Source organism: Magnolia sinica, chromosome 7, assembly GCF_029962835.1.
Source record: "Magnolia sinica isolate HGM2019 chromosome 7, MsV1, whole genome shotgun sequence".
Lineage (NCBI taxonomy): Eukaryota > Viridiplantae > Streptophyta > Magnoliopsida > Magnoliales > Magnoliaceae > Magnolia > Magnolia sinica.
Window position 1 is genome coordinate 12,403,087 of NC_080579.1, and position 139,332 is coordinate 12,542,418.

Consider the following 139,332-nt stretch of genomic DNA (forward strand, 5'->3'; position numbering starts at 1 on the left):
GCCCTTAAAATAATTTGGAAAACTGGATGGACGGTTGGATGAAATGCGTTTCAGTGGGGTCCCACCACACATGCAGCATGTGCATGATGGGCATTACATGAAATTTACATCTATCTCATTCTCTTGCATAGCCATAAAACGGTCTCTACGAAAGGTTGGACGGTATGGATACAACACATGCATCATGGGGGCCACACTGTCCATGTGTGGACAGCATGGACAAAACATACATCAGTGGGCTCCAAGGGCTGGATGGACAATGCTGATAAATCTATACATCGTGGTGGGGTCCACACGTCCCACGTGTGGACGGTAGACTTACAACACATCATCAAAGTGGCCAACCACTTCCGTTCTAGGGATGGACGGTTTGGATGTAACACGTGCAACGTGGTGCATCCAGCACCATCCCATACTGGACGTTGTGAATAGCACACATGTGCCACAGCAAGCCCACCGTCCTAGCCTTTAGACGGTGGGTACATTCAACGCGTAGATCATGTGGGCCCCACGTGATTATTTATTTATTTATTTTATTTCATTTATTTATCATTATTATTATTGTTGTTCTTTTTTTTTTACAAGCCGATATCAGCTACTGGACAGCAGGTCGTTCAATGGCCCTTGCCCATATGGCATCAGACCCTTCAATGGTCTGGATGGTTGGACGATGTGGGTACTACACATGTGCAGTAAGTGGGTCCACGTCGATGTGGCCCACCGTCCTGGGCTGAAGCTGATATTTGCATTTACCTGACAGCAATGCCTACTGCTGGACAGCAGCAGATGCAGCAAATCACTGCCCATTTGACCCGCTAGATCATGATCCCGAGGATGGATGATGGGGATCAAATACATACATCACAGTGGGGTCCATGCGGGGTCCACACGGCTAAAGATCAAGCCGATATTGGTGTTTTCCAATCATTCAAACGGCCCAACTGGTCCGACAGTCCGGTAGGGTGGACAGCAAGGTCGTCTCACCTACTGGACGGTCAGGATCGTCCCTACATGTGCAATGGGTGTTCCAGCAAAATCAAAAGAGAGAGAGAGAGAGAGAGAGAGAGAGAGAGTGTGATGGAGGGCCCTGCCACTATCGAGCCCTCCCTTAAACAATGCATACATCAAGATAGGTCCCACATATGTAGGCCCTCAAATCACAAAAATCAAATAATAAAACCACTCACCTCAAGATCTCTTCTTCCTTCTTCCATCAACGAGTTCTAGAGCTCCAAGGAATCAAGATTCAACGGTTAAGATTGATTTTGGATGGTAGAGATGGGAGGTAGGAAGGTATGCCACACCTACCTCTTTCTCATGGAGAGCTTAGACGCCCACCTCCCATGGTTGCTTGGGAGAATAAGTTTGAAAATAGAAAAGAGAGAGGAGTGATGAGATGATAAGGGATGGGTGGAATGAGTGTTGTAAGGAAGGGAATGGAAAGGTATGAGTTTAATTGAATTTTGGGTAAAGGAGGGATGGGTGGAGAGAGAGAGAGAGTTGACTTGTGAGGTGTGAGGTGGCATGGGGCATGAGTGGTGTACTTGCTTGTGAAATGATGTGTACTTGATTGATTGATGTGACGGGTCGTAGAGATTCCCTCGAAATTCACAACACGCGGCGTTTCTTCGGAATGAATGCGAGCCCACATCTCCTGGCTCGGGTATTGGATCGATGCGCAAGTCGCGGCGTTGGAACCACACCGACGGCACGGTTGCTAGAGTATAAGTTTCGAGTTGAGTCAACTCCGATATGCAGGACTCGACTTAGAATCACGCGCAAACGTCAGATACAGGTTGAGGGTCGCCGGAATTCGACCGGGAGGACCACGGAAGCCTACAGAACTGTACGGTATAGGATACAGGTCTTACAGTTAGATCCATCAACTCAACTTGACTTGTAAAAGCTCAATTCAACTCGGTTCGAAGCTAAGTTCAAGTCGAGTCGAGTCGATTTTTTTAGCTTGAAAAGATTTCCAATCGAGTTCGAGCTCGACTCAACTCAGATCGAACCCCAACTCAAATTGAACTCAGAGCAAACTAGTTCGGTGACTCGATTACTTTGATATTGATGTTGCTCACCAAGTGTTTGATGAAATGACTCAACGAAGTGTCATCAGGTGGCAAGGAAGGTATGTACATGAAACAAATATCATTTTTTCTTGATTTCGATGTTAGCTTATAAGGCGTTTCAAGAAATACTCGTAAACAATTGCTGCTATTTTATATACAGTGAGAAATTAAAAGTGCATTGCATGTGTTTGTGAAAATGCCGCGAAGGCTTGATTTTGGCTCAAACTAGCCCGAGTTGCTAATCGAACGGAACCAAGCCGAGCTGGCCAATTAGGCTTGAGGATCGACCCGAGTTCGAGCTGAGGTCCATTAGTGGCCGAGCCAAGTGAGTTGAGGCCAGCTCGAATCGGTTCGACTGGGAGTACACCCCTAGCGACGTCCACAATTGAAACCTTCTTGTAGCCCATCATGATGCTTATTTGAGATAAACTAGTTTACAAGTTAATTACACAGACATGAAATAAGGAAAAACACAAATATCATATTAATCGAAAACTTCAATGGCCTAAATAAGTTTTTAATCCCACTGTTTTCTGTGGTCGTGTCTACTTGAGATTTGGATCATGCACACAAATGATCTCTCCAAAGGTACAGACGTATGTGGATACAACACATACTCATAGTGGGCCCACAAAACGTGGTGACGTCACTTCAGCAGCTAAACTCACTACTGTGAAATTCAGTAGCTAATCCTCGTCCCTGTGGTGACCCAGCTCGGTGGGATTTTACAAGCCACTCGCTGCATGCAAACAGAGGCAGTGGCCAATCAAATCCTGCCACATTGGATCACCAGCTACGAAACCTGCATCCACGATTCTTCTATTTACTGGGTGCCATTTGTGTCCAGCTAACGGTTGGATCTGACTGATTTTTGTAACAGATGATCTAAGTGATTAGATCGAACTTTTTCACGGCTCAGATGCCTATCTGACATATTGGGCGGCGGATTGCGAGGTTATCCTCGCACCACCGACCTCCGGATTTGATTCGGATAAGCGCCGCTATATCAGATATTGAGATGATGGCCCACGCAAGGTATATATGAAAATTGTTCGGTGAGTCAATTGGAGTTCAATTCCTGCGTACCTAATATAGCCTGCGACATGATGTTTCTGAGAAATCCATCCCGTCCGTCCGTTTTTTCAGATCATGATAGGACCTGGACCCAAATTTGAGGCAAATCTAAAACTCAAATGGGCCGCATGACAGGAACAAGTGGGTAAGGAAATGCCTACCGTTGAAACTCCACCAGGTCCACCTTTATGTTTATATGCCATCCATACGGTTCAAAGGGCCATTCCTATTGGGATAAGATCAAATTTCTCACTAACATTACGGTGGACCCCACCTAGCTTCCTGTAGCAGGAAGTTCCAGCTATTGCAAGGCAATCCGTGTGCGACGTACCATGGTTGGTATGGCTTGGTGTATGGAGGCTCGGATAGAAATTCCATGAAGTTGGGTACCCACAGAGACTAATGCAAGTATACGCTGATCAGGACCGTTGAACTGCTGGGTGACCACTTGGATGGTGGTGGCCCCTAAAATTCGGTGGCTTGATGCTCTTAACTTATTGAGTTTGTGACGTAGGGATCAACTCGTGATGAGGTTGATCACGTCTATCAAGACTTGAAAGAAGTTTACGAATTTATAACTAAAACTTTTTAAAGCTCGTAACTTATTATAAATAGTAAATTTTTTATTTATAATAAGTGTTTTAACTGATTTAATCACATTATTTTCTAAACACTTTTCATGATGGAAACAACTCCTACAGCTTAACAGATAAAGATTTACAATTAACTCAAAACTTACTTAAAAATAATAAAAATAAAAATGAATATGAAATTTAATTGTACCATCAATACAATAGAATCTCACAAACTCGACATGGGGTTTCGCTAAAGTAGCTCGTTCTACCTCCAAAAGTATATATAATGAGTTCAGTAATTCATTCTAATATATGAGATATATATATTTTAAGGATACAGTGATTTTGATGACTTCTACCTCCGATCGGCCTTTTTAATCCATTTTGAATATGAAAGTGTACGCAACCTGCTCTATTTCCCGTAACCATGTCCCATCCACACGATGGCCCACCTAATCGCTCCAATGTAAAACATCCAAGCTCAGTGGAATCCACCCATCTTGTACATGTGAAATCCACTCCTCTCAATCTGGTTGTTTCATAATTCGTAGACGTGTACCAAAATTTCAGCCAGATTAACTACTCAGGTAGGCCACATGGGAAATGTGGATGGAATGCCAACCATAGGTTTGTATCTGGGGCTACAATAGTGTTCATCTCTCATCAAACCCGTCCATCAGGTGCAAGTCACCGGGATGAAAGGTAATTTAAAAAATCAACCTGATCTAAAATACAGTCGCGCCACACCGCCTGAACTTATAGGTTTACAAGCAATTTTACACCGATCGCATTGGTGTGGTCCACTCGAATTTATTTCATCGCGCTGATTTCATTCATGTACGGTTCTAATAAGGGTTCTAACCTGATGGACGGAATAGATTTACATATATAAGATGATGGGCCAAACGGAGCTCTGCTGCTTTTACGCGCTCGGTAAAACGCGTGGTACACGAATCCGTCCACCCTATGTCGTGTCACCTGTCATTATACACGCAGACCGATGAATGATACAAAGCTTAATTGCTTTGGTTTTAGGACCAGGGCCCACTTAATTAATGGCTAGAATCACTTTACACGTGTGCAATAAGAGGCGCACGGAACAGGAATTATCCCTCCTTTTTCTTTTCATTTTTATCACACTTTTACCTTTACCTTTATCTTTATTTACGTATGCATGACTCATGGCTGACGTATGCATAGCTGAAGCCAAGCCCCAGCTGAGGCGGGCTTGACTGTAAGAAGCCTCCATGATCCTCTACCCGAGGACTCATATCATCCTCAGGCTTCCCAGGGCCCATGGTTCACTGATCCAGACCGTTGATCTTATAAACCCACTGATAATGATCATGACCCACAAATCCTTTGGTCTTTATCTTGCAAGTTGATGGTTAATAAGATGAGTTTGGTAAATGGAGAAGGATTGAAAGGCTAGAACGTTCCGATCTTGAGTAAAATTTCTCTTATTCCTCATCTACGGTGTGGCCCATCAGATAAGCGGTTGGGATCATGGAAACATTTGTGGGTCAGGAAGAAAGAAAAGCCGAGGATGCTGTGTTATCCATGGGCTCAGGATCCAATAATTCCTCGTGATTGTCGACCCACGTCTAGATCAGGAAATTAAAAAATATTACGATGGATGTAAAGCAATCTTTTAAATTACAGCCACTTATCTCAAACAGATCTTTTGTGGGCCACACACGCCCTAAAAAAATATATAAAACACGGTATTCAAATTTTCTCCTTTATCTTTGATAGCTAACCTACGCCGTGACAGCCCATATCCTACGATCCCCTCCAAAATACACCATAGAATGCCACGTGTACCATATGGTTGTCCACTTTTAAGAAGTGGGCCATCCCAAACCGTGTGATCATACACATACTTACTATAAAATAATCCGATGGTCGTCATCAAAGTGCAAGCCCTTCCCGGAATCAACGGCGTAGGGCCCCTCACAGCCGAATTTCGAGGTGGGGCCCACTGATATGGATATCTGCTCGAGCGGGTCCCATGGGTCACCACTGCCGGACCGTGGTTAGACAGCGGTGATGACTGCATGCACACGTAATCCTACTTTCCCGCCAACACCTAAATCAACGGTGTGGGAGCAACCGCTACTGCCGAACTGCCAAGGTGGGGCCCACCATCATTTCAGGGGGTGATATTTGATGGAGGGTTCTCCTGGACCACCTACATGCTTACGTGGCTAGACAGCTGTGTTGAGTGCATGCACACGTAACTTGGTCTACGTGACACGTACCGAATCATTTCGCTTTCTTGTTTGTTTGTAGGGAGCGGAGAGATTGCCCCAACCCTGCTGTATCTCCACCGCATTTTGCGTATACGTGATATGCGTCGATGAGATCCGGACCGTTCATTCATTGTTATCATGAATTGATTGTCGACTGACCAAAAATATCTTACATGAAAATCTTAACCATACAATTTTTGAACCTTTTATTATTATTATTTTGAACCGTTTATTTTATATTTTTTTGTACTACACCGATCTAAAGGTTAATATTTACCAATCAATATGATTTTTATGGCCCACTCAATGTATGGTCATGATTTTATCTTTCCATGCAACGTGTGTATGGAATGATGTAGGGGCACACTACTTTCCGTACATCCAGAAGCACTGGATTGGTTCCTTTGCTTGTGAGAGCCTCGTCGAGTCAATTCCTTATCTCTTATTGGAAAACAATGGTTACAGATAAGATGGATTATCGGTCGTCATGCATAACGTGTTTGGCGTCTTAATGCAGCTGGCTGGTATAAGTGGGGCCCACGGTAGGTGATCATGACCGTTAAATCAGATGGGCCCCACGATAGAGGGGATATGGATAGATTTTTAGGACTGAAGGTTCCTACGAAAGTCGACCGTTAAATATGTGGACTATAAGGAGACAGTTGACGGGCTAGACTCGTATGTCGGTTTTACACCATTTAGAAAATGGTGGTGACTCACCTTCCTCACATGTGGGGCTGGTGTTCAATCATCCAAACTGATCAAGCAATCCTAAGCGTCCAATTAATTACTTTTAAATGGATGGTTTAAAAGAAAGTAGCGAGTGCTCCCAAATTCGAAGTTTCCTCAGTGCAACGGTCTGGATTGCAGTACAACCATGCGATGTGTACCGGTGAAGAGCCACACCAATTTTTAAATGGTGTAAAACTAATACACGAGTCTTTCGTAGAAACCAAGAGGGACGCGGATTGGGAACGCGGTTAGGCTACTGGCTAGTGACGCTGCCACCAGCCAGGTGGTTCTATGTGGACCCACCATGATGTATGATTTTTATCCACGCCGTCCATCCATTTTGAAATATAATTTTATGGATTGATACAAAAAATGAGGTATATATAAATCTAAGATGGACCACACCATGGGAAAACGGTAGTTATTGAATATCCACCATTAAAAACCTCCTAGGACCCACTGTAATGGTTATTTAACATCTAAGCTATTGATTATGTCATAAAGACTTGGATGAAGGGAAAAAATATATATCAGCTTGATCTAAAACTTTTGTGGCCCCGAGAAGCTTTTAATGGTGGCCGTTCAATCAACAGTGTGGTCCAATTGAGATTTGTATCAACCTCATTTTCGGCATAATATCATAAAATGATCTGGAAGAATGGGTGGACGGCATGGATGAAACAAATACATCATGGTGGGGCCCACATAGCACTGACCACTAGCCATTGGCTAGTGGCCGGGTCAGTAGCCAATCCGTTTCCGCGGGTTGGATACGGTGCTGTGTGAGCCGCAACCATGATGTGTGTTTAATACAAGCCGTCCATTTCATACGAGATTAGCCAAAAAATAAGGGAGATTGAACATAATAACGGGCAACACAAATACAGATAAAGGAAAAACAGATCATTTTATTACATGAGCCTAAAAATAAGGTAGATCCAAGCCGTTAATATCGTAACACGGACATGGATGAAGGGAAAACACAAAGATAAGCTTTATCTAAAACTTTTGTAGCCTCTAATGAATTTTTAATGATGGCCGTTCAATCACAACTGTTTCCTTATGGTGTGAAACGAAAGCCACAAGTTGGATGGTTGGGATCCTCCGTAATGGGTTCCATGGATCACTGACTCATGGGCTCCGCTTACACGGATGGGGAAATCAGGACTCTATGATTTGTCATGGACATTGTAATCAACGGTTCGAATTAAGTAAGGGTCTAACCTTCATCCAAATTTGTGTAATGTTATTAACTGGTTGGATGGCCAATAAATATTACAGTTCCTGTGATGTTTTTTTCATGATAGACATTCACTCAACGTGGTTTTTCCAGTCCTGATTTTTATATGCCTCATTTTTATTTTTTTGCTCACAACCTAAAATAAGCTGAAAAAATGAATGAACGGCTTGGATAAAATAAAAGTGGATTGTGTGGTGTGCCATACACCACTTGCCTTAGTAGTGTATTGACCTTGTCAGCCCCCACCATGATCCATCCATCCATTTGGTAAGATTATTTCAGGGCATGAGCCTAAAAGTGAGTCACATTCAAAGCCCAGATGGACCATACCACAAAAGGCAGTAGGGACACTGCAGTTGAAACATTCCTAAGGCGCACCTTGATGTTTATTTGATCACAGTTATTTGGATGAAATGAAAAAAAAAAACAAATATCAAATTGATCGAAAACTTTTGTATCCCTTAATGAAGGTTTCAATGATAGACGCTGAATTCCCATTGTGGTTCACTTGAGCTTTGCATCGCAGTCACTTTTTTTTTTTTCAAGCCTTATGTTATGGTGGCGCCCATGGAACTTGGTAGGGTCAACACACTGTGTTGGTCACACAATCCAATCGACTTCCAATGAAACATATGTACCGTGGTGGAGCCACGAAGCATTGACACTAGCCTAATAGGTCTCGCTTGAGTTAGCCAGGGGTTCTATGGAGCCCACCATAGTGTATGCATTTTATCCATGTTGTTCATCCATTTTGAAAAATTACTTTAGTTCATGAGCTAAAAAAAGAGCTGTGGGTGTGTGTGTCAGGTGCGCATAACTTTAAAATAAAAATAAAATAAAATAAAGAGATAAAGAATAAGGCAAATTGTGGATTGAAAGTGGGGCCACATAAGTTCTGAATCAAGTTGATATTTATATTTTCCCTTCATTTAGATGTGGTAGATAAATATCACAGTGGGCCCTAAAAAAAGTTTCAACTAGGGGGGTTATTGTCACCATTGCTTTTTGCGGTGTAGTCCACTTAAGCCTTCCATGTATTTCCTTTTCTCAGGTCATGATTTAAAATGATCTATCAAAATAAAAGTAAATATTGTAAAACACGTATCTAATGATGAACCCCACGGAGCTCTTGACAAGACCTAGCTAGAGACGGACAGTCCAGGTGGAGCTGTGGGCCTCACCATGATGTACGTGTTTTATCTACGCTCTTGACAAGACCTAGCTAGAGACGAACAGTCCAGGTGGGGCTGTGGGGCTCACAATGATGTATATGTTTTATCTACCTTCTCATGCATTTTTATAAATGAATGAACCTAAAAGGGATGTCAATGGAAGGTATGAGTGGACCACACAATGGGAATCAGCGGTGACAATGATGCCCACTGTTGGGATTTTTTTAGGGTTTACTGTGATAATTATTTGCAGGAAAACATAAACATCAGCTTTATTTAAAACTTCTATGGCACCCAAGAAGTCTTCAACAGTAGGCGTTCAGTACCAACTGCTTTGTGTGATGTGGTCTTTTTTGAGCTCATGGACCATGGTATAAAATGATATGTCAAAACAAATGAATGGCTTGGATAAAGCACTTACATCGAGTGGGTCTCCAGGAACAAAGGCAGTAGTAGCTTTGAGTGGCCACCATGATGTATTATGGGTCTTATCTACATTGTCCATCCATTTTTTTCATATTATTTTAGGTAATAAGCCTAAAAATGAGCAGTTCCAAGGCTCAAGTAGACCACACCATAGTAAACACCAGTGATAATAATTACACTGACTCATGGGCTCCGCTTACAGTGAATACAGCAGCTATATAGCTGGTGCTAGGTGGTGGGGGTAAGTACCCAATCCGCGTCCTAGCTGGGCCTACATCCAGAGTCGCGAGTCACGTTTCTATCAGGACCCGAACATCAGGACCCCATGATTTCGTCACGAGTGACGTAACCCATGTGTTAGTTCTTAGGTGGGCCTGCATCTATTGCCTTTACCATCAGAAGCCGTTGGTCAACCTTCAATCGTGGCCCACCAAGTGGTCCTACCGATTGATGACACGTGTCACTCTGTCGAGTATACTACTTTTGCCATTAATCCTAGCCCTAGGTGGCACTATTTTTGTCTCACATTTGTGACACTTGTATCATTTTTTGATGGCAGTGGCACCGTTTGGCTGTCATTTGTAGGTAGCTTTCTTGACTTTCAATAACCAAACAAAATATGATCTGATCCTCCAGTCTGGGGTTTTTACAGGTGGGGCCCACGTTTTTGGACCGTTGCTATTTTTCCAGGCCCTCAAATCAGATGGTTGGGAAAACTCCATCTGGCGGATTTTTGGAGGAGGCCACTATCCATAGCATTTCTCATCAGATCAACGGTCCGGATCTGTGGTCCATTGGCCCCACTTGTACAAAATCGAGGCTACGTTGGTCATGTGCAAATCCTCCTCAATGATGAAAGATGGCGCCAGAAAATGAGAACGAAATTCAAATGGGGGTTGTTTGATACTCCAGCTGTGTTGCGCGCTTGATACGCAGGCATTAGAAATGGTACACGTGGCATATATTAACCCAAATTAAACCGATTAAATTGTTGAAACTACTGTTATTAAGTTACCTTATAAAAATAAGTTAGTTTAAACAATTCTAACCGTGGATTAGTGGACACTTGTTTTTTGATATATGACCGTTGGACATTTTTATTTCTAACCGTCCAAAAAATGTCCATGATGGTTTGATATTCAAATAAGAGTAATTTTTGCTCATGATGCAACTAATCTGGTGCCCAAAATTGGGATGGTTTAGTTTGTATTGTTTTCCATGCAACGTAAGCCATTTCTGAGTAATTTTTAACTGCCTGTGTATCATAGAGCACGTTCTGACAGAGTATCAACATATTTTTCGATTTGAATTGGAGAGCTTGCTCATAGACCGTCCAAGTCCAATGTATAAATTATTGCCTTAGACTTTTTAAGACTGTCCAAATAGTGGGACCCACGGGTTCAGATTTTACGGTGTGGGCGAATGTTGGGTTATATCCCGTCCAAGATTGGCCCATGATAAGGATGGAATGAAAGCACTTGGACGTTTTAAAAATAGAACCGTTAGATTTTTGAAAATACAGCACAAAGGGATCATGGTCAGGGCTCACGCCTCGCCATGGCCCCAGACCGTGCTTGGACAGGCCTTGGACCATTCCCCAACCTTATTTGGTTGTGGGTCCATGTTTCAGATGGACTACAATTCCTCTCATTTTTCAGGAGCTAGGCTGTGGGTCTGAAATTCGGGTCCTGTGGTTTGCCCAGATCTGGCCCATTCGTCTATCTGGCCCTTGATCCTCCATCTAAGATGGGTCCCATCATATGAACCATTTGGATCGTTAACACATGACTTGGATTCAACCTGGTTTCATATACATTTTGGATGAAAATCACGGACTAGTATCTTTAAACTGTCCGTTCTTGTTATATGATGGTGGCCCACTTGATGATTGGACTGGACAAAGGGCCCAGTTCATCAAGCTCAACCAAGATCAGCTCAGGTCCATTTATCGAGCGCCGCCTACATGGGCCTTTTTGGGTGTATGGCAATGCTTGGAATGGGCACGGGCCACGGACTGGACCCATCATGGCTTGATGGTCTGGGCCTAGGGCTAAATAGGCCCAGCTACCTTTCACATCGATCGACTTGATCTAGGCCGTCGATTGGGTGGGCCTGGGCATAGAAACTACAAATTTTAAATACACGCCCTAGACAGTTAAAAAACCGCGCCCGGCATAACGGGTTTCACACATGGATCCAAATTGACCCAATTCGTTTATCTAACCACCATTTACAGTCAATGGCCCGATGCCATTGGCCCACAACATGGCACATAAATGTGAGATCCAGGTCGGTAATCTCGTGGGCCCGAGAGCTGCGTCGTGGCCTTTAAATCAGTTCACGGTCCATACAAGAATAATTAAAAAATTGACCAGCATGCCATATTCATTATACACACACGGCCCACCTCATGAATGGGGCCCATGATTTTTGGGTGACAACCTTATAATGCGTTGATAACTTGATGGACGGTCAATAATACATTTAAGTGCCACTTGGATGAAGTATGATTTTGATGGCCACTTGCTACACTAATAGTTCTTATCATTCAATTACCGGTGGACGGAACTGATTGATATAAACATAAGATTTGATGGATGACCCACAAGCGTTCATTTTATAATGATCCTGGCAGCACATCATCTTTAGAGAGACGTGGTAATGGGCCCATGGGCCCACCAACCTGGCCCACTTATTTAATGTATTGTCTCGCCTCTTTTGATTGATATAGACAGAAGATTCGATGGATGACGGATGACGCACAAGCGTTCATTTGTTTTATGATCCTAGCACATCATTGTCCTCATATACGCGTGCTAATGGGTCCATGGGCCCACCAGCCCAACTCTCCATGTGAGTAAAGTTCACCAGGGTCCACTGGTTTTGAGACTGACAGGCTTTATGTATTGTTTCGCCTCTTTTGATTGATATAGATAGAAGATTCGATGGATGGTGTGCAAGCATTTCTTTTACGGTGATCTTGGCATATCTTCGTCCTCAGGGGTGTACATCGAGTCGAGCTGGCCTTGGCTTGAACTCAGCTCGAACTCGACTCAACTCAGTCCTCGAGCCTGATTGGCCAGCTCAGCTCTATTCGGTCAGCAGTTGAGGCCAGTTCAAGCCAAGTTCGAGCTAGGATCGAGCCGATTTCACCTATACAATATTTTCACAAACACTTGGACTACACCTTCAAAATCTCACTGTATTTGAGACAACAACAATCATTTTAAAGGTATTTTATCAAACACCTTCTAAGCAACATAAAAATCAAGAAAAAAAAATGGTATTCGTCTCATATACAGACCATCCTTGCCACCAGCTACACTTCATTGAGTCATTTCATCAAACACTTGGTGAGCAACATCAATATCAAAGTAACCGAGTCATCAAACTAGTTCGATCCGAGTTCAATACGAGTTGGGTTCGATCCGAGTTGAGTTGAGCTAGGGCCAACTCGAACTCAGCTTCGAACTGAGTCGAATCGAGCTTTTTTGAGTGGAGTCGAGCAAGCTAACCGAGCTAGCTCGGTTCATGTACACCTCTATTCAACCTCATATACGCGGTAATGGGCCAATGGGCCCACCAAACCAACCCACGATGGGAGCTGAGTTCGCCCGGGTATATCCATGCTGTCCATTTGTTTTTTAGCTAATTTTAAAATGTGGTCCCAAAAATTAAGCAAATTCAAATCTAAGGTGGACTACACCACCATAAATAGTTGTGATTGAACGCCCACCATTAAAAACTTTCTAGGACCCACTGTAATGTTTATTTGCCATCCAACTTATTGATAATGTCAACCAAACCTAGATGAAAGGAAAATATAAGAATCAGCTACATCCAGAGCTTTTGTGGCTCGAAAAAAGTTTTTAAGATCACTCACACTCTTTCTAGTGGTATGGTCCACTTGAGATTTGGATCTGCTTAAGTTTTGGTATCAAGTCCTAAAATGAGCTCAGAAAACTAATGGACAATGTGGATGTACATCATATTCATCAAGGTGGTTTAAGCAAATGTTTCATACTCATGTTGACCTCAGCTCAACTAAACTTGCAAATATCTTATTTCTTACTATATGCCACAATAACAAACAAAAATCTCCCAATATGAACTGATAATTTTAATCTTTTTATAATGGGCCTCACATCTGACGGGTGCATGTGACGCCATTGTTTTTATTGAATCATATTAGAAGTTATAGGAATCCCTTATAACATCGGTTATAGGCAATCCGGATCCTGTTAACATCGGTTATAAGCAACCCCTTATAGCGCCATTGTTCTTCCTATATTGATGCCGTCCATCTATTTTTACACCTTATTTTAACATATGGTCTCAAAAATGAAGTAGATACAAATGTTAGGTGGACCACACCATTTAAAACATTGGTCATCGAACGCTCACCATTAAAAACTTCCTCGTGTCTTTATTGAACATCCAACCTGTTAATAAAGTCTCCGACCTAAATGAAAGCAAAAGTTCAAATATCAGCTTGATATAAAACTTATTTGGTCCGTAAAAGGTTTTTAATAGTCAATAATCATTATTATTTCTTGTGGTGTGGTCCACTTGAAATTTGAACTTATTTCAATTTTGGGACCATGGGCTAAAATAACCTGTTGAAACATATAAATATCATGGATATATAATGCATACATTGAGGTGGGCCGGGTCTCATGCATATGGTTGGCTCTGGGTCACAACCAAGTTGACCTCTATAACGGGCCCCGTGACTTGGGTGGTCTGGATAGCTGTCCACCAATGCCTGAAGATGTGTTCACCATTTTTGGAATGTTGCATAACTAACATAAGAGTGATTTCCAAATAGATTAAAAAGAAGGTTCCGGCCCATGCACTTCAAGCTTCTTTGTCTGTGTGTAAAAACTAAAAAGTAATTCATCTTCTTGTAAAAGTCATGCACCTGCTATTCTCCTTTCGTGTAGACCATTCTTTTGCCTGTACATGGGTAGGACCCACCATATATTTTGTATAATATATCAAACCCATGCATCAGGTGAGGCCCACCATGATTGATGGTGTTATGCTCTAAAATCAGGCCTATCCAATTATTAGGTGGACCACAACATACAAAACATCTGACAACCACCAAAAATCTCCAAATTCACATTATGTCCCACGTAATGGTTGGATTGGCTTGATTTTGGGGCATCCAATTTTCAGTGTGGCAACAGTGGGCCCATGACTTGTAGAGGACCTGTTCTCTCTCTCTCTCTATATGTATGTATAGAGAGAGAGAGAGCAAAAGAGAGAGAGAGAGAGAATATATATATATATATATATATATAAAGGTTCTATGAGGTTAACCTCATGGGAACTTCCCATGAGACCGAGTTGTGTGGGCCCACCATGATGTATGTCGAACATCAACACAGTACATTTGATGGGTCTTCTTTAAATTAAGGGATATTCCAAAAATTACTCGGAACTCAGGTGGGCCATACCATCTAAAATCATGTGAAGACGTGACTAAAACATATAAAAGCACTTGGTGGGGCCCACTTGAAATTTGGATGCATCTTAAACTTGGTCTGACCCCTCATCCAAGTGCGACACACGTAATGGATGGGCTGGATTTGTGAACCACATCTCAGTGGGCCCAACAAATGATTATGAATGTTTTAATGGAGGTAACCCCTCTCAACTTTTGTATGTGGTGTGGCATACACAAGTCACGGATTAACTTGATTTTTAAGCCATAGGCCCACCATGGAATGGTGCATCTAACTGATGGGATAGATGTTCGACACTCATTCAGTGGGCCCACACAACTCGACTTCCCATGAGCTCACGGCACATAACCTTTTCCATATATATATATAGGACTACTCCATTTCCCCTCTTCTTCTCCACCGTGCAACTTCCAGCTCCTATGTTCTTTGCTTGGTAACAATAGTTGTGGTGGTCCCACCATGGAAGGATGGACCACACCCCTACCAGATGGGGAGATTCTAACCGTCTAAAAGCTGGGTGCCTGACCACACCCCAATCCAGCCAGCCTAGTTCCCCAATACCTTTCCATTAGTTGGCCTGTTTGAATATGGATACACCAGGATGGACCCGAAGTCCACATACCGGCAGCACCAGTGGTAGCAATGGGCTAGGCAGCCCACAGGCCCAACGAGGCTTACCCGGCTTTGGACAACTTATGCCTACTAGCCTGGGATATGGTCTTGCATGCATGGTTTGATCGATTTTTAGGCTGGGCCTTGGCTCACAATATTTTAGCTCAATCAGACCTAGCCCAACCCAATCTCCTGTATGATTTTGTAATCTACTATAAACATGCCATCTAATCTTTTGTTGGGCAACTCTGTGCAGCATCGCTCCTTTAGGGCATGCTTGGCACGACGTATTGGATGGAACTGAATGGTATTAAGTGGGATTTGATTTAGATTTCCATCCAACAATTTGTTTGGATGGTGGGATGTTACTCTAGCACGGAACACCTCGTAAATTGCACCGGCCACCCAAGGGATTCATGGAATTCCTCCTTCGGACTTTGCCCATCCCTCGATGTAGCATGGGATACGGGATGGGACCACAGGCAGCTCACCATGATGTATAACTTCGATCGACACTGTCCGTATGTAAGGTCCGACAAAAAAAAAAAGGTAGATCCAACGATGCAATGGACCACACCATAGGAAGTAGCATTGCTAAGGATGGCCATTGTTGAAAAACGCTTGCATTTCCAAAACACTCCCACGAGTTTACTGCTGGAGGAGGGCCGAATCCCATCACCCATCCAACCAGAAAACCCAAATCATCCCAGGCTCTTCCAATCCACTGGAGTCCTGGACAACCACTTACATTTCTCTCATTACCTTAAATCTAATTACATCCCTTCTAATCCACTCTAATGCAACGTCCTAAACTGGCAACTTCTAGGCAAGGCTAGATTGAGGTAGGCCCAACCAAATTTCTAAGGCTTGGGCTTGGGCTTGGGCTTGTGTTTTAGGTGAAGTATTATAGCCTAATTTAACTTTAGAAAATCTAGTTTCCAATGGTAATTAAGAGATTACCGTTTATATCATCCCATGTTCCAAAACACAATAATACATGTCCCATGTTGTGTTCTTGTGTAGGGAAAATTATCCACTTTTGTTGTTTATTTCTTAGTGTTGAGTCTCTCCTTGATCAATTTCAGATTTAGGAGGGTGGAGGACTGCATTACAATATATTGATAAAAGTCATGGGTTGACCAAAGCCCCTTGTAATGTAGACTTCCATGCCCAGCGGGTACACGTGGATTGATTAGAGTGGTGCGTCCCATCCCAACAAAATTTTGTGTATCCCGTTATAAATGAAGTTTGTTAGTCTTCCTAATTCATGCACGCCAACCGTCCATCTCTCTGCACTAACCATTGTCACCTACCTTGGGCCATCTCATGCTGCTCCGAAGGCCCGGATCAATAAATCTTAGCTATAGTATGTTTATTTTGCATGGATAAACAATTAAAACTCAAAGTTAACAGTTGAAAACTCTCAATCAGTTAATCATAAACCATAGGATTGATGGTCAGCCTTTAGAACACCATACGAACAGTCCAAATCTCATGATAAAATAACATACTTATAATATCCCATGCAGACTAAATAAATCCATGTGAGATCCTTGATGAACTTGATAATAACACCCTGCATCACGGCTTTTAATAGTCATATGAGTTGGCATGTAGAGTGAAGCAAAGTACTAACCACCAAACCATCTTCATCCACACACGCTTAGGTAGGGATATGAAGGAGCTAGTGCAATTACATGTGTCTTCCACTCCATGTGTAATTGGTCTTCCAATCAAAATACTTGTAAGCGATATACTAATGTAAATGACCAAAGGTTTCATCCATAGCTCATTCACACTCATGCGGAGTGGGATGAACGCACATTGATAATAAGTCAGGCCCTCTGATATCGAGTTAGTCTCTTCACATAAAATGATCATTTATATAAATGACAGGGGCACTAAGTTAATCCTATTTGCATAAGATAATCATTTATATTAATAAAATAAGCGTGTCCTACAACTTGTATGGTCTTAATGAAAGCACTAAAATCCACATACCACAACTTTTGCTTGGCCACAGAGGTCGTGTTCAATGTCAAAAGTGCTTAAGGGCATTAGAGGTAAATCTCACAAATCCTTAATAATAATAATAAAAAACCATGTCCCATACACACTAACCAAGTCTTATGAATAAATGAATTATTTAATCATGACGAAATACATAAACATTAGTTTTTCAGGACACAACCCCAACATTATTTATATAATTAGGTCCGGGGTAAGTTAGGTTGAGATCAACCTTTGCATCTCAAGGGATGAGTCGTGCTGACCTGAGCCTAGCTTTGCCGGGCCAAAACCAGCCTATCGATTTTCGACAATGGTATAGATGGCCTTTGCTACTGTTCATTCCTGTATCCTGGCTTGTAATGAGCTTAAGATGGGCAGGGGCTATAAGGGGGCACGATAATGTATGCTGCTATCCACACCGTCCGTCCATATTTTCCATGTTGCCCCTAAAATGAGGCAAATCAAACCCAAGAGGACCACTCGGTGTGGATTAAATAGTTAACATTGAAAGCTTCCCGAGGGCCACATAAGTTTTCAATCAAGCTGATGTTTGTGTTTTCCCTTCATCTAGGTCTATGCAACCTCTACATCAATCAAGTCCGAAGGCGCCCTTTTGTGTATGGGACATGGATCAAGTGGTGTTGCTAACGCCGCCTAACAGTGAGGCAGTGATGGCTTTATGGGACCCATTATAATGTAAATGTTTTATATCCTCCCATCCATCCATTTTGCTAACTCATTTCAGGGTATGGACTTAGGATATGAAATAATGTGGATAATGACATCGGTGCTGAATCCTTCCTAGGGCTCACCATAATGTCTTCTTACCATCCAAAATATTGATACGGTTAGATAGACTTGAATGAAAGAAAAACACAACTACAATCTTGATCCGAAGCCTTCGTAACCTTGATCGGCTTTTAATGTTGGGCGTGCAATTACTCTTTGTTTCTATAGTGTGGTCCACTTGAGCTTTGGATTTACTTCATTTTTGGGTTCATCTCACACTGGGCCCGCAACGCTCAGTGCATCGCTGCACCAGCGCTGGCGGTGGTGAGGGCAACCCCAACTGCTATGCGGAAGCGCCTTCGGTGGACCCCTATAGGGTCAACTGCGATGTATGTCTTATATCCGCATGGTCCATAAATTTTTTCATATGACTTTATGGCATGAGCCCAAAAATGCAGCAGATCCATATCTTAGGTGGACCAGACCATAAGAACCCGTGGTGATTGAACACCCGCCGTTATTTGCCATCTATCCCGTTCATAAAGTCATACAGACAGACATGGATGAAGGGAGCAGACAAATATCAGCTGGATCCAAAACTTTCGTGGCCCATAAATTTTTTTTAATGGTCAATCGCCACTGTTTCCTGTGGTGTGGTCCACCTGAGATTTGGATTTGCTTGGGATAATGCCCTAAAATGATATGGAAAAATGTATGGACGGCGTGGATATAATCCACACATATCAAGGTGGGCCCCACAGTCAGGGATGCACGGAAGCTATGTAGATATCCGCTCCCTGGTGTAGGGTGCATCTCCCCGAAATTTCACTGATCCGACCATCCCAACCATCCAACTGTGGGCCTCCAAAGGCACGGCTAAAAGCAGAATGATCACTGGTCTTCAAAATCAGCGGCCAAGATCAGATGGTTAGTTAGGGTCGTCAGTTCAATGTGTGTTTATGCGCTCCATCCTGGCCCACCATACAAATACGTTCCACGTGTACGGTTGAGCTTGATAATAAAACGGTGGTGAAATCACACAGAAAGTTTCGGAACTCTTTGAAGCCTTGCATCGTCTGTTCATTCAAAACCCTAGATTCCAGAGACCCTAGATATCGAAGCAGCTTCTCTTCTTTTTATCGAATCCGATCGATAGATCCTTTCAATTATTAGATACATTCGAATGCTCGGATTGCAGGAGCAATTATCGGGGATTGTTTGAGCTAGATTTCGTCTTTTCTCGTGAGGGTCGATGGCGAAAGGAATTGAAGCGTCGGCGATGGAAATCGACGGTGGAAAGTCGGATTCTCCTGAGATGACGAACCCTAAGTTCTCGATCAACGGTATTTCTGTCGAATTTTACTTGAACTTTTGGTTTGAATAGCCATTCTGTGCGATTTACATGGATTACTTGTATTTTGGAGAGCAATTTGATTGAATCTTTGCTTTCTTCTCGAATTTTAGTTATTTTTTGTGCAAATTCCCTTTTATGTGCTTTTTCTTGAATTTTGGATAATGATACGAATTTTCTTTTTGGTGGTGATTTCAGTGTTGCAACTTCTGAAATCAGCGCAGATGCAGCATGGGCTCCGGCATCGAGATTACACTCGATATAGGTATGTCTTTCTAACTAAAAAAACCATAGCAATTCTTGTTATCTCGAGAGAGTGTCTGATGGTGTCAATGACTCAATGTTAGCTGGGCTAGGTTAGTTATCGAGGATTGGATATCCATACATGCATCCCACTTTTACGAGATTGAGAACGTTCATTGGTTGGACTCTACCGTGGATGGGGTGTAGCCTGAAAATCACTGTGGTTGGGTGATTCTAGCCACTGATTGGAGGGACGCTGGTAATTGCAAGTGGATGATTAGGAAATGCCCAACCAATGGTCAATATTAAATGGTTAAGAGTCCTCCATCGGGTTGAACCTGACTTCGATGGGGCATGCCCCAGAAGCACACACTCAGGTGATTGTAGCCAATGTCTGTAGTATAGTCCGAAACAGGTACGCATTGCCCGATGTGTGCTGGTTTTGTGTACATCTGTTTCAGTCCAAAACAACCTGATACAGGGTGACACAACCCTGTGTCTACATCAAAACTGATTTGTAATCCTTGATGATTAGAAATGAAGCGTTCGAAAAATCATAGCCAACAGCCGACATTCAGTAGGCATTAGAAACTGCACATCATCCTCCACTTGAGGATCATATAATTCCTCAGAGAATCTCTATTAAAGTAATGCCACTAGTGCTCTGACCAATGTACTCAACCTGAGGTATATACAGTTTACTCAGGTTTTCAGCTTGTACAAGTCATACAGTGATCCAAATTGTTGATACGATGCTTCACCGTGGATTGATATGCCCCAAAAATTATCCAAGATGGGAAAATCCCAACTATTCTATTGTTGGCCAAGGATAGATGGTTATGTAAGATCCTACAAAGAATGCTCTCATTCTATTGAATACCAATGATTCAATGGCTCGGAGCCTGTAATCTTCCTATCTGGGAGATTTTTGGTCCGTGGGATATCTAGCTGCTGATCATTTCAGCAGTTTGGATCACTGAAGCATTGTCTCACTTGAACAAAGTGACAAAACGCGAGCCCTTGTAGTGTATAAATATTCTAGGTTAAAGCACTGTATGATACCTCTCTAACAGAATAATTTCTGCATCTCTTTTTTATTTTTTGGTGTTCATTCAATCAAAGGCAAGGGGAAGGCCCAAAAGGACGTTAGTGGAGGTAGTGAGAAAAGATTTGATGACTTATGGTCTAACTGAAGTTATGGGCCTTGATTGAGTGGAATGGTGGAAAAGGATTCATGTAGCCCTCCCCAATTAGTTGGGATAAGGCTTAGATGATGATGATTCATTAAATCTCTCTCTCTCTCTCTCTCTCTCTCTCTCTCTCTCAACGTGGGCATTTATATTTTATCCGAGCTGTGCACTCTTACTAATTTTGATTTGATTATGTTTTACCTATTTGATCTTCCCTTTTGTTTGGATTTGAAAAGCTGCGTGGATGAAGTTAATTTTTTGATAGTTTCTTCTGTTTTACAGGAGGTACTGCACTGCACGATTGAGAAGGTTGTACAAGTCATTGAAATTCACACATGGTCGTGGTAAATACAATAAGAGGAATATAACCGAGTCTACTGTCACAGAAGTGAGGTCTGCCTCTTTACTATTATTTGGAAGTCTTTTATGATACTTTTTAAGTTTATATGGGCTTAGTACATAATAATCTTAATCACACTCAACTACTTGTAGAAGAACATAAATAGAAAAAACTTAGGACAAGTATAAAACATGATTAGTTATAAAATATTTTCCACAGATTGAAGTTATTAATCACGAGGAGACTTTTTAACCCTTTGTGAAATTCTCCTTAGTTTGCATAATCTTGTCCATTTTCACAAGTCTATATATAGGGCTATATTAGATGGATGTAAAGACACCATTCTTAAATGGTGATTTAGATGAAGAAATATATGCAACAACTCATGAGATATGTGGACAAAAAGAACCCAAAAAAGTATTCAAATTGTCAAAATCTATCTATGTGTTGAAGCAATCTTTAAGGCGGTTGTACATAGTAACATAGAGTTCTATTTAACCATCACCACCTTTGGGTTCACAAAGAGTTAAGAAGATCATTGTGTATATGTGAAGTGGTCTGGAAGATCTTTTCTGATACTATCCCTTTATATAGGTGACATCCTGGTAATGATATGTAATTTTTGACGACAGCTAAAGATTGTTTTTCTCGAACTTTGAGATGAAAAATCTTGGTGAAGCTAACTTTATTCTCGAGGTAAAATCATTAGGAACCTCCCTAAGAGGCTTTTGGACTTGTCTCAAGCTATCTACATATAGAAAATCTTAAAGTGGTTTAGGATAGAAAATTCAAAAGCTGTTGAAACCTTTGTGAAAGAAAAAACTAGCAAGCTTGAAGGAAGTCGTGTCCCTAGACTGAAGATAAGAAATCGGCTATATCCTTAGTAGGGGTGTACACCGAGTCGAGCTGGCCTTAGCTCGACTCGGCTCGGCCACTAACTGACCAGCTCCAACTTGGCTCAGCTCGGTCCTCGAGCCTGATTGGCCAAATCAGCTTGGTTCGGTTAACAGCTCGGGCCAGTTCGAGCCAAAATCGAGCCTCTGAGGCATTTTCACAAATACATGCAGTGCGCTTTCAGTCCTCGAGCCTGATTGGCCAAATCGGCTTGGTTCGGTTACCAGCTCGGGCCAGTTCGAGCCAAAATCGAGCCTCTGAGGCATTTTCACAAATACATGCAGTGCGCTTTCAATTTCTCAATGTATGTAAAACAGCAGCAACTGTTTACAAGTATTTAATCAAACACCTTATAGGCAACATCAAAATCAAGGAAAAATGGTATTTATTTCATATTCATACCTTCATTGCCACTAGCCGACACTTCGTTGAGTCATTTCATCAAACACTTGGTGAGCAACATCAATATCAAAGTAATCGAGTCACTGGACTAGTTCGATCTGAGTTCGATTCGAGTTGGGGTTTAATCCGAGTTGAGTCAAGCTTGGGCAAGCTCAAACTCGGTTCGAAGTTTTTTTTTCGAGCTAAAAAAAAAAGCTCGACTTGGCTCGAACTCGGCTTCGAACTGAGTCAAATCGAGCTTTTTCGAGTCGAGTCGAGCGAGCTAACTGAGCTAACTCGGTTTGCGTACACCCCTAATCCTTAGTACCCTATATGAGTGCAGCAATAAGCTTAATGTATGCCATGTTTTGCACTAAACCAGATATTATCTTTGTAATTGGTATAGGTAGCCGTTACTGGAGTAACTTGGGTCAATCTCATAGCAAGTTGTCAAACGTATATTCTGCTATTTCAGAGGAACTAATGACACTGTGTTATGGAGGCATGAATCTTTACCTTCAAGGATTTTTAGATGCCCTATAGAATAATGATCTTGATGAGGGAAAGTCAACTTCTGGCTATGTATTCTTATTCGGATGGGGTGCATGGTCGAGCAAGAAAGAAACATCCATAGCCCTTTTAGCCATGGATATCAAGTAGATTGCTTATTGTGCTGTTGTTTAGGAGTGCGTATGGGTTCAAAGATTCTCACAAGGTCTAGGTGTTGTATCAGGTGTTCGTGAGCCTATGTTGTTAAGGATAGACAACACCTCTGCCATTGACTCGACGAAAGATTCTAAACACCACCAAAAATCCAATCACATTGAGAAAAAGTATCATTACATTTATGATCAAGTGAAAGATAAAAAGATTGTCCTCGGATACATTCCCACTAAAGAGATGTCAGTAGACCCCATGGAGAAACTTATAGTTAGAGGTCTATTTTAGGTTTATGTTGGTTAGATGATACTAAAAAGAGCTTGAGTGATGAAGTTATATATCTATATGGTAAGACTTTTTGTCTCTCATTAATGACTAAACATTTCTTTTGTTTAGTATTGATCGCTATCGTTGACTAGGTGTGTAGATCATTAGCATTTTTTTTTATAGAGATAACTGAAATTTATTAAAAAGCTCGTCGAAAGGTAGGAAAAGAACACAATGCAACGCTAACATTCCAAAAGAGAAGAGACAAGCAACTTTAGCTGCATTGACATGAGGAGCCCAACTCTTTACAAAACCCTTTAACTATACATATCATTTTATCCATTGAGGTCTCGCTATTGCTGAAACAACGCTCATTCCTCTCGTTCCTTATGGCCCAAAAGATGGCCAAAATGAGGTCTCTAAACGATTCTCCAACTTTCCTCATGCTGCTTCCATGCCACGCCCATAGGAGATCATCCATAGATTCTGGCATGACCCAAGACATGTGAAACGTGGCTAGGAAAGACCCCCACACCTTTTTAGTAAAAGGACATTGAATGAACAAATGATCGATTGACTTCATGTTCGCCATACATAACAAACAAGTATTGGGGAGGATGAGGGACAAGGTGTTCCATAACGGTAATGGTGGCCGTAATGGCCACCGCCGTTACTGTTACAATACGAGCTGTAACAGTCGTTATGACCCCCGTAATGGCCATTACAACATTTTTTATTTTTTTAAAAATCCCGTTTCAGGACCATTATGGTTCGTTACGAGGCTGTTACAATCAATTTTTTCTGTAACGGCCATTTCGGCCTCGTAACGCGTAACGGTTATGGTTGTTTCCATTATGGCCGTTATGTAACCGTTTTTTTATACCATGATGAGGGATCTTCGTTGGAAATTATCAGTAGTCAACACTCTCTTGTGACCCACTAACCAAATGAAAACTGCCACATGAGGAGGAGCACTGTAAAACTAATGGTGGAACAGATGTGAGGGGCCGGGGTTGCTATCTGAATTTGCCAAATCCTTAAAGGAGGAACACGCATAAATTCTCAGATCGGTGACCTTTTTATATCATCAAGTCCTCTTCTTGGGATGGAGCAGCAAGTTTGAGATGATCTAGCAAACCAATATACTCCAAAACCTCATCGTCGGATAGGTTCCTACGATATGGAGGACTCCAAACAACTAGACCACCATAGATAGAGAAGCATCGGGAGACTGTAATGGAGCAATCTGAAGCAAGAGCGACTAATCTTGGGAAGTCATCCTAGAGCGCTCTATCAATACACCATACATCCTGTCCATAATCGGATCCGATTCCCCTTACCAAGGACAAGGACAAAGGCAATCCTTTTGTGAACTAAATGCTCAGTCAACGCTATAGCTTTCCAAATGTTAGAAGCTCAATATAGAGAGGATCTCTTCACAAACCATCTCTCTCTTGAACTCCATACGTGTTGGCTACAACCTCTCTCCAAAGTCTCCCTTCTTTGGTTCCAAACTTCCATACCCACTTCCCCAAGTGATGTAGGACGGTTTAATCCAACCTTAAATGAGCATGGTATTTGAAATGGGCAGATTTATGCAATATTAAAAAGAACAAATAAAATATCAGCCTTATACATCATAAACACAAAAAAGAAATAAGGTTAATATAGCATTGATTATGGCCATCAATCACAAACACGAAGTATTGAATCTTAAAATCTGAGTTTAGTTGGATCCGGCGAAAGATAGAACTTTCGTCTTGCAATAGGTCTGTCTAACGATCCAAGTGGATTTTCTAATCCAGAAAAATAGGAATTGGATTGGGAAATCTGGAAAATTCAGAAAAGAATTGGTGGTTCTTCAAATTTAGATTTGGGTGATGGGCTTTATGTGGGGATGAAAATCTTTTGAGATCTAATGATTTAGATAAAAAGAAACAAGATCAGCTTCTAGATCTAAAGATTTTAGGAGAAAAGTAAGAGAATAGGGTTAAAGAAAAAAAGTACCTTGAGAAAAGAAAGAAGGAGAAAGAAGTAGAGGATGAGAAATTGTTTATCTGGGCCTTACGCCCTCTTCCAATCACTGGAAGTCGAAGACGAAATCGTTAGAAGCAAAAAGCCTTTTTTTTTTCATAAACATAATATAACATGCTATAGGTTTAGGGCAACCCTTATAAATTTGTAATTACATGAAATTACCAAAATACCCCTACTAAAAAAAGTTTCAAAAAAAAAGAAATTCGCACAAAATTGTGCGCAAACTGTCTCAAAACTTAAATTAATCAAATGTTCTTAAGATGCCCGATGGGCCCCGATGATAGCGCCGTGAAGGTGGCGTAATGAAGGTGGGCCGTGACGATCCAACGGTCCGATCACACATCCTCGCGATCCAACGGTCCAAATGTCTCCTCTAAGCAACTTACACATGTCACGAACACATGTGTAAGGTCTTCAACCTCTAGAGACTCGACCCGTATCCGTCATCTAACCACATTGACATGGGTAACGCACGCCTCCTGCGTTGATATACTTTGAATGGCCTGTTGTCCGCATCAACTCCCCTCGACTGAGAAGATCTCGACTCTGGCGAGATAAAATTCTTATGCTTTTCTAACAAATCTGGATCTAGTCGCTGCAACTCTGCTTCCATTAACCATGTACAGTCGGATGATGGTCTGTTCTTCCACTTCACTAAGTAACTCTGAAATCCACCGTCTCGAGTGGAAACAATTTGCTCATCCACAATTCCTTCAATTTCTTCTCTTTTCTTAGGTATAATAGGCATAGGTAGTGTGGGTTGGGAAGAAAATTCAGAAATTGGCCAATGGTTTGGAACAAAATTAGGGTTTATGGGCTGGCATTAGATTCAGAAATTAGCCATGTACAGTCGGATGATGAGGGTCTATGGCATTAGATCCTCCACATTGAATGTTGAACTAATCCCCATGCAAGGTGGAAGATCTATCACATACACATTGGACCCAATCTTTTTCAGAATCTTAAATGGTCCAGCACTGCGTGCTTGTAACTTCTTAATAGTACCTTGTGGGAACTGTTCTGGCCTCATCCTAATCATTACATAATCACCCTCATTAAATTCTTGAATTCTACGATGTAAGTTAGCTAAAATTTTGTATTGTTCGTTATTAGCATTTATCCGCCTCCTAATCTCTGCATGCAACTCATGAATGTGATGGGAAAATGCATCGGCTGATTCTGAGGTCCTCTGGGTGACTAACATAGGTAACAAATCTATGGGTAGTCTAGGTTTATAACCACTAACAATCTCGAATGGACTCATACCCGTAAACCTATCAACTGAACTGTTATATGCAAACTCGGTGACTGGCGGGACTAAGTCCCAAGTTTTAATGTGTTCAACCACCAAACATCATAGTAGATTTCCGAGACTTCAATTCACAACCTCAGTTTGGCCATCGGTTTGAGGATGGTAGGCAAACGAGAACTGGAGTCTCGTACCCATCATATGCCATAATGTCTTCCAAAAATAACTAGTAAACCGAACATTCCTGTCAGACACTATGGTCTTAGGCAAACCATGTAATCGAACCACCCCCTCAAAGAAAATCTTAGCTATGTTGGACGCATTTGAGGCTTTTGAACAAGGGAGAAAGTGGGCCATTTTTTAGAAACGGTCTACGACCACAAAAATGGAATTGTGCTTTTTAATTGTCTTGGGAAGTCCAAGCACGAAATCCATACTGATGTCTTGCCACGGTACGTGTGGCACTGGCAATGACGTGTACAATCCAGTATTCTGCTTCTTCTGTTTTGCCAGTTGACATGTTCGACATTGCCCTAAAATTTTGGTGACATCTTGCTTGAGACTTGGCCAATAAAATCGATCCTCCACTAGGGCGATGGTATTATCTCGACCAAAATGGCCAGCAATTCTTCCAGCATGAAGCTCCCAAACAAGGAAATCTCGGAGGGAAGTGCGGGGAATACAAAGTCGGTCTCCTTTGAAAAGGAAACCATCTTTCAACAAGAACTCACCCGAACTATGCTGGGCACCTAAGAGTGACACATATGTTCCCCTAAAATCTGGACACATGGGATACTCGTCTTTCAATTACTCAAGCCCGACAACTTCTACACTCGAAGAATTGAGCAATGTCACTCTCCTACTAAGGGCATCGGCTGGTTTGTTCTAGATCCCGGCTTTATTTTTCAAGACATGAATATTCCTGAAGAAACGTTGCCCACTTGGCATGCCTTGGGTTGAGCTTCTTTTGGGAATTCAAATACCTCAAAGCCTCGTGATTATAAAACAAGACATTCTTACGGTAGAAGATAATGACGCCAATGACGTAGCGATTGCACTACCGCATAAAATTCTTTGTCATAGGTGGAATACTTTTGTTTTGCCTCATTCAATTTCTCACTGAAATAGGCAACTGGATGACCCTCTTGGCTTAGTACTCCTATACCTACGCTTGAAGCATCACACGCTACTTCAAAGACTTTAGAAAAATCTGGAAGACGCATGACGGGAGCCTCTATCATCTTGCCCTTAATATCTTTGAATGCCTTAGCTGCGGCCTTAGACCATATGAACTCTCCCTTTTTAATGCAATCAGTAATGGGAGCCATAATAGTGCTAAACCCTCAAATGAACCGATGATAAAATGTGGCTAAGCCATGAAAGCTTCTTACATCATGTATGTTCCGCGGTTCAGGCCAGTCAACTATGGCCTTGACTTTTTCTGGATCTGCTCGCATCCCTACAGACGACACTATGAACCTTAAGAAGACAACCCTATCAGACAGGAACGAACATTTCTTAAGGTTCGCACATAACCTATCTGCCCTCAGGACACGACAGACTTGCCTCAAGTGGTCGAGATGTAGCTCTTTAGTGGTACTATATATGAGTATGTCATCAAAATAAACCACTAAGAACTTCCCCATAAAGGGTCTCAAAACCTGGGTCATCACAGGCATAAAAGTACTGGGTGCATTAGTCAAACCAAAGGGCATGACCAACCACTCGTACAACCCATCCTTCGTCTTGAAGGCTGTCTTCCACTCATCTCCTGGCGTATGCGTAGCTGGTGATATCCGCGAAAAAAGGTTGGATCTGGCCATCATGTCTAACATATCATCAAGCCTCGATATTGGAAACCAATACTTGATTGTGATCTTATTAATGGCCCTACTATCCACACACATTCGCCACGTACCATCTTTCTTAGGCGTTAATAGCGCTGGTACGGCACACGGACCCTTTCGCAAGAGATCATTTACCTGCCTATGCAACTCTGCATGCTCTGCAGGGTTCATCCTGTAATGAGGAAGGTTCGGTAAAGAAGACCCCGGGACGAAATCAATGGCATGCTGGATGTCCCGTATAGGTGGAAGCTCATCTGGTAAATCCTCAGGGAATACATCATTGTACTCCTCAAGAACTGAAGTCACCTTAGGGGGGAACTCGTAACTTCCCTAGCCATTAGGGCGTACACCGTCAAATCATCCTGTCTCTTTCTCAAATTCTTTTGCATTTATGATATGTAGAGACTTCGGAATAGATTTCCTCACATTCTTCCTTGACTCACTCGTTTTCACATCCCTAGCTTTGTCCGTGTGGCTCTTGGGTGGCAACGGATTAATCTTGATTTTCTTGCCCTCATGCGTGAATGTACACACGTTCGAGCGACCAAAAATCGTGACATCTCTATCGTATAACCACGGCCTCCCTAGAATGATGTGACCTACATCCATAGGTAAAACATCACACCACAACATGTCTTTATATGAACCGATTTGGATTGACTAAACACTGCTGGGACACAGGCATAGAAGACGTGTCAACCCAGGAAACCTTGTAGGGTTGAGGGTGAGGGATGGGCTTCAAACCCAAATGAGTGACTGTTCTAGCTGAGACCACGTTGGTGCAACTACCATTATCCACGATGACTTTGCAATTTTTGTCACCGCTCTTGATAAATGTGTAGAAAATTGTGCTTCTGCACCTATCATTACTCTCTTTGGCCTGTGCTAAAGCACATCTAACTACAGCTAGTGGTGCAGTCTCTGGTTCTTCTTCATAATCACTAGCACCTATCTCTGGGTGATATTCCTCAACTTCATAATCACCCATGTCATCCGCATTTTCATTTGACTCGTCATGACTAAGGCTTTCCCGCGAGTCTTTGCCGTGCACTGGTATGCGAAATGACCTGTACGTCCGCACTCATAACATCTCAAGTGACTACCACTGCCAGGATTGGCACCAAGGACACCTTTGCCCTTATCATCCTTAGGCTTAGGCGGTGCACTAGCCTGCGCCCTAGGCTGACTTCCAATGTTAGGTTTGGTTCCCTGAAAACCGGATCTAACAGTAGAATCTCGGGACTCAAAGCGCCTCGTGACAGGAGACTTTAGGTAAGCTGTTAACTCCTGTACAACTTGGTAAGCCTGATCCAAGTCACCCACTGCATGTGTCATAAGCTCACGCTGCAGATCCATGCGAAGACCCACTTTGAAACGCGCCAGCGTCACTGAGGGATCCTCCTGAATATCATGCCGCATCATATACTCAAATTTTGCGATGTAATTTGCAACCAACATAGATCCTTGGCATAATGCTTGCCATTGATTTAAGAGCTTTTGAAGGTAAGAGAGACAAAGATATTTTTCCTTTAATAACTCCGTCTCTACCCAATGCGCGACTGGGACACCTCCTGATCTCCCGATCCTACGCTCCTTATTTGTCCAAAATAATTTAGCTTGACCCACAAGTTTCATATTTGCAAATCGCACTTGTCGGTTCTCAGACATCACATACTGTTTGAAATAATGGTCTATGTCTGCTAACTAATTAAGGAATGCTTTTAGGTGAAGACGCCCATCAAAACTAGGAGCATCTACTTTAACACTCTTTAAGACCCTTTCATCGACATCATAACGGTCTTGATACTCGACAGTGGGTTGCGGATTTCACGCCCCTCCACGTCCTACCCTCCGGTCACGTGCTCCATGACCTCTACCACGATTTCCTACCCGTTCCTCAACTACTCCCCCTACGTGAGACTGTTCATCCCCTCCAATGTTGGAGATTTCTCTTAGGGACGCTTCTATCTGATCCATACAGGTATTCGTGTTCCTAGATTGTGCTTCAATGGTGGCCAAACGTTGGCTGATCGTGTTTATCATCTCAGTCAACTGTTCCATATTGAAAATCGGGTGTAGACCAAACCCTCTACCAGTCCGAGTGGGCATACACAATAAGACTCAACTTAGGTTTCCTAAAACACGACTATAGGAGATTGTTTTGACGCAAGACTATGGACACCGACGATCCTAACTTTTAGAATGATGCAAATGTGGAAAAATTCAGATCTTTTTTTTTTTTTTGCAAATATGAAAATTTTAGATCTAGACTCTATATGCGATGTATGAAACCCTAGAAAAAAAAATAATAAATAAAAATCTAAACTCTTGATAACTAGATCTAAGACGACCCAATGCAAGAATCTAGTCTCTAATACCAAAAATTGATTTTGGACGGTCTAATCTAACCTTAAATGAGCATGGTATTTGAAATGGGCAGATTTATGCAATCTTTAAAAAAAAAACAAATAAAATATCAGCCTTATACATCATAAACACAAGAAAGAAATAAGGTTAATATAACATTGATTATGGCCATCCATCACAAACATGAAGTATTGAATCTTAAAATCTGAGTTTAGTTGGATCCGGTGAAAGATAAAACTTTCGTCTTGCAATAGGTTCGTCTAATGATCCAAGTGGATTTTCTAATCCAGAAAAATAGGAATTTCCTGGATTGGGCAATCTGGAAAATTCAGAAAAGAATTGGTGGTTCTTCAAATTTAGATTTGGGTGATGGGTTTTATGTGGGGATGAAAATCTTTTGAGATCTAATGATTTAGATAAAAAGAAACAAGATCAGCTTCTAGATCTAAAGATTTTAGGAGAAAAGGAAGAAAATAGGGTTAAAGAAAAAGAGTACCTTGAGAAAAAAAAGAAGGAGAAAGAAGTAGAGGATGAGAAATCGTTTACCTGGGCCTCATGCCCTCTTCAAACATAACATAATATGCTATAGGTTTAGGGCAACCCTTATGAATTCGTAATTACATGAAATTACCAAAATATCCCTACTAAAAAAAAGTTTCAAAAAAAAGAAATTCACACAAAATTGTGCACAAACTGTCTCAAAACTTAAATAAATCAAATGTTCATAAACTAAATGCAAATTTAAGATGCCCGATGGGCCCCGATGATAGCGCCGTGAAGGTGGCGTAATGAAGATGGGCCGTGACGATCCAACGGTCCAATCACACATCCTCGCAATCCATCGGTCCAAATGTCTCCTCTAAGCAACTTACACATGTCACGAACACGTATAAGGTCTTCAACCTCTAGAGACCCGACCTGTATCCGTCATCTAACCACATTGACACGGGTAACGCACGCTTCCTACGTTGATGTACTTTGAATGGCCTGGTGTCCGCATCACCAAGAAAGCTAGATTCATGAGCTCCTTTTTTTGTGTTTTTTTTTCTCTCTCCATATAATCGCCCGCCTTTAGGGCCATCAACCTATAATCACCCGAATTTAAAATATTTAAATTAACAAGCTTATGCTTTGCAAATACGGAAAAATAGCCACCTCTTGGATTTGGATCGGCACTTAGTGACGGAAAAACATTGCTAAAGTGTGAAGAAGACATATTTGCCCCTCACGCCCTTTGGTTTTTATGGTTATACTTGGGCGTGCAGAAAATATCTTTATCTATGTGTGTGATTGACACTATCCATCCATTTTGCCAACTCAATTTAGGCCATTAGCCCAAAAAACGAGTCAGGTCTGAATCACATGTGGACCCCACCACACGAAAAAGTGGTGATTGAACGCTCACTGTTATAAACTTCTTGGGGGCTAGTAAAAGTTTTGGATCAAGCTGATATTTATGTTTTCCCTTCATCCAGGTCTGTGTGACCTTATGAATAGGTTGGATGACAAATACACATCACTGTGGGCCTTGTGAACTTTTTAATGGTGCGTGTTCAATGACCACAGTTTTATGTGGGGTGGTCCAGCTGGGTCTGTATTTGCTTTAATTTTTGGCTCATGCCCTAAAATAAGCTGGCAAAACCGGTGGACTACGTGGATATAACACATACATCATGATAGGGCCCACAACTTCTTTAGCGTGAACACTTAAGGGGTCAATAATCTTAGTGGTGCATGTTTCAACGACCACTATTTTATGTGGTATGGTCCACCTGAGATTTGGATTTGCTTAAAATTTTGGCTTATGCCCTAAAATAAGCTGGAAAAACCGATGGAGGGTGTGGATCGTCTGTGTTGAATGCATAGGGAATTCTTGGGGTCGTCGCTTCTCATTGGTACACGTCATTGCCAATGACATGAGCTCACAAAACACACCGATTTTCTCTCCCGAATAGATACTCCATTCGTACTACACAACACAACTTTTAACGTGTGGAACTTCTCTAGGTCCCACCATGATTTGTGTTAGATCCACACCATCCATCAATTTTTCCAAATCATTCTAGAGCATGAGCCCAAAAATGAGGCAAATCCAAAGTTCAATTGGACCGCGCCACTAAAAGCAGTGGGGATTGGATGAACTACCATTGAAGCCTTCATAGGGCCAATTGTGAGATTTATTTGCCATTTAGCCTATTCATAATGTCACACAGACCTGGATGAAGGGGAAACACTAATATCAGCTTGATTAGAGCCTTTTCTAGCCCCAAGAAGGTTTCAACAGTAGGCATCAAATTCCTACTGTTTCTTGTGGTGTGGTCCACTTGATTTCTGGATCTACCTTGTTTTTGGGCTCATATCCTAGAATGATATGAAAATGGATGGACGGTGTGGACCTAAGAAATACATCATGGCAGGGCCCATGTAAATTTCAGACGTCTAGAAATTTCGTTGCTTGTTGTGTGCTGAAGCACATTCCAGGAAGAGAGAAGAAAACCGGAAGTGTTAGCATGTGGAACTTTCGTAGGCCCCATCATGATGTATGTGTCAGATCCACACCATCCATCCATTTTCCATATCATTTTAGGGCAAGAGACCAAAAATGAGGCAGATCCTAGTCTCAAGTGGGCCACACTACAAGAAACAGTGGGAATTGGATGCCTATTGTTGAAAAATTTTTGGGGCCACACGAGGCTCTAATCAAGCTGTTTTTTGTGTTTTCCTTTCATCCAGGTCTATGTGACATTATGAAGAGGTTAGGTGGCAAATAAACCTTATGGTGGACCCTAGGAAAATTTCAACGGTAGTTGTTCAATCCTCACTGCTTTTTGTGGTGTGATCCATTTGAGCTTTGGATGTGCCTCATTTTTTGGGCTTGCCCTTTAGAGCAATTTGGACAAATTGATGGACGGTGTGGATCTAACACATAAATCATGGTGGGACCCAGAGAAGTTCCACATGTTAAAAATTGTGTTGTGTAGTACCCAATCTATTTTTTGGTGGGGGGGGAGAGAGAGAGAGAGAGAGAGAGAGAGAAAATCGCACCAATGTGAAGCGATGACACTGAATTTCCCCACTACTTAGATGGTAGTTTTGTCATTTTGAAAATACAGATTTTAAACTGTATAAAACACTCATGCCATTAGATGCCAGGCATTGGGATGATTAATGGTGCAAAGCATAAGCTTGTTAATTCGGTAATAGGTTTGCAAGCCTCCACCAATGGAGAAGGTGGAACTTTCGGTCATCCGTATTCCCTTTCCAAAAGAAGTCCCTTCTCAACTTTTATAATCTATCCAAAATAGAGGTAGGACACTTGAAAAGAGACATGAAGTACGATGACATGTTCGAAAATGCAACTTTAATGATAGTCAACTTCCCTGCCAAGGAAAGACGACATTGCCAACTAGCTAATTTTCTTTCTATCCTTTCTATCACTTTATTCCATAAATGAAATCATCAACATTTGCCTTGAGATTTTGAGGAATCTCTACCTTTATCGCTGGCTGATCACCCACTCGCACGTGGAAGCCAACATGTACAAGAGAGGTACAACAGGGTGATAGGTATGAACCACCTAACGAGTTGAACCGGATCATCGGATGCACACCCGCACTTCGTTTGCCTTATAAAGGGAACCTAGACACTTCCCTTGCATGGTATTTGGTGGAATTCAAGACGGGGAAACTAGAGTGGGGGGGATCGAGAAAGATTCTCTCCCGAATGACCAAGTAATATTTTATTAAAAAATGATGCTTCCTTGGCTGTGTGGAACATGGATTAACATAATGTCATTCCTACAAGTGATCCCCCATCCAGTTGTGAAGAATAGAGGATGCTGATATGAGTGATGGGACATCGTACACGTCATCGGTCCTAAAAGACAGAGGATGAGACTAATCAAATTTGTTATAATATAATCACTTCATTACTCTTCTACATGATTAATGTTATCGCTTGATTAAAAATTAGGTTGTGAGGATGTGAGATGAGTCGTGCCTCATGTCTGATGACCTCTGTATTATTGACCTGACAGTTGCCAAATACTTAGTATAGTCTACCTTACAATATGATAGTAGTCATGTGCAGGGACTTATTATCTATAAATTACTTTAATTCAATCTAATCGTTGCAACGTGCGAGTAGCCAGTCCTGTAGATGACCCTATTTGTCCTCTACTACCCTCTTACGTATAGGAGGATGAGATTGAGTGTCGCCACTTCAGTGTACGATGATGAAGGTCCTTAGATTGGTCGGACTCGGTTTTGTTAAAAAAGTGGCTGAATTATACATTTGCATGGGGAAGATTTTTTCGAGTGGTAACAAATTTTTTATATATAAAACACTCGCCGAAGATGAGAGAGAATACAAACAAAAAACGGATAGACAAGCAATGGAAACCTATCTTAGAAGGTTAAACAACTGAAGCCCAATCATACACATATCCCTTGATAATGCCCACCACCCTTTCAACCGGGGAGAGCTCATTCCCGAAACACCGCCCATTTCGTTCTCTTTAGATAGCCCAGAGAATGGCCATAAGGAGAACCCTACACTCTGTTGTCTCATCTTTCTTTCCACTCCTCCCAACCAAGCCCATAAAGAGCTTCCACTGAAGCCGGCATAACCTAATGCATATTAGGTGACCTGAGGAAGTACTCTCATATCTTACGCTCAAAGGAACAATGAACAAAAAGATGATCAATCGATTATGCATTCTCCAAAGACGTGAGGCAGATGTTTGGGAGAATGAAAGACCTCCACTGGAGGTTGTCAACTGTCATAACTCTTTTCCTAGCCACTAGGCACACGAAGACGGGCCACCCGAGGAAGAGCCCGGTAGAACCAGTGGTGGAAAGGGTGAGCGGACGGGGGATCTCCTCTAGAGAGGATAGTGAAGGAGCGCACAGAGAATCTACCGGAGCTATGAGCTGACCAGATCATAGAATCTTCTTCTTGATTTGAAGGGGAAACACTGCTGAGGAGTTCCAATAGCTACACTAATTCCACAATCTCTGTCCTACATATTCCTTCAGAAAGAAGGATTCCACACTACCAAGTTGCCAAAAAAAGAGTAGCACCTCTGGACAGTGACGAACCAATCCAAGGCTAACATCGCAATTCTACGAAAACGAACTTGGAATGACCTATCCCCACACCACACCTCCACTAGAATCGAATACTCTTCCCGTCTCCAAGACTAAAAGCAGCACTCTGTCAAAATAGATACTTAGCAGCCGCTATTGCCTTCCAAATCATTGATGCCCTATAAAGGGAGGAAGACTTAATCGTCCAACCCCCCTCTTGCCTTTCATACTTGCTAACAATAACATCTAACCAAAGCGCTTTTAAGCCCTGCTCCCCCTTCCGAAATAGGTTTGCAAACCTCTCCCCATTTTAGTAGATGGAACTTGTGACCCTTAGAGGCCCCTCTCCAAAAGAAGTCCCTTTTGATCTTTTCGATTCTATCGAGCATCGACTTGGGACATTTGAAGATGGATAAAAATAAATTGGCATATTGGAGAAAACAATTTTCAAGAGGGTTAACCGACCGCCATAAGATAGGGTCTGACGCTTCCAAGTACTAAGCTTCTTACTCAATTCTCTCAATAACCCTATCCCAAAGATGCTTTGCTGGCTTACCTATGCAGAGAGGGAGACCCAAGTAGGAGGATGGAAAAAAACTTGATTTACAACAAAAAATAGAAGCCAACCACTGTGATTCCTCATCTGAGACATGAATCCCAAGCGGTGTTGTCATGGGCGATCGCATAAGCGATTATACAATCGCATACCATGGCTCAGATCGCTTATGCCATGGTCGCATATGCCATGGCATACTTTAGTATGCCATGATAATGCGATGTCATAATCACATAATGCGATGTCATAATCACATAATCCATGGCATATTTTAGTAGTATGCCATGGCATAATGGCCAACAACCAAGTTTCTTGTAGATTGTAATAAGTTGTAAGTTGAAACTTGTATTGTATGCATCAACTGGAGTTGTACACGAGCTAAGCCAATCCAAATTTGACCCAAGTTTGGTTTGGTTTGTTTATGTGACACCCCCTATTCAAGCTTTACATGAGCTGAGCTTCGAGCCTATCCCTGTTGTTTGAGCTTGGTTTGGACCAAATTATATGAGCTTGAGCCTGGTTTGATTTGGTCAAAATATTCGAGCCGAATCTAGCCAAGTTTGAACAAACCACATGAAACAATGTGCATTCATGTATAAGTATTATGTATTATCCACGTCGTCATGTATATGTATTATCCACGCCGTCCATCCGTTTTTAGATATCATTTTAGGACATGATCTCAAAATTGAATCATATCCAAAGCTTAAGTGGATCACACCACAGGAAACAATGTGCATGCAATCTATGAGCCGAATCAAACCAAGCTGCGAGCCTATACTGCCCTGGTTTGAGCTTGGTTTGTTTTTTTAAACAGGCTTGACTTCGAGGTTTGGTTTGGTTTGAACTTCTATTCGAACCAATCCAAGCCGAGCTTTCAAGCTATCTTGGTTTGTGTTTTGCTCTAGGACATTAACTCATCAAGATTCAAGTTATCAATACAATTTCTATATTTGTAGTTTTCAATAATTAATTCTTTTTTAGTGTAACTTGTTAATTATTTAAATTTGTTTTGTTATATATGATATAATATAACTCAACATATAGATGACCTAATAGTCAAAATATAATGAAATAGGTAAATAAACCCAATCCAATCACTTGTAGTAATTATATTTTTTTTATAAAATTTTTCAAAAAGAAAAAGAAAAAGCCATCAGCTTGAGCAATCGCTTACGCGATGGCATAAGCGATCAACCCAAGCTGATGTCTTATGCGTTTTATGTGATTTGACAACATTGATCCCAAGCATCTCACTTTTAGCCTCGTTAATTTTGAGCCTCGATATAGCTACAAAGCATGCCAAAATCTTGCGTAAATTATCCACCGACGTCGAATCTACATCACAAAAAGGTAGAGTGTCGTCCACATACTGAAGGTGACTAACTTGAATGGCGTTCTCAGCAACTTTGAAACGTGAAATAAGACCATTAACCCTCCCCTTTGTGAAACATTCTACTTAAGGCCTCCCCTACAATGATGAAGAGGTAAAGTGATAGGGGATTGCTTTGTCTAAGCCCCTCAAAGCCTTAAAGAAACCTTTAGGCGCCCCATTAACCAGAACAGAGAAGTGGGCAGATTGCATGCACGCCCTCATCCAACCTATCCACTTGTGGCACACCCCAATCACTCTAACATGGAAAGAAGGAAATTCCAATCGACGTGATCGTATACCTTTTCCAAGTCTAGTTTGCCAACCAGCCCTCTAATCTTTTGTTTGTGACAGGAACCAATACACTCGTGCGCAATTAGAGCAATATCTAGAATTTGTCTCCCAAACACGAAGTCCCTTTGGTTTTCTGCAATGACAACAGAAAGAAATCCTGTGGCGGGATCCTGTGACAACTACACCAAAATTTAAGAACTATTAATAAGACTTATCCATTAACAATATCGAGTTCTTGATGTATTTTTGCAATGATATTCTTTCGAAAAGTATATGTATTATATTATTACTTTAAAAAAGATTTAAACTGATGGTTGTGAGAAACTATGTTTTCTAAATGAACTTGATAAGTTAGACAAGTGCGTGTGTTGGCCAAGTACTCCAGATTAGGAGTTAACTTCACCTAGTGTGTTTACGCAGATTAAGATAGGCACTGCAAAGCTTGGGTTATTGAGTGCTAGTTAGGTGGTAACTTACTCAAACACCTGTGAGAATACAATGGTGTTTTGGTTGGTCTCATACCTTTGATTCTTATGATTCTAGGGTTTTTTTTTTGTAAGTTTTAGTTATGAGACAAACTATATGGACGCACTATATTGTGCTCGTCCCACAATGTGATTGATTGGGAAATGTTGATATGGGCTCATGGGGTTCACTTGTGGGCAACCACTAATAGGTGGGTTCCACAAGTTTTTGCCCTCCTAAATCCCTCTTTCAAATTTCTGTTGGAATTCAATGAGAAGAGTTTGGGATGAGGGAGAGAGATCAGATGAGATAGGGATTACCCTTGCCTCATTTGAACTCCTTCCATAACCCTTTGATCCCTCTTAGAGGAAGGATAGGTATTCCCTTATAAAAGATCTCAATTGAGAGAATGTCCTAGAGAGGAGAGAAAAAATAATACCATTTTGTCCATCAGGCCCGCCTCTAGATGATTTAAGCCATTGATCATAATTTAGGGGCCATCTTAACTATAGAATCAGATGGCTGATCAGATCCTCTCTACTTTTGTAGTGATTAAGTGGAACATTGGACGTAGGCTGCCCATCTTCGGCTTTGTGTGAAGGTCTCAAGATGGTGTAGATATCGTCAAATCTTGTGGGCCCACCCCATCCGAGCCCACTTCAATCATTTGTGCAACAAGCCAGCCCAACTAAACACACATCTTATTAAGGAAACTTGCTAACTAAACAAAGATATTGTAGCGGCATTGCACACTATTATATCATTACTGTAGCATGCTATTGTAGCATTATTGTTGCAATGCATCAATATTATAATTGCATGGATTTAAATATGGAGACATAAACCAGTATGACTCGGCCAGAATTGCCCCTTTCGATCTGTATTGATTGGTTTTAGTTCGTATGATTCCTTTAATTGAAAATCGAAACCAGGTGAAATTAAACCATACGTACGGTAGTTATTTCTTTAGGATGTGGACTTTAGGGATTTCTGAACTCCTAATAACTTTGGTGCCTAATGCAAATGCCAAAGGGGATGAAAATAGATCAAAGCAAGATTTTTTTATTTTATTTTATTTTTTAATAATGACGTTAGGGTGTCCCTTTAGATCCACGCAATCACCCACAAACCATGTACACTGGGTAATCCCGGGGAGGGGAGTCGAACTCATGTATATGAGGAGCACACCCACGATGCTTGCTGTTCGCCCAAACCCCGTGTGGGTGATCAAAGCAAGATAAACAAGATTATAAGGAAGAATCCTAACAATCCTCTAGCCAAATGTTAGAGATTGCAAATATCCTCCTCTAACTTCTGCCAAATCAAAGAAACACGAAAAACCAAAGAACTTCTACTTCAAATCATTACAATCATCTATTACATGTTCATAGAATAGACTTATATAGGCTTGAACCAAATAGAGAAGCCCTAGTAATGAAAACTAACCGAACTGCCCTTGAGTCCCTTCACCACGATATGGGCCATATCTCACTCAAACGGTGTTGGAATTGCATGATCTTGGGCTTGTTTGAAAGTTGACTCAATGGGCTATCAAACGGTATCAAATGGGACTAATTTTGTGTTTTTTGGACATGGTTTGATGCCCAAAAGTGGCCCACCAAGAAAGTGATGAAAATACAAAGGTAACTCATGTCTCAATCTCACCCTAAAGACTAATAAAATAAATAATCCTAGAAATAGAATGGCCATCAGATTGATCCTCTCAGATCCACAATGTAATCTGATCATTGATTTCATCAGATTGATCATCATATGTCTAAATCATCAGTCAAAACAATTTAAACGGGTGGCTTCTTTTATATCTTGATCAATAGGCTCGCGTGGCCATTTGGTTGCATCAGTTTCATTCCATATTTCATTTATTCCGAAAGTCCTATATGCTCTTACTTCAGTAGTGCATTGACGCCTACAGATCTAATGAATTGATTCGGGACTCACCCCCACTCAATTTGTGTAGATTTCCTTTATAAAGAACTTTTGAAACTTGTTTCAGGGCAGAATTAAGAGCTATTCTCTCATTTAAAAAGAAAATAAATTCTGAAAACAGTTTCCTCCTTTTCTTTTTTGGACCAAAGATGCAGATTTCTATTGCCGATTATACTTTTTTCCCTTTGATAAGTCCTGTAAGTTTATTTGTCAAAGAAGAAACTGCAGCATTTACAAAATGGCATGGTGAAGAGGGAGAGGAAGAATTAAGAGATATGTAAAGGAGAGAGCAATTGTCAACAAGTATCTTGTTTCACCTCCCTTGTCAATGTGTCAGACAGACAATTTGATTATTGTTGGATATGTCAGGATATCTCTAGTGGAACACTTCTTGGACTTCTAATGAAACTACTCATCTCTATGGAACCTCATCCTTGCAAACACCAATCATATCTATACATGCACCCCCACTCTTCTTTTCTTCCCTAGAAGGAACCAGTTCACTCTTTTGCTCCTCATCTCTAATTTATTACCATGATCAGCTGCTTCATGTAACTTGTTGTGAAAATAATTAAATTTCATGATCTATTAGTTGACTGTTAAAATGTCGTCCATTTTCTGTGGCCTGAAACAAGTCATTTCTGGAGCTAAGGTAGAACTATAGATTTCCTTTCCTGGTCCCTATTATGCTCTTACTTTGGATGACCAATCTGATTATTGAACTGGTTTTAGAGGTCTTTCAGTCCATGCAATTATATTTGAAAATATTTATGCATTGTGAATAATCAGTTTTAGATGCATGAATTGTCCTCAATTAGAAATGCGTGATCTATCTTATGTTTCCTACATGTTGTTTGGTGCCTTCATGAATGGATCCTTTCTAAGTACTTGACATAATAGACAATATTTTTTGGCTTCCTAATCAGGTTTCTCCATGTAGTTCTTTATATGGCGGAAAGGGCTTGGAGCCATGCTATGGAAAAAAGGCAGTTGCCTGATGGGCCAAGCGCACGCCAACGCATTTACCTAATTGGCAGACTTAGGAAGGCGGTAAAGTGGGCGTCACTCTTTGCACAGTTGTGTTCCATCAAAGGAGATTCAAGAACCTCACTGGAAGCAGAGGTTTTATTTTCTTTTTTGTTTTTGTTTTTTTAAAAAAAACCTTTTGGGCATAATTAATAGATCTCAATGTCAAAATTTTCTGTTAATTTTATTAGGTTATCAGAGAGTGAGACATTACAGGTGAATTTTTCATTTTCATTAATTTTCTTTATTTCTAAGTCCAAGGAGGTCGGGAAATGAGAATCACTATTTTACATTCTTAAATGGGTTCTTCTTTCTAATGAAAGGTCTCCATTCTGAAAATACCCTCTTATTTGGCATAAATATGAAACTGAAAAATGAAACCCAAGCCAACAAAATTCTCTGCTCTATATTTATGTTTGGAGTAGTAACAATTCCTAATGCAAGATGGAAAAAAGACTGGGCCAACTGTAGCACGGAATCCCAGAGGAAAATGAATTTGGCATCTTCTGCAGGGTTTGGCTGGTTGACCATCTTTTTCCTTCTGGAATCAAATACTGAATCATGCTGACCCCAATTAGTTGAGATGAGACTTAGATGATGATGAATCAAATACCGAATTTTATTATTTTAAAAACTGATCAGATCCATATTTCTTAACTGGTTGGCCTGATCTGACTCTCACAAAATTGATTAGGCAATAGGAAGTTTCAAATTCAATGCCAATACCAACATGAACTTCGGGAGAACAAAAATAAAAGAGGATTTCGAAATGCTGATTCCTTACTACTGTGGAAACAACACTGTGACTATTGGGATTCCCTCAATGTTACTTGGTGTGCCAATGATGACAGACTGCCCCCAAAAAAGCCATGGGAGTTTTGATGTACCTTTGATGTTATTATCAACATTGGACATGATTTGCTTCCCATATTCATAAGGAAGCCAAGCTTGTTGTAGGTTGATGACTCAGCCAACAGGATCCTATGAATGGAGTCTCTCCCTCAGGTTACAGAGAAAGTGAGAAGCTAACAGGTTATATAGAAAGTGATTAGCCGCACAAGTGATTGGGCAAGTCTCAGAAGAATCCTCAAACTATTCCAGGGATGATTTTTATATGAACTGGGAGGAGATTTTGATTTAACGAGGGTGTGAAGATTTCTGGTCCTTGTGTGTTTGTGTTTTCTGGCCTTTTGGCTGTTCTTCTATTAAATTATCTTTACTAGTCCAAAAAATGGGATCTCCTGAATAAAGGCTTTCTTTCATGGAATTGGTCCTACCCAAGGTATTCGATAACAGTAATGGTGGCTGCAATGGTCACCACCGCTACTGCTACACTACAATATGGGCCGTAATGGCCGTTAAGGCCATTTCTATTTTTTGGGAAAAACCTATATCAGCCCGTAACAGAGCATTACAGACTATTTTTCCATAACGGTCATTATGCCCCTGTAATGCGTAATGGTGCCCACCATTACATAACGGCCGTTATGTGACCGTTTTTGCATACATTGGTCCTATCCCAATGCAGGGTCGATTAATATGCTTTCAAATGTTTCCCTTTATACGAATATCTTATTTGCCATCTCTGTTTTTTTTTTTTTTTTACAGATATTATGTTTATTGTGTTAAAAATTTGAGATGCTATAATTATTTTAGTTTTCAAATATCAAATTAAGACCCTCTAGAAGATATATCTGGTATAAATGATTTTTTGGTTTACCAACTGCCAGCTATTTGTGATCTGTTGTGGATGGATTTGGGCTTCATTCATTCCTCCATTCATGTGCAACAATTATGATATGTTGTGGATGGATTTGGGTTCATTTATTCCTCTGTTCACATGCATTCTTTAGTTCTTGGCATAAAATGTAACTGGACAGTTAGTGCCAATAACTGAAGCATGACTTTTTTAAAATTTTTTTTAAATGCCTATCTGCTTAATTGCATTGAGTATTTTGACAATAGTACCACTTCAAACTTTTAAGTCTGACTGTCTAACACAATTATCTAAGGGAGCTGATCTAGTGCCTCTAGAGGCACAGGTTCTACCATGCCTCCACATCACTTTCTGTATACATTGCATATTTCAATGAGATCAGGATTGTATCTTCAATGGATTCTTTAGTGAATAGGCCTGGGATAAAAAAGCCATACTGACTTCATAATCCTAAACATTTAATCAGTGGTGTGCAAATGGACAGTAGGCACAGCTCACATGCAATGGAAAAACAGTGTGTTAGCCAAACAAATAAAATAAAATAAAGAAAAAAGTTCCTCGATTGGATGGATATGACTGACTAATCAAAGCAATTTTTGGTTAGTGGTGATCAATGCTGGGGCTCTGGAGGCAAGTGGTACAGACTACAGATCTTGTTGACACATGCCATGTGTACGACAAACAATGTAGAGGCATGATAAGTCCCGTGTCTCTAGAGGCATTGTATCAGCTCTGCTATCAATGTGTGCATGTATTTGTACATGTTTCTATATCACTCATCAGTAACCTTTTTTTTTTGGTTAATAATCACCATTGCCTGACATAATCTTTCTTTGCAGGCATATGCCTCCTATATGAAAGGAACTCTGTTGTTTGAACAAGATCGGAATTGGGACACTGCCCTGATGAATTTCAAGAATGCCAGGTATGCTATGGGATTCTGAATATACAAATCATTATTTTATCTTAGTTTTGGGAATTATAATGTTGCACCAAACTGATTACTTGAGATAAAAAAAGGAGAATCACATGTTTTCCCATTTGGTTGATTTCCTTTCTGTCTAGTAGCATAACTTTTATATATATATATATATATATATATAGCCTGTTTTACTTGCTTATTTTTCCTCTCTTTTGATGCATCCTCCTCAGAGAGCCATTTAATCTTAGCTGTCTTCCTCTTTCAATTAAAATATGTAATGGCGGGCTAACTTATGTTAGACCGGTAGGGCTGTTTATGAGGAACTTGGGAAATATGGTGATATAGAGAATCAAGTTTTGTGTCGTGAGCGTGTTGAAGAGCTGGAACCAAGCATCAGGTACTGCTTACACAAAGTTGGGGAATCGAGCTTACAAACTTCCGAGCTTTTAGATGTTGGGAAAATGGAAGGTCCTGCTTTAGACCTTTTTAAAGCTAAATTGGAGGTAAGATTGGTTATTTACCTACCTGAAATTATGCCTGCTGTTAAGATGAACACATCTTTGTTAATACAAATTATTCTAAGAATTTTATAGGAATGATTATTCCCTAAGTCACCACTGGTATATTGACAAAATCTGAGCCTGCTTGCCTATAGTATCCATTATTTGTGGTAGATTGGTAATCTGTGCTCTGGCCTCCCAAATTGTTTTCTTTGATTGAATGTTCACATTGTCAGTGTGCACACAGCAGTTGTTCATCCATTTAAACAATTACGAGAAACTTTCTTTTTTGAGAATTTTAGTAACTTGCAGAAAACTCTCAATCATGTTGGACAAATGTTATAAAAAATGGGCGCAAGTAGGATCCCAGCTTTTCTCATGGGATCATAGATCAAAGTGCAAATTTAGGATACAATACCTAACGTTTGCACCCCATTTTGTTCAAGTACAAGAACATGCACAGTGCCCCTTCTGAGGGGGTACAGACAGTATTCACGAAGTCACATCGAGGGGGTCTGGACTCGACGTTTGGCTGAGATTGCAGATCTTATGGGTTCTAGATTGTATCATCTAGCAGCGTGATTTGCGGGATTCAGCCATACTTCTCAATTAATATAATTGGATCTGGATGGTGACATGGCAGGTGGGTCCCCTAGGTCTGCAGGAGCATCAAACACATGGTGCATCCATAGTGCTCCTGTGGCACTCCACCTCAACAGCTGAGGGTCATCCTCCTCGTCAAAGGCCTCCACCCCCTTTAGGACGCACTACTTTTTTTTTTTTTGAAAGATGATACTTTATTAGGCAAAAGCCAAAAGGGAACCAGAAATAGCAAAACAAGAAGGGAAGACCAAAATGTGAGAAAAAAGGAAGAAGAAGATAGAAAACCAAAAACCAGAAAGAAACCTAGAAAAACCTACAGAAACCCTAAACTAAAATTACAACAACAAACCAGCCCCTGGCCGGAACCTCTAACTGGCTACTCTTTCAAGGTGCCCAGTTTCGGAAAAGCTGAACGACTCTGTTAAAAACCCCTGCACTTGCTATACTTTTGTTACGGAAACATTGCTCATTTCTCTCCCCAAACCGATCACAATACTGCTAACAGGCAAGTCTCCATCTTTTCCTCCCGAGGTTTCCTCCATCCACTGAATGCCAAGCAAGGAAGAGGTCTTCGATGGTACGGGACATAACCCAAAAGACACGCCATGCCAAGGATTCCAACCAAAACAGCAGCTGCAAAAGGATAATGAAGGAAAATGTGGTTGACCAACTCCGCTTGGAGATAACATAGAAGGCAGATGTTGGGGAGAATCATTCCATGTTTACAAAGGTTGCCAATCATTAACACCTATTCCTGCCCACCAGCCAACTGAAAGCCACAATTTTGGGGGGAGCACCATAGGACCAAACCTCGCGACAAGGGCTTCAGTGGAGAATAGGACCGGACTGCTCCAATTCCTTGTAAAAAGATCGCACCGTAAAAGACCCGGATACTGAGTGCTGACATCTTCGTCTTCCGGCAGATAGTCTTGCTGGGTGTGGGATAGGGAGTGGCCCTGTAAAAGAGACAACAACAAAGCTAAAGGCTTCTATTTCATTATCAAGCAGATCTCTTCCAATTGGGGAAACTAGATCATTTCTTCACCACATAAAGAGAAGCAAGCGGCCACTAGGATTTGAATATCCAAACTTAGAGAAGAGAGCTTTGGAAAAGAAGAGGATAAGGGTTGATCACCTATCCAGGGATCTACCTAGAATCTAACTCGTTTCCCTTCTCCCACCATAAATTTCGATCTTTTGAAAACTGAGGTGGCAATTCTATTTATACCTTTCCATATGTATGATAACCAATAAGAGGAGGTTTTTTTTTTAATACACCAACCCATTGGGGTGGTCTCGTACTTGACAACCACTAGAGATAACCACATGCTAGTTTCCTCGGTAACAAACCGCCAAACCCATTTTCCAAGGAAGGCTTCGTTAACCAAATCAAGGCGTTTGGTGCCCGCCCCTCCTTGAGAAAAGGGACAACACACCTCTTTCCAACTCAAGAGGTGGAATTTTTTTTTCTCGTTATATCCACCCTACCAAAGGAAATCACAACGGGGTTTGTCTATTTTACTTAACAACCTTTTTTTAAAAATATATATAATGATGACAGGGTGTCCCCACCCCTTTTCAGGTGAGACTAGTCCCTGTGGATGCACGTAATCACCTACAAACCACGTGCATCGGGTAAATTACGGGGAGGGGAATCAAACTTGCGTCTATGCTAGCCATTTGCCCAAACCCCGAGCGGGTTTAGCCAACACCAATTTAGGACATTGAAATAGAGACATATAGTATAACGGGTGGTTAGACAAAACAGCATTGATTAGAGTTAATCTGCCTCCGAGGGACATGAGTTTACCTTTCCAAGAAAATAGCTTGCTTTCCAATCTTTCTAAGATTTTATCCCAAAGAAATAACGGAGGCTTACCCTCACACAAGGGGAGACGAAGGTAGGAAGTGGGGAGAACCTCTACCTTACAATCAAAGATGATGGCCAATGGGAGGATTCCTCCGACAATAAGTTGATCCAAAAAGCTCATGTTTCGCTTTATTTACTGCAAGACCAGAGATTACGTCAAACCAGCAAATTGACATGCTCAGAAAGTCAATCATGTGATCCCCTGCTTCATAGAAAAGCAGAGTATCATCCGCAAATTGGAGGTGGTAAATGTGTGTAGGAAATTTCTCCACTTGAAAACCTTGGAGCAGGCCTTCTTCCTGCCCTCGAATCATGACTCTGCTAAGGGCTTCCAAAACCAGAATGAAGAGAAAAAGGAGACAGCGGGTCACCTTGGCGAAAACCTTTCGACTATCTGAAAAGGCCAGGAGAGCCATTTACTAGAATAGACTTGGTGAAGAGAGGACTTCTGAGAGACCCCTTTTGGCAGAACCTAGCCTTCAATTCTTGTAATACGTGCTAGTTCAGTCGGTGGACCTGTCTCAGCCTTTGTGCTGCCAACCACCATCTTCTCTTCCCCTGTACCTTTCTTTGGTTTATTGGCTTAAACAAGCTTATATCCTCATGGTCAAGGTGGTTTGCCTTGTTTAGCTGAAATGGTAGATTCGACTGCTTGCATAAACCTGTCCTATTAGGTCATTTGCAGATTTATATAATGCTTTAAGGCTTTCAGTTAATGTTGTGCGCCCGCCCCGCCCCCCCCCCCACCCCCCCAAAATAATAATAATAATAATAATAAGTATTATTATAATTATAATTATAATTTATTTTTTAAATTCACCACTGTCCACAGTTGGTGGACAGTGGTCCACCAACTGTCCGTTTTTTCTATCAGGTTTGGTCAGTTGTGCTTTCTTCTTTCAAAATCTCTTGGACGTTCCCGTTTTCTACGGAGCGCCTTCTTGCGGCATGGACAGTGGTCCACCAACTGTCCGTTTTTTCTATCAGGTTTGGTCAGTTGTGCTTTCTTCTTTCAAAATCTCTTGGACGTTCCCGTTTTCTACGGAGCGCCTTCTTGCGGCCTGGCATGGTGTCTCTCTGGGTAAAGATATTGCAACGGTTTGGAGAATTTCTCTTTTAGCTGTTTGGTGGGCAGTTTGGGAAGAGAGAAATAGTAGGTGTTTCAGAGATATTTCTAATTTGGTGGACTTCATAGTTAGAAGGGTGCATCTATTTATAACTGAATGGGCTTGTAATGTGGTTAATTTGGATGTTTGCGATTTTTCTTCCTTTTTGTAGCGTGTTTGGCCTGCTATCTCAGCAGGTTTTCCCCTCTTTATTTTCTCCTTCCTTTTAATGAAATCTTCAGTTAATTCTCAAATATATATATATATATATATAATTGATCATATAATCATTTCATTGTGATTTTTGCTAAAGATATCTGGAGCTATTTCTTAGACATGTTTGATGCGGCATGAGCAGATATTGGAACTCATGTTGATCTTTCTCCTCTCCTATAGCCTTTGGAGAGTCTGCCCTTTACCCATCTTTTATAGGTTCTGGCAACAGTGTTGCCTTTGGAGAGTCTGCCCTTTACCCATCTTTTATGGGTTCTGGCAACAGTGTTGCCTAGACACTTCTGTTTCTTGGCTTTTGCCATGTGGACAGGCGGACACTTGGGGACATGTGGACACTTCTGGAAATGATACAACACTTCAAAATCTATACAGATAAAGTGTCCAACTGGTGTCATTGCAAAGTGTCGCATATTGGACACTTCAAATTAGTTATTCAAACACATTTTTTTACTCTTTAATCTTCTTCTTCTTCTTCTTCTTTTTTGTTATATTTTTTGTAATATAAAATTCCTATGGAAAGCCGAAAATTTCTCACTCCTAGACCTCAAGCTGGCACTCATTCTCTTGTTGTGGAAGAAACTATTCATAACACCTTTCTCTGACAATCTAGTTTTTTAGTTATAGTACCATGACCCATATGATAGAAAGCACAAGCTTTGATCTTTTTTGCTTTTCCATTCTTTTCTTGGTATTCTCTAATTTTTTTAAACATGAGTGATGTTTATGCAAACTACTAGTTCATGATATGATTATTGCATGACTTATTATGTCTTGTCAAGTGCTTATTTATTAGTTTTAACTTTATACTATAATGCTTTGTTGATGAATGTTGTAAACATTTGTGTTGTTTGTTGTTTTCAGGCTGTTATGGCAGAGGCAAGATCCCAGCAGGCAGCATCCATGACTGAGTTTTATTGGCTTGGTCATCGGTTTCCAATTACAAATGCAAAGACTCGTGTCTCCATTCTAAAAGGTTTGTGGTAACGCTTGCCTTTAGATGGATATTTGCTATTGAAACTGAATTGTTTTGAGCGTGGTTACTATAGAGTAAAGTTGTATAATGTTGACGCTAGAAGCTTAAACCTTGCTAGAAGCTTAAACCTTATGCCTACCTATTTCTGTAATGACTTCTATTGTTGTGCTTGTATTAATTTTTTTTTTTTTTTAATAGACATGCTTATTTTCTATTCAAACTTTAACTGTGATGGAAAACTTGTGGAGAAGAAAAGGGAAAGGCGCGGAGGAAAGCTCTCAAGGAAGTGGACGGGAATCGGATGAGGCAAAATCCAGAGCATCGAGGTCAAGGGCGGCGACAGCTGCACGGATTGGAGAACAAGATGGTTGGATCAAGGTTCATGGACGGAGGTCAAGAGGCTATAAGAATATCGGGAGATGGGGTCTCTTCTCTTGGCTTAGTGGTAGACACGGTGTGTGCGTGCGTGGGGTGGTAGTGTGTGCGTGTGTGTTTCTCACCTTTAAAAAAAAAAGAATACCAGGAGATCGAAGAAACCTTCGTCCGGGTATCCGACACTGTTTGTGATGGGATACCCTGAGGGATGGGCACCGATCAACTTTGAGAGTGTTTAGTGAGGTGGGGATGGTGATGGAAGTTGTGGTGCTGAGAGACAGGGAATCCATTTTCCCGCACGGTTTGTGTTTGTTAGGATGAGCTCAGAGGAAGAAGTGAAGGAAGTAGAGAAAGTATTGTATGGGGAAAAGTTAGGAGGAAAACAGTTGAGTGTTCAAAAGGCGAAATATAGCTTGGAGAGGAAGAACAAGGAACAAGATACTCGATATGAGAACACTCTCATCGGGAAGGGAAGTAAAAAAGAGAGGACACTCAACGACAAACAAGGGCGGTGCAGGTTTCTCAAGGAATGGTGGGCACAAAAAGGAAGAGGTTATAGGGAAGAAAGAAGTTATAATTCCCACGAAAAAAGTAGTTTGGAGGGAGGCGATGGAAGATGGGATGGTTGTGTGCATTAAAGAAAAGGTGTTGGAAGAATCCGTGAAATCTTTTAAACTATGTTATGTGGCGAAGATTAGATCGAGGGTTCCAGAGGAAGGAATTGTAAGATGGATGAGTGATAAGTGCGGGGTAGATGCTGACGATACAACGATGAAAAAGCTCACGGAGGAAGATGTATACATTTCTCTTTGCTCCCCCTAGGTAGTGGAAAGTTTCATCTTTGCGTGTAATCGACAAAAAGATGGAATAGTTAAAACAGTGCAAAGATGGGAGGAGTGGTTGGTATTTAGATGGGAGTACTGGGTGTAAATATGGAATCTTCCTCTCGAATTCTGGATAGAAGAAGTCATCCACAAAGTGGGCGAGTGTGTCGGCATGGTGGTGGAAATCGATGATCAAAGTTTGAACTGTGAGATGATTTAGTACATCAGAATTAGGGTGAGAAGGAGAAAGATTTTCATACTGCAAAATAAGGTGCAGATCCAAGTAGGGGACTAGAAACTCTGGGTGAACCTATGCAGGGAAGAAAAGGGCTGCAATCTGTCAACCGAGGTCTCGCAACAGAAATCAATGGCAGTAGGAGGAGGAGAAGCTGACGGAGTTTGCAAGTTGGGATCCCGCGGAGTACCAGAGGCATTACTAGACATGCGTCCTTTCGCTAGCGAAGAGATCGAGGGAGCACCAAATGTAGGGTTGCAATTGAAGAATCTAGACGGTGGTAGCGTGAGAGTACGGGAGAGTTCAGTCAAATTTGACGAGGGAGGCGGGGGGCACTCTCCGGTTGACACATGGCGGGCCTCTTAAAGAAGGGGAAAGAGAGCAGGACAGCTACAACAAAGCTTTTAATGAGGAAGGGAGAAAATGGGACACTTGTCTTAATAATGCCCATTCAGAAGTCGAGGAATGTCAGGCGGGAGGAATTCGAGCCGAGCATGCGAATGAAGCAATTAGTATCGCACATATGATTATTCTCACGTATGTATTCCAAAACTTAAGTGGTCGCACATGTCAGTCAAAAGGTTTTAATCCTTTTCGATTACCTGTGAAGTCTTCGACATATAGGGAGAAGGGACAGAGAAATGCGTTTAGACAGTGGGGGGAAACGTTGAAGATGGGTTTTCTTCAGAGAAGTGGCGAGTGGTTTGGGTGGAACAGTGGGGGAAAAGGAATTCCTCAAAAAGCAATAGCCGAGTTTCGACAACAGAGGAGCCCCCTGAATGAGTTTCAAGAGAACTTGGTACGTATAGGGTCAAGGGATCCGGAAGGTCCTCAAGAAGAAGTGGCGGTGGAGAGCAACGTTTTTGGGGAGATGGAAGAAAGAAGCCTACTTCCGATGATAAACCCTGAAAAACTACAAGTGTTGAGCTTGTTGGTAGTCATTAGAGAGTATGAAATAAGGGAACATGAAAACTCAAACTCAAACGGGTCAAGGGGAACGTCAGGCGGAGGAAGGAAAAAAAGGAAAGATAAAAAGAAAAAGATATTGATGTACCAAGGAATGAAAATGGTGAAAAAGGTAGCAAGGGAGATAACACGAATGGTGTGGGTGTCTTTTGGGGATAATCCAGGAGAGACTGTGGCCATTTTTCAGTTTGTGGAAGACGGGGGTCGACAAAACTTAGCGCAGATGTAGGCGGGAATGGACATGGTGGATGCAGAAGGAAGCAATTAGAATGAGACTATTTGATAGTCAGTACGGGAGCAACAAAATTGGGCTACAAAGGTCTCTCAATGAAGATTGTTAGTTGGAATGTACAGGGGTTGGGGTGACCCCAAAAGAGGCTCCAAATCAGGGATTTATGCAAAAAATACAAGGTGTAATTAGCTGCTTTTTCAAGAAACTAAACTTCAGGGGGTTGACAAAGCGATGGTTGATTCGGTATGGCGGGTCAGAATAAGGCCTAGGAATCGTTAGACACAGTTGGCTTGGCTGGGGGAATTTTGGCAATTTGGGATACACATGTATGGAGCAGTGAGGAGTGTGACAAGGGGCAGTTTTCGTTATCACTGCTAATGAGAGGCAATGCTTCTAGTTTTAAATGGACATTCACGGTGGTATTGGACCTAACATATGTAACGTTTAACAGAGGTTCTTGGAGGAGTTGGATGCCTGCAGGAGGAAGTGGGCATATTTGTGGTGTGTGGGAGGCGATTTCAATGTAGTCAGATTTCAGTACGAAAAATCAAATGGGGGCAGGATAAATCATAGTATGAGGGACTTTTCGGGATGGATATCAAAAAATGAATTGATTGATTTGTTAATGGGTGCAGTAAGATTCACGTGGACAAATGGGCAATCTAAAGCAATACAATCTAAGTTAGATAGACTTCTCTCACCGGATATGTTGGATATGTTCCTGATGTTACATCAAATGGGTCTACCGAGACCTGTTTCAAATCATTGCCCGATTTTATTGGAGTCGGATGAGGAGGATTGGGGATCGAGACCGTTCAGATTCGACTTCTCCTAGTTAGAAGTAGAAGGTTTCACGGATCTAGTTAGAGAGCAATGGAGATCTTTCCCGGATTAAGGGGGTGCAGGGTTCAATTTATTTTTGAAATTAAAACTGTTAAGAAGTAAGATTAATGTGTGGAAAAAGGAAGTTCTTAGAGGTAGAGAAGAGGAATCCGTGGCAATTTTAAATATGACCCAACTTTTAGATTTAAATGAAGAAAATGGTGAGTTGTCAGAGGAAGAAGGAACATGGAGGCAAATTCATTCGGCAAGATTGAGAGAGGATGAGATTAAATGGAGGCAGAGGTCAAGGGCGTTGTGGCTAAAAGTGGGGGACAAAAACACTAAGTTTTTTCTCAATATGGCCAATGCGAGGGCAAGAGTAAATAAGATAAAGTCAGTAGTGGTGGAAGGGGTTGGGAAAGAAGGGAAGACTAATACATGCATGGCGATTGTCAATTTCTATAAAAAGTTGCTAAAAGGGGAAGATTGGAACTAGCCGAAGCTAGATAATCTTCAGTTTGACATGATTACTTGGGAGATGGCAGATAACTTAGCGAGAGCCTTTAATGAAGAAGAAAGATCTCTGAATTGGGGAGTGAAAAAGGCTACGTTTATAGCTCTGATTCCAAGGGAGAAGGGGGCGAAAATCTTGTCAGAGTATAGGCCCATAAGCCTTCTGGGTGGGCTGTACAAAATATTGGCAAAGATTCTGGCAACAAGATTCAAGGAGGCAATTGGGGGTGTTGTATTAAAGTCGCAAGGGGCATTTGTGATGCGGACACAAATGCATTCAAGGTGTACCAACGAAGAAAGCGCCAACCACAAGTGTCGTCCTTGTGGATAGGCGACTATTGAGGAGCTGTAGACCTTTCACATGTGATTGGACATATAGAAGACCCCACTTAGGGAAGACAGATGTGAAGGAAGATTGGAGAAAGAAGAGCGAGCGCCCAAACTTTCCCATACTCATGTTATTTGCGCGTTTTTGACTTAGTTAGGGGTCTTTTAGTAATTTTATATCTTTAGGGGTATTTTGGTAATTTTATGTCTTTATTTGCTTATTTAAGTGGGGTAAAGCCCTAAACTCGAATTTCAACTATTGATTAATGAAAAGCAAACCCTTTGGTTGCCTCCTTCCTCTCTTCTCTCTAATGGTGCTTCTTCTCTCCCCTTGATCTTCTTCTTCTAATTTCTTCTTGTGTCCCTCCAACTTCTTCAAGGTAATAATTTTCTTCCTTTTATTTTCCAGTTTTGGCTAATCCTTCTTCGATCAAAATCTTGAGAACCGATCTAAACCCTAAATCACAAAATTCTCAAATCCCTAATCTGAGAAACTTCTTGGTTCTTCGGACTAGTGATCTTCATTGATCGATTGGGTGTGACCATGCAAGATCGGGAGGTCTCATCCCTCGCCGGATCCAACCTAAGTAGTAATTGAATTCCATAACCCATGGTTGTAGTGATGGCCCGATCCATTGCATGTTTCCTTTATGATTTTCTCAGTTATGATGATTACTGTTAGAATTTTAGATCATTTATTCCTTTTATTTCCGCTGTTTAATTATCTCCATGAGCATGCATCATAATTAGGGCTGTCCTGCGTCAAATTTGGTATCAAAGCCTAGGCTTGCATGGTTTTTGTCTAGATCGAGTTATCAAATTAGGGTTTTGATTTTTAGGTTTAACTTAGGAAAGTTCCAGGTATAGAAAGTTTTCAATTTTAGAAAGTTCCTAATCTGGAAAATTTTCAGATTCGAGTTGTTCCTGTTTCAACTTAATTGTGTCAGTTCATAGTAGTTTTGCATTCATCGCATTCATCTTGAAAGTCATAACACCTAGTAGTCTAGTTAGGTAGAGTTTGGTTCAAGTCTTCATTGTATGCCCACGAGAAGAGGTAGAGGTTTCGAACTTCAACCTACCATGAATAACGAGCAGTTATCTGAGCAACTTGCTCAATTGATACAAAAGATAACTGCCCTAGAAGCGGGTCAAAGGCGTGAGTTTGCTCGCCTTGAGAACCAAATTACCACTACCATGACTAAGGTGGAGCAACTAGAGGCGTCCCAAAAGGAAAACCCCACTGTAGGGGAAGATGCGCACTCCCAAGTGGAAGGAATCATTGAAGAACGTGCTGCCACACGTGGTGGTAGTGAGGATAGAGATCGTGGTAACGGTCGTGGTGTGGTGCGAGAGGCACGAGCCACATGTGGTCATCGAGACCGCTATGATCCAGATGAGCGTGCGATGAAGAGTGTGAGAGTTGAGGCCCCGAGTTTTGATGGGCGCTTGGATCCCAAGGCGTTCCTTGACTGGGTTGCTGACATGGACCACTACTTTGAGTGGTATGGCATGTCAGAAAACCGTCAAATGCGGTTTGCTAAGATGAAGCTTGTGGGTCAAGCCAAGCTCTTCTGGACTAACACCGAGCGTAGGATAGAGAGAGTTGGTAGAGCCCTATCACACATTGGTATGAGATGAAAGAAGTTAAAGGAGAAGTACCTTCCTCTCTCATACCGTCAGAAGCTCCTTGACCAATGGCAATCCTTACGCCAAGGGTCAATGCCTGCCACTGACTACATCGCTAAATTTGAAGAGTATATGATGCGATGTGATATCCGAGAAGACCCTCTAGTAACGCTCTCGCGTTTCAAGACTGGCCTTTGTGCGGATTTTCAGCGCGAGCTTATTACTCGGCCTTTAACGGACTTAGATGAAGCATATCAAGTCCTGCAGGAGTTAGAACAATATTTGAAGGCTCTTGTCGTTCGTCGTTTTGAGTCCTGAGACTCCAATGCTAGATCTAGTTCCCAAGGAACTAGACCTAATATTGGTAATCAACCTAGGGCACAGGCGACCATTCCGCCTAGGCCTAGGGAGGACAAGGGCAAAGGGGTTCTTGGTGCCGGTCCTAGTAACATGAGTCAAGTGAAGTGCTATGAGTGTGACAACCTTGGCCACATGTCTAATCAGTGTCCTACGAAGAGCCGTGGGAGAGCCTTAGTTATAAGCGAGTCCCACGAGGGTGGAGATGACCAGGGTGATTATGAAGTTGAAGAGTATCACCCTGAAGGAGGACTTACTGATGAAGAAGTGGATGGAGAAGCAACGCTTGCAGTAGTCAGGCGTGTGTTAGCTCAGTCTAGAAGTAGTGCTGACTGGCGTCGAAGCACTATCTTCTACACTATTGCCAAATGTGGTGAAAAGAATTGTAAGGTGATAGTGGACAGTGGAAGTTGTCAGAATATGATTTCCACTAGCACCTTAGATCGCTTAAAACTGAAATCCACACCTAATCTAGACCCGTATAAAGTTTCTTGGGTTGACAAGACATCCCTACTCGTCACCCAGCAATGTCTAGTCCCCATCGAGTTTGGGTTATACAAAGAGTCCCTGTGGTGTGATGTTTTACCTATAGATGTGGGACATGTTATCCTAGGTAGACCGTGGCTATTCGATAATGATGTCACGATCTTTGGCCGTTCGAATGCGTGTACTTTTATGTATAATGGTAAAAAGATCAAACTTAATCCCATGCCACCTGAGAATACACTAGGGAAGAAGAAGGATGAGAAGGCAAGTGAGCTTAGAGAAATGGGGAAATCCAAACCTAAGTCTTTACATATAATCAACGCAAGAGAGTTTGAAAAAGAGGCTAAGGAGGATTCTATGGTGTATGCCATTGTGGCTAGAGAAATTACACCTGAGGTTCCATCAGAGTTGCCCTGTGAGGTGACCTCGGTCCTGAAGGAATACAGTGATGTATTTCCTGAAGACTTACCGAATGAGTTGCCACCTATGAGGGACATACAGCATGCCATTGATCTTGTCCCAGGGTCTACTCTACCGAACCTTCCTCACTACAAGATGAACCCTGCAGCGCATGCAGAGTTGAAGAAGCAAGTTGATGAGCTTCTGCAAAAGGGTTTCATCCAAGAGAGTATGAGCCCATGTGCCGTGCCTGCATTGTTGACGCCAAAGAAAGACGGCACGTGGCGCATGTGTGTGGACAGTCGTGCCATAAACAAAATTACTGTCAAGTATAGGTTCCCTATACCTAGACTTGATGATATGCTTGACATGATGGCCAGGTCCACTATATTCTCTAAGATAGACCTCAAGAGTGGATATCACCAAATTCGTATACGCCCAGGAGATGAGTGGAAGACGGCGTTTAAGACGAAAGATGGGCTGTATGAGTGGTCGATCATGCTCTTCGGCTTGACTAACGCACCCAGTACTTTCATGCGTGTGATGACACAAACTTTGAGGCCGTTCATGGAAAAATTCCTAGTGGTGTACTTTGACGATATTCTTATTTATAGTACCACTAAGGAATCACACCTTGAACATTTAAGAAGGTCTGTAGTGTCCTTAGGAAGGAAAAGTTGTACGCTAATCTTAAGAAATGTGCATTCATGTCTAACCAAGTTGTGTTCTTAGGATTTATAGTGTCATCTGAAGGGATGCGCGCAGACCTTGAAAAAGTCAGGGCCATAGTTGAGTGGCCAGAACCAAGGAACATTCATGAGGTGCGAAGTTTTCACGGCCTAGCAACTTTTTATCGTCGGTTCATTAGGGGTTTTAGCACGATCATGGCTCCCATTACGAGTGCATGAAAAAGGGAGAGTTCGTGTGGTCTAAAGCCGCCATCAAGGCTTTTAAAGAAATTAAGGGCAAGATGGTGGAAGCTCCTGTCATGCGTCTACCTGACTTTTCTACAGTCTTTGTAGTAGTGTGCGATGCGTCTGGTGTTGGTATAGGTGGAGTGTTGAGTCAAGAAGGACACCCAGTGGCCTATTTCAGTGAGAAACTGAATGAGGCAAAACAAAAATACTCCACTTACGACAAAGAATTTTATGCGGTAGTGCAATCCCTGAGACATTGGCGACACTACCTCCTACCGCAAGAATTCGTTTTGTTTTCTGACCATGAGGCTTTGAGATATTTGCATTCTCAGAAGAAACTCAACCCAAGGCATGCTAAGTGGGTAGCGTTTCTTCAGGAATATTCGTTTGTTTTGAAACACAAGGCCGGGGTTGAAAACAAACCAGCGGATGCCCTTAGTAGGAGAGTGGCTTGCTCAACTCCTTGAGTGTAGAGGTAGTCGGATTTGAACAACTAAAAGATGAATACCCCATATGTCCTGATTTTGGGGGTACTTACGCGTCACTCTCTAGTGACCAGCATATTATGGGTGAATATGTTCTTAAAGATAGCTTTCTTTTCAAGGGAGACAGACTTTGTATTCCCCGTTTGTCCCTTCATGAATTCCTCATCTGGGAGCTTCATTCAGGAGGGATAGCTGGCCATTTTGGTCATGATAAGACCATTGCCCTCGTGGAAGATCGTTTCTATTGGCTAAGCCTCAAGCGAGACGTAGCCAAAGTTTTAGGGCAGTGTCGAACATGTCAGCTGGCAAAGCAAAGAAAGCAAAATACTGGGTTGTACACGCCATTGCCAGTGCCACATGCTCCGTGGCAGGACATTAGTATGGACTTCGTGCTCGGGCTTCCCAAGACTATAAAAAAGCACGATTCTGTTTTTGTCGTTGTGGACCGTTTTTCTAAAATGGCGCATTTCCTCCCATGTTCGAAGACATCAGATGCGTCTCATGTTGCTCGTCTCTTTTTTTGATGGTGTGGTGCGTCTCCATGGGTTACCTAAAACCATAGTGTCTGATCGTGATGTTCTATTTACTAGCTATTTTTGGAAGACACTGTGGCACATTATGGGAACTCGTTTGTAATTTTCTACTGCTTACCACCCACAAACAAATGGTTAAACTGAAGTGGTAAACCGTAGCCTTGGAAATCTTCTACGTTGTCTAGTGGGTGAACATGTTAAGACTTGAGACCTAATTTTACCAACTGCTGAACTTGCTTATAATGGGTCAGTTAATAGATCTACAGGGTTGAGTCCTTTTGAAATTGTAAGTGGTTATAAACCTAGAATGCCCATAGATCTCTTACTTATGTCTGTTACCCAAAGGTCTTCTGAGTCAGCCGATGCATTCGCACGCCATATTCATGATTTGCATACACATATTAGACAGCGGTTAAATAAGAGCAATGATGATTATAAAGTTTCAGCTGATTCTCATCGTAGAGTGCAAGAATTTCAAGAAGGAGACTATGTAATGGTGCGAATAAGGCCAGAGCGATTCTCTCAAGGATTTGGAAAGAAATTACAAGCGCGTAGTGCTGGACCATTCAAGATATTACAAAAGGTTGGGTCCAAAGCGTATCGGGTTGACCTTCCATCTGAAATGAGCATTAATCCAACTTTTAATGTGGAAGATCTAGTCCGTGCCTATACTCCCATTGTTGATACATCGTCCCTTTCATGGCCTTTTTTTTGAGTTTGCTACCCAACCCCTTCCACCCCCTCCTCCACCCATTACCCATAAAGAAGCAATTGAGGAAATCTTGGATGATGAGATAGTATCCACGAGAGATGGGGGTTTCCAAAGGTATCTTGTCAAGTGGAAGAACAAACCATCGTCTGAATCTACGTGGCTGTCGGGCGACGCATTGCAGGGTATTGATCCAGATCTACTCGAGCGCTACAAAAGTTTCAACTCGTCGGAGTCGAGTTTTTCTCACCCGAGGGGAATTGATGCGGACACAAGTGCATTCAAGGTGTACCAACGAAGAAAGCGCCAACCACAAGTGCCGTCCTTGTGGATAGGCGACTATTGAGGAGCTGAAGACCTTTCACATGTGATTGGACATATAGAAGACCCCACTTAGGGAAGACACATGTGAAGGAAGATTGGAGAAAGAAGAGCGAGCGCCTAAACTTTTCCATACTTATGTTATTTGCGCGTTTTTGACTTAGTTAGGGGTCTTTTAGTAATTTTATATCTTTATTTGCTTATTCTAGGGGTATTTTAGTAATTTTATGTCTTTATTTGCTTATTTAAGTGGGGTAAAGCCCTAAACTCGAATTTCAACTATTGATTAATGAAAAGCAAACCCTTTGGTTGCCTCCTTCCTCTCTTCTCTCTAATGGTGCTTCTTCTCTCCGCTTGATCTTCTTCTTCTAATTTCTTCTTGTGTCCCTCCAACTTCTTCAAGGCAATAATTTTCTTCCTTTTATTTTCCAATTTTGGCTAATCCTTCTTCGATCAAAATCTTGAGAACCGATCTAAACCCTAAATCACCAAATTCTCAAATCCCTAATCCGAGAAACTTCTTGGTTCTTCGGACTAGTGATCTTCATTAATCGATTGGGTGTGACCATGCAAGATCGGGAGGTCTCATCCCTCGCCGGATCCAACCTAAGTAGTAATTGAATTCCATAACCCATGGTTGTAGTGATGGCCTGATCCATTGCATGTTTCCTTTATGATTTTCTCAGTTATGATGATTACTGTTAGAATTTTAGATCATTTATTCCTTTTATTTCCGCTGTTTAATTATCTCCATGAGCATGCATCATAATTAGGGCTGTCCTGCGTCAATTTGTAGCGGGGAGACAGATTGCGGATGGTGTGTTGATGGCACACAAGAGTATAGATGCCTGTCATAGAAGAAAAGAAAAAGTGGTTGTTTGTAAGCTGGGCGTCGAAAAAGCATATGAGCATGTGGGCTAGGACTTCTTGGATTACATGCTGCAATGTTTGGGTTGTGGTGACAAATGGCGGGCTTGGATTCGGTCATGTGTAGCATCGATGATGTTTTCAGTTTTGGTTAATGGATCGCCTAACGGGGTTTTTTTTTTCCTCATCAAGAGGGTTGGGACAAGGAGATCCTTTATCCCCATATCTATTTGTAGTGGTGATGGAAGCGTTGAGCAAAATGAATGAAAAAGGGGCGAAGAAAAACCCAGTGAGGGGCTTCGTTGTGGACAATACAAACTTCCAGGTGACACACCTTCAGTATGTGGACGACAATCTCTTGTTATGTGAGGCTGATGAAGAATTGGTGGAAAACTTGTGAATGATAGTAGTATGTTTTGAGGTAATATCAAGACTTAGGATTAATCTAACAATGACATAATTACTTGGAGTGGGTGCATCAAAGGAAGAAGTAGATTTTTTGGCAGATGTGTTCGGATGCAAGGCGGGATCTTTTCCATCCACATACTTCGGCCTCTTGCTATGTGTTGGAAAGCCTCCTAAGAGGGTCTGGGATAAGTTGATTGAGTGTTTCCAAAAGAAGCTTGAACAATGGTGAACAAGAACCTTATCATTAGGCGGGAGGATAACACTCATCAAGTCGATGCAAATTTACCGGTGTACTATGTGTCTCTTTTCAAATGTTCGAAATTAGTGTTGGACATATTGGAGAAAATCAGGAAGGATTTCTTATGGAAGGGAGAGGAAGGAAAGCAGAAATTTCATCTAATGAAGTGGGAAGAAGTGTGTAAGCCATGGGAACAAGGGGCGCCGGTTTGAGAAGTTTGGAGAGGATGAATGATGCGATAATAGGGAAATGGGTTTGGAGATTTAGGGTGGAGGAGGAATCTCTCTGGAGGGAGGTAGTGGGGAGGAAGTATGTGATGGATGACGAGGGATGGTGCACTCGAGCGTCATCGTTGTATAGGACCTCTTCGGTGTGGAAAGCGGTGATGCCGATGAGGAATGAGGTATGGAAAGGGGTTCGGTTCTCATTGGGTAACGTTTTAAAGTCCATATATGTGTGGTATTTTTGGATTCATTTCTTACTTTAAAATAATTAAGTTTTTATACATGTTTTTGTAGATGTCATATGGCAATGAGATTAGAATAGAGCTATGTTTGAAATATCGGTATCACATTATGTATCACATGATTCACATCCTTGGGATACAAATACGTATCAGTTATCGCACAGGATATATCGTTTGTATCAGGTAATTTATCGCACTTTTTGGGAAACATGGGGAAACATTGGGAAATTGGTTGAAATTTTCAATGAAACTTCAAGGATTGTTAAAAAAGACTTTAACACACTTTTAAATTATAACATCTCAAAAAAGAAGTGCTCGTAATAGGTTTCCTTTGTATAGGGTCCTAAGCTATGCATTGTCTAACTGAACTAATGCAACTATATTCAAATTGAATGCATAACATTTAGAGTGTATGTGATGATCATTTTCATCAAACACTCATAAGTACTTCGAAACTGGTCTCAGTTAACAGCTGGTTGAAGGGAAATTTTGAAAAAATATATATTATATTTTTATAATTTTTTATTTATTTTTAATTAAAAATTTTCGAAATTAGAGGGTATGTGATGATTGTTTCATCAAGCACTCCTAAATACTTCGAAATTAGTCTCAATTGACAGCTGGTTGAAGAAAATTTTCAAAAAAAAAAAATGGAGAAAATGAAGGACCAATGAATATCGAAATCAAAGCGCCAACTCCATGATTTTTCATGCAAAACATGAAGAACCAACAGATTTATAACCATTTGATACTGATTTAACATAATTTCAACAACAAAAAAAAGGATCGGAAATTGAAAATGCTCACCAGATCGAACATATGGGATATATCGACACTACCTATGTGTTTCGTATCGCATAGGTGGGATACAAGATATATTGTGAAATATATCAGCCGATATCATTGATATTCAAAACATTTGAACAGAAAAGTCCGAGTTCAGGGAGAAAACATTCTCTTGTAGGGGGAGAAGTCATTATGAAAAATGGACCCCTTCGAATTGTGTGGTCATGATCCATAAAGTAAAATTAAATTAAAACTGTGGTATGTGCAAAAGTCTGTTCTCTTGTTTCTTTTTCCTACATCAAATTGGTAGAGCAAGTTCATCCATGGGTTTGTTTGAGATCAATGGCGAGCAATGAGACGAATGTCCTTGAAGAAATGGGTAGGAGACAAGATTGACAGGAAATCTTAGATAGATTGAATATGTTTTTACTGTCTACACAGCATCGAGAATGGCCTTCTTGCACGTGGGAAGTAGCAAACTTGTGGAATCCGGAGGTGGTGGTTCCGACGGTGTTCCGTCTGATCGACCCATAGTAGGAGAGGCAACCTATTGGAAGATTGTAGGTACAACTGTGGTGTAAAACTTGAGATGTCGAATTCTATGGGGGTCTGCTGCCTGAGAACTTCCTCAATTGGTTGGCTCATGTAGAGCAATATTTTTTTTTTTAATTGAAGGTGGTGCCACATAATAAGAAGGTTAAACTCGTAGCAAACCAATTATGGGGTCATGCACCTTGTGGTTGACCCAACTCCAAAAGACCCATGAGCGCATTAGGAAGAAAAAACTGGAGAGTTGAAGAAGATTGGTGAATAATCTGTGCTAGTTATTATATTATTGGAGCTACTTCATTCTGTGTATATCCCACACACTGGATCAGATTGGTGAATATGGACTTTGGAGCAGAATGGGATGCTCTTGACAAAATCACTGGCTGAATTTTCCAGAGCCTTCATGTGGTTAGCCTGCTTAGACAAAATCCTTACAGCAGACCACCTGCAACATAGAGGATGGTTGATGCTCAATAGATGCTAGCTTTGCTGTGCTAATGAAGATTCAGTTGGGCACTTGCTATTTCAAAGCCCATTCTCCACAGGGGTGTGGGGTAGGATACTGACAATGTTCAATATGCCTTGGGTCACTCTAAATCAGTCCTGGATTTTGTTTGGGGCTTGAGGCCATTGACTTGAGAGGCTTTGTCAACCTCACTGAGTGGTGTGGCTTCAGAATGGAAATAAGAACCAGGTAACAGGCCACTGCTTGCTTTCTCTTTCCGTCAACGACAAGCACCACAATGAGGCTTGTTGTGATGCGCTGCCCATAGATGCACACATTTTATTACTCAAAAGGCCATGGCATTACTTTTTGTACCCCATTACATGTAGGAACGAAAATTCCCACATGATTGAGAACAAAGGAAAAACATTCTTATTGCACCCTAGTCCCAAATACCAATACTAATGAAGCAAGCCAAAGAGATCAAGGCATTGAAGCTGAGATGCTAGTCCCTTAAGTAAGAAGATAAAAAGTTTGACAGGTCAAATTCCTTCCAACTGGTGGGAAATAATACAAGCATGAACGATGAAAAATGTGGGCCCCAAAGCCCGATTTGCTGGTTCTATGGCTTTTCTAGTGGGCTGTACCTGTTGAGCTGGGCTTAGTGGTTTTTAAGAGATCCGATCTTTTGTCTGGTTCTACTAGCTTGATTCCCAAAGGTCCTTATTTGGCAGAGATCCAAAGATCTTTAATCGATTATATTAAAATGTGTTGGGGTATATTTAATAAGATATATTAATATCTATCATTTTCAAAACAAAAAATAAAAATAAAATCTTGGGATATCTTGTTGAGACAGAGAAAAAAAGATAAGTGGGGAAAGGGACCATGTGGTGTGGAAGTTGTTAGGATGTTTCTCAGTTAAATCTTTCCATGCTATTCTTGCCAAGTCCGAGGCAGATGGAGAAGTCAAGAACACTAAGTTTGTATGGTCCTATGCAGCTCCGCCTAAAGTTGTAGCTTTTTGTTGGTTTGCGGGGAGAGAAAGGGTATTAACTGTGGATAATCTTCAGACAAGGGGGATGATTTTGCCCAATTTTGTTTGTTATGTGGGCCCGATTTGGAATCGGTTAATCACCTCTTCATCCATTGCTTGTTTGCGTCGAAGGTGTGGTATGGTGCCCTACAATGTCCTTTGGGTCATGCCGTCTTGTATAGGCGATTTGTTTATGACCTGGCATGGTGTGGTGTGTTTGTCGGGAAGAAGTTGAAAGCTTCATGGCGGCTACGCTTGTTGGCGAGTCTTTGGGTGATTTGGGAGGAGAGAAACGGAAGGTGTTTCTGTAATGTTAGCCACAACGTTGAGCAGGTTGGGGGGAGGGTTTGGGCCTTTGTTCGGAAGTGGGGCTGCTATAATAGTGAGGAGAAAGTGCATGTTACTTCTTCGTAATTGGGAGGGTTGGTTGGCTGTTTTGTGCCATTGTATTCTTTGTCACCTGTTGGCGCTCTTCTAATAAAATTTTCGTCATCTTTCAAAAAGTTTTTAAAAAAAAAAGAAAAAAAAGAAGGTAAGGATAAGAGAATAAAAGGAAGAGATTTGAGTTGCAGGATTCTAAGAGAATAAAAAGGAAGATATTTTAGTTCCATAAATGTGTGGTATTTTTGGATTCTTTCCCTTGATTTATAATAATTGAGTTTTTAATTTTTTTGTCTTTATAGATGCCATATGAAAATTCATTTCAAAATAAATAAATAAAAAAAGATTCCATATGAAAATGAGATTGGAATAAAAGAAAGTTTAGAGAGTAAGCATTCTCTGCAAAGGCAGAAAACCTTTAAAAAAAAAAAAAAAACCTTTGAATTGTGTGATTGGTGCAAAATCCAATTTTTTCTCCTTCATCTGTCCTACATCAGATTGGACTTTAGATAGGAACGATTGGCAAAATATGATATGTAAAGATGATGCTGCTGCTGCTGCTGCTGCTGCTGACAATATGTGTGTGTATCATTATTCATGTGGGCGTGCTTGTAGTTTGTCGTATTTATCTGTTTACATGCTCCTATTGTAAATGCTATAGAAACTATCAGATTTTTCTTCGTGCTTCAGCAACATTTGGGCTAAAAATAGTTGGTTGATCTGACCTCTTGTGTAGAGTATACGCTTGTTATTTTATGTTGGTTGGTTGCATCTCTTCACTTCAAGCAATATTTTGACTATTGCATCGTCTTACGCTAAAAAAACTGATCAGCTCAGGAGCTGGAGAAAGGTCTACATGAATCCGTAGCAGATTCACTGCCATCAGAGAAGAAACTTGCCATTTTTGACAAAATATTTGCAGCGTATCATGAAGCGAGGAGCTGTATTCGCAATGACTTGGTACTTCACTTCTACCATTGGCTGAGTTGCACCTTTGACTATGGCATACTTATTGTTTCTGACAATATACCTAATTTAGGTCACTGCAGGTAATAATGAAAATGTGAAAGATGACTTGAACGGCCTTGATAAGGCTGTTGGTGCTGTATTAGGACAGCGTACAATAGAGCGCAATCAATTGCTTGTTATGCTTGCAAAAAGTAAATTAACTAGGAACCGTGATGACAAGAGTGAGAAAGTCACGAAACCTGAGGAGCTTGTTCGTTTGTATGATCTTTTAATACAGGTAATGACGCGTTATTGTGTTGTCTCAGAATTTTGGGTGATCTTCCTACTTTATTTTATTTTTTATTTGTATTGGCAGAATACAACAGATCTTTCTGATTTAGTGAGCTCCGGAAGAGATAGAAAGCCAGAAGAAGTGGCATTTACGGAAGAGTATCTGTTGAAGGGTTTGGTGTTTCGGGCAGAAAGGTTGTTTTTTCTTTTCGGTTTCTTCACGTTTCTTTTATTTCTTCCTGACGGCATATGTCTTGCTGTTGCTGAATACAACTGTTTTTTGGTATCAAAGTGTTTTACTTCTCATTCAGCTATATCGGAATATGCCGGATTCATATCCAGACAGATCAATTGCATGTTATCATTGAGCTTTATAATAGAAACAAATGAAACTAATTTGTGCTACAGACTAATTTCGTTGTTTATTGTGATTATGTTTGGTGACGCATTGTTTTAGCCACTTTCGTTTGATAATCTGTTGGAAGAGCAATTGATTTGGAGGTTCTAGAAGCTTCTTTCTGGACATTAACTGTGGTATGCCTTAACCCGCACGGGGTTTGGGTGAACGGAAAGCGTTATGGGTGTGCTCCCACGGACGCGAGTTCAATTCCCCTCCCCGTGATTACCCGATGCACGTGGTTTGCAGGTGATTGCATGCATCCGCAGGGAATAGTCTCACCTCAAAATGGGTGGGGACACCTAGTGTCAAAAAAAAAATTAAAAAAATAAAAAATTGTGGTATGCCTTCTGCTGTGAAAAAAAAAAAGGTGGCACATGTCCACTTACCTCATGAAACATGCCATCTTTTTAAAGAAGCTTTCCACAATCTGTTTTGTGTTCTCTCTCCTTTCTAGTATCATATCTTTTCCTTAAGATTCTCATCTTTATTTTTAGTTTTTTAAAGGATGAGATTCTCATCTTTATTTGTCTTTACAATTTTTTCTAAGTTTGATGTCCTGATTCTTATCTTTGTAATATCTTTCCAAAAAAAAAAAAAAAAAGTTTCATGTCCTCTTTAAAGTCTTTCCCATGTGTCATAAGTATGCTTGCCTATAAGGTAGAACTTCTAAGATAACGATACATCATTGCACACTGAATGCCAGGAAATAATCTATTCATTTAGAAGCTTTCTTACGTTTGAAGTTTGCCTTTACTGCTTATCAATAGAAGGTCTTTTGACTTCCATTTGAAATTAAATCTTTAAATATTTCCAGGTGCTTCTATTTGGCCAAATCCTACAGTTGGGCAGGAAAGAGGACAGAAGCATATGCATTGTATTCCCATGCCCGTTCTCTCGCTGATACTGCTGTACAAAAACTCCAAACTGTGAACCCTCTGGACAAGGTATATTTGTTTGTGCAACTGGGGTTTTGAGGTATATTTGTTTGTGCAACTGGGGTTTTGCTTAATGAAGGAATGATTCAATGTTTTGCTTATCTTAAATGCCTTGTTCCTTGATTATTATACCTATACGTGCCCCAGTGTTCAAGTTGTCGACGAAATGTCGATATTATCGCCGATAATATCGGTGTCGCTAGTCTACCGATACCGAAACCCCAATTTTTCGTCTCTCCCGGTTATCGGCGAAAAATCGGAGATATTGTTGATAATTTTGGATTATCACCAAGAATATCGACCGTAGCCACCAACCACGTAACCAACAACCTATTTTTTGGATAAATAGGTAAAAATAAGGGGAAAAAAAAAAATGAAAAATCACTTTGATTTTGCTGTTTTTATACGTGAGAGTGATCGCGTACCTGGTTAATCGGAACTCACAACTCGAAAGAATGCCTCTAGTCGATCTTCGAACATTGCAAAGAGGTAAGAAAAACCTCAAAATTCCCTTTCCTTTTTCGATTGGAAGCTTGAAATTTCTGCAAAAAATTAGCGATTTTGGGAATTTCCTCGCGATTTGGGAATGATATAGGGTTTCGAAACTCTCCCTCAAAAACCCCCTTTCTTTGGTAAGAATCCCTCGCGAATGAAATTTCAGGGTTTTCTTCTTCTTTTTTTCTTTTCTTTTTTCCATTTTTTAATTCGAGGCTCGACGATATACGTCTTCAGCAACAAAAGCGGATTGGCTGGTGTACCGCACAGCAACTATATAGCTACTGTATTGACGTCAGCAAGTTCTGTGGGTCTAATCACGAGGTATGTGTTATATCCAAACCGTCCATCCATTTCGCGAGATCTTCTTAAGGCTTGAGACAAAAAATAAGACAGATCTAATTAGCAAGTGGACCACACTGCAAAAAGCAGTGGGGGAGTGAACGTCTACCATTGAAACCCTTTTTAGGGTCACAAAAGTTTTGGATCAATATGAAATTTGTTTTTCCTCTTCTTTCAGGTCTTTATGACCTTATGAACAGATTGGATGGAAAATAAACGTTATGGTGGGCCCTAAAAATTTTTTAACGGTGAAAATCATTATCTCTGCTGCTATTTATAGTGTGGTCCAGATGATCTTTGGATATGATTTGTTTTTTGGATAATGCTCTAAAGTGATCTCTAAAAATAGATGAATGGTGTAGATATAATAAATACATCACTGTCGGCCCATAAAACTTTGATCTCCTTTGAACCGTTCGTACAACTCGGAGCTCGAGGATCGTCAGTGCTCGTCTTCGCACGACACGTACCTGCAGGGTACAACATCTATATAGCTGGTGTGTGGTACACCAGCCAATCCACTTCCTTCAGCAACGATCTCATACTGAAGGACGTCACCAAGTTCTGTGGACCCCACCATATATATATATATGTATATATATATGATATATCCATACCATCCATCCATTTGACTAGATCATTTTATGTCATGATCCCAAAAATAAGGCATATCCAAAGTCAAAGTGGACCCCACCACAAAAAACAGTGGGGACTGTGACGCGCACCGTTGAAACCTTCCTAGGGCCCACCATGATGTTTATTTGAGATCCAACTTGTTCATAAGTTTGGACAGACATGGAATAATGGAAAAACATAAATATCAACCTGATCGAAAACTTATGTGGCTCCCATTAACTTTTTAATGGTAGGCGTTCAATCCCCACTGTTTTCTTTGGTGGGGTCCACTTGAGCTTTGCATCTGCCTCATTCTTTGGCTCATGCCATAAAATGATCACGCCAAATGGATAGACGGCATGGATGTAACAGATATATCATGGTGGGGTCCACAAAACTTGGTGACGTCCCTAGCTAATCCGTGTCCATCTTTTTTGTTGCGTACCGAGTAACCTGTGCACAATATCGTACTAAGTAAACTTTCTTGGGCCCACCATGACTAATGTGGCTTATCCATGCTATTCATCTGTTTTCTAGGTCATTTTAGGGGTTAATCCCAAAATTGAAGCATATCCAAAGCTCGAGTGGACCACACAAAAGGAAACAGTGGGAATAATGATTCCACTGTTGAAACCTTTCTAGGGCACACAATGATGTTAATTGGTCATTAATACTGTATATAAGATCATACAACCATGGATGAAGGTAAAACATAAAAAATCAGCTTGATCTAAAACTTATGTGGCCTTTAAGAATTTTTCAACGGTATATGTTCAATTCACATTGTTTCCTATAGTGTGGTCCGCTTGAGGTTTCAATATGCTTCATTTTTTACATGAATACCTAAAATTATATGGTAAAATGGATGGACGGAGTGGATAAAGTACATAAATCACAATGGGCCCCTAGAGTTTCCTCATTATGCTCAACACCAATCAATGTGTTCACGATGATTTGGCTTGGTGCTCTATGGGGGCCACTGTAATGTCTTTCTACCATCCAACCTCTTGATTGGGTCACACTAACCTGGATGAAGCGAAAACACAAATATCATCTTGATCAAAAACTTTCATGGCCCATAAAAAGTTTTTAATGGTGGGATTCAATCACTACTTTTTCCTTTAGTGTGGTCTAGTTGAGATTTGGATCTACCTCATTTTTGGGGACCACATACTAAAATGATGTTCTGGAATAGATGAATGGAGTGGATTTGACACAATGATAAAATTGGGCCCCACATAGTAAGAGTAACATGGTGTTACCCAGTGTTCAAGTTGTCGGTATCGCTACAAGTTTCGCTGGCTGGAGATAAAGATATAATATCGTTATCGCCGATAATATCGCTGATAACCGGAAATGTAGGGAAAAAGGGGGAAACATGGAGAAAATGGTAGAAATTTTCAGTGAAACTTCAGGACATGCCTAAGTACACATATTTACATATCCAGGAATGAAAAATTTATAAAATAATGCATTAAATAATAAGTTTCCATTTAATGGGGGCCAAAAGGCATACGTTGTCGTAAGAAATCACTCAAATAGTAATCAAAATGAGTTTATATAATACAAATGCAAACTTACAAGAATAATTAGATAAATTTAAAGTTCAAGTGGACCCACCACAGAAAACCATGGGATCAGTCAACCCATCGTTGAAACATTTATAGGGCCCACCATGATGTATTTTTTAGATCCAGCCTATTCAGTTGAAACATTTATAGGGCTCACCATGATGTGTTTTTTAGATCCAGCCTATTCACAAGTTAACATAGAGATAGATGAAGCGAAAAGAAAAATATAAGCTTGATTGGAAACTGCTGTGGCCCCTTAAGAAGTTTTGAACAGTGGATGTCACTGTCTCCACTGTTTTCTACAGTGGGGTCCACTTAAGCTTTATATCTGCCTCATTATTTTTCTCATGTGTTAAAATAATCTTTCCAAATGGATGGATGGTATCGATACAACACATGCATCATGGTTGTACGGAGGTGCACAAAGCGGAAGCAGATTGGCTGGTGTACCACACACCAACTATACAGCTGTTGTAGGTATGTGTCATGCGAAGATGAGCACTGACGTTCCTCTTGTACGGACGGCTCAAAGTAGATCAAAGTTACATGGGCCTACAGTGATGTATTTATTATATGTATACCGTTCATCTATTTTTATAGATTATTTTAGAGTATTATCCAAAAAATGAATCATATCCAAAGATCATCTGGTCCACACCACAAATAGCAATAAAGATAATGATTTTCACCGTTAACCAATTCATAGGGCCTGCCATAACATTTATTTTCCATCCAATCTGTCCATAAGATCACAAAGGACAAAATGAAGAGGAAAAACAAATTTCATATTGATCCAAAACTTTTGTGACCCCAAAAACGGGTTTCAATGGTAGACGTTTAATCTCCCACTGTTTTTTTTTTTTTTTTTTCCAGTGTGGTCTACTTGATAGTTAGATCTATCATATTTTTCATCTCAAGCCTTAAGACGAGCAAGCCAACTGGATGGATGGTTTGAATATAACACATACCTCGTGATCAGATCCAAAGAACTTGTTGACGTCAATACGCCAGATAGATAGCTAGAGGTACACCAGCCAATCCGGTTCCGGTAGGAAGCGGATTGCTTACTAAGTTATTCAATAACCTTAGTGCACTGAGTAAACATTGTGGGGTCCACCATTATTTATTTATTTATTTTATCCACTTTGTTCATCCATTTTAATACATAATTTTATGGCTTTACCACAAAACAAAAGAATATAAAACGCTCAAGTGGATCACATCACAAGAAACAATGTGATTGAACCTCTACCATTGAAAAATTCGTGGAGGCCACAAAAGCTTTTCCTCAAATTGATATTCATGTTTTCGCTTCATCGAGGTCCGTTCAACCTTATGAACAGGTTGGATGACAAATAAACATAATCGTGGGCCCTAACAAGGTTTCAACGGTGGAAATCATTATTCCACACTGTTTCCCATGGTATGGTCCATTTGAGCTTTGGATTTACTTAAATTTTGGGATTAACCACTAAAATTAGCAGAAAAAATGAATAGAAGGTGTTGATAAATCACATGTATTAACAGCGGGCCCAAATGAGTTGACTCACTACCATAAAAGCTTATTGAGTAGCTCAGCACGCAGTCCAATTTAAAGCCTCGCCACTGGTCCATGCTCTGTGGTCCCACCATGATGCATATGTTTAATCCATTCCATCGGTCCATTTTTCTAGATCATTTTATGATAACCATCCAAAAATGAGATAGATCAAAATCTCAAGTGGACCACACAATGTTGATTGAACGTATACGGTCTACAATTAAAAACTTCTTGCGGGCTACGAAAGTTTTGGATCAAGCTGATATTTCTTTTTTCCCTTCACCCAGGTATTTAAGACCTAATCAACAGCTTGGATATCAAATAAACATTACAGTGGGCCCCAGGAGGTTTTAAATGGTGGATATTTAATGACTACTGTTTTCCCGTGGTGTGGTCCACCTGAGTTTTAGATCTACCTATTTTTTTTGTATCAAGCTCTAAAATTATATTTAAAAATTAATGGACAGAATGGATACAACAAATGCATCATGGTGGGGCCCACAGAGCACCGACCTGCACCGTCAAAACCCAAACCTCCGATTTAAAATGAAATCCCATCCCCAATTTCCGTAAAAACCCTGAAAATCCTCTCCTTCCCACCAAAATCTCTGGATTTTCAACACGAAAATCCCTCCCTCATCCCAAATTTTTTTAAAAAAACCCTTTATTTTCCAACAAAATCTCGAGATTTTCACAACCTACAAGCCGATTTTTTCTTGGGAAGCTGCCGGAGGATTTTTCGATGGAAAAGCCGATTTTTTTGGGTTGAATCTTACTGGAAAGTTGCCGATCCGCACTCAACAGCCGTGAAGCTCTTGAAATTCGTGTTTTCAACCAAATCCGGCGAAAAACAGGTATTTTCTTGCGATTTTTGTTTTTGATTTCGACGATTTTATCGCCGAAAACATCTCTTGTTGGCTACAGTTCCCACCCTTCGAAAATATCGGCGATATTTCGAAAATATCGGCGATATCTGGCAGCGATTCGAATAAATGGGTTTTCGGTATCGCTGAGCCAGCGATACCGATATTATCGGCGACAATTCGATATTGTCGCCGATAATTTAAACACTGGTGTTACCTGGGTAACACGGGAGTGGCTTCGGTGGATCCCCAAATCCACTAGGTGCATGGGACCCTTGACTGTGGGGCCACCTTGATATCGTGAACAAATCTATGCCGTCCATCTATATTAAAAATTAAATTTAGGGCATGATCCAAAACTTGAAACATATCCAAATCTCAGATGGACCATAGTACGAGCAGAGGATGTCCTGGTAACAATACTGTCAACATGTTAGGCAACAGTACCACGCCCCAACTGCAACAGGATCCAGATGATGACTACGAGCCACCTCATCCACTCCATATGGGATGAAATATGGCCAGAAAAGTGTACTTTTTGAATTCATTTATTATTACATGTATAATTATTGTATGCTAGTTGCATTTTTATTATATAAACTCATTTTGTTTATTATCGGAGTGATATTTTACGGCAACGCATGCTTTTGGGGTCCCATTAAATGAAAACTTATTATTTAATGCATTCTTTTTATATATCTTTTTTTATTCCTAAATATGCAAATATGTGTATTTAGACATGTCCTGAAGTTTCACTAAAAAATTCTGCTGTTTTTCCCGTATTTCCTACTTTTTCCTTGCATTTCCGGTTATCGGCGATAATAATATTATATCTTTATCTCTGGCCAGCGAAACTTGTAGCGATACCGACAACTCGAACACTGATGTGCCCGTTGTATATGTTTATCTAAACTATCTACTTGAACTCAATTGGATTCAGCTAAAGTTCCAAGTGTATTCAAAAGTTAAAATCAGTTTGGTATTACCATGTTGGTCACCAGTCGCCACCGAAACCCATAGATATGGTCTGTATCAGCCGATTCGTGTAGGGTTATCAATTCTGACATGTGGGGCCCATTGTTGGGTGTTCCAGATCATCCAAATTGTGATTCCCCTTGTGGATGGAGCATATATCTCTAAATCACACTGATGAGGCAATCCTAACCAGTAACTGTCCAATTAATGCCCATCAAATGGATGGTTAAAAGTAAAATAGTGAGTGGTCCAGATTCGAAGGAAAAAAATCATTAATCATCATCATCTAAGCTTTATCCCAACTAATTGGGGCCGGCCTCACAAATCTGGTTATGCCATTCTACTCTATCAAGGACCATATCCGCAGTTAAACCATATGCCATCAAAATCTTTTCTTACTACTTCCACCCATGTCCTTTTGGGCCTTCCCCTTGCTCTTTTAGAGCCATCAACTTGAATCAACTCATTCCTTCTAGCTGTTGTGGTTCTTGGTCTCCATTGTTGAACCATCTAAGTCTACTTTCCCTCATCTTATTACCTATTGGTGCTACTCCTAAGTTTCCTTAAATGTGTTCATTTCTAATTCTATTTTTCCTCATCTTGCCACTCATCAATCTCAACATCCTCATTTTAGCTACACATCCTATGAACATGTTGTTCCTTAACTTTCCAACATTTTGTCCCATAAAGCATGGCTGGTCCTATAGCTATCCTATAAAAATTCCCCCTTCAATTTGATTGGAATGCAACAATCACATAAAACTTTAGAGGCACATCTCCACTTCATCCACGCAGCTCTAATTCTTTGAGCAACATCCTTTTCAATCGCTACAGTTTTATGAATTGTCAACCCAAAATTTTGAAAATGGTCATTTTGGGCTTTCTTGGTCAATCTTGACTAATTTCTCATTTCCTATACTATTGTTGCTAAAATTGCATTCCACATGCTATGTTTTAGTCCAATGAATTCTAAAACTTTTACATTCTAAAGCATGGTTTTGAGAATTGGTTATGATACGGCTGTATCGGTGCAACATAACTATACTGGCCACCCCCATTACATATACTATGTTTTAGTCCAACTAATTTTAGAACTTCTACATTCTAAGCATGGTTTTGAGATCAGTTATGATCAACGTTCCCATTGTTGACGAAATGTCGATATTATCACCGATAATATTGGTGTCGCTAGTCTAGCGACACTGATACTCCAAATTTTTGTTTTTCTCCAGATTATCGGCGATATTGTCGATAATTTTGTGTTATTGCCGAGAATATCGACTGTAGCCACCAACCACATAACCTATTACAAGAAAACGGTAGCCAACGACCCCTTTTTTCGATTAATAGGTAAAAATCAGGAAATAAAATTGGAAGATCGCTTCGATTTCGCTATTTTTGTAAATACGCGAGAGTGATCTCGCACCTGGCTGATCAAAACTCAAAAGTCGGAAGAATGCCTCGATCAACAACGTCGATCTTCGAATATTGCACACAGAGGTAAGAAACCTTTCTCGATTGGAAGCTCGAAATTTCAGCGAAAATCAGGGATTTTGGGAATTTCCTCACGATTTGGGAATCATTTAGGGTTTTGAAACCCTCCCTAAAAAATCCCTCTTTCTTCGGTGAGAATCTCCCTCTGAACGAAATTTCAGGGTTTTTTTTTTTTTTTTTTTGGTTTTTCGACTTCGAGTTGATGACAATATAGGGGACGCAGAATAGTACAGAAAGGCTTAGTAGCGATTCACTACGCACCAAGTTCCGTGGACCCCACCATGATATATTTGTTATATCCATACCATCCATCCATTTGGTGAGATCGTTTTATTCCATGAGTCAAAAAATGAGGTATATCCAAAGCTCAAGTGGACCCCACCACATAAAATAGTGGGGCCAGTGATGCCCACCGTTGAAACCTTTCTAGGGCCCACCACAATGTTTATTTGAGACCTAACCTGTTCACAAGTTCACACAGACAGGGAAGAAGGGAAAATCATAAATATCATCTTGATTGAAAACTTTTGTGGCCCTTGTGAAGTTTTTAATGGTAGACGTTCAATCCCCATTGTTTTCTATGGTGGGGTCCACTTAAGCTTTGGATCTGCCTCATTCTTTGGGTCATACCATAAAATGATTTCTCCAAATGGATGGACGGCGTAGATATAACACATACATCATGGTGGGTCCACATAACTTGGTGACATCCCTACATCAACACGTTATTCTTGTACCGAGTAACTCGTACGCTTAATCATACTGAGTAAACTCTCTTGGGCCCACCGTAAATGTTTGTGGTTTATCTATGCCGTCCATCCATTTTCCAGATCATTTTAGTGGTTAATCCCAAAATTGAAGGATATCCAAAGCTCAAGTGGACCACACCAAAGGAAACAGTGAGAGTAATGATTCCATTGTTGAAACCTTCCTAGGGCGGCCCACAGTGATTATTTTTTTTTGTCATCAAAATTGTTCATCAGATCATACAGTTATGGATGAAGGTAAAACATAAAAAATCAGCTTGATTCAGAATTTTTCAACGGTATACGTTCAATTCACATTGTTTCTTGTGGTGTGGTCCACTTGATGTTTGGATATGCTTCATTTTTTACATGAATCCCTAAAATTATAGGGTTAAATAGATGGACGGAGTGGATAAACTACATAAATCATGTTGGGCCCTACACACTTTACTCAGTACGCTCATCGGACTCAATTACTCGGTGCACAATCTGTTTTGGATTTTTCCTAATGAAATCGTAGGCATGCGACTTCCTTGGCTTGGTGCTCTATGGGGCCCACTGTGATATTTTTATGCCATCCAACCTCTTGATTAGGTCATATAGACCTAGATGAAATGAAAACACAATTATCAGCTTGATTGGAAACTTTCATGGCTCCTAAAAAGTTTTTAATGGTGGGATTAAATCACTATTGTTTCCATTGGTGTGGTCCACTTGAGATTTGGATCTACTTCATTTTTGGGACCATGCAGTAAAATGATTATTTGAAACGGATGAATGGGGTAGATTTATCACAACGATAAAATTGGGCCCCACATGATAAAGATAACACGGTGTTACTCGGGTAACAGTGAGCGGCTTTCATGGACCCTGACTCTGGGGCCATCTTGACGTATGTGACTACATCCATGCTGTCCATCTGTATTGGAAACTCATTTTAGGGCATGATACAAAAGAAAATGAAGCAGATCCAAATTTTAAATGGACCATAGTATAGGAAACAATAGTAATTGACCATTAAAAACTTCCTGTGGGCCATAAGGTTTGGATCAAGCTGATATTTGTGTGGTCTCTTAATATAGGTCTTTGTGACCTTATAAACAAGTTGGATGGCAAATAAACATTCCGGTGGACTTCATGAAGTTTTTAGTTGTGGGGATTCAATCATGACTGTTTCCTGTGGTGTGGTCCACCTAAGATTTGGGCATGCTTCATTTTTTGGATTATGCCTTAAATTTAGCTTTGAAAATGGTTGGACGGAGTAGGTTTAAGGCACATGCATCACTATGAGCCCCACAGTCAGGGGTCCCACCCACCTCGGTGGATTAGGGGACCCACAATGATGTCTATGTTTATCCATGTCGCTCATTCATTTTTTCATATCATTTTAAGGTATGAGCCAAAAAACTAGGTATATTCAAATCTCATGTGAAGCACACCACAAGAATCAACGTGATTGAACGCCAACATTAAAAACTTCTTTGGTGTCATAAAAGCTTTGGATGAAGCTGATATTTGTTTTTTCCTTCAATCACCACTGTTTCATGTCCACTTGAGACGTGGATTTGTCTTTTTTTTGGGCCCAAGCCATAAAATACGTGTATTTAGGCATGTCTTAAAGTTTCACTGAAAAATTCTACAATTTTCTACATGTTTCCCCCTTTTTCCCGCATTTCCAGTTATCAGCGATATTATCGGCGATAACTATATTATATCTTTATCTCTAGCCAGCGAAACTTGTAGCGATACCGACAACTCGAACACTGGTTATGATACACGGCTGTATTGGTGTATCAGAAGATTCAGAACTCTATTTGCCACTCCCATTATGGGATATGGGGGTGAAGCAGAGTCTTCAAAAAATGGGTTGCATAGGCTGATACATCCTATATTGGCACTGAAAGGAGTGCAATTCAAGCTGGTACAACCATAAAGGACCCATTTTAAAATCTTTGGCTAATACAAACTACTCCAAACATAAAGGACCCATTTAATTTTTTTTCTTTCTTTTCTTTTTTTAAACTTCACTCTAGAACCATGGAGGAAGCTATAAAAATCATTTTATACTAGCTCTAGGTTTATTTTGGGGATAAAACACAAGATTTGAGTGATATTCAAGGAATTGAAGTGGAATGGACCATTTTGAGAAAAACAGAAGGGGAAATTATCATATATTTTTTTCATCATTGGTGATCCCTCCATAATTGGGTCAACGATTGGGATGGTCTAGAATAGGTCGTTTTACCATGCCATGTATACAACTACCCTTTTCATGTGGTGCTACTTTGATTTTATAATACAATCAATGCATTGAATGGAATTCAAATGAGAAAAACCTTTGATACTCTCGCAGAGTGTGAGTGGATAATATATGGGCACTCAGAAGTTATTCAGAAATTGCTTGCTAGGAATACAAGTAATTTGAACAAAACCAGTCAAATTATTGGTCCCAGTTTAGATGTAACATGAACTTACACATTTGATTATTTGACCATCAGATTGGTGGACACTTATTGGACAGTTATTCAATGGTTATTTTTCATCAAATAAGTGCCAACCTATCAAGAGTCTGAGGTTAGAATTGTTCAACCAATCTGATCTTTAGACTTTGACTTATAGACAATGGCGTCAACAATTTTGTCAGTTTCGTTAGAGTTAAGTGTATGCCACACTTGCAATTTCTTAGTGCATGGGTATCAAGTGTCATGATCTGCCAGACTATCAACTAACTCCGCCGTTCAAATATACATTATGTTGAGCTTTTTGTGGGCCCAACATGACGTGTGTGTGGCAAGTAACCAAACCATGAATCATCTGCCCCACCATGAAGAAGCCAAATATCAGGGTGATCCAAATGAGGTGGGCCACGCTATAGGAAACAATGCAACAACATGCCCAAAACCTCCAAGTTCAAGTGGTGTGCTCTACCTAAATTTTAGTGTTCCTTCATCCTAGTAGGGTGCACCTTATGTACAAGTTGGATAGATGGCAGGCTCCACATAGTGTCTCATCTTTTCAATGGTGGACAACATCCCCCATTGTTCCCTCTATTGTAGTCCACCTGAGTTCCTTGGGCATGATTCTTGGGCTATGGCCAAAACATCGAGGGCCGCACTCAATGGACAGTGTGGATTTCATATACACATCACACATCACGGGTGGGCCTCGCACAACCATCATGTAAGATGTGCAGGCAGTTGTACGAGGGCAACCTGGTCCAACTCACCCCAACTAGGATGATATGGGCCGAGTCTTTTCTATGGTGTGGCCCAGCTAAGTTCTTTCTTGGCTTGATTTCCGGGCTTAAGGGCCAATATTGAAGGGGGCACCCAATGGACGATATGGATTTCAGATACTCATCATGGGTGGGCCTCGCACAGTCATTGTGTAAGATGTCCTGGCGAGTTGTACAAGGGTGACTCGATCCAACTCATCCTGACTCGGATGATACAGGCTGGGTTGGACGATTCAAGCCAAGTCGGACCAATGCAAGGACTGTTCTTCCATAAAGGTGGGCTGTACCATATTGTCTTTGAAACCGGGTGCATTGCTATGAGGTTATGCATTGCTTGGGCCGAACTATTGTAAAGTACCATTAGAGTTTTAATTTGTACAAGATGGGGCACCTTTTCCACTGATCCAAACCATTGATTTTATGGGGCCCACCGTGAATGGTCCGTCCACCAAAAATCTCTCAGATTGAATAATCTTAAACATTTCAATGGGCTGCCAGAAAAAACTGGTTTTAAAAAAGGACACAGTAAAGGTCTCTGTTCAACCGATAGAAGGCCGAATATGCCATACCCAGGATCTTCCTGTCCTGAGGGCCTTTGTTCTACAGCAGGGTAAGTCCCATCATATCAACAGTTTGGACCACTGAATCATGGGCCGACTTTTACAAACTCGAATCCCAAACACTGTACAATATCTTAACTGATGCATTGTATAATACCTCAGTGGTTTTTTTTATTAACATTGAATGTCTGTCTTCCTCAGAAGCTAAAAGTCTGTGGCTTGACAACAATTGATTATCACTTATCAGTAAACAAGCAGTAGTAGATTTGATTGATTTTATTATTAGTTGTTCCAGTGTCATATTCTTGATACTCTTAGGGCCTGTTGGAGAGCTTCTATTTGGAATGCATTGGATTCCAAATCATGAATCAAGATGATTCCAAATCCTCAGTTGTGTTGGGCAGCTTGTAATTGGAATGCACTGGAATCCAAAAATAGAAATGCATTGAAATTTTGTAATATATTTAGAGGAATTTGAATTTGATTACTAAATCAATTTTAATATCCTTAATTAGTGTACATATGTGATATTCGACCAAATGATTGTAATAAGCCCGTTGAAATATGTACTTTGGCAAAAAATGACGAAATTCCAAGCTTGAGGTGGGCCACAAGCATAGAATCAGAAATGAGTGATTCACCAACATTTTTTTACCAGTAATTTACATGGCCAGTGTTTGGACTGTTCGGATCATTCTATTGATGAAATTTTAGTGATGCAGCCGATAATTTGATTGTTTTGGGGTATCATCAATGTGCCACGTGTACAATGGATTAATAGCCTAGCAACACCCTTGTTACACGTGCAACTCCCTTGCCTTAAGGAGCCAAAAGAGGTATGTGATTCTGAATCATAGCATAAGGGATAGATTTCAAAACACAGCCAAACTGTGTATTTCATATACCTTTGTTTCCAAACACCTCCCAATCCATGCTACCAAATGACTTTTGGATTCTGAATGCATCCAAATTCATGCTGCCAAACAACCCCTTAAGGGTGATGATTGTATGGCTGAACTGTAGTTCATGAAAATTTTAATTATGCATACTGCTAATTAGAAGTGCCCCTTGGTATTGTATTTGTAATATGGGGAACTTTCCATTGACATTATTAAAATGCCACCCACACTTCTTGAAGATTTCTTTTTTCATTGTCAGCAGTCAGAGCACTTGTGGCCCTTCAAAAAAATAATAATAATAAAGAGCACTTGTGTGTTTAGGAAAGAAGATATGGCTGCAAATGGCCAATAGGTGGAAGGTAACCTCCAGGAATGAGTAAGATCTGCCTGCCATCAGAAATTATACAAATTAGACGAGCAGGACCATCCCCCACCTAGTCCGGGCATCCATAAGTTGAAAAGAGCTTTATTGTACCTGGAAGGCTTGGACATGTGTTTCTGTGTTTTATTGTACCTGGAAGGGTTGAGGGTGGGGTTTTTTTTTTTTTTTTTTTTTGTGTGTGTTTTCTATATCTATCTTTTCATTGAATTATGATGCAAATGGTCTGGATGAAGACGAATGGCCTGAAATTGATAGTTATATAGCCATCATCCATAAGTGTTAATTGGGCCATGGGAAAGCAAAGTCAACGATGGTGTAGCCAATGACACGGGCTTTAGATTCTATGAAACATTACGATGGTCTCAGATAATTCATGCTCTTTTGGCATCGAATCAAATCTTTAGCAAGAGATTAATGTGCTAGTGGCATACACTGCAAGAAACACCTGTGGTACTCGGCAATGGAAAGGATGGATTCAGGGCTCTAATTTTAGATGATCTTTGGTGGTGTGGAATGGATGGCATGTGGTGCATATAAATTTGGGCAGGAAGCTCACAAACAATTTCAAGAGCAGTCACATAAACTGTAGTTTGAGACCTAGTTGGAGATTAATTGAATAAATGAGTTCTTCCCATGCAGATAGCATCATGACAGCAAGGCACATCAGTTTAGGGTGGGACAACTGATATCCTATAAATTGGCCTTTATGCTAGAACCCAATACAAGTGTTTGGTGCGTACCGTCGGGTTGTGGTTGGCATGGCTTCCCAAGCATTTTAAACACACTTCTTGTCTGGGAATGTGTGATGTAGCCTAGAGTGGAACCCAACCATGTGTGAAAATCCAAGTCCTAGAAGATTGAGTAAGGGATCACACTTCCCTGTCTATATCATGATTCCGTAGGCTGCCCATGATGGACCCAAAGCAATGCCATTAGTACCAAAGTATTCCATAATGGTAATGGTGGCCATAATGGCCTTACAGAACTTTTTTTTTCTTGAAAAAACCTATTTCGGCCCTATAACGGACCATTGTGTAACCATTTTGGAATACCTTGATTAAGATTGCGACTTACTCTTGTGTGCACAAACGCTCCAACCAGCTCTTATTTGGTAACATTTTCTATGCAGTTCACATACATTTTTGCAAGTGTGCTGCTTTGATTTGTTCTTAACTCTTTCTCTTAACAGGTAATGGTCCGAGAATTGAAGGCCTTATCAAACAATTGCAGATCAAACAGTTGCATAGAGCATGCGGCAGCAATCATGGAGGAGGAGAAGGCTCCAGAAAAGCTATCTAAAGGGGTTTCAGCCCTGTCACTGAAAGGTGCTGAAAAGAAGGTAATCTTGAACATTGCAATCATATGGTTTCATTCTAGTTTCAGCTTTGGGGAATGCAGCAGAATGAATTATTTTTAACAAATATTTCAAATTATATTAAAAGAAACAAAAGCAATTCAAATATCCATTGAACTAATGGATAAACATTCACAAGTCCCAACAAAAAGCATCAATCTAAAGACGCCGTGCTTCTACAACACACTGACAACGACATTGGCCTCTCTACCAACCATACTAGAAGAAATGTTGATCGACGAAACCATTGTCCTGATATCATTACCCGGAAAGCGTTGTTGAAGACGTGAGTCGTAAACAAACAATTGCATTATGAGACTCCTAAGTGGGCAATGGTTGGAAAAACTTATTCAACCTTCTTAGCTTGAAATTTGAATCACCCAAACACGACAGACTCACAGAACACCGATTGGTATGCAATTAGCTAAGCTCATATATTCCATTCCACCCTGTGGTGGAAGCTCCTTACATGAATCAACCCCCCCTTGTTAGATTCATGTAAGGAGCTTCCACCACAGGGTGGAATGGAATATATGAGCTTAGCTAATTGCATACCCTTTGATACCAGCCCCTCTTTGCACAGCCTCTGTGCTGGCGCATGGGCAGAAAATCCAAGCTGTCCATCAGCAAGTCCAGTGGATGAAAATATATGGCTAAAGAAAAGCTTGCCAAAGTTGTTTTCTTAACGGCCCCATTCATCTTAGAGTGTGGCCTACCTGATGAAGGGACTGTTCTGAATTTTTTGGCCTGCGTGTCTACACAGTGGGGCCCACTTGATGGAGGGCTTGGATTTTGAGCATACGGGCCTACTAGATGGATTGCTTCGGTGTTTGCTTTCATATCACGTGCCGGGATGTACTCTTCCCAATATTATAGTTGTACACTCTAGTCTCGATTGACTTTTACAGGAATTTACATTTAAATTTTAGAGATTTATTTAGCCAATAGCTTGCATACAATACAATACTATCCACACCGGATCCATTATAAATGTTATTGATCATTTCATATATATATATATATATATATATATATATATATATATATATATATATATATATATATATATATATATATATATATATCGGTACGTTGTACGGGAGCATCACACCTGATCATAGCATACCACATAGAGGAAGTAATGTATCATGTACCCATTCTTGTACCATGCACCGGAGTGGCCCGCAATCTAGGTAACCATGCTTATGTGTGGGTTAGAAACGCCCCTTTTTTAAAAATGTATAACAGATTTTATTCAAAATGAGAAACCAGGAGCACATCAAAAGATGGTGATGAGTCTCCGATACCAGCATCCAATTTAGAAACACCCTCTTTTAGCTGGAGAATCTGCAACATTAAACAAAATATTTAAGCACGTGTGGAGGACTAGCAATTTACGTTCTTGGTCTTCCTGACATATTGATGTGAAGTACTGTTTCCACTGCTGCAGCTGGAAAAATACCTTCTCGAGAAGCTTGACGTGTACGAGTCTGCAGTTGGTGATCCCAGCTCGAAGGTGATCCCACGCATCGAACCCTTCCCACCAGCCTTCCAGTCAGTTGCTTGCAATCCGATTGTCTTGGACATTGCCTTCAATTCGATCGACTTCCCATCTCTCGAAAACAGGATGAAGAAAGACAAGAAGAGTATCTTCAGCCGGCTGTGGCGATGAACCCACCCATTGGGTGAGTGGTATGCATGTCGCAGGCTAATCTCTATGCTTGAATTTTCTCTTCTGTGGTACTAATTGCTTTTTGTTTTAAATAAAAGTATGAAAATAGTATAACCCATTGTTTCCGGCTTTTGGTTGTGAATTTTGAGCAGTAATCTTGATATTACCAATAGAACTTGCTTAAGAATCTAAAATACGTGGATTTCAGGAAAATGCTGGCTGGATTCCCCCTGCTGTTTTATCACTAGTAAAAATGCACGTGCATCGCATGTGGGGCATATCTCTTCTATGATTACTGTCCATTTGAGCTTGTGTATGTGAAATTAAAACCGAGCATCTTGTGCCCCTGATCTTCTAACATGGCCCATTGATGGTTGGCATCACATCACCACTGTTCCCTGTGGTGTGGCCCACCTGAGCTGTGGATTTGGCTACTTTTCAGGCCCAAGACCTAGAGTTGATATGCCTACCTGATGGGCAGAGTAGATTTTACATATACAGCATGGTGGTCCTCACAGAGCTTGGTCTTCTTCATCCATGATTTGCCCAAACAAATAGAGGGTTCATATTGGATATACACGATCTGGACCATCCATTCTATAGATGGGTTGATCAAGTGGTTATGGAGATCCGCTCAACCACGTTGTGCCGTGCTTGCAGCTCCGGACGGCATGTGTGGGAAAAGAAACTTAGATACTCCGGCTGTGTGATGGATGATACGCAGGCACTTAGAAAGTGCACGTGGCATATAGGTAATTAAACTAAACCGTCCAAATTATGGCACCCAGTGTAGATGCATCATGAACCAAAAATTAATTACTATCAGATTGGTGGACATTTATTTATTGAACGGTCAAAAAGGAATAAATCAAAACAGTCTTATTTACACGAATCAGAAGTCATGATTGATTGTTTTCAACCAATCTGATCTTTGGATTGTGACCTGCTGACTCTGGGATTCACAATCTAGTCGATTTTATTGGACTTAGCATATGCCACATGTACGATTCCTCAGTGGTTTCATTTGGGGGGCCCATCAGGCTAATGGTCTGGATCGCTGGAAGAAACCGAGAACATGATATAATACAATGCTTAGACTGAGGTTGATGATCATATATATGATCGAGATCCATCAATTGTGGATTTATACAACCTCGAGCCTCAAGTTTGTGCAAGTGGGCCCTACTTGTAAGAGATCCAGACCATTAATCTGGATCACATCATTTTAGCAGGTAGAGACCAGGTATTAACAAGTCTCTATAACTTGATCCAGAGCCACAACTGGTAGCCGTTGGACCCGAGTGCACCACATCATGAATCGTCCTTGGCCCAGAAATCCGATCAATAATCAACGACAGATCCATTTTTACTGCACTTGTTTCAATCGATCCTGATCGTAGGATCCTAAGACAAGTAGAGATTTCAACATGTTAACACCACATATGCAGCCTACGAGAAAGCATGATAGAAAGGAGAAAGAAACTAGCTATCATAAACCACATCAAAGATGGGGGTTCATGTCTGTTTGACTATGTCCAGAGCCTCAGGCCCATTTTATCCTTTAAATATTGATTTTCAACAGAGACCATTGAAATTACACATGCTTGGGGCTGTTGTGAAAAGTTTTATACATTGTCCATGGTCCAACAGCATACGGTTATCACAACAAGGTTGGATCTTTGTAGCATATATGGCCTATGCACCAAAAACACCATCACATTACAAGATCTTATTTAGCTGTTGGGGGGGTGGGGGGGGCGCACTTTGGTTGAATTCCAACTTCAGTTCCACATTGAAAGGAATTACCTTATTCAAATATCAAGCAATTTTGGTGCCTATCATACCAACTCTTTGGATCAGTGAACAGTGGACCCCACTTGCCCCAACTTAGGGGGGGAAAGATGGAAAAAACCTGAACACAAACCGGTTGTGGACTTCAGAAGTCACAAAGGCCGGAAATCATGTTAGAAACCAAAAAAAACAATCCTATACATGTAATCCTTCAAACCATCAAAAGAACTTTTCCCCGCCAACATATAAAATTACTTTCCGCTTTAAAAAGAATAAAAAAAATCTCAGAACTCCTACCATTCCTATCAAAAAAAAGGAACTTCAAAACACCTTTCCACTCTCAAACTTGTAAAAAAATAAAATAAAATAAAATAAGAGGGAGGGGGAGAAAGAAAAGAAAAGTCCCAAAACTCCAACCATTCCTATCAAAGGTAGGGATGTAAGGGAAAGGTCAGCTTAGCTTTCATCATCTTCTTCTTCATCTTCTTCCTCGTCGTCCTCCTGCAAAATATTGTCCAGATTTTTTCAATATTATGTATAAAATATACGATTTAACGTCCCCAAAGCTTTTGAATGACTTGTGGGACACCCTATCATCAATCGGGGCAGCACAGCTCGTTAAATAGCCCCATTGGGAGTGCACCATGGTGCGAGAATCAAGCCAATCAGATGATCATAACCCTATGAATGAAGGCCAATTTGTTCCAACCGTCTGTTTTTAACGAGCCATAGATCAGATGGTGAGCTTCATCAAACCAACGTGCTACTTTCATAAGCAGTACAAAGCGGCACCTATAGGATAGATGGTTTGAGATGATGATTGGACCTATTTTGTTTCTCCACTCAATCTCGACTGTCCATTTTCCATGCTATTGATTGGATGCTTGGGATTATCCAATTAGCATGATTTTTGTACCATGGCTTGTGCCTAATTTGTACGAAATAATGGACAGTTCAAATTGATGAATAGGCAACCTTCCCAGAAATATCGATGACTAGCATCCCATGTGTCAATTAAAGCTTTTGGGATATCAGCAAGACTCATATATAATATATGAAATGTACCATACATGAATATTAGCAAGGTTTCAAAACTCAAAAGCTTGACTTAACTGGAAGTTTGTTAGTTGAGTAGCTCAATCGAGTTCCATCTCAACATTGAATTCTCAAGTTTGAGCCTACCTTACCAAAAAAAATATATATATATATATAATAGAAGTAGTTCTATGTTCTATTAAGTCTCAAATGCTAGAACCATGCTAGTCTGACTACTAGTAAGTACATGGGGAGAGTACCTACCGCCATGTGGGTCGAACTTTCATTAGATCCAACCTGTTCATCAGGTAGGCTACCTCTTGTTCAGCCTAGAAGCCAGAAATCATGACAATTGGAAGCTCAGGTGGGCCACACCATGGGAAACAGTTGGTATGGACCCACCGGCTTTGTGTAGGACCCACACTGCTGTCTAATATTTCATCCTATCCATTCATCTAACTTGCTTTGTCAGGATGAAAGCATTCCCCGAAAACCACGCTATTCCAAAATTATGTGGCCCATAACACATGAACTTTAAGAAAAATTCCCAATGGGGCAGCCCAACTGAGTGTTGAATCAGCCTGATCTTTGGGATTAAGAACAAAAAAGGGGTGTTGTACCTGATGGACAGGGTGGATCGCATGCACTCAAGGACGAAGCACATCGAAATGCACCACCACTACATATGGGAGAAGGTTTTGAATGGAGGATCTACATTGGATCTCACCTAAATCATCCCATCTGTTCTCCTGAGAAGTTGGGTCTCAAACTCCAGCTCGAAACCCAACCTTGTGCTTCATCTCCCTATCCATCAGCAAAAGCAAATAAATTGCCTTGCATTAAAGGTTCAGTCATTGTTTCCCGTCAATCTCCCTCTTGAACCCATCGGGTCGTGAGACAAAAAGCCATGTGAACGTACACACCAGCCTTTTAATCCGCCCATCCCCCTTGCCCAATTCCGACAGATTTGGAATACAGCCTTCCGGCTTTGTTTGGAAAGCCAACCTTTTTTCTCATAGTGGAAAGCTCGACTTTCAGAGCCGTTTCCCTCGCAGAAGCATTGCTAATCATGCAAGAGTTTTGTATTACTTGGGGAATGTCAGAGTTGGCCTTGTATTTCTTTGGTTTCCTAGGAAAAGTCTGATATTCTGCTTTAATTCCATAGGTTCTCCATTCTTAGGAAACTTTGGGGAAGGTAATTCCTAGAGAATGTAAAACCAAGTGTGAACCAAGGCATCTTGTATCGGTAACGGTGAACGTAACGGCCACCACCGTAACCTTTACGATACCGGCTATAACAGCCGTTACAGTCTCTTTACATATATATATATATAAAACTGAAAAACCTGTATCGCCACGTAATGGACCGTTACGGCCTTTATGGAGGGGCGAAACAGGCCGTTACGGGGGTTGTAATGGCCGTTATAGGTCATTTTTTTCCGTAACAGCCATTACAATCCCGTAACGTGCAATGGTTGCCACCGTTACCTTTACATAACAGCCTTTACAGCCCCGTAATGGCCGTTATGGTTCCCCGTGACTGTGAGCCAAACTTGTTTTCTGTTACCATTTAGTATATGCTTTGCAATTAATAAAAATAAATAAATAAAACCACATGCATCATCATCATCTAAGCCTTATCCCAATTAATTGGGGTAGGGTACATCATACATGAATCGTGTTCTGCCATTCCACTCTCTCTAGGGTCAAACCTTCAGTTAGCCCATAGGTCATCAAGTCTTTTCTTACTGCCTCTATCCACGTCCTTTTGGGTCTTCCCCTTGCTTTTAGAGCCCTCAACTTGTACCAACTCCTCCGAATTGGAGCTTTCTTGATCTCCATCACACATGAACAGACCATCTAATTCTACTTTCCCCAATTTTATTACCTATTGGTGCTACTATGTTCCCCCAAATGCATTCATTTCCAATCCCATCTTTCCTTGTCTTGCCACTCATCCATCTCAACATCCTCATTGCAGCTACACATCCTATGAACATGTTGTTCTTTAATTGTCCAACATTTTGTCCCATAAAGAATGGTTGATCTTATAAAATTTCCTTTCAGTTTGAGTGGTACACGAAGATCACATGAAACTCCAAAGGCCTATCTCCATTTCTTCCAACAACTTTAAATTCTAGGAGTAACATCCTTTTCAATCTCTCCATGCTCATTAATTATAGACCCAAGGTATCAAAAGTGGTCATTTTGGGAAACTTCTTGGTCAACAATCTTAACTAATTCCTCATTTTCACTCCTATTATTACTAAAATTGCACTTAATATACCCTTTTAGTCCAACTAATTTTAAATCCTTTAGAACTAAAGCACCCTTCCATAAATCTAGCTTTGTGTTTACACCCTCCCTTGTCTTGTCAATCAAAACGATGTCATCCGCAAACAACATACGCCATGGGATCTCTTCCTGCAAATACATTGTTAACTCGTCCATAACCAATGTAAAAAGGTATTAGCTCAATGCCAAACCCTAGTATAAGCCTACAGTAATTGGGAACTCACTTGCCTCTTCACTAGTGGCCCTCACATTTGTTACCTCTCATACATATCCTTAACATTGTCAATATATCCTCTCGAGACATCTTTCTTCCCAACACCACTAGATTAACTCTCAAGGGATGCTATCTTATGCTTTCTCTAAGTCAATAAAGACCATGTGAAGGTCCTTTCTCCTCTCCCTATATTTCTTCATTAATTGTCTAAGTAAGAAACTAGCTTCAACGGTAGACCTCCCAAGTATGAATCTAAACTAATTTTCGGATATGTTTGTCACTTGCCTTAGTCTTTGTTCAATTACTCTCTCAAAGTTTCTTGCTATGGCAAATAAGTTTTAATTGCACGATAATTAGTGTAGCTTTATGTCTCATTTGTTCTTATAAATAAGAACTGCAGTACTTTTCCTCTATTCCTTTGACATTTTCTTTGATCTTACAATCTTGTTAAACAACTTTGTTAACTAAAATAATCTAGTATCTCTCATACACTTCCAAACCTTCATTGGCATACCATCCTATGCAAGGGCCTTTCATGTTTTCGTCTTTCTCAAAGCTTCATATATCCTAATACCACAGAGTATCTATGGTATCCGACATCGTTTGAGTTTATAGTTCCTTCTACCCCCACACTCTCAGAGTGGTTGTCATCTAATTAGTTCTGAAAATAGCTTCTCCGCGTTTCATTTATCTTATTCTCTTTTACTAGTACCCTATAGTTACTGCTTTTAATGCATCTAACACGATCTAGGTCCATACCCTTCCTCTCTCTCATTTTTGCAAGTTTGAAGACATCCTCCACACCTTCTATTGTCCCAATCTATTGCAAAGATCATCCTCAATTACTACTTTCTTAGCAATCATTTTGGTATTTCCATTTTGTTCAAATTTTTCAATCCCCTGCCAAGTTATAAAATATGAATGTTTCTCATGAATAGCTTTTTGTGCATGGTCATTTTGCCATCAAGATATTCTTAAAACATCTTTTGTGACTTTCCTAATGCACTCAACCATCTCATTCCATATAACATTTACCTCTTCCATGACATTCCACTTTCCTTCATCCATCAATTTATTTCCAAATAACATTGTTTTCTCCCTTTTTTCCATTACTTTACGTAAACATCCATGACCATTAACCTAGTCAAACCCTCTCCTAGTATAACCTTGCAATCCTCACATATTGATTGTGTTGTCTTTCTAAGAAATTTGTTTGGATTATATACGATCCACTTTTGAAAGCTTTAAATGTTTATCTTTCCTTTAAAGTATGTGTTTGCTAGAGCAAGATTGTATGCTATAGTGAAATCGAGGATGGCATCCCCCATCTTATTTCTTCTCCCAAAATCATATCCTCCATAGATGCTCTCATATCTTCTACTTTTCATACATGGTCATTTAAATCTCCTCATACAAATACCCTCTCCATTTGGAATTCCTTGCATTAGTCCATTCATGTCCCCTCAAAATTGTTGTGTATTCTATTGTCTAACTCTACTTGCGGTGTATATGCATTAATAACATTGATTATCTCCTCCCCTAACACAAGTTTTATTAATAAAACCCTATCACTTACTCGCTTAACATCTACAACTTTATCCTTTAAATCTTTATAAACCACTATCACTACCCCATTTATATCATTGTCCTTTTCTATAAAGCTTATATCCATTAAATTCTCTAGTTCCGACCCATTTCCACTTGGTCTCCTGAATGTAAACCATGTTAACTCTCATTCATTTCATCGTATTTACTAACTCCATTCTCTTACCTATAAATGTTCCTATATTTCATGTGGCAAGACATCCTATTCTCCTGAACTAGCTTCTTTACCCGTGCGCATCCAAAGTGGTGTGGGAACCCTTGTTTGCTTCTCACAACAATCAGTCATTGTTGCAGAGCGTAGCTTATAGGGGACACCATAGCCATTGTTTTAAATATCAACGATATCAGCCGATATATCCCACGATATATCTTGTATCCCACCTGTGCAATACGAAACGCACAGGTAGTGCCGATATATCGCACCTATTCGATCCAGTGAGCATTTTCAATTTTCGATTAATGTTTTTGTAAGTCACGTTAAACCAGAGTCAAATGGTTACAAATCTATGATTCTTCATGTTTTTCATGAAAATTTATAGATTTGGAACTTCGATTTCGAGATTTTGGGGAGATGGGTCAAGTTGCCAAAAATTGAGAAAAAACAAAATTTCTCAATTTCTCACAAATCAGTTGCAATCTTTATATCCAAACACAAAATTAAACATGTATGTAACCTGATCCAGTGATTCTTCTTTTGCTTTTGAATGTATTGCTTGTGTTTCCATACACGTCTTCTTACGTTTATAAATTATATGAATAAACTTTGAATATATTTGCATCAGTTCAGTTGGAAAGCACATATATTAGGACCCCATACAAGGGAAACTCATATTATGTGCACTTTTTTTTATAATGTTTTGATTTCGAAGTGTGTATTGGTCTTTTTCAACAATCCCTAAAGCTTCATTGAAAATTTTGACCAATTTCCCAATGTTCCCATGTTTCCCAACAACAACGATACATAACGTGATACAACCGATATATCCCATATGATAACCGATATTTATCCGTATCTCAAGGGTGTGACACATTACGCGATAATGGTATTTGAAACATTGACCATAGCTAGCACTTACCCATTTCTCATTACAACCAAATTCCGATACAACACATCATTTACAGGGAACGCCCTAGCCTGAGTTTGGAATGTTATATTTTTCAGATTCATGATCGAAGTTACGGAATAAATTTGATGCCAGCTGCCAACTTGATGCAACCCTCCTACTTTATTTGGGGATTGGGACTAGCAATGAGAGCACAAAACTCCCACGGGCGCAATGTAATAAACTATCGCATAGGTTGATTACAACCAAGTGCTATCTAATAGTCTAGTACATAGGTTAATAAAACGAACGAGTTGATTACAATCAACGAGTTAACAAATCATATATAACATTTGTGTTATATTGCAATTGTATTGTAAAGATATCTGAATATAGAGATTTGATAATTCCAAGCGTGGAGCCCTCCGCATCCAAACATGTGTCAATATTGACTACGTGTGCAAGATCTATGCTTCGTATCCGGTTGGGAAAAATGCTTAGATCCTCTGCTTGGAAAATCAGGCTGCTTCAAGTGGGCCCACCGGAGGTGTAAAATGGACTGATTTTAGGCCTTATCTGGCAAGTGTAACCCACCTCATGGAAAGCTCTAATGTCATACACATGCTCCATAGTCGCACACTTGCCTGCAAGTGGATGGGCAGGGGCCCCACACAAGGGCGGAATCACAAAATCTCCCAAAAGGAGAATTGATGCAAGACATGAAATTAAATATGACATGCAAGATTTCAAGCTTTAGATCATACCAATTTTAAACAATCACAAAATTTCACGTCCCACATACGATCAAACATTCAATCAAGGGGAATCTATGGGCATCCAAGCCTACACAAGTTTAGGGCTGGATCAAGTAAAATTATAAACCAAACAATGCACAAAGGAGTGTAAGATTCATCCACTCTTGCAAATGATTGTTCCCCAATTCAAGAGATTCACCATGTTTCAATTAGGGGAAAATCTAGTGTTTGCAAAAGTTGGAAATACTTGGAATTTGGGATTATCTAAGGTTAGGGTTGAGGATTTAAGGCGAGAGAGGAGAGAAATATAAGAGAGAAGGAACCTGAGATGATCCACGAGTGTGGACAGCAACCCGGCCCAGGCGCACGTGCGTGAATCCTTGTTCGCAAGTGTGCGGGGCCCACGAAACCGGAAAAGGCCACCTAGGGTGGGATCGGCCAGGGATGGCCCACTCGCACACCAAATCCCGTGTCGATCTGCTGCCCAGTTTGTGCGTGGTGCTCCGCCGAAGTTTCAACCCCTCTGGTAGGCCAGAATCTGAAAATCTGCTTTGGGGAAAAACTTGGGTACAAAAAGGGGTGAATCTAAAGATGGGAGGGTTGTAGAAGATGATGGATGTGAGGTGTAGGGGTGAAGATGATTTGGGATGGTTGTGGCTTCGCACCACGGTATTTAGCCCTTCGAGAAAGGGAGAGTTTCTCACCCAATTAGATTCTTCAACTCAGAGAGAGAGAGAAGAAAAAAAAAACGCAGAATTTTATTCATAAAACTTCAATGAAAAATACCTACATGGGGTTGCCTATTTATAAGAAAACCCTAAACCCCAAAAGCCGAGCCATGTGCTCACACTAATACTTAGAGATGAAGTAACAAAAATAACAACTAATCTATATAATCAAAACTGCTCATAATGTTTGTAATAATGATAATAACCAAAACTCAAAATCCTAGATCATCTAGGGTAATGGGTCATGATCATGAGATCCAATGGTGGAATCTACATGATGATCGAGTCCACTCCAATGCTCCATACCACATCCCCCTAACTAAGAGGTCCTCCATAAATGTCGCCGTTGATCCAGATCGATAGTGAGGCCTTCCTCCTCCTTGAGTACGTGCGTAGGGTGGGGGGCGTACACGTGCGCATGATGTCCCCATCAACTCTCCCCAGCTACGAAGGTTTCGCCACTGGCGAAACAAAACTCCTGAACCGCTCCAAGATGTTAGGATGAAGTCTCTGAAGCTTCACTTTAGTGAGCAACATACTGTCTAAAGTTGGGCGTGACTTCCACTTAACCAGGAACTTTTGAAATTCGCCGTCCAATGTCAATATTATCTGATGGTCCAGAATATCCTGTCTCCTCTCTGGGTGTAGGAAGGGTAGGTATGGGAGATAGAGGCTGGGAAGATGAGTCGAGAATGGGCCATATATCAAGGGAAAGGTCTGGGGAATCAGGATGGTTAGGTGAAAGGCTGGACAATGTATCAGTAGTACCCTGAAATGCAACTAGATCCTCCACATTGAATGCGGAACTAATTTTCATTGAAGGTGGAAGATCTACCACATATGCATTAAGACCGTTTCGTTTTATAATTTTGAATGGTCCAGGGCTATGCGCGTGTAATTTACGAACGGCTCCCTGAGGGTACTGCTCTGGCCTGATGTGGACCATCACAGAGTCCACTACATTGAATTCCTTGAATCGTTTATATTGGCCTACAAAAATTTTGTAATGTTCATTACTAATATTGATCCTTCGCCTGATTTATTAATGCAATGAATGAATGTGATGTGCAAAGGACTCTGCAGACTTTGATGACCTATGGGACAAGGATATATGGACAAGATCAATAGGCTTCCTCGGTTTATAACCAGTAACGACTTCAAAAAGACTTGAACCTGTGGATCTATTGACAGAACTATTAAATGCAAATTGGACGATAGGTAGTGCAGTATCTCACGTCCTGGTGTGCTCCCCCACTAAACACCTGAGCAAATTTCCAAGGCTCTTATTGACCACCTCAGTCTGACCATCGGTCTGAGGGTGGTACGTAGAAAAAAATTGAAGCCTAGTATTCATCATATGCCATAGTGTCTTCCAAAAATAACTCATAAATCGCAAGTCATGGTCAAACACTTTAATTTTGGGTAACCCATGAAGTTTGAGAACCTCACTAAAGAACAACTTGGCAACATGAGATGGGTCAGAGGTCTTCGAATAAGGAATAAAGTGGGCCATTTTTAAAAAAAAATGGTCCACAATAACAAATATGGAATCGTGTTTCCAAATAGTCTTTGGGAGCCCAAGCACGAACTGATGTCCTACAAAGGGGCGAATGGGACTGGCAAAGGTGTGTATAGCCCCGTATTCTGTTTTTTCTGCTTTGCCACTTGACAAGTACGACCCTACCCTATAATTTTGGTCACGTCTCGCTTGAGGCTTAGCCAATAGAATCTATCCTCCACTAGGGCAATGGTCTTGTCTCGACCAAAATGACCTGCGACCCCTCCTAAATGTAACTCCCAGACAAGAAAATCGCGGAGGGAGGTGCGAGGTATGCACAAGCGGTCACTCCTAAACAAATATACGTCCAATATCAAATAATCACTGCTAACCCCTCATGGACTCTCTAACAACGATGCATGCACAACTCCAAAATCTGGACACTCAGAATAATCCTCTCTGACACGCTCTAGCCCTGTGACTTCGAAACTCATGGAATTAAGTAACGCGACTCAACAACTTAACGTGTCGGCAGGCTTATTCTCTACACCAGACTTGTGCTTAAGCACAAAAGTACACTCTTGAAGAAACTAGACCCACTTGGCGTGCCTAGGGTTTAATTTCTTCTGAGAGTTCAAATATCTCAAGGCCTTGTGATCTGAGAACAAGACGAATTCTTGCGGCAATAGATAATGACGTCAGTGGCACAATGATTGCACTACCGCATAGAACTCTTTGTCATAGGTGGAGTATTTCCATTTCTCACTAAAGAAGGTGACAGGGTGCCCTTCCTGAATAAGTACTCCTATACCGACTCCTGACGCGTAGAAGGCGACTTCAAAAACTTTCGAAAATTTCGGAAGTCGTGTGACTGGAGCTTCGATCATCTTGAACTTTATCTCCTTGAAGGCCTTCAAGGCTACCTTCGTCTATTGAAACTCTCCTTTTTTTATGCAATCCGTGATGAGAGTCATAATGGAACTGAAGCCTCGAATGAACCGTCTATAGAAGGTGACCAAGCCGTGAAAGTTGCGCACCTCGTGAATACTGCGAGGTTCAAGCCAATTGATGATGGCCTTGACCTTCTCGGGATCCGCCAACACACCCTCAGCTGACACAACAAAACCTAAGAAGATAATACTGCTAGACATAAACACACACTTCTTTATGTTTGCGTACAATTTTTCGACTCTAAGGATCCTACAAACCTGCCTCAAATGGTTGAGGTGTTGTTCCTTGGTCATGCTATAAATCAGGATATCATCAAAGTAGACGACCAGGAGAAGGGCTTCAACACTTGGGTCATCACACGCATGAAGGTACTTGGGGCATTAGTCAGCCCAAAAGGCATGACTAGTCATTCGTATAGCCCATCTTTCGTCTTGAGGGCCGTCTTCCACTCATTACTAGGGCGTACACAGATTCGACGATAACCACTTTTGAGGTCAATTTTCGAGAAGATAGTAGCGTTGGCCATCATATCCAACATGTCATCAAGACGCGGTATGGGAAACCGATACTTGACTGTAATTTTGTTGATGGCCCTACTATCAACACACATCCTCCATGTGTCATCCTTCTTAGGTGTAAGAAGGGCGGGCATGGCACACGGGCTCATGCTCTCTCGAATGAAACCATTTTCTAGGAGCTCATCAATCTGTCTCTTTAACTCTTCATGCTCCTTTGGGTTCATTCTGTAATAAGGGAAGTTTGGTAGAGTCACCTCAGGGACTAAATCAATAACGTGTTGTAAAAGTTCATCCGGTAGATCATCAGGAAAGACATCACGAAACTCATCCACTGCCGAAATGGCCTCAGTGGGTAACTCTACACTAGCCTCTGGTGCACTCTTCCTAACCATAAGGGCGTACACTATCGAGTCCGACTCAATCTCTCACTCAAAGTCTTTGGCATTTAGAATATGGAGAGGCTTAGACTTCGACTTCGATTCCTTCAATTCTTTTGAGCCACTCACACTACTCTTTGTGGCGGACTCCTTTCCAGTCGTGTTCTTGAGTGGAAGTGGATTGAGCTTGACTTTCTTGCTCTCAAACCAGAATGTACACACATTCGAACGACCAAATATGGTGACGTCCCTGTCATAGAGTCAGGGCCTACCCAAAATGATATGGCCAACATCCATGGGAACAACATTACACCAAAGTGTCTTTATATGATCCAAACTGAATAGGAACAAGACAACGATGCGAGACTGGAATGAAAGTTTCATCAACCCAAGACACTCTATAGGGTTAAGGATGAGCTTCAAGCTTCAAGCCTAAATGGCTCACAGTGCCAGTTGATGCCATGTTGGCACAACTACCACTATCCACGATCATCTTGCACCTCTTATCATCACATTTTGCACAAGTATAGAAGATCGTGTTGCGGCGCCAATCGTCGATATTCTTTGTTGTGCAAAGGCACAATGTACAACTATAAGGGTCGCAGACTCTTGTGCTCCCTCTTCCTCATCACTAGGGGTTTTTACTGGCTTATATTCTTCCTCCTCACCATCACTTTCTGGGACACTACTACTACTTGTCTATCAATAAGGAACACCTCTAGTGGACAAAATGACCAAACCCCTGACATCTAAAATACCTAGTTGCATCACTTTTGCGTTAGCTAGACCTGACAACTCCTTTACCCTTATCATCCTTGGGCCTAGACTGAGAACTCGTGGAAGACTTGTATTGATATCCAGTGCTAAGCTTAGCCCCAGAAAAGTTGGCCTTAGCGCCAGAATCACAAAACTCAAACCACCTTCCCACAGATCCTTCGAGGTATTGCTCGACCTCCAACACTACTTGATACATCTGTTCAAGAGTGTCTATGTCCTTGGCGAGCAGCTCTCCTAATGTCAGAACGGATGCCCATCTCAAAATCGAACAAGAGTTGGTACGAGGTCCTCTTCAACTTCACACTGGGTCAAGTACTCTTCGAATTTCTCAATGTATTCACCACACTCATGGAACCTTGTCGAAGAATCTGTCAATCTTTAACCAACCTCAAGTGATAAAAGAAAGGGAGGTACTTCTCCTTTAGAGTTTCTTTTATTACTCCCCAATGGACTATTGGGGGCTCCCTCAACTTTTCTTTTTTTCACTCCACAGTAGTCCAAAACTTCTTTGCTTGGCCCACAAGCTTCATCTTGGCAAATCGGACTCGACAAGCATCCGACATGTCGTACAACTCGAAACAGTGATCCATATCCGCCAACCAATCTAGAAAAGCTTTAGAGTCCAAGTGGTCATTAAACGTAGAGGCCTCTACTCTAACTCCCTTGAGGAGTTACGCATCTGGATCACAATGATCATGATGCCCCTCGCGGGGTGGGTGCACGGGTGCGCGCCCATGACCTTTCTTTGGCCACCTCCATTCCCTTGTTCATCCTCCTGACCACTTGCGTGAGATTGGGCATCTTCCCCAATGGTAGGGTTTGCCCGGGTGGAGGTCTCTAGTTAGGTAACATGCACATTAAGCTGATCCAAACGTTGGTCAATACGTTGTTCCAAGCGCCTACCCAAAGACTCAAACTGTCGGGTTATATTGTTCATTGACTCTTGCAATTGCTCCATGTTTAGCATAGGGTGCAAACCAAAACCACAACCAGTACATGTGGGCATACAACCACTCACTCAACTCAAAGACCCTCCAATACAGCTATATGTGTCTAAATGGGACTGAATGATTCTATAGGACTCTATATGAGAGAAACTACACAACGCTACTAAAATTCCAGCAATATAACTGCCTAAATAATTTGTTAACAGAAAATTCAGCCATGAAATTTGGGGATTTTCTGACAACAGAATATTTAGCAGCCCATATCGTGAATGATGGATCCTAAACAGCCCTATATGAGGAGACTTGATACAAAATAGACATAAATAAACTAAACCCTAAACATGCAATGCATTCCCTTATGAAAACCCTAGGCTTTGATACCAAATTTGATGCAGGACATGAAATTAAATATGATATGCAAGATTTCAAGCTTTAGATCATACCAATTTTAAACAATCACAAAATTCCACGTCCCACATGCAATCAAACATTCAATCAAGGGGAATCTATGAGGGTCCAAGCCCACACAAGTTCAGGGTTGGATCAAGTAAAATTATAAACCAAACAATGCACAAAGGAGTGTAAGATTCATCCACTCTTGCAAAGGATTGTTCCCCAATTCAAGAGATTCACCATGTTTCAATTAGGAGAAAATCTAGGGTTTGTAAAAGTTGAAAATACTTGGAATTTGGGATTATCTAAGGTTAGGGTTGGGGATTTAAGGCGAGATAGGAGAGAAATATAAGAGAGAAGGAACCTGAGATGATCCACGCGTGTGGACAGCAACTCGGCCCAGGCGCACGTGCGTGAATCCGTGTCCGCACGTGTGCGGGGCCCACAAAACCGGAAAAGGCCACCAAGGGTGGGATCAGCCAGGGATGGCCCACTCACACACCAAATCTCGTGTCGATCCGCTGCCTGGTTTGTGCGTGGTGCTTCACCGAAGTTTCAGCCCCTCTAGTGGGTCATAATCTGAAAATCTGATGTGGAGAACCTGGGTACAAAAAGGGATGAATCTGAAGATGGGAGGGCTGTAGAAGATGATGGATGTCGGGTGTAGGGGTGAAGATGATTTGGGATGGTTGTGACTTCGCACCACGTTAGTTAGCCCTTCGAGAAAAGGAGAGTTTCGCACCCAATTAAATTCTTCAACTCAGAGAGAGAGAAAAAGAAAAAAAAAAACAAAGAATTTTATTTATAAAACTTCAATGAAAACACTTACATGGAGTTGCTTATTTATAAGAAAACCCTAAAACCTAAAAGTCGCACCATGTGCGCACACTAATATATAGAGATAAAGTAACAAAAATAACAACTAATCTACGTAATCAAAACCTTTCATGATGTTTCTAATAATGATAATAACCAAAACTCAAAATTCTAGATCATCTAGGGTAGTGGGCTATGATCATGAGATCCAATGGTGGAATCCACATGATGATCGGGTCCACTCCAATGCTCCATAGCACACCCCCTAACTAAGAGGTCCTCCATAGATGTCGTCGTCGATCCGGATCGATAGTGGGGCCTTCCTCCTCCTTGAGTACGAGTGTGGGGTGAGGGGGCGTGCGCGTGCGCATGATGTCCCCACCAAGAATGTTATGTGGGACTTAATTTATATGCAGAATAGACCCATGGATCTATCTGTGCATGAGATATAGGGATCAAGGGTTCAGATAGCGTACCTAGCTGTGACGCTGCCATAGAAGCCGGATAATAATACCAGAATACCGATAGAGCTTAGGATCTTCCTCTCCTTCACACCCTTTCTGCAACTCTATAGATGGGACTCGAATTCTGCCGTAGTGTAGGATCGGGGACCCAGCTCTCTTATATATAGTCTGTGGAGAGAGTTTGAAACCCATCACAACTCTCTCTCCCACGCTCCACATTACAGCATCCTAGTTCAACTCAATTTGCTATCTGCGTAAGACAACTATAGCATTCCAGCCCTAGTACGCAAAACTGCGCAGATAGACTGCGCAGCGCATCACCTGAAGTGGGGCCCACTGGTTAACTCAATCCCATAGTCTAACTGAAAGACAATCTAGACCATTGATTAGTAAGGTCCACTAGATAGAGTTCTTACATTCTCCCACTTGGGCCTCATTGAGCAACGTCAATGATGGTCATATAGAATAATTTTGAAAACAAGTTTTGATCTTTAAGAAAATATCCAAATGGTTAACCAATGAAACAGTTGGACAGTATGAGTAATGTTATTCAATCTGGTCCATCAAGACAGTCAATATCGAAACACGGTAGTCATCACAACATTTAATTTAGGCGAAGTAAGTCTAAGCGCGATCACAAATACTTTCAATCTTAACGACATATATCAAGAACTAGGCAATGTGGTATAAGGATTACACACTTTAGTGTGATAATATGTGTCTATCCTTAAGAGGTCCTGAAGCTTTTACCTGTCTCCAATGAGACACGACTGGAGTTTTACTTACTCAAAATTTACGCATATATATAGAGAAGTAGAAATAAAGCTTTATATCAAAATCATCCAAACAAACTGTATAAAACGAGATCTCTAAGTGTCTGTGAAAATCAAAATACGCTCAACTCCCACTAACTGAAAACATCTGTGGGATCAATGACTCCCATGGATGTCACATGCTCCTGAAATGGCGTGATAGAGAGCCCTTTAGTAAGCGGATCTGCAATCATCTACTTAGTGTCAATGAATTCCACGAACACTTGATGATTCTGAACCCTTTCCTTTACAATAAGATACTTGATGTCGATATGTCTCGACCTTGACGAATGCTTGTTGTTACTAGAGAAGGAAATAGCAGCTGAATTATCACAAAATATTCTCAATGGTTTCGGGATATGCTCCAGTACCCGCAAACCTGAGAAGAAACTCTGCTACCATAGTGGCTAATTAGATGCCTCATGGCAGGCAATAAATTCAGCTTCCATAGTAGATGAGGCTGTGGTAGATTATTTCACGCTTTCCCACGACACAGCTCCTCCCACCATCATGAAGATGTATCCTGAAGTAGACTTCTTAGTATCAACGCAGCTTGTAAAGTCTGCATCTGAATATCCGATCAACTCTAATTGATCAGATCTTCTGTATGTGAGTCCGAAGTCTTTCGTTCTCTGAAGATACCGTAATACTTTCTTTGCAGCTATCCAATGTTACATTCCTGGATTAGATAGATATCTTCCCAACATTCCAACAACAAAGGCAATGTCCGGTCGCGTACAGACTTGAGCATACATGATGCTCCCTACTACTGATGCGTACGGAAATTCTTTCATTCGATTCTTTTCCAAATCATTCTTTGGACACTGAAATAAACCAAATTTGTCGCCCTTCACAATAGGCGACTTTCCTGAAGCACAATTTTTCATGTCATACCTTTCGAGTACCCTAGTGATATAGGCCCTCTGTGACAGGCTAAGCAGTCCAAGTGTTTTGTCGCGGCGAATCTCAATGCCAATGACGTAAGAAGCTTCACCAAGATCTTTCATTTCAAATCTTTGAGATAAGAATTTCTTGGTGTCGCTCAACATCCTGGTATCACTGCTAGCCAACAGAATGTCATCAACATACAAAATCATCATAACGAACTTACTCCCAATGGTTTTAATGTAGATGCATTCATCTGCAGTGTTTTCTACAAAGCCATATGAGGAAATTACTTCATAAAACTTAAGGTATCACTGTCGCGATGCATGTTTCAACCCATAGATGGACTTCTTAAGTTTGCAAACCAAATGTTCTGAGCCGGTAGCTACAAAACCTTCGGGTAGCAACATGTACACATTCTCATTCAGATCCCCATTGAGAAATGCAGTTTTGACATCCATCTAATGTAACTCTAAATCCATATTGGCTACAAGAGACATTGTGATCCTGAATGAGTCTTTCTTAGATACTGGTGATAAAGTCTCCTTAAAATCAATGCCCTCACATTGATTAAAACCCTTGGCAACAAGTCTGGCTTTATATCTTTCAACATTACCCTTGGAGCCCCTTTTGGTTTTAGATATCCATTTACAACCAATCGGCCTTATTTCAGTGGGTAATTCTACAAGATCCTATAATTTATTGTCCTTCATGGATTTCAACTCATCTTTCATGGCATCAAACCAATGAGAAGGATCAGCACTTTGTTTGACTTGTGAAAAGGATTCAGGATCATTTTCCACCCCTATGTCAAAGTCGTGCTCTTGTAAGTATACGATGTAATCGTCTCGATTTACAGGCCTTCTCTCTCTTTCAGATCTTTTCAATGGTTCAGTTTTTTGGGTCTAATCTTGATTTCCCTCTTCAGTGGTTTGTATATGAGATTCTACGTGGTGCTCTGCAATGATTGCAGAATCGACTGCATCATTAATATCCACGTGATCTGGATTGACTATGACAAGAGTCACAGTCCTTTGTTCCTCAAATACAAAATTTCTTATTTCATGCTCCCACTGGTTTTTAGTGTCCTCAATGAATCTGGCATTCCCAGTCTCAACAATCCTGATAGAGTGGGAAAGACAGTAGAATCAATAGCCTTTTGATCTTTCTGGGTATCCAATGAAAAAACAACTTACGGTTATAGGATCAAGCTTCTTTTCATGCGGTTATAAACTTTGGCCTCAGCAGGACAACCCCAAACATGTAGATATCGGAGACTTGGTTTTCTCTCATTCCACAACTCAAAAGGAGTTTTGTTTACTGCTTTGCTGGGAACCCTGTTTAGTATATGAACTGCGGTTTTGATCACATCACCCCACAGAGATTCTGGCAATGTCAAATTGCTAACCATGCTTCGCACCATATCCATAAGGGTGCGATTGCATCTCTCAGCCACTCCATTCTGTTCTGGAGTACCAGGCATAGTGTACTGAGCGACAATGCCACAATTCTGCAAGTATTAAGCGAATGGCCCTAGATTGCGTCCTGATTCGTCATATTTGCCATAGTATTCACAACCACGGTCAAATTTGACAACTTTAATTCTCTTATCGAGTTGATTTTCAACCTCGGCCTTATAGATTTTAAAAGCATCCAGGACATCTGATTTCTCACTAATAAGGTATATATACCCGAAGCGAGAGTGGTCATCTATAAAGGTAATAAAATATTTGTGGCCACTCCATGAGGCTGTAGGGAATGGTCCACAGATATCTGTATGTATAACCTCTAATAGACCTACACTCCTGGTTGCACCTTTCTTTCTCGTTCTAGTCTGCTTCCCTTTTATGCAATCAATGCATACTTTATAGTCAGAGAAGTCTAGAGAATGCAAGATTCCTTCTCACACAAGTCTGTCTAATCTCTCACGAGATATATAGCATAGCCGCCTGTGCCACAACATGGAGGAATTCTCATAGTCTAGTCTTCGCTTGGATCCCACTTTATTTCCATGCAAGGTATTAATATTATAGACGTGAGAGGCAATCAAGTCTAACTGGTATAAGTTTTTTAACTATAAAGTCGGTTCCAACTCTAATCGAATTAAAGTAAATACTAAAACTTTTATTTCCAAAGTAGAATAAATATCCCAACTTATCTAAACAGGAAATTGAAACTAAATTGCGCCTTATAGACGGCACACAGAATGTATCTACTAAATTCAAAAAATGACCAAACTTCCAACTTAAGCCTATAGACTCCTATTGCCTCCACGTCAACCTTGACACCATTGCCTACGTATACTGAGCGCTCCGCATCAATTGGTGGCCTGGCCTGTAGTAATTCCTGCATAGAAGTGCATATGTGAATAGTAGTTCCTGAATCTATCCACCAGGAATCCGCTGACACATCAGTCAGATTAGATTCAAAACAGACAAGAACAGAATGATTACCTTTATTTATGATCCAATTCTTAAAACCTTCGTAGTCTTTCTTTGGATGACCCGCCTTTTTGCAAAAGAAGCACGGTTTGCCTTTACCCCGTCTGCGTTTAGATCCATTTCCAGATCGATTCTCGTGGTTTCTAGATGGAGGGCCAGAGAATCCATTATTAGAACCTTGTTTCCTTTTCCCTTTACCTTTATTCTCATGCCCTTGCCCGTGACCTGATATCACGATATTAACATTTTGAACTTTGACCATCTGCCTGATCCTGTTTTCTTCTTGGACGCACTGGGTGATAAGTTCATCCAATGACCACATGTCCTTCAGAGTGTTATAGTTTACCGGGAACGTGCCGAATTGGGGAGGTAGGTTGTTCATGATCAAATGAACCAGTTGATCATCAGTGAGTACAAGCCCTAAAGCACGGATCTTAGAAACAACATCAATCTGCTCTACAATGTATTCACGGATATTGCATTTTCCATCGTAGGACGAGCGAGTCAATTTATTCAGAAGGATGCCTACTTCAGATTTATCATCAGATTTCTTGAATCGCTTTCCCCTTTCAGTCAGAAAAGTTTTGGCATTGTCTGTTTAAGGCATGGCGCCCTTCATAGATTCAGAAATCGAATACTTAATTACTTTTAGGCATGTATCATTTGATCTAAACCATGCAACCCATCGATTATATTCAGCTTTAGTGGCATCATCAGATGGTTCTAGCGGTTTTGGTGTTATCAGGGCCAGATCTAATTGAAGACAGCCCAGTACAACTTCAATGGCGTTCTTCCATTGAGCGTAGTTAGATCCATTTAGGGCAAGGACTTGATTTTGATTAGTTGGAATTGAGACTGAAATAAAAGAGATACATATATACTCACATTAGTTCATAATTTCACAAAACAATTTCGTGAATGTAAACAAAAATCAAGCAAAGATAACTGATTCAGTTGCTAAGGGAGGCATCAACTGAATCATCCAAGATGAAGATGGGCCCAACCATCACATCTTGGTGAGAATCTGTTACATCATCATCCTTCCTCCTGTGGGCGGTAATAATAATATGCTAGTGATCCTCCTGAACATGAAGCTAAGTGATGTCAGTCATGTAAATCTAAGGCACTCAACACCTGTGGGTGAGATGAGTCTTTCCGTTTTACATTACCAGCACCATTTACTTTACCCGTTCACGTGACTGTCAAGCGGTAATCGTCTGTGTTTTCGTTACCGTACGCATGAAAATGTGAACGCAACTGTATGCAATCCTCCTTATCCCAATGTTACAAGTCTGTACTTGTAAAATTTTCATCGATTGAGGTCACTATGGTGGCTAACACAACCAAATCCAACATTACAAATATAGACTTAGGATTGCGATTATAATCCTGTCTCTCAATGGATTATATCTTAATTAGTCTAATACGGCCCACAAGATGGTCGGTATTGACCATTAGAAAATAGATGAACTTCAGAGAGAAACTGTCAGATATGTTTCGCCCTCTATGATCCAATGGCCTACATAAGACCTTTAAGGATGGGTAATGGGCCTACTGTTGGGCCGAGTCAAGGCTCTACATTATCTGATCATTATCAATGAGTATAATAAGTCTAGTCTATAGCATTCACACAATGGATAAATGGTATGGAAGGATTCACAAAATTGGATGCCTAGATCCTGTCATTTGTGTCCATTAGATGGACATGTTAGATCTGATACTTGATGATAGTTCCTTACCCTAATATTTGTCCATTGGGAGAATGTTTCTAGACTTCACACTCATTTTAATCTAAACTAACGACTCAGATCTGGTTAACGGATCCAAAATAGGCCCCTAAAGGAAAGCCCAGATCTGAAAAACTTATTTCAAGGTTTAGGAATGTGAATGAGTAGATCACTGGGCCCAGAATGAAATCAGGGCTGACCACCAAACAACGATTCAGTGCGATTCAGTGGGCCCTGACTGAAAATCAGAGCTGACCACCAAACAGCGATTCAGTGGGCCCTGACTGAAATCAGAGCTGACCACCAAACAGCGATCCTGATTGCAAGCCATTACGCGGGTCTACAAATCCCGTTCACATGGCGGATTCAGATAGCAGACCCAAATGCATATAATCGGGTCTGAGAATAACCCGTTAAAACAAGTAACCTGAGATGAAGAGTAATTGGATAAAACCGATATTTTCTCCGCTGCTAGAGACCATGGCCGAATCAGGAGTTCTCGTCGCTAGCATCCTTTTCAAATCCAAAACAAGTGGTTTCTTCCTCACGGCTGAGTGAAGAAGCACACACCTATAACCACGACAATGGTTGCCGCGGCTGAAGATGAGGAGGATGTGTGCGACAAGGGTCATTATGCCATGCGTGGAGGCAGATAAACGGATTAAGCAGAATCGAAGATTATACACAATGTCGGTGGTGAACAGAGCATCCATGGCTGCCTCCATCAACAACACAGGTAAGGGTATATAAAATCCCTAATATTCTGGATTCTAAATTCAGGGATTTGAAACTCCCTAATATTTGATTTGGGATTTGGAAAACCCTGATATCCATCTGGATCAGATATCCCTAATGGGATTCGAAAATCCCTAATTGTTAACTGGACTTGGGGTTTCTAAATTCGAAAATCCCAAATTAATTTAGGGTTCGAAATCCCCATTTAATTTCTAGATTTGGGGATCTGGAATCTAGATTATTCATATGGGTCTCGATTATGAAAAAACCCTATTTTCCTGATTTGGGGATTCAAATCCGAAAACCCTAATTTCACAATTTGGGGATTCCGAATTGAAAATCCCCAATTGACATCTGGATTTAGGGATTTGAATTCGAAATCCTAATTCTGGATGTGGGAATTGAAATTCCCAATTTGAAAAACTGTTTTTAGGGTTTTCGAAATTCAAATCCCTAATCTAAATATTTCTAGATTCAGAGATTCGGAAAACCCTGATCACAATTGTTTCAGGAATTCGTAAATCCTGATGTGATCAGATATAGCTGGATGTGATCATCCATACCTATGCACAGATGGCTCTGATACCAACTGTGGGACTTAATCTATATGCGGAATAGGCCCACGGATCTATTTGTGCATGGGATATGGGGATCAAGGGTTCAGATAGCGTACCTAGCTATGACGCTGCCATAGAAGCCAGATAATAATACTAGAATACCGATAGAGCTTAGGATATTCCTCTCCTTCACACCCTTTCTGCAACTCTATAGATGGGACTCGAATTCTGCCGTGGTGTAGGATCGGGGACCAGCTCTCTTATATATAGTCTGTGGAGAGAGAGTTTGAAACCCATCACAACTTTCTCTCCCACGCTCCACATTACAGCATCCTAGTTCAACTCAAATTGTTATTTGCGTAAGAAAGCTATAGCATTTCAGCCCTAGTATGCAAAACTGCGCAGATAGACTGCGCAGCGCATCACCTGAAGTGGGGCCCACTGGTTAACTCAATCCCACAGTCCAACTAAATGACAATCTAGACCATTGATCAGTAAGGCCCACTAAATAGAGTTCTTACATGTTATGCATTTTTCAATGTTGGACCCTTGTTTTTTTGCTGTTGACAAACGTTCCAATCATCTCATCTTTAAAATAAGATTGGTAAAAATAGCATTCCCATATGTCATAGGGACAACCATACAGTATCCATATCCGAGTTTTTCTTAGAAAGTACCAAGTCGAAGCAGCGTTTCAGTTTCCATATCCACGTCAAGGTATTGTATGTTGAGACTGGTAAGATTTGTCAGTTAAATTTGGAACCATTTCTGTTTTTTTGCTAACCACTCTTTTTGCAGCCAAATCAGATGGCTACCAAAGTGCAATCAAACTTGCATTTCGGATATGGCCTACTGATGTGGTGACCCACCATATCAGCCATCCCAATCACCACAGATATTTGTCACACTGCATGGAACTTCTATTGCAATAGGAATAGGAAAATAGGAATCTTCTTCTCGGGTTAGTAAACTTACATCATTCTCTCCGTTTTCATCTTCGTCATCTTCGTCGTCGTCGTCGTCGTCGTCGTCTAATTCATATCCTTCCTGCATTTCCAAGACTTCTCTTAAGGTTGCCCAACACAAAATCAAAACACAGTTAATAAAGCTCAAAAAACACTTAACCTACAATGTTGAAATACTGCAATGGGTTCGTCCACAAATCTTCTCGAATTATGTTGGCCACCTGGTAATTTTCAAGTAAATGAATGGACATAAGTTAGTCAAGTTTTTAAAACTTGCTGAAGCCAAGTCAGCTCATATGCGGCTTAAGCTGAACTGGAACTCCTCTGACTCAAATACATAGGGACCCATTCTGTTCTGGTCCATCTTGGATGAGTCTCTGCATGACGAATCCCATTTCGGCTTGATTTCGGGTCAAACTGAGATGAAACCAGGTCAACTCAGTTTCAGATGCTACCGTTCTGAGTCAAACCCCCTGCAAACATATTTTTGGTCCGAATCAGAACAGGACCCAAGGGAATCAATTTCCAAAACGGAGTTTCTAATCACTTGGTTATTCTCGAGAACCTGATTCTTGCATAGCATCTGAAGTTCACACTCAAAAGAAATTTGAACTGTTGAACAAAATTAAAGCAACCAAACCCATAAAAAGGCAAGAATTTCTTTGAGTTCTCTCAAACCCACACTCACCTCTCTACATCTACCACATGTGGGACACCCAAGACATGCATCAGGTGGCCTCCAGTATGAAAACCTAGCCCAAATCTACATGAACCACATGCTTACTTCTTATGTTTGGCGATTTTCTCAAACCATCCTTTGTTTTCATACATGTACAGCCCTTGGGCCAAGGTCATCCATACATCAGGGCCCACCTGATGCACATCTTGGATGTTCCCCATGTACCAGGTTGGCATGTGTGGATGCATACAAAGAGGTGTTTCTGGTTTACCAAAGCTCATACGTAGTATATTTTCTGGGTCCATTCATATTCTGAAATTGGTGGTACAAGGCTATGATGATTATGAAATCCTAGGGTGTATGACACATGCAACGCATGTAGAGAGAGTGCAGGAGAGAAAAACAGACAAATCAAGGGAAAGGATGCAGCGTCGCCCACTTTGGGCTACATGCAGAGAGAAAGGATTTCAAGTTTCAGCACACTCTTTCCGGTGCTATGGCCCCCTCAAGCTTTTTGGGTGATGTCTTAACATGAACTGGCGGAAAAAAATAAATAAATAAATAAATTTATGTTATGGATGGTACATAAGCATCATGGTGGTCTCGGCATATACTTTGTAGCATGGTCCCCTCACACCTAGCTTATGTGGTGGGTTACACAAAAAGGGAAAAAGAAGTGGGAGCAAGTTACTTTTGTATATAAATTGAGAAGGCAAAAAGGCCCCTTGCTTGAAGGACCAGATGCACCAAAAAGCTACCTTGCTAATGGCCCTTCCTCGACTAATTGCAGGGGCGAAAAATGTCCAAAAATTACTTGGATGGATCCAATCAGATATTGAAAACCATGGCATTACCAGAATATGGGCTGGGCCTGGGCTGGTGTGGGCCTGGATTTTGAACTGGTCAAGCTGGACTATTCAAAATTTTGCTAGGCCAGAATCTGGCCCATTAACAGGCCTAAGACGTACCTCATCATGCCTCGCTACCGAAAGTTCCTCAAATGGTGCTTCACTGAACCATGTAAAGAAGCTGTCACGTAATCAGAGGGGTCCTATCAGTTCATTTTTCTACAGATATTTGGCCACGACCGTACACTCCCATGCTACGAAATAACGAGTGCAAACCTTTCTTCGGCAAAAGGCCTTTTATTTCCTTCCTTCTCTTGAGCAGTGCCATTTGAAGTACCCTACATTGTGAAAAAGTAATTGAAACGATGAGCTACAGAGATTTTAGCAATCTTGGTCATGCAAAGAAAGAGGAACTACTATGCATTTCCATTTCTTATTAATGATTGCCACTCATCCCCTGAGAGCCATTATGGATGGAGGATGGCTGAAATTTACACTGATCAGACAATCTTAACCATCTGATATTAGCTATTGATTTCGGACCGCTGATCATATTCTTTTTGCACTCCATTTGATGGCCACCAATTGGATGGATAGAATTGTCTGATCAGTTTTATTTCAGGGATATGCTCCAAGTCAAATGGCACCTGTGATTTGCACGCTCTAGATTGACATGGCTATGCCATGTTCAGTGGATGACTGCTCGTTGTTTAAGAAATGGTGGGAAATGCACATAGTAATCTATAAGACTGCAAGAGAAGTTTGATATGGTGCCAAAAAAAAAAACAAAAAACAAAAACCAAAAAACTCACTCTCCCATCTTTCCATTTGATGTCCGTGCCAGTGAAATTACAGCATCCTTCAGTATCGACAGAAAATGTTTTGACGAGCTTGGCATTCTCAAAGTAAGGATTCGGGCGGAAATTCTACAATCGTTCCAACAACAACAACAACAAAGAGAGAGAGAGAGAGAGAGAGAGAGAGAGAGAGAGAGAGAGAAGAAGAAGAAGAAAAAGGATGAGGTGCACGAACAACTACTCTATCAGATAACACTACATAACATAGGAAAGCTGGGAATGGGATCCACGATAGGAACTCACAGCTTGCACGTGCCAACCTGGCACAGTGCAAAAGATCCAAGTGACTTATCAGGCAGGCCCTCTCCCCTGGGCCAAATATCAACCCAGTCCACTCATCAGGTGGGCTTCACATGTGCAAAGAAAATGGACAGTTCAAAAAGTTGACCAACGTACATATTCAACATGTGTGTTTGGCCCACTAGATGCGCAGATGACACTGAGATGTTGGCAGGGGCATCCACACTGGGGGCCCACCTCCACCTGATGACCAGCTTGGATCTCACACATGTGCCATGTTAGCACATGTGCTCGTTTATGTGAGTCCCATTCGCATTACTGGCATGATAACATTGGACAAATAGAAGGAAGAGAAGCTCACAAATGTTATTGAATACCCTAACTTTACGTCGTTCAAATCAAAAACTTCCAAAGACTTCATATACTTGAAGATCTGCATCCAACCAAGCAAAAGGTCACCATAATTTTGAAAGGACAATCAGATAACAGAAAGGAGAAATCGGACCATAGATATCAAGGAGCCATTACGATATATGAAACTGAACCTTAGGATCTTCCTCGGTCATTAGGCCACACAATGTTGGGTGACTAAGAAACTGTAGAAGGAAACATGGGAGACAAAACCAAAATTAACTAGAGAACAAAAATCAATACAATCAGATGAATAGAGTAGTTTGAACATTTAAAAAAAAAAAAAAACTAAACACTGAAATTTAAATATTCAGCCAATGGTGCATTTGGATGTGCCAAATTGAAAGTGGTTCGAATATTTTGACAAAAGTGAGCAGATTACCTGCCAATGAGGGACGGCATTTTCATGCCTCTAGATTGTGGACCACACACATTGTACGTGTATGATGAACCCAACCAGGCATCCGGTGGGCTCAGCCACTGATTGGCCCCTATCCATGGTCGGACTACCTTGACCAATTGATAAATGGGCCTTTCCTCACTTCATGGGAGCCGCTGCTAATTTTCGTCTTTAGCGTTAATTTGTACGCCCACAAATAAAGGGAAACAATGTATGTTTGAACCATGGCTTATTCATTATTGGGGACACGAGACGATTGTTTCGATCCAATACATATGTCCCACATGTTCATAAAGACATGGAGGCAGAGAAAATGCCATGCCTCCAAAGGCACGATCTCCACTCCCTCAATAGAATAGATGGTTATTCATTCTTCTATGCATGCCGTGGCACAAAATTCGAAAACCATGTAGAATTTACTATGTTTTCAAATTTTCCACCAAATCAATATCAGCCCAAATGCTGATATTGATTTGGAACTGATGAGCAACAAAAAGTAGCAGTGTGCCAAACATAGATTCTGCACCATCCCCAAGGCAGCAGATAACCATTCATTCCAAAAATATATAAATCACCTGCAATTTTGGGTGCATTCAAACACAACCTAAAAGAACCAAAGAGAATACACACTGCTGTGAGCCAAAAGTCGGGAATCGTCTGAATAACTTCATTCCGCCTATCATAAATTGGCTGGCGGATCTCATTATATTTTCGTTCCACCTCCAATACTTTGTCAGCCACCTCTTCATTCACCTGCATCATAATAAAATGGTAAACAAAAAAGGGAAGATGATGAAAAGCCAATGTTCAAAATGTCAGTATTTGTGCCTATATCAGGCACAACAAATACCAACACTAAGTGGTGTGTATTGGCCATGGATGTGCCCACATCAGCTGAACTTGGGTGAACTTTTTCACATAAAGTATGGAAAAAATAGCAAATAAATCAGAAAAATCAAAAATGCCTATTCAGGTATTTATTTTGGTTCTCACGATATTCTTTTTTTGAAAGATCATGAAATATATTAAAAAGAGGAAGGAATACAAAAAGGGAGGAGAGAGATCGCCGAGGAAGCAATCTCAGTTAGACTCCAAGAAAAAGAAAATCACAATCCTTAAGACCCACTACATAAACAGCCCAATTTATGATTAATCGCTTTGCCTTACTAGCGATATCCATTTCCGAGTTTGAGGAATCCGTAAAACATCTACTGTTTCTTTCTTCCCAGACCGACCACCAGATTGCAACCATTGCCATTCTCCACAAGCACGTCTTTTGCTTACCCAAACTAACCCCATGCCAGGCTTGAAGAAGATGGGTCACAAAGTTAGGAAAACACCACTGCATATTGAAACACTTGAGGAATTCTGACCAAATCCGATTGATAAATGGACAAGAAAGAAGCAAATGATCGATAGATTCTTCATTCTTCATACAACAGAGACAAACATTAACTGTGAGCATCCCCCTTTTTCTCAAATTATCCACCGTTAGAATTTTCTTGTTTACCACCAACCACCCAAAAGAAACGTATTTAGGAGTATTTAGGAGGAATCGAGTATTTCCAAATATGGAAGGACGGATGAGCATCGTATGGGGTCAAATCATGGTCCAACAAAGCATAAAACAATTTGACAGTGAACGTACTGGACTTGTCTGCCTTCTAGCATAAACTGTCTGAAGAATGAATATCGGGCATGCCCCTGTAAATACGCTCAAGGAGCCCGACATACTCTTCAACCTCCCAATCATGGAGATTTCTCCTACAGACCACATTCCACTCGATTTTGTTGGCTGAATTAGAAAAACAATTAGCAACAGAAATTGCTGGATTGGGGGCAAGGCGGAAAATATTCGGGAAGTCTTCTTTCAAAGGAACTTCTCCCACCCAAACATCTTCCCAAAACCAGATGTTGTCTCCTTTCCCTAGAACGAAACTGATTCCTTTGGCCACTTCCCTCCTCAGAGATAATATCCCTTTCCAAAGAGCCGAAGCCCTATAAACAGAAGAATCCTTGGTCCACCAACCACCGATTGACCCGCCGTGTTTCCCTTTCATAATTTTATTCCAAAGACTATCATCTTCCGATCCAAGTCTCCAAATCCACTTCCCTAGAAGAGCCCTATTCATTTTCTTGAGATCTTTAATCCCTCACGATATTCTTATGCATGTATCAAGCCCACTTTGCAGTCCGGTCACCACCATGGTGGCTATCCAGTGTTGAATGCTGGGTTCTAATTTTTTTCAATGACCCATTGAATTTAGTTCTAGATGTTTAATGTATTTAATAGTTTGAAAATACATAATGCACAAACATTTTGTATTTGTGGGTGAAAATGTAACAAATGGCATATCTATACCACAAGTCTAGAACCATATGAGTAAAAGCACAACTATACAAGACTCCAGTCTATAGGGGCTATTAGGATAAAAGAAGACAGGAAGTAAAAATATTAGTTTAATTCTGTAGAAATTTTTAACCCTATTTGTTAAACAAACATGTTAGTATAGAACAATTTTGAACTTTGTAGAAAAAATAATGTACTATTATTGAATTGAAATTAAATTTACAAAGTACCATCCATGAATCTGACAACTACAAAATGATCTCACTATTTTAAGTTGGTTTATGATCCATCTAAGGTGGGGCCCACTATTTGGACAGTTTAATCTAAGTTACATATTTCTTGTGCATTTAGTTTATAATCCATCCAGAGTAGGCCAACCATTTGGACAGTTTAATTTTGATTTACATATTTCTCGTGTGTGGCTGTGGGTAAGGGTGGCAATGGACTGAGCAGCCTGATGAACCCAACTCAGCTTGGGACCAAACTTCTATTAGCTTGCCTTGTGAGCCAGGCTTGGGCCTAACATGCATTACTCAATCAATTTTTTGAGCCGGGCTTGGCTCAAGTCAATTTAACCTAGCCTAGCCTAACCCAGCTCAACCTGAACCAACTTCATATGTATGTCTTATATCTGAAAAATGTCATATTTACCATCAACTAAGCAATCCACACATCTTGAATGTAGACAATTAATGTTGTTCCTCTTAAGTATTTTTTGGTACATGTGGTCCACTTGATCAACAAATAGATTAGGAACATTCACATGGGAAATAGGAATTTTATCAATTTTCAAGCCAAGCTTCCAACGTTTTTTTCTTTGGAGCTCACGCCTTTAGCGTCGTGACAGCTAGGTCCAACACAAACCCAACCCATTGCCACCCCTAACTGTGTATTTAGGGGAGAGGAGAGAGAAGTGAGAGTGATTAAAAGGAAAAACCACTATCATGAGATTAAAAAAATAATAATAATTTTTTAGGGTTTTTAGGTTAAAATATTAACCAATGACCAAAGCCCTCTCCACTTTTCATTGCTAAACCAAACGTGATTATAAAAATAAATAAAATTTAAAAAAAAAAAAAAAAAAAGAGTTAACCGGTTCTTTTTCTAACTTAACCAGTGATTGTGTATCCAAACAGCCCTGTAATCTATAGATCTATACTACGGACCCTGGACAACAATATATAGTTAGGCAATCATATTATTGGCATTAATCGGTAATTGATAAGTATAATATAAAATTAGAAGTCTATTTATATAAATATAAGCCTAACGTGAGGTAGTGGTTTGCAAATGGTGGGAGAGAGTAAAAGTTGTATGAGGGAGTTATTCAATACAAAAAACCGGCTGATTGATTCATCAAGCGGGACACATGACAGGGAACAGTTGGGATCCAACGCCCACCATTAAACCTTTCAGAGCATGTTTAGGGCCCATCAAGATTGGTGTACAATATCTAATCCATCCATCATGCGTGTCCTTTGATGCTCTCTTAGGGGCCCCCAAAAAGTAATCAACCTCTATTTCGAATATTTTTATGGAATTGACAACTCCGAGGTTTGTGTAGCATGAATACCCACTTTCTACGTGATAAACACTTGAGAAGTTAGCCAAACACAGAAAACACTTGAGAAGTATTTACCTATAAATACTTTGCTGCTGAAAAGCCAAACATGACAAAATGCAAAAAGTTTACTTGTGGAACTCGAGAACGGATTACATCTTTCCCAAGTAAGACCGAACGCCCCAGTGTGGCGCCATTTCATTGGCCCATAGATGCTCGTCAGAGAAGGGCCGAATACAATCGACCCGACAATCTTTTGAAAGTTGGTGGGGCCCTCTATGAAAAGCTTCTGCCGGCCAATGAAATGGCGCCATGTCAAGGCCTCACAAAGTTCGGTGTTACGCACGAGACACCTCATCTACTCCGGTGAAACTCTTTCTATGTGTAAAGTGTGTTGGTCATTTGGTTTGTTTTTAATTATACAAGCATGCCATAATCGATACAGCGGCTCGATCCAAACCAATCTACTTTGACCCCAAGCGCCAAAATAAACAGATATGTCCAATATTAACGTATATGATCAGATTCTGAGAATATCGGTTGCTTACTCAGCCACTTGCAGAAGTTTATAACGATCAGGCAATAATCAGATAATGGGGTTCTTCCTCTGAAGATGGGTTACTTTGTGCCTTCCACAAGAAAGGACTTTCACAATACCAATGCAAATCAGACTACAGGAAAAACTCACAATCGGTCATTAAGAGCGACCGCAAGAATGCATCTCTTAAAAGAATTGCTTGATGGCGGATAAAGGACAAATCCAGTGCATGAGCATAGACTTGGATTACAGCTAAAGATTATAGCTAAGAATTACCACTACTCCTAGGATAAGTTAAGATAAAAGATAAATTGATAGATTTGATTTGATTGTTGTTTGGTTGTGTTGGTAGGTGATTGGTTGGTTATCTCTCTGTTGAATTACTCTGCTATTTATAGATTTATGTTGTAGCTTATTCCTCCATATCCTTCTTCTATTTATTGCAATGGTTACAGTAGTCAAAAAGCCTCTTTTTAGATCCTTCTCTTATTACGTTTCTCTTTTGCAACTGTTCTTTCTTCTGAATGCCTCTCGGCCGCTTGCTTCACTTTTGTCGGTCAAAGTTTTGTTTTTACTACCCTCAGTCACCTTCTATATCTTAAACAACTCGACTGCGCTTCTTGTATATCGACCACGACATTCTGTCAACCATCCTCTAACATGTAAAAGTAGACTTACGCCAGCTATAAACCCACAAAAAGCGCTCCAAATCTTTAAGATCTTTTTTATATGCTTCCTATTTCACATACAATGCCACATGTCACTCTCTTATTGGCTTTCTCATAATTGCCTGAATTAGGGTACAATAAAGTGTTTACAACTAAAACATTTACAAGCATCCAAAAGGCCCCTTATGTTACAACCAGTCGATTAGTCAACATCTAGTTAACAGCTAAAACAAAAGCAGCAACAGTCCATATGCAACTAAAAGATTTCCTTTAATCAGACGTTAGGACCGTTGAATCAATCTGGTTTTGGGGTTGTGGCCTATCTACAGTAAATCTTGGGATTTTAACGGTTTAAATTTTGATTTACATGTATGCTACATCTAGTGTTTTAAGTGCATGAGTATGAACTATCACAGTCCGCCAGATTATTAAATAACTTTCAATGCTCCTACAAAAGAGTAGTACTGATTTCAAAACACCCGCGAAATTTTCTTTTTTCTATTTTGCCATAAAAGGAAAGGAGGTACCGTACAATGCTCGGGCGGAAGATTCGCACGCTTTCAGTTTGTACACGTGCGGCCCATGGTTGAATGATCCAAACCGTGGGTACAAAGGTTCCAATCGTTGATAGCCCGTATTACCTTTTTCTTGATTGAATCTGAACCGTAAATGTATGTTTCTTGGCCACCTATTGAAGGATTAGGACTTCTCCAAAGTAGGTGATTTTTGGTGTATGGGTCATCCACCGTTAGACCCATCGTATCAACGGTTCGGATCACTCAAGCAAGGGCACCACTTGTAGAAAACTGAAAACCCGAACGGCAGTGTGGAAATATTCGGGACGAGCATTGAACGATGTTTCTGCTACCTTCTCAAGCTCGTCTTGGAATTCCTGAACCTTCTCCATTGAAACGAGGAGATCTCCATCTACTATTTGTTGCTCCGGAACTGAGCCTTCATACTCGAGCTTCGATTTCTTGCCATTTTCACCGACCATTTTCTTCCTTTTACCTCCTTCTCAGCTGTGGAGAGAGTGAGAGAGAGAACGCCGGTGCGTATGAATCATCATTTCGTGCAGGGTTTTACACACGTATAGTGGTAGTTCACCGTGATTTTTAAAATGGTGGTGACTCTTCAATCGTACACGTGGCATAGTTTTAGGACAATCCAGACCGTCCAGATGCCTGACTGAATCATGATAGAGCAGAAAAATGGCAGTGAAAATCTGATTGGTCTTTTTTAAATCTGGACCACTCACTTTTTTTAACTTTGACCGTTCATTTGATAGTACTCATTTGGATGGTTTCAATTGCTTGCTTAACTTGATTTTACAATCATGAACCGTTCACGGTGTGCCCCACGATTTGGACGGTTTGGATATCTAGTACGATTTCCACACGTGACGAGAATGAGTCACTGCCATTTTTCAAAATGGTGGTGAAGGGTCTCGCGCCTCTTTGCCGTGTCGGCAAGGGGAAATGATCACGGGACGTGGTAGAGCCATCTCTGGTCGTACACGTGGCAGGGTTATGTATCAATCGGGTCCGTTCAAATGCAGTGCCTTGTAATGGATACAGGAACTAAAACCTATCGGACAGTGATATCCATCACTTTCTTCAATTTACCCCAGTGAATATATTGACCGTTGAATGCTTTAATTTAGACCTTTGATTTTATGGCCAGTGATCAGATGGATAGATTTGTATAGCATATTCCATCCATTCTAGGTCCTATTCTATGGATGGACCCGATTAGTTCGTAACCCTGCCACGTGTACGGTGGATAGATGGGTCCTAGCATATTCCGGTTTTACGGTCTCTACCGTATTATCTCGATATGGTAAAACTGATAAGGGGCCTTCCATCAGCGCATCACTTACAGAAACCCTAGAACCTGCTGAGACGCCGATTTTCGATTCTGATAAGTGGGACCCACGGTTCAGGTAATCGGGACCGTTGGATTGATGCGTCTCGCTGTGGATGGAATTTCATATGGTAAATTAACCTTTTGACGTGTCGCCTAAGATTGACGGTTAAGAAGAAAGATGGATGAGCTGAAAATAGTCCTGATATCGATCGATGGGATGGTCCAATTTGAGAGAGTTTTGGAGCATGGTCCATCCACCGTGGGACACAGCCGACCAATGGTATCGATTACTGAGCCATGGTTCCCACTTTTCGGAATTGGAAAGGCCCTGGGGTGTGGAGGTGAGAGGAAGTGTATGACCCCTGACCCTGTGCTTGGGTTTTTAGCCTGCGGAAGGGGGTCCATAGGTCAATGACCCGGACCCAACCACGCACTGGATGGATCGAGACTATAAAAATTCGTGGATGTTGCAGTTGCTATTTCAATTTCCATCACGTGTTTAGTGTAGGTGTGCAGCACATTCAAACCAAACAAGTACAACCATTGGTGCCAAGATATGCTAATTTAGCATATCTTGGCACTAGGGGTGTACACGAACCGAGCTAGCTCGACACAACTCGAAAAAGCGTGATTCGACTCGGTTCAAAGCTGAGTTCAAGCCAAGTTAAGTTGATTTTTTGAGCTCAAAAATGAGTTCTAGCGGAGTTGGAGCAGGCCCCAACTCAACTTGAATCCAGCTCGAATCGAACTCATATCAAGCTACTTCAGTGACTCGGTTACTTTGCCATTAATGTTGCTCACCAACTGTTTGATAAAATGACTCAACAAAATGTGGCTAGTGGCGAGGAAGGTATGTACATGAAACAAAATGGCACATGCCTTAACATCCAAATGTAACATGCACACCACACAAATATTGCAGACTTATTGTTATTGAGAGTTTCACACCATTACAAGCCTTAAAAATTCAAAGTTGAGTTGAGAGTTTCACAGCAACACAAATTGGCATAAACGCCTTAAAAATTCAAAATATATGAGGAAGACATGCAGAAACAAACTTGCAGTTGCTCTACCTGCAGCCACACCTTGTCGACTATTAGGTGTAAGTGTTGGTTGGAAGTGGATTACTATTTGATGGATGGTGTAGATTGATTGATTCAATTGCACATTGGGACTGAATTAGGAGCTAAAATACCAAAACACGATGACCAGCTTAAATCAACAACAAGTCAAATGAGCCTCCGTAGCTCACTATCTGAGGTCAATGATGATAAGCCAATAGACAATGTCTTGATCAATCATAAGCAAGCCCCATTTTTTACTTCTTTCTTTTCTCTATTTTCTTTCCCTTTTCTCCTATCTTGTCTTTCTTCTTTATTCTTTTTTCTAAGACCAAGGGATCCATATGAATAAAAAATGAAGGGATCAATTGCCTTTGTTTGTAAAACAGTGGGATTTCGAAGTTGTAGTTTAGGTGTTTGTGAAAAATGCCCCAGTGGTGAACTCGGCTCGATCTTGGCTCGAACTCGGTCCGAGCTGGCCTAAGCTACTGACCGAACTAAGTAGAGCTAGCTAGTCAGGCTCGAGGACCGAGCCAAGCCGAGTTCGACCTGAGGTCAACCGGTGACCAAGCCAAGTTTGAGCTGAGGTCAACCAGTGACCAAGCTGAGCCGAGTTCGAGCTAAGGTCAGCCAGTGACCGAGCTGAGTTGAGCTTAAGCCAGCTCGACTCGATGTACACCTACAATGCTAATATGTCAGAAATCGATCAAAGTTCTAATAAGATCAGTAACATATTTAGTCACTTGTACAAAATTGCTTAAGATGATCAGGCGATAGTCAAAGGATGGGGTTCATATTACACTAAGAAACGTAAATGATTGATAAATATAAGGATTACACTAATGAATATAAATTACTTATAATTGAAAGGATAATTGAAATATATATTTAGTTTAGTTTGGTTGGTATGAAATGATTTGTTTTACTGAACTATATTGCTATCTATAGCCTTGAATTGATCCTCTGGATGCTTCTCACATTCTGACAATTAGTATAACCGTTTTGGCACTGCTATCCTTCTAAATGCTTCCCACGTTCTGGCAGTTGTAATTGTTTCAACACTACATGACCTCGTGGAGACTTCATTATAAATTTATCACTCATCTTAGTAACCGCTCTGGACTTCTTTACCGACTCGATTGCATTCCACTTGACCACTCGGTCAACCTCTCGGATGACTCTCAGCTACTTGATTTGCTTTTAAATCTATTGCAACTGGTTCATGTCTTGTCATCATATCAGTTGTAATTCTGTATATAAAAAATAAAAAATAAAAAATTAATAGGTATTGAAGATCTTTAGCATGCTATATCTTTTCCTTATTATAACAAGTATCATTTTCAATTGGATTTTTCAATAACAATAAAAAATAAAATACAACATATGTGACAATCCTAACATTTTCATTTTATGGTGAGCTGATATATGGTTGAGAATAAAAACATGGAAATAAGTCGTGTTAATGTTGAATGATGCAAGCTTGAGAAGGGAGAATTTTGTTGAGGCACTTCATGGTAAGATCCAGTGTATATACCAACGCCCATATTATTGAATCATGGCCCCATTGGTCTCTATGCAATTCAATTAAGCACAAGGACACATGTGTGATAAAGGCATGTATTTAAATTTCATGTGCGATTGTGATATGTAGGCATGCCAGAGTCGCACTCGACTCAATGTTTGATTGAACCCTAGTGACCCCACACCAAAATAAATACATAGGACCATATTTGAAAATCAAGTTATCGAGTCAACTACTAGCTGTGATCAACGATCATGTGATTTGCAAAATGGTGGGGGTTAGTTCTCTACGATAGATTATTTTTTTCTTGTATATGGAGATTTGTTCTTTAACCAATAATTACAATCAATATATCTTAAACGAATAAAGATAGACAATTAACTAAAAAATGTATAAAACAATATTGATTTTATTAATAGTTGAAATTAGTGTATTAAAATTAATAGTGTCAAAAAATAAAGTAGATAAATAAACAAACGGGAGATAAATACACGATCATCCAAGTAAGGACTCGGTTGATCATAATCTATCAATTCTGGGTTATTAATGTTTAATCTAATCTTACGGTATTGTAATGATGACACTGGACAATAACAATTTATATTAAAGATAGGTTGTGCTATTAATGGATAAATGTAAAGACGAACAATAAAATAATATAAATATAAAAGAATACAAGTTTTGTTTGGCATTGGGGCCCTGAGCTCTTCATCGCGTGCTCGTTTTATAAGCTTTTGAGAGACAGTAGTCTTGCCTAATATTTTTCATCGTGAGAGATTTAGATGATTGATTATTCAAATCTCCTTAATTATTCGTGTCATTATAGTCTATTGCATATGGTCATATGTACAGGAGAGATACTCAGCCTCTTCACATCGTGTGTTGGTTATAATTATCTGTCACCAGACTCTCGCATAAAAAGAGCACTAAAATTCTTGCATCACTTGGCCATGTCATACGTAGAGACTGCTTTTGGCATGACTCTAGCATTTTATGTTATATAGAGATATTTTTTATATAATTTTGGCATTTAATGCTTTAAGAGATACTTGCTTTGAGTAGACTCTTATTTTTTTATAGATAATATTTTTGATAGAATCCTACCATTTAATGCTCTCTCATGTACACATTTCTAAATCATATTGAAGTTGATTTGCATTACACATGGCATGACTACCACATGGAGTCTTCTGAATCGTTTGACCTAGCCGCAGTAAGCTGGGTGTAAACAATATTCTTAATATGCGAGTAGGATTTCAACCATCATTTGGCGCGTAGTACCGACACATGGCAGTGTCTCGCTAGTCCGTGAGGGTGTGTCAAAAATAGGTGTAAACAATGCCCTCACATATCTTTGTGTTCGAAAATATACTCGTATAATGTTAATAAATGTTGAATAATAGTTTTTAGTCATTTGAAACACTTTTTTATTTTTTTTTATTTTTTTACTATTCCCTAAAATGCTATTGTTCACATCCAACAATATTCACCCCACCCATTTTACTATTCACCCGCCTGTCACTATTTATTCAGTCAATTTTTAATATTCACCGATCAATTTCACTATTCATAATCAATTTTTACATTTTTTCTATGAGGTGGCTGTGATAAGGGAGGTTGCCCCCGGCTATTTGACACTTGTGTAGTAAAAATGTGGCATAAGATGTCCCCCCTCCTCGACGAGCTAGTTAGCACCGATGCAATACTGCCGACCAAGATATGAGTCAAAGGAGGTCATATTGGTCATGTTGTCCGTATAGTCAGCCATTGAAATTTTGCCATCATGCATTATGGTTGTGATGATTATCTTCGTAATCATTGTGGTTTGCTTAAAGTTGTACGTCTGTTTGCCTCATACATCTTGTGACAACATCATTGAAATAATACCTGCTCGGGCAGCACGTTTTTTGACAAGTTGTCTTCGTGAGAAATTGACTTTTAATGGGGATGATATTGTCATTACAGTCCATCACTTGGCTTATCTTAAGCACTATGTCGGGTAGTTGTATGAACATTTAAATGGCATTGTTTGTATGGTATAGCCTTGGCAACATATCTTTTAGCGAATCTTCTTCACGGGGGATCAGTTTCTGTTCTTGACCCCTATGTGTCATTGGACTTGACGTATCTGTCTTCTTTAATAATTTCTTGAAATATTGTTCGTTAGATATTGAGGGACTATTTATTGTCTTTGACTGTTTTGATTTTTTTATCGGTCATGACAACATTTACGTTAATCGATGATATGGTAACCCTCCAGTCATGAGATCGAGGAGTCACCTTTTACGCCTGTCGTGGTCATGCTGCAACTGACGGACTTTGAGCTATCATTTTTCATGACTAGTGGGGCCTAAAGCATCACTAGTTGCCCCTTGGGTGGATCAACGCTTGTATATATCTTTACTTTTGTCAACAACATCGACGGTTGCCCTCCTAGTTATTTAACTCCAGTATGATAATTATGAGGTGTCGTTAGCTAGAGAGGTTGTCCCTCGAGCTGATCAATGCATGCGTGGAGTTGCCTACCAAGCATGTGGATATTTAAAGGGTCTTCATTTTGTTGGACATGAGGACAACCGTTTTGACATTTTTTTTCCTCACAACCACTTTAGGTGATAGAGGACGGCCATGGGGTTCAGTCTAGCTGGGTTTTGTTGTAAGCTCACTCGACGTTTTGTTTCCCGTTTAATTAGGTGAGTGAGGACCAACTAAATATTATTATTAGTCAAGATTCTTTAGAAAAAACCCTCGATCAATCTCTTGAATATCTCTAGTTACACCGTGTGTCATCCGACAATCTGCTGCATATATTTATCAATATGAAGGAAAATGCAGCAAGGTCACCAGAGATTGACTGTGAAGATGATCTTGCATCTATGTTAACAATGGGCTCATATTGTTAAAATAGGTCTTGTAGCTCTTCCACAACATTAGGAGCAAAACTAACATTTTTTTAAGAGGCATCCTATTATATTGAGAAATACTAATTTAACATACCAGGTTCCACCGAGCATGCTAAAAATATTGTTTGCACGATTCAATCAAACATAATGTCACGCCTTAAACTCGGAAACCGGGCTCACAAAATTTTCTATCGCCGAATCCGGCGCCGACAGCCTCCGTAGAACCCCATTCTCGGCTCCCAACGCCCATTCGCAAGGTTCCGATCCTGGGATGCTATGAGGAGGATTTTCCACATCAGTTTGATTCGCAATAAGCATAACCAAAGGTATAACCCATAAACAACAACCAAAAACTCCATAACATTTCCACTATGATCAGAAACTTTACAAGTATAATGAGTATAAAATGAAATATAATGATAATGGACAAAAAGCTCCAAGATGATCTGCCATGCGCTCCTGCTTCAGTGCTGCGACGGTCTAACGTCACCTGCACGCAACGGTCGTGCATAAGCTTATGGAAAGCTTAGAGGGTGGTGTAAGTATGTGCTTAAGGTAGTAATATAATTATGCAGTATCAGAGTAATGTGGAACATGCTGATGAATCCATGAATGCTATTAGCCGTACCAAGGCCATGCGGTGCAAGACATGAATGATGCCGGCCATACCAAGGCTATGTTGTGCGAAATATAATTCAAGCATGCGAATCCTCATATAAGTCCACATATCAATATATCTCAACTCAGGAATATGACTGGGGTCTAGTACACTCCAAATCAAACTGTCGCCCCATCGTGCGCAATAAGGTGAGTGGAATAGACCTCACTATTCATCTGCCAATATCGGGCTCGACTTGTCAAAAGCGGACCCATTCCTCGAACTGGTCAGACTCAGCCTAGCTTTGCCCCCTCCACTCGGGCGAGTAAGGCCGCACTCCCTTCCAACCGACCACGACACAGTAGAAAGCTTGGCCTTCTGGCACTCGGCGCTCATGTACCTACTCGGTCTAGACGTTGGAACAACCTCCTGGTACCATAAGGGTTTAGGGACTTTCGCCCAGGGATATCTATAGCACCCCATGTAGAACAAGATTTTCGGTATCCAATCCTGCCAACCACGATACGCCTGTGGAGGCTACGGCCCTGATGTTGCTAGGGCATACCGTACCTATCACACAATGCGAATGCACAGTCATGCAATAATCCTGCGCGTATCGTGCGCTCATGTAGGGCAACACCGCCTATCCAAGAGTCCCTAAACAATCTGCCCGAAGGCATGTGCTATGATCAGTTACTTCTCATATCAAGCATACATATGATGCGTATGATCATGAATCATGGAACTATACTAAACATGTTATATGGTGGTGGATGTTGTTCATAACGAAGATGGGCCTAGACGACCTACAAGTATGGGCCTAACAATGGGCCCTAGGGAGAGTCATAATGCGGACATTTAACCAATATTATTCTTATAATGTGGACGTCAAACCAACATTACTCCCAAGGCACGACTGTCATAAACATCATTACACAAACTATGGTAGAGTCACACACTGTAATGGACTTGTGTACATCCTATTGGGCCTCGACCCATGGGCCTTAGATACAACAAATGGGCCGCATCACATGGGCCTTATGTATATCAGGTGGGTCTCAATGGATGGGCTATAACTACATCAAGATGGACCTAATCATTGGGCCTCTTATATTATCAGGGTGGGCCTCAACGGATGAGTCACAAATAAACCGAGATGAGCCTCATATATGTATCAAGGTGGGGTCTCAATGGGCGGCCACAATTAACTCAAGATGGGCCCCATACATATACCAAAGTGGGGTCTCAATGGACGGCCACAGATAACTCAAGATGGGCCTCATACATATACAAAAGTGGGGTCCACTTGATCTATAGATTTGACTCATTCCTTAGCTCATGCCATAAAATGAGCTTCTAAGATGGTTGGATGGATTGGGTGCAACCCATGCATCATGGTGGCTCCCACAGACCCTGCTGATGTCAGCAACAGTGGGACCCCCTGTCCCTGTGGAATGAGTGGACGACATGTCTAAAACACATACCCCATTGTGAGTTACACCGTCCCTGCGCGGTGGGAATAAAACACATGAATCATTGTGGGTCCCAAGTGGGGCCCACCACAATGTTTGTATGCCATCCAATCTGTCCATACGGTCACAGAGACCTGGACGAAGAGTAAAGACAAATTTCATATTGAATCAAAAAAATCCTGTGACCCAGAAAAGGGTTTCAAGGGCGGACATTTAATCACCGCTGTTTCCTATGATGTGAGCCACCTGAGCACTGGATGTGGTCGAAATTTGGAGGGGGCCCACTTCAGGAAGTGGCCCACCTAATGAACGACTTGGATGGTAAACACACATCATGGTGGGGCCCACGGCTGGGACCGTGGGTCCTGGTCCATCCGCCCGCAGCACAGGACGCCTGCGCGTTATTTCTTTCTTTCACAGTATGGGCCTAACAAAAAAATTCAAGGTTTTTCATATGTGGGGCCAACTCCAAGTGAATCTATTCCAGCCATTAGATTCTACAGCTAATAACAGATCCAACGAGCCCAATATTGAGTATTTTTCAGTATATAGAAATATCAGGGAAGATTTCAACAGTGAAAACCACCATTTGCCATGGTATGGCTCGCCAAAACCTCAGATTGACTCTGTTTTTCGGTTCAACACCTAAAATGAGGTTGGGAAAGGAATGGATGGCGTAGATTGAATACATACATCAAGGTGGGGCCTATATGAGTGGGTCACCCCATAAGCTTGGAAACGAGCTAATATTTGTGTCTTCCTTTCTTCTTCTTTTTTGTCCAGCGTCCAGGGACGCTGGACGGTTTGGCGTTGCACACGCATTGAGGTGGGCCCTGATTAGGTGGGCCACCAAATGATGGATGGTGTGGGTACAACACATTTAAAGTGGGCCCCACTTATTAATGGCATGGATAAAATACCTGCCTCATGCTAGGGTCCATCCTGATGGCCACATGACCATATTAACACAAAAGAGAAGGAAAAAATGAAAGAGAGATAGAGAGACAGAGAGAGAGAGAGTGTGGGACACGCGTGATGGAGGGACCCCGACATTATGGGCCCTTCGTTGCAATCAATCATACATCAAGTGGGTCCCAATACATGTGGGCCTACCAAATCAAAGATCAATGGTGGAGGTTCCTTCTCCACCCAAATGATGGTCTAGATGACCTCTTTTATGCAAGGAAAATAAACATCATGATGGGGTCCATGGAGAATGACCCCATCATGGAATGATCATGAGGATCAAGGTGGTCCATCGACCACATCAAGGGTCCAAAGTGAGATCTATACCATCAATCGATAGCCTCACTTGGCCCATCATCAAAACATGAAAAATCTAGCTTAATAAGCACCCACCATTTGATCTTCTTGCTCCCTTAGCTTCCTTTGCTCCTTAGCTTCGATCTTAACGGAGAAGATAAGGTTTGGATGGTAGAGATGGGGGATGAAAGGGTAGGAAAGGTGGGCCACACTTATAGCTTGAAAGAGATGGGGGGAGGCTTGGACGTGTGAATTTTCTTGCTTGCTTGGGAAGTGAGTTGAGAAAAGAGAGAGAGAGAGTTGTAAAGGGAGAGAGTGAAAGATGGGTGATGGATGATGGATGTGGTGGGTGATGTGTGTAAGAGCTTTTTGACTTTTGTGGTTGCTTGGTATAAGAAAGGCATGGGTGTGTAACAGACTTTTTGACTTTAGGAGGTTGCTTGGGAATGGGTGAAAGGTGATGTGTACTTGACATGATGGGATTGATTGATGTAACAAGTCGTTGAGATTCTCTCGAAATTCGCACGTGCGGCGTTTTCCTCGCACCGAATGCTAGCCTACATCTCCTAGCCAGAGTATCGCCTCGGTGAGCGAGACGCGGCATCGGAACTGCGGCGACGGTGCGGTCGCTAGGGTACAAGTCTCGGGTTGAGTCGACTCGGGTTGACGGCCTGTGAATCAGGGTCGTGCGCAAATACCGGTTAAGGGTTGAAGATTGCCGGAATTCGATCGAAAAAATCGCGGGAACCTACGGATTGGTATGGTCTAGGATACGGGTCTTACACATAAGGCCACATGTGTGTTGAGGGCTTGTATTTGGATTTAATATGCGATTATAATGTACAAACATGTCAAAGTCGTACTTAACTAAGGGCCTGTTTGTTAACGCTGAATTCTTGCACTTAACGGGGAATTACAAAAATATTTCGTGTTTAGTGATGTTTGTAATGGGTCATTAACGCAGAAAAAAGGAAAGCACTAAGTGGTTTTTCACTAAATTCTTTCCGTGATAAGAGTCTGGCTTAATGGTGAATGCGGAAGGCGCTTAGTGAATTTTTCATTAAATAAAAAATTTTCCTTCCGAAATTACCCCCTTTTAAGTTACTATGGCAATTTTTTCCCTTTAAATTGTTTGTGCAATACAAAATCAACTTTTAACCTATGAAACTTCTTTATACCCCACCATGATGTATATGTTTCTGTAACGCCCTGAAAATCGGGGGTCGTGCATATACTCGACTCCCGAGTTCCCGAGGTCACTTATAGCCAATTTTCATCAATATGCGATCCAATCTAAATGCGCAGTCTGGAATCTCCTGGTACATGAATTATATATATTATTGTTTATATATAAAATTAAAATACAAAATATATATATATATATATATATATATATATATATATATATATATATATATATATATACACATACATGTCCAAAAGAATACATGGGTCGCATAAGACGCTACCCAACAAAATCTCAAAAGAATAACAAGACCAAAAGAATAGGACTGAGCCCCCTGCTCAGTGATCCAATCTCGCCTCTCAAGCTGGCGGAGAATCGTCCATCAACTGGAAGTAGGACAACTCGTCCTCCTCGTCGAAGCTCGCCTCACCAGGCTCCTCTGCCCCTGAACCACCTGCATCTATAAACGGGTCTGGTTGGTGTTTTAAAACACCATCCCAAAGTGGGAGTGAGTGATCAACTCAGTGGGTGCTATTAGTCTTAAGTTATCACAGGCATCAATTATAATATGATCTTAATGAAAAGCAGACAATCATAAACATCTATCTAGTCTTGTTAATGCGCATGCATGCAGGATGATATGATGTATGCCCTCGCCACAACACTCCCTCGTGCGACACCATCTAACGATCACCAATGCCAACACTCCCTCAGTACGACCTCGACTGCCGAGTCGCCAACCTAGCTAATGCCATGCAATGATGATGTTAACCGGGTTCTTAGTTAAGTCCATTCATCCAGCAGGTTGGGGAATCTGGTACACCCCACGTATCAATGCCCTAAACGGGTTGCGAGGCCAAGACCCCCCAATGCGTGAGGCCGAGACCCCGCGGTCCGTGATCCCGTCGGGTTCCTCATCCCCGACTTCAAGCACATGAGGAGTGCCATGAGAAAGGGATCGCTCGCGGTCACTACGGGGAGGCGCGGTACCCCAGCATAGGCCGACAGCTCGGACACAGTGTCCCATTCCACCATGCCCGGCTCACGAGGCTGTGGACCAAATTTTAAGTGGGTTATTGATGGGCTACAATGGTTGTAAGGTGTTCCAAGTTCTATACAAGTGTGAATAAGCAGGGTTAATAATCAAGGTTGGTCAGACAGTAGGCTAGACCACCTGAGTCGAGCGAGCATGAGGCGAGTGACATCGGGCACAAAGGACCCATGTAGTCGAACTACAGCCACCCGAACACACCCGCCCAAACGCATGGGTCTAGCCATAGCATAGTCCAACCGATGGGACTACCGTCACTTCTCAAATTCCTGACCAACCCAAGGATAGGAATAGGGACTCATAGCATGCCAACTACCAAAGTAACATCAAGCATATTCAACACCATGTTCTCATGTTGCTCAACATACAATTTAAATTTCTCTAACAAGCAAACTATTAACATTATGAATAAAGTGTATGTGTGTGGTGTGGGTTGGTGAGGAAGTTAACACTTCCTCCATGTTGAGAAATCATGTACACAAGAGTAATGAAATCATACGTAATATGAAGCAAACAACGTATAAAAATCAACACGGCATGAGCATATGATCATCCATACATCAAATCATGTGAGAAACATAAATGACATCATGAGAGAGAGAGCCAAACATATAAATCCATACCATTACAACCAACATACAATTCCTAAGATTTTCCTAGGCTTTCAAATATAACATCCAAGCAATCAAAATCATTAATCTCGTATTAAAATTGGTGCTAGGTCACCTAAGAGTAATAATCCGCACCTATGGATCGTTGAAGACTTAGAAAACGACCTAGGAGTGTGGATTTTGGGTCGATTGGCCGGAATCCCTAAAACAAAGCATTGTATGTTAGAATCTCATGCAAACCCCTTCTCAATACATGGATTTCAAGAAAAAGGGGGGAGGGATTTTACCTAGATGACCAACGGACGATTCTTGTGGTTGTGGTGGAGGTTTTCTTGGAGAAGAGATGGAGAGTTGCAAGGTTGAGCTCCCTTGGGCCCCACCATGAACACCACCTTCCTTCACTCTCTTCTTCCTCTCTCTTTCTCCTCCTTTCTCCTCTTTCTCTTCTCCTTTTTCTCTCTTCTCTCTTTCCCTCTCTAGGGCAAAATCGTATGGGGAGAGAGGGTGCCCAAATGAGGCCCTTTTATAGTGCCAGATTTGGTGAAAATGGCCCTAAGTGTTGGGTTTTTACTATACTAGACCTATGGGAGGGTCTTTTCAAGATCTAGGGCCCACTATAGGGTATACATATTGATATACACCATAGGATAGTTAGCCCTAATGATGATCCACGTATGAACATGATCGGCCCGCCATTTGGATGCGCCGATCGACAGATATGATTAGAAATCTGTTCAACGGTCACCGATGGTCGATCGGGGCCACGACTATACGGATATGAGCAAGGAAATATCCTTACTCCACGTGTGAAGTTTGGTTGCAAACCGACGGTCCGAAATCCTCAACTTTGCATAAGAGTGGATGACTCAATTCACTTAAGTTCCAATTCCTTTCATTAGGGTATTTGCACTTCTCATGCACTCATCCTTCGGCTCAAGTTGAGCTGTTCTGGACACTACCCAGGTCTGATTCCCGCGATGGACGTCAAGTCCAATGAGACAGACATTATTCTATAGTTTTGGAACTAGTGGCCCACCAATGAGCAGTCTAGAACTCGTTTAGAAGATTGGGGCATTTTCGGTGGCCCTCTAGCCATGAAACTTATAGGATAGGTGCTCCATGGCCCGATGAAGGGCCATGCAAAATTTGGGGACGATCAGATCTAGAGTTTGGTCGCACGGGCCCGATTTGCGATCAACGGTCACCGTTCCACGATCGGGTCCCAGAGTTTGTGGACGGGTGTAGGAAAATTCATTAGACCTCCCCTGAAAATATAGAAGAGATCCGACAGCTGGATAGCCTTGTATCTCAGCTCCATTTGCGAGCGCCAGATTCCGGTCCTGGCATAAGTGGGGTGCATTTAGTCAGTGCCAGATCCCACTTCTGGGTGTCCACTGGGTCCATGGTCCGCGATGGTCCACAAGCCCAGTGAGCTCTATGGTTCCCTAAATTTTTAGATTTTTCTGACCTTCCCGCGTCGCGGTACAGCCCGCACGGGCAGTCGCTAGGTGTAAACGGCCATCTGGCTTGGAGGCCCGCACCAGGTTCTATCAGGACCCGTCTGGTCTACTCAATTGGGCTAATCTTGGTCTAATTTATTTGTGATACCTCATTACGAGTAGCTTAAACGAACGGTCTTGTGGCAAATCCTACGTGGAACGCCCCAGGACATTGTTCTGGTTGGGTGGGACGTTACACTACACCTGATGTTCAAGTGATCGGGCGGATTCATTGGCTTCCTACGGCTGATTAATCGGACTGGTGCGGTTCTTTACTGGTACCACCCCTGTATACACTAACATTGAGTCATTATGATTAATAAGTAATATTATAAGTTAATTAAATTAAAAAAAATCAAAGGAATTTTAGAAATCCAAAATAGTGAAAATTCAGGATGTTACAGTTTCATCCATTCCATTCATCCATTTTTAAAGATCATTTTAGGGTTTGATACCAAAAATGAGAGGAATATAGATCTGAAGTGGACCATACCACAGGAAAACAATAGTGATTGGATATCCACCATTAAAATTCTCCTAAGGCCAAATGTACTATTTATTTGACATCCAATCTGTTGATTAGGTCATATAGTCCTAGATGAATGGAAAAAACAAAGATCAGTTTGATCCAAAACTTTTATGGCCCCGAAAAGTTTTTAATGGTTGACGTTCATTCAACACTGTTTTCCTGTAATGTGGTCCACTTGAGATTGGGATATACCTTATTTTTAGTCTCATACCATAAAATGATCTAGAAACATAGATGGACAACATGGATGAAATACATACATCATGGTGGGGCCCACATAGCACCGACCATCAGCCATTGGCTGGTGGCAAGGGGAGCAGCCAATCTATTTCTGCGGATGCGGATTGCATACTGACAGGTTGAGTAGCGAGACTCACTACTAAAGTTATGTCACCAATTTATGTGGGCTCCACAATGATGTATGTTTTGTATCCACGTCGTCCATTCATTTGAACGTGTACTATTGAAACCGTTTTTGGGGTTACAGAAGTTTTGGATCAATACATTTTTTTTCCCTCTTCATACACGTATTTGTGACCTTATAAACATATTGGGTGGAAAATAAACTTAAATAGGCCATGGAAGTTTTAGATATATTTTCATTTCATCCAATTGGGAATGACCTTATAAAAAGTTTGGACAGCATATAAATATAAGGTGGGCCTTATTTGAAGGTTTTGTTGCTACTAGTGTTCAATCTTATACAACACATAGTGGCCATCTTCTCGCTAAGAGGAATTGAGGGCTTTATGATGATATTTTAGTTTTTTATTAAGTATTTTAGTTTATTTGAATCAAATATAATGAATTTATTTTCATTAAAAAAACTAGTTATAATGTAAAACATTTCCAAATGAGAGATAGGGGCAAATGTGTCAAATTAACATATTTTAAACATTTAAGATGTTTGTTAACAAACAATTTGTTTCAGATTCATTACTTAATTTTTATACTTCTCCTTGATTCTCCATGTCAACGTAGCTTATTTGAGCATGGCCATCTGTGTAAGAGAGATATTCCCCTTATTCGGATTGTGTGTTAGCTAGAGTCCTCCGTTACTAAACTCCTGCTAGGAAGGTTATTGAAGTCATTGTGTCACCATCCGTGTGTATGTGTGTGTGTATGTTTTGATAGGACTTTAACATGACTTATTTTAATTGGAATCTTACTTTTCATTGAAAGTATATTTGATAGAACTCCAGCATTTAATGCCCTCTCATGTGAACATCTCCAACTCTTCTTGAAGTTGATCCATACCATGCATGACATAACTGCCAAGCGGCATCTTCTAGATCATTTAGGGAGAGTTTGGATCTTAAGAAACTAAGTTATGTCGCAAGTAGCTTATCTTAGTTTCTACTTATTAATAATATAAGTATGTTTGGTAAACAGCATACTTACCAGCTTCTCTCTTTCATCTCTCTTTTGCCTCTCTTCAACAACTTATGAAAAATATAAAAGCTAAAAAAATTAACTGAAGTGATTATATACTTTTAAATAAAAAAAGTCATTAATAACAAATCATAAACCAAACTTAGCTAAAATAAGTTACTAATTTTCTGCTGTAAGTAGAAAAGTAACTTAATTGGTGGCGTCCAAACAGCCCCTTAATCTGGTTATGGTAAGTTAGGTGTAAACAATATTCTTAGTACACAAGTAGGATTTCGTCCATCATTTAGTGCATAGTGCCGATATATGGCAGCATTTCACTAATTCGTGAGGGTGTGCCAAAAATAGGTGTAAACACTTGGGCAGATTAAAAACCCACCTATCCATACACACCATATCTGATCATTGTTTGTATAAAGCGGGGCCATGGCCTATGCTAATGATGTCTCCCCTAAAAACAGGCATAGTTGGAAGATCGTATGCTCTTAATCACTTGCTTTAAGGATGTGAATTGAACGGTTGTGAAATCCCCATTCAGATTTTATGGGGCTGCAATTATGTAGCGTAAATCACTTCAATTTAACTATTTTTTTTTGCATAAAATGAGAGTGGTCACTAACTCTTTAATTTTAATCAGTATATAGTCAAAATCACACAAAATTCAATGAAATATTAATTCCTAAATTTATATTCATCAAAATTTTTGAGTAATGGATTTAATCACAAGAAAAAATGGGATAGTAGTTACCTTTTTTGGACAATATGACTGAACTTGGACTAGGCAAAATTAAAATTTTGAATAGATCCAAGCCAAACAATTCAAGATCTAGGCAAAAGCTTGCCTTAAGCTTAGCCCGTTGACAACTCTACCCATCAACAAGTTACAATCTCTACTAAAATGACATGAGATCATAATATAAAGTAGTTTTTTTACAAATTTATAAAATGTATGTATAAATATTATTGAATATATAAATTATTGATCAATTCAATGAGTTGGCAAGTAATTGCCTTAGTTATTCTAAGACCTTACTTTATAAGGCATATTTGGTTTTTTAGTTTCCTCTACATTCCTAAGAAAATGAGCCATTATTATTATTTAAAGGTGTTGTTTAAATAAAAATCATAATTTATAAATCGAGAATAAAAAATATTTTTAAAAAATTATAATCATTACATTTTTTACATTATAAAACTATTGTTTTTACATAGATGTTGATGTAAAAAGAACAATAGCAACAACTCATTATTGCAACCAAATGAAAGTAACACTCATTACTCAGCTAAACTTGCTAGCGAGTCCACAAGATGAAAGGAAAATCCGGTTTGATCAATTTAAAAAATGGAATGACATTTTATTTTATTTTATTGTAAAAATGAAGTATGCTAAATTAATTGAGATCATCCATCTCAGTAGGGCTCTCAATGGGCTATGCTCAGCCCATAAAATTTTGAAACTTTGAATAGGCCGGTGCATCAGGCAAGCCTTAAATAGTTTTAAAATCAGGCAAAATCAATAGTAATGAAGATCATACAAAATATCTACTCAAATATAAAAGAAATCAAGCCTTGAATTTTGGTTGATGCCATAATCCATGATAAGCCATGAGACAACTTTTGATCGTGGGGCCCACAATTCAAATTCTAAAGTTTCGCTATAAGAAATTCCACTACACATACACGTAGACTTTTTAAAGTGCTGCATGATGGACTTGCAGACCACCGAATCCACTTCAAAACAAAGGAGAGGATTAGTCCATACTGCTTGAATTCTATGCAGGACTGAGTAAGGCTATTTTGGGGGGAGCTCGCCTGACTGCAATAAATGCTCAATGCATGGGCACAGGGCCTCTGTGGGGTGCACCATGATGTGTGGGTTTTATCCATGCTGTTCATTTAATTTTTCGGATCATTTCAGGGTATGGTTCTAAAAATTAGGCAGGTCCATGCTCAAGTGAATCACACCACAGGAAGCAAGGGTGATAATGAAACTCGCCGTTGAAACCTTCCTAAGGGCCGCTGTGATGTTTATTTGCCATCCAAACTGTTCACAAGTCCAAATGGACCTGGATGAAGGGAACACACAAATATCAGATTAATCCAAAACTTCTACTGCTCATGAGAAGTTTTTAATGGTGGGAGTTCTGCCTCATCTCTGGATTCATATCCTAAAATGATCAGAAAAAATAGATGGACGGCAGAGATAAAACCCATACATGATGGTGGCCCCAGAGACGCCTGTCTGGACGGATTATCACCAGGTGGGCCTGCATGCAATCCACTTCCTATTTTGGGTTGGGCCTGTTAACTGTTCACATGAGTACTCTTTTTTCATTCAAATGCATCCTTCCAAGGAGGTTGGTAAAACAAATCTCCAGCTAGACATGCCCATCAAAATCAAGGGGTAGGCCACCTTGGAATCCATGCGAGAAGCTACATGCTGGTCACACAAAATCAAACTGATTAGACAACCATGACACTGTGATTAATGCACATATGTTTGTCAGTGGTGGACTTGTATTCCTTTTGTTATCACTGTCTTAATGTCAAACCAAACACCACATGGGCTTTCTATCTGAGGGCAGAAGTTCCTGCGCTAGGAAGCTAGGTAAGCTGAGTCCTTACTCTTACTCTGGTGGTAGACTCTCAAGAGTTTCAACACTTCAAGGGTTTGAGCACCCATAGGTCGTGAAATTCCATTACGGCATGAGCGTGTGGTGGTGTGTGTGTGCGTGTAAAAAAAAAAAGGTTTGGTAAGCCGTATCATTTTATTTGTGAGAAATCCAATCGTCCATCCATTTTGCCACATCTATCAAATCATGAGCTAGAAAAATAAGGTAAATTTAAAACTCAAATGGACCACACCACAAAAAGTCAGGATTGAATGTTTATTGTTGAAACTTTTATGGGATCACAATAGTTTTGAATCAGGCTAATATTTTAATGTTTTCGGTTCGTCCCAATAGTAATGACCTTATGAATGGGATGTATGACATATAAACATCCCACCATTCATTTCCATTTTGCTTACTTGAGTTTCGAGTCCGCCTTATTTTTTAGTTTATATCTTGCATGAGCTGCCAAAATGGATGGACTTAATGGATTTCTCACATACAACACAGTGGGCCCACCTAGATTCTGAGTTGAGGAAGTCCTGCAACAGGGTGTCGCACATGCAATTCATGTTGGCCTAAGGATGCATTAAGTCATACCTGACCTGTAAGGCTTTTGGTGCCATCTACCTACACTGGGTCCCACTAATACAGTGGCTCAAATATGAAGTATGTGCTAGGCAAATGTTAGCAAGCCTTACCTTGTATTAATCTTTGCCAACTCCGGCCCTACCACGCCAGCTTCCATATGATCGGAGATAAGATGGGGTTGCCAACACTACACCCAATGGTGGTGTGTGCAGGGTTCAATGTGATGTATGTGTTTTACATCCACACTGGCCATCTGTTTTTCCTTCTTATTTTAGGGCATGAACTAATAAATGAAGCAGATCAAAAGCTCAAGTAAACCGTAACACAGGAAACAACAGTGATTAAATGCCCTCTGTTAAAAACATATCGGATGCACAACAGTTTTTGGATTAGGCTAATATTTATGTTTTTCCTTCGTCCAAGTCAGAGCAACCTCATTGACTGGTTGGAAGACAGATAAACATTACAGTGTGCCTTAGAAAGGTTTCAATGGTGGGCATCACTATCCCGTGGATTATATGAAGTAGGGCCTAGGGGTAACAACTTAGATGGTGAGGCCCTAATCATGATCATGGGGCCTACCATGTTGTATATCCACACCATTCATTCATTTTTTTGGATTATTTTAGGACATGGTTCTAAAATTGAGGCCGATCAAAATTTTGGCAGACCATATGGCAGGGATTAAATTCTCACCATTAAAAACTTATTATGGCCATAAAAGTTTTTAATCTGCTTTTTTTCTTAGTCTAAGTTTACGTCACCTTTTCAAGACATTTGATGGCAAATAAACATTACAATAGCCCTGGACATTACAGTGAGCTTAGGAAGAGCTTGTTTGGCATCTCTACTCTAAGCAATAAAAACTTTCCAAATAAGAGTTACTTTAAAATGCTTTTCTTGCTCTATCTCTTGTTTTAAATAAGTTTGCTTGGTTAAATTACTTTTCCAAAAATGAAAAGAAAAATACTCTTATTTGAAATAAGCGCGTTTGATAAAACTTTCAAATAAAAGCTCTTTTTTATTATTATATGTAGAGGGAATGCCTCGAGCGAATATGCTGTGAGGAGACATTCATTTATAGACAGAAGATACATGGTAGATGTACAATTACAAATATGGAAACAAATATACAAGGAAAACAAACTGCTACAATTGTGGAGAATCACTGATCTCTTGGTCATAATCAGAGGAGTAAGATTGTCCTCTAATATCCCCCCTCAAAGTTGGCGTGGTAGAAAGAGGAAAAACTCACAACTTGCCACGATCCAATAAAAATTGTAATTTGGCCACTGCTTTTGTGAAAACATCAACCAGCTGTAGGTGTGAGGGGACAAAGCCGAGACTAATAACCCTTCGAGCAACAAGTTCCCAAACAAAATGATAGTCAATATTAATATGTTTGGAGCGAGATTTGGTGACCGGGTTGGAAGCAATGAATATGGCACCATTGTTGTCGCATAAGAGTCTCGGAGGAGAGGAGAGGGTGATTTGGAGTACTCTAAGAAGTTGAAGTGTCCATGAAAGTTCTGTAGCAACAAAGGCAAGAGCATGGTATTCGGCCTCAGCACTAGAACGTGCAATGGTAGTTTGCTTTTTAGAGCACCATGAAATTAAGTTGCGGCCAAGATAAACATCAAATCCGGTTGTTGAACACCGAGTGACGGGACAGCCGGCCCAATCGGCATCAAAATAGCCGAGCAAAGTCTGAGAGGAATCCCGTGAGAGTTGCAGGCCATAATGGTAGGTTCCTTTGACATAGCGTAAAATACGCTTCAAAGCTCTAAAATGATCAACGGTGGGAGCATGAATATA

At 40.8% G+C, this 139,332-nt stretch overlaps 2 protein-coding genes and 1 long non-coding RNA gene across 8 annotated transcripts; 2 read left to right on the forward strand and 1 right to left on the reverse strand.

Annotated features, from left to right (window-relative positions):
* The first annotated feature begins 19,420 nt into the window (after nt 1-19,420).
* On the forward strand, nt 19,421-84,772 carry LOC131251074 (uncharacterized). 3 transcript variants are annotated; one of them, XM_058251573.1, is made up of 14 exons: nt 19,421-19,708; nt 19,915-19,981; nt 21,432-21,542; nt 41,839-42,034; nt 44,495-44,580; nt 44,885-45,080; nt 49,752-49,863; nt 65,999-66,126; nt 66,206-66,412; nt 66,491-66,600; nt 67,620-67,749; nt 82,647-82,796; nt 84,262-84,496; nt 84,692-84,772. In XM_058251573.1, exons 1-13 carry the CDS (start codon nt 19,618-19,620, stop codon nt 84,481-84,483), a joined length of 1,806 nt encoding a protein of 601 aa, XP_058107556.1. In that variant the 5' UTR covers nt 19,421-19,617; the 3' UTR covers nt 84,484-84,496; nt 84,692-84,772. The 3 variants fall into 3 exon arrangements, with proteins under 3 accessions (XP_058107556.1, XP_058107555.1, XP_058107557.1); XM_058251572.1 differs by having other exon boundaries at nt 84,262-84,772; XM_058251574.1 differs by lacking the exons at nt 19,421-19,708; nt 19,915-19,981 and having other exon boundaries at nt 21,426-21,542; nt 41,853-42,034; nt 84,262-84,772.
* Nucleotides 84,773-86,263: 1,491 nt separating this feature from the next.
* Nucleotides 86,264-118,410, reverse strand: LOC131251075 (NAP1-related protein 2-like). 4 transcript variants are annotated; one of them, XM_058251578.1, is made up of 10 exons: nt 118,233-118,410; nt 112,878-113,000; nt 111,982-112,032; nt 111,798-111,869; nt 111,152-111,265; nt 110,616-110,677; nt 110,460-110,520; nt 108,977-109,033; nt 108,823-108,894; nt 86,264-86,763 (listed from the first exon to the last, which is right to left on the reverse strand). In XM_058251578.1, exons 1-10 carry the CDS (start codon nt 118,359-118,361, stop codon nt 86,731-86,733), a joined length of 774 nt encoding a protein of 257 aa, XP_058107561.1. In that variant the 5' UTR covers nt 118,362-118,410; the 3' UTR covers nt 86,264-86,730. The 4 variants fall into 4 exon arrangements, with proteins under 4 accessions (XP_058107561.1, XP_058107560.1, XP_058107558.1 ...); XM_058251577.1 differs by having other exon boundaries at nt 86,264-86,772; XM_058251575.1 differs by having other exon boundaries at nt 86,264-86,775.
* Nucleotides 86,660-109,151, forward strand: LOC131251076 (uncharacterized). Its single transcript, XR_009173576.1, has 3 exons — nt 86,660-86,769; nt 108,814-108,867; nt 108,956-109,151. It is a non-coding gene; the product is annotated as an uncharacterized LOC131251076 (long non-coding RNA).
* Nucleotides 118,411-139,332: the final 20,922 nt, after the last annotated feature.

Coding starts and splice junctions, on each gene's coding strand:
- LOC131251074 (XM_058251572.1), top strand. CDS start 19,618: ATGGCGAAAGGAATTGAAGCGTCGGCGATGGAAATCGACGGTGGAAAG. Junction 21,543..41,838: donor TCTACTGTCACAGAAGTGAG/GTCTGCCTCTTT, acceptor CTTCCTAATCAG/GTTTCTCCATGTAGTTCTTT. Junction 42,035..44,494: donor GAACCTCACTGGAAGCAGAG/GTTTTATTTTCT, acceptor CTTTCTTTGCAG/GCATATGCCTCCTATATGAA.
- LOC131251075 (XM_058251575.1), bottom strand. CDS start 118,361: ATGGTCGGTGAAAATGGCAAGAAATCGAAGCTCGAGTATGAAGGCTCA. Junction 113,001..118,232: donor TCCAAGACGAGCTTGAGAAG/GTAGCAGAAACA, acceptor ATTATGATGCAG/GTGAATGAAGAGGTGGCTGA. Junction 110,678..111,151: donor TCAAATGGAAAGATGGGAGA/GTGAGTTTTTTG, acceptor TTCACAATGTAG/GGTACTTCAAATGGCACTGC.